Raw genomic sequence first — 107,156 nt, 5'->3', positions numbered from 1 at the left:
ATATTTATGGATTGGAGATTTCTCTGTTTTCAGTTTTTGATACATTTGCAAACATCTTAGAAACCAAAACTCACAAATTTTAGGGAAATGATTTAATAACATTTGGAATAAGGTTGTACATTGTGTCAGATTGCAGATTTCCTTGTTCTACAGATTTACATGGTGAAGAGAAAATAGAGAAAAGTGTTTTTATTTTATTTGTGTAAATGTCTGTAATGTTGATAAATTATCAGATGTGGGTAGAAGACCATGTAGGTTGAGACATTTTTCATATATTTATGTGGATCTTTGACATGAAATACTGTCATAAAGACGAGTAGAAAGCTCAGGCCTTTGTCTTCTTGTGTTTCCTCCTCAGTTTAACTGAAGGAAGCAGGAAGGCGTCTCTGAAATGCAGCTGAGCTCCTTCTGATTTACTGAACATGAGTTTCTGTGGAAACTCCATCAGACTGAAACAGCTGGTTCTTCCAGCTCAGCAGAAAAACTGTCATGTTTATTTGTGAGGCACATTTCAGCAACAAGGCAGTTCAAAGTGCTTTAAATCATAAAACATCAAAAACATCAGATATGAAACAAGCAGCAAGTGACTGAGAAGCAGAGGAAGCTGCAGTTTTCTGCTTTGTGTTCCTCATGCAGGTTTTATTCATCTGAAAACATAATAGATGTTTTTCTGTGAGTCAGTTTAACAGGAAAGATCAAAATGAGGCTCCAGCTCTTTACAATGTGACCAACGAGGGAACAGAATGTTCTAGAAAACACAGAGAAAACGCAGACTGAACTTTCTAAATGTCTGGTTTCAAGTGTTTTAGTAAAAGTTTACATGTTCAGTCTGTGTCCCTCAAACGTCTTTGGGCCAGTTTTATTTTCTGTTCTATCAAACACCATCTTGACTGAGAGTCATTTAAAACCTCTGAGGAATCATCTCACATCCTTTATTCTGATCCAACTGCATGGAGTTTATAAAAACTGTCTAAACGTAAAAGTCCAAGAGTTTTCTGAGCAGTAAAGACAGAATTAGTTTCCACATTTAGGTTTAGAACGGGTTAAAATTCTTCCACAACATGAGAGACTGATAAAAATATTCCACTAAACACTGACAAGTTAAAGCCTGACAGGCCTGACAACCATGACAGGTATTTAACATTTACCTCTGAAAACTGCTGCTACAAACTGAACAAACTTCAACTGCCAAAGCTAAACTTCCTGAGGCTGAACAGAAATTTACTTCAATGAAAGTGTGAGATGAACACATGAACATCATCACAAAGTTTGATTCATGTCGACATTGAACTGTCAGACTCAATTTGACTCAATTGGTCTCTGTCAGGAGCTCTGACAGAGACCATCAGGCTCTTGGTCACCATCTGTCCATGTTAGAGGAACAGAAGAGAATAGAAATATCCTTTACTGTCCCTCAGAGGGGAAACACTGGTGCAACATGCAACAGTTATGGGCTTTGCAGCTGCAAGAGCAGCATCAGAAGACGGTTCTATTAAGGAGGTGTGAATGAAGACACGAAGCAATGGTTTTAGTTTTGGTGCATATATTAGTGATTTGAATAAAAACAGACAATTACAAATGCACAATCAGAGACAAATTAACTGAAAATTAATCAATTCCAAAATCATAAAGTTCTTGTCCTTTTTCCTAACTCGCCATCCCGCAGTAGAGGATCTGATCCGTAGGGCCTGGGGGGAGGGAAGGGACCTAAAAGGCCAGAAAACCAATAAACAATCATGTACAACATTTAAAGAAATTAAATACAAATGCAATTATTAAATTCCCAATAATTAGTCAAACATTTCAATAAAGTTAATTTAACCATAATTTAAATAAACAAAACGAATATCAATCATATTTCAAACTAATGAACTTAAAGTTAAAGTTGAAAAGTTGAAATCAAAGTTCATTTTCAAAATATCAATCAAGAAAAATAAAATAAATCAACTCAAATACTCAAGCAGAGTGAAGAAAAGAAATAATAACTTAATTAAATAAATCAATATATTGCGCAATATATATTTAAATGTAGTGTGGCAGTATGCCCTGTAGGCTTTGAACGCACCACACTAGTGCCTCAATCTAATTGGTTGTGGCGCTGGCTGCCTGTATATAAAGGCCCCTCCCTCACCTGGTTGACATCACGCTGTTTTCCTTCCGGTTCAGACCTCGGCGTTTGTGGCGCTGCACGCTAGGTAAGGCAGGCTTCATCTCTCTCCATCAAGCTTATTACTTATGACTTATTTCCATTTTCTGTATAACAGCCGCAAATTAATGCGCTTAACGACGCTCTGATCGCCGATCCATCGGCCTTGTGGTAAGAATCTTCCCACACTCTGTTTGTTAGCTTAGCTTTAGCTCAGCTTCTGTTGCATATCCATGCTGCCTGTACAAGCTCCCTGTTTCCTCCTTCCTGTAAGAGGCACTAACTATGTTTAGGGGACGAATGGGGATTAGTGTGAGCGAGTGGGTTGAGGAGGTGCAGGCGTGCAGTTGATCAGGCCTTCTTTTTGTACGACCATTTAGAAGGAGAGGCTAGAGATGAGATCATATATCGCTCTAGTCAGGAATGAGGGGATCCGGCTAAAATTTCTATCCTCAAGGAGCTTTATGGATGTAATGAGTCACATTACAGGAGGCCTTTTTCTCCAGAAAGCAATTAGAGGGGGAAACATTGCAAGAGTTCTCCCTTGCTTTGATGAGTCTCATGGAGAAAGTAAAAGCACAGGCCCAAGGGACATGCCCAACGCTGAAGTTCTCCTGCGTGACCAGTTCATAGAATATGTCCGTGATGGGCTTCGTTGTGCTATAAAACAGTAAGTTAATCTGAAACCGGCAGCAACACTGCTTGATGTCAGAGGTGAGGCAATGAGGTGGGAATTGGAGGGTTTGCCAGCTAGTATGCGAGGTCGGAGTAATTCTCTGCCTTCAGCACCCAGTTTTCAGTTTGCTGTGCATGGCAGGTCACCAGCTATTGCTAGCCCCTCTCAAACAGAGGTTAGTGAGTTAAAAGAACTCTTAAAACGGCAACAGGAGCAGCTTAATCGGCTTACTCAAAGCATTACCCTCCTCCAAGCTGCACAGAGGCGCAGCCGCTCTCCACGTCGAGGTCCTATTATATGTTGATGGTGCCAACAGCCTGGACATATTGCTAGGGAGTGTGGGGGGCCAAATGTCACCTTCCGTCAGCAATCTTTGTCGGGGTCACGTCAGGGAAGCCAGCTTTCGGGAAACTAGTACCCACTGAGTTGCAGAGCCACAGCTTGGGTGGGGCATCCATAGGCTCAACTAGTGGTTTATGTTCAGCAGATGTACCTAAATAATTGCTTCTTGTCCACATATTGAAGTGAACATGGCTGGAGTGAAGGTGCCTTGCCTGGTTGACACTGGTTCAATGGTGTCCACTGTTACAGAGAGTTTCTTTATTGAATTCTTTGAGCCCTGGGGCAGAGAGTGTTTGAGAGCTTGCCACTGGCTACAGCTAAAAGCAGCCAATGGTCTCCCTATTCCTTACATCGGCTATTTGGAAGTATCTATTGAACTGTGTGGCAAGTTGATGCCCCACTGTGGAGTGTTGGTGGTTAGAAATTCCCCAGATAGCGGTTCAGCTTCAGTTCCTGGTGTGTTGGGATGAACGTCATAAATGAGTGTTACCAAGAACTATTTGGACAGCATGGCAATGCTCTGTTTAATACAACCCCTGTTGTCATTTCCCAAACCCTTGGTTAATGCCTTACAGAAATGTCATGCAGCTGAAATGCAGCACACTCCTAAGCAGCCTAGTGAGGTTGGGGTGCGAGGCAGGAGGGCCTGCCGCATTCCAGGAGGTGTAATGAAGATTGTGCCTACCACCTGCTGTGAGCAATACTCAGGCACCACTGTCTTTTTGAACCATCAGAGTCTGGCTAACCAGCTGGTTTGTTAGCATCTCCTGCTTTAGTTCAGGTTGTTCGGGGGACTGCTTATGTCCCAGTGGTAAATGTGGGCAACACAGATGTTTTGCTTTACCCTCGTACCACTGTGGGAACTTTAAATGGTGTTGGCGTGGTGAGTCTTCCAGCGGGCGTAACTGAAGTCCCATTCTTCGTAAATGTGTCTTCCCAAACAGCTGCTTCCAGGTAACGGCGCCAACTCTTCTAATAAAACGATGCTCCAATGAGCCATCGAGTAGAGGTTTCATGCTAAAGCAATATTGCTATCAAATGACAAACTCACCAGTAGATCAAATCAGTGGAACAGCCAGCCACAATCACAGCGGAACAAGTGATTTAGTTGTAACTGTGCGCTGGAGGCGGGGCTTTAAATAAGTCGGCAGAGTTTTGGGCAAAACAGGAAGTGAGCCCGCAAAAATAAAAGTCTTGATGAATTGCGGGTTACAAACAGCAGCAAAGTGACAGTAAAGGTTACAACATGAATACTGTGGAGTAGGGCTGAAACGATTCCTCGAATGATTCGAGTACCTCGATTACTAAAATTCCTCGAGGAAAATTTACCTGCCTCGAAGCTTCGTTAATTTGTTTTATTAGTTAGCGCACCGTGTTCCGGCCGGGACTTCATTTGCGTTGCGCGGAGCTCTCACTTCCGCCTCTGAGTTGTTGACAAAAGCTAAGTCTCAGCGGCATAAAGTCTAATCTTCAAGATTGGCCCGTGGGGATTTTATTGATTGATGATAATGCCCGACTTTTTATCGTTTTTGGGGAACCAATAAGCATCCTTAAAATGACTGGGGGAATGCCTGGAGTACGGCAGCATTTCTCCTCCGGGGCTGCTGGTTGAAAGCGAACGGCGGGAAGAGCGCTGAGGTGAGCGGATAGCCTGAACAGGGCGGGCGGCTGAGTAGCTGATGCTTACCGTGTAAATGTAGCTTTACCGACGAACCGCACAATAAATTTCATATCCTGGTCTGAAGAAACGGGTGGCGGAGCGCATCGTACATGGCTGGTAGATGAGTTTCTGAGTGTGACCAGTGAAGGTGTCGTAAATATCCCGTATTGCTTCCCCCGTGTTCGTCCCCCGGTCTAACGGTTCGTCAGTCCGCTGGTCCATTTCCTCCCCTCCACCCCATGTTCGTTCATTCGCCCTCTCCTCCCACTCCAGGCGGCATTTCCCGTATTTTCAAACCCAAAGCGTGACAGGTTAGGTGGCGAGGTGAGTTTAATTAATCTATTAAACTCACTGAAGATGAATACATAAACTAAAAGCTGGATTGTAGACATTTTTTATAAGCATATTTGTGAGCCTGCCTCTTTGTTATTAAATTCAATATAATTTCAGATTTTTCTATAACTTTTCTTCTGGTTAACTTAGAAAGTGAGCTATTATTGTTACAGGTTAGTTTTCTAAACTACAAAAAAGCAACTGTTAGGGATGCTCAAATATGAAAAATTGGACTGATATTGATATCTGATAGTAACACCGGTATTATGCCAGATTTACCAATATTTCATTTTATAATTTTTTTTATCAGATTACTCGATTAATCGTAAGAATAATCGATAGATTACTCGATTACTAAAATATTCGTTTACAACAGCCCTACTGTGGAGTAACTCTGAGTACTAGCTTGGCTTCCTTACTCCAGTAGTGAAACTGAGTTAGTCTAGCTGTTGCTTTCCTATGCAGTTCCACTCGATTCTCATCTGCCTTCAGTTCTCTGTCCAGCATTTCTCCCATGAAGCTTAATTTCTGCAAATGAATTTCAACTGAGCCAATCAGCCAACAGAAGGACTTGTAAACAAAGATGTACATTTTCTCAACTGGAACTCAGAAGTTCAAGGGTGAGAGCAGTTTATTTAAGTTTACCTGAAAAGAACCACATTAAAAACAACTCTTTATTCTTTTAGAATAAAGAGTTTTTTCAATTGTTTCTGTGAATTTTGTTGATTACTGAGAACCTCTGCAGGAGGAAAAGCAAATCTGTCCCAATAAAGAGTTTGGACGTTAAAATTTTGCCATTTATCAATAACTTCATGTGAAGATTCAAATATTTCATGTGAAAAGCTTTGTGTCCGTCAGCCAGTGAGGTTCAGAGGAAACCAGCTGATGTGTCTCCTGCCTGCAAAGACAGCGAGGAATCCTGAATGATCCTCTGGAAACCCGAAGCTCCTGTGGGCCGTCTGCAGACGTTCTGGGCTCCATGAGGCCCTGAATGCAGCCAAACTGATCCAGAGATGACAGCAACTGTAGATGAAATACTTCTATACAAAAATATAACTCTTCTGGTATGAGGAGCTGAAATGTGTTACTTCCACTTCTGCCAGACAAGTTTTAATCCAGTTTTCAGACTTTTTTGTTTAATATATTTAGTTTTCTCTGCATACTTTTACAGGTTAAGTCTTTTAGTGAAAATCTCAGACTGGATGATAAATGAAGATCAGAGTAGATGTTTAGGGTGAGTGTGATTTCACAAAGCAGCTTTAATTTCAATAAACCACTGAAGAAAATACTTGGATAGATGCAGAACATGCAGTAATGGAGACATGATCTGTTTGCTCAAGTTTCTTTTAAATCTGGCTGACGACTGACATCCTGACTGTAGCTGCTGTTTTCTTTTATAAATCTACTGCTTTGTTTTTTTAACAAATTGAGTCAGTCAGATTTAAAAACATGTTTATTGAATTTCAACAATTTCATCTGAGTGTTCAGATTAAAAGTAGACTTTTTGTCAGCGTTTAGTTTCCCTCTAGTTCTCCGATGAGAAACTTTTCTTTCTTCTTCAAGATGTTGTAAAAGATATCTTTACTTCTTCTGGCGTTCAGGTATTTGGTACACAGCTCTCTAACTTTGTCCTGGTTGGTAGGCAGAGCGTTGATTTTATTATAAGCTTCATTGTCGAGAACCTCTTGGTCCAGCAGCTCATCCAGAATGGGTCCAATGTTTCCCACTCGGTTGATCAGCTCAGTCCTGTGTTTGTCCACAAAATGCTTCCCTGAAGAAACAAGATCAAAATTACTGTTCATTAGCAGAGTGATTTAAAAAGAACATTAAAACTTTACTTTTAGATTTAAACATTTAAATAAAAACTTGAAATATTCCTGTTGCTACAGAAGCAGCAGATTCTTTAATAAGCTGCTAATTACAGACAGACGGTTTACTTCCAGAGTTGCTGTTTTTCTTCTGAATTGATGTTTCAACAGGTTTAAGAAAGAAAAGTGGAAGAACTCACCATCACTGGTCACCGGGGACGGACCTGCAACAATAAAAAAACATTAGTTTCTGAACAAGTCCATCTGAACAGGATAACTCAGCCGATCTGAAGGTAAATAAGATGTTTAATCCACATTTTTACCTGCTTGGATGCATTTTAGCTCCCAGCCTGAACTGAAACTGATATCAGCTTTGAACTGACAGATTTCTGCTCAATCAACCTGACGGCTTTAAAACTGAACATGAAAACTATTGTCAGATATAAAGTAAAAACTTTGTAGTTGTGACTGAAGCACATCTGCACATCACTGAACAAGCTGACTAAGGATGGCTGGGAATAATTTACTCAACTTAAACAGAATAAAGAAGAAGAGCTCACCAACGGTGGGAACAGAAGTGTGTGAACCTGCTTTCTTGGCCTCTTCAGCTGCAAAAATAGGAAAAAATATTTTTCAATTAAAAGTTTCCATGTGAGGACAGAGCAGAAACTGAAATACATCAGAGAAAATCCTGAACACCTCAACATCCAGCAGTGGCTGCAGGCAGGGATGCAGCAAGATCCTAAACATGGCTGCTTGAACTTTTCAGGGTTTATTTTTTCCCAGAAAAACTTTTTCTGGGAAAACCAGAATAGTTTTTGTCTGTTTCTGTTGGCTGCAGCGGTCTGCATTAGTTGGTGTTGACCTTCAAGTCTCTCCATGTTTTCATCTGTTCGTCACCTCAGAGCCGGTTGCTCCAGTCAGAGATCGATCTGAGTGAAACAGCCGCGCCTCGCAGTTCTTTAGAAGAGCTGCGTATCTTTTACTGGCTCTCATTCAGATTTTGTTCAATTCTTGGTTTTTATTTGAAATTTAAGATTTTTGTTGTTTGTCTTTTAGCACTTCACACTTTTGTTCTCCCACTATGTAACATTTTGCAGATTCTTGCATTTTTCTCTCAAAATTAAACTATAATTAAAAAAATAAATATATTTGTAAAAAATGTTTAATTATAGACATTATTGACTTATTTTGCTTTTAGCTCATGGTTGGTTTGTTTCACCTCCAGGCTTTAATATGTATCTGCTGTATGAGAGGAAACAATAAATGATCTTGTGTGTCAGTAATACATGATGTTTTTCAGCAGCACTGAAGCCTGTTTAACCCGACAGCTGCACAGTTTGGACCAGCAGTGATCCAGAACTAAACCCAGCCTAAAACTTACATGGCAGTCAGAACTAAACTGCTCAGTTTGCCAAGTTTTCTGCCAAAAAAGACAAAACTGAAGAGAGATTAAGCTCAGACCGCCTGATTTTTCTGGTTTTCTTTTTTGTGTTGTTTTTCCACATCAGCTTACAGAGTTAACAGAGGGAAGCTGTCAGATGTCTGGTTCAGCCTGGAGGATTTTACAGTACAAGTCAGCTCTTTGAAATCAGTTAAATCAAATAAAAACAATCAAACATGCTAGATTCTGAAGATAAAACAATCTAAATGTTTGAATTCTCCTGATGGTGGATCTTAGCATAGGAGTAAATGGATCCTGACTCTGTGGAGATATTTACCCAGGTCGTTTGCGTCCTTCACACAGCAGATCTCTCTCAGCAGCTCCTCGGCCACTTTCAGGGCGTCTTTGTCATAAACATTGACCATCACCTCTGCAACGTCCAGGAAGTCTTTATTCTCCACCTGGTTCCTCTTGACATTTCTATCCCTGTCTACAAGTGCTGAGCAGAACTTCTTGTAGTTCTTCTGTTCCAGGTTCTCCAGGACATCACTTAAAATAACTTTGGGCTTTTTTAGAGCCATTTCTCACTGAGATGATGCAGAGGTGCTGTGATTGTTGCAGCAGGCGCTGGGCTGAAATGAGCTGCTGATGCTTTCTCACGTCGTCTTAAAGTGGGGTGTTTAAGTGTAGTGGGAAAATGTTGTTTCAACAATCACTTTCCATCTAATTTGAATAATATTTATTAAAATGAAAAATTCCTCACAGAGCTTCAGATATTTCATGTTTATATGCAGATCTTATGCATTATAAAATATGATGTCTCAGAAAGTGCAGCTGAACTCCTTGTTTAACATGAGCTTCAGTTTCCCAGCAGGTTGAGGTCCCTGAAGGCACCACGGAGGCTCCTCCTCAGTTCAGCTCTAAACACCCAGCTGGACCTCCTGTCTGCAGGCTGATCTGTTCAACCTGAACTTCCACTTCGCTCTACCTGCAGAGCAGCAGGGCGGTTCTGCAGCATCACACTTCCTCTTGGCTCGCTGATGTTCGTTCTGTAGAAAAACAAATTGGAACAATGAAACACGTCTGAATGTAACCAAGCAGAAAAACTCTGAAGGTGTTTAGAAACTTTCTTCTGATGAAAAACATTTTAAAATGTTTTGTTGCTGTGGAGAGAAAAAATGATGATGGGACATTTGACAGCACAAAATATATTCATCATGCAGTTTCATATGAACTACTTTTTCTGCTGGTGGGATTTAATCTAAAGCCCCTCGTTACAAGGTTTGTGTTCACACATCAAGTATTAGGAGAAACAGGAGGGAGCCTTGTGTTTCTGTGCATTTCCAGTCATTTTTATTGCATTAATAAACAATAACTGACTAACAAAGTTCCCAGCATCACAAACCATCATAAGTGAAGTATAAAGACCTGTAGCACTTTTCAGGACCCGTCATGATGAATGTGGCTTAGTGGAGCTAAATGCAGCAGGTGGGAATACCGAATGCAGTCTTTAGTGATTTTAATGAAGAAATGAAAAAACTTACAGAAAAAAACAAACAGCAGCACAAACCATCAATCCAGGGGAAACAAAGTGATGGGAGCAGATGAGAGGCGAGGAGAGACGAAGGATGAGCAAAAGACCTGAGCTGATGAGCCGACAGGTTACAGGTGTGAGGGGAGAGAGAGGAGGCACAGGGGGCGAGGGAGACTTCACTGGGACTAGACGGTGTTTCCCAGCCCTGGTCCTCAAGGCTCACTGCCCTGCATGTTTTAGGCATTTCCTTGCTTCAGTCCAGCTGATTTCAGTTGATGACTGATTAACAGGCGTTTGTTGAACTGCAATCAGCTGAATCAGGCACATTAAAGCAGGGAAACCTCTAAAACATGTAGGACAGTGAGCCTTGAGGGTTGGGAAACTCTGGACTAGGAAATAAATCTAACACTACAGAAACCTGAACAAAATAAAGCAAATGAAGATAACTATAAGTGAGACTAAGAAGAACTGAACTAAAGTAAAACAGAATCAAGACTGATCAAAGAGAAACTAAGGAAGACAGAATAATCAAACTAGAATAATAAATCCAGCTGCAACCCCGGACCAGGATCCTACCAGATGTTTTACATGCAACCAGTCATTCACATGTTTCTCCCGCCGCCGCCGCTTCTCCAATAATCAACAGTTACAATCCATCAGTCCAATTTAATAAAGCCACATAAATGGTAACAATGTTCAGAAACAGTTTGCAGTTACAGCGCTGGGCCACTGCTGTTGCCCCAAGGCTGCTCAAAGTGCTTCACATCATAAAAATAACAATGAAGACATCGGAGTCACCAGGAGCCAGTAACAAATGTTACATTTTGACAAGTTACATCATCAAAATCATAAATACAGCATTTCATCTTCAAAGGCAAATCTAAACAGCTGGGTTTTTAGTCCGGATTTAAAAGAGCTCAGTGTTTCGGCTGTTTTGCAGTTTTCTGGAAGTTTGTTCCAGATTTGTGGTGCATAGAAGCTGAAAGCTGCTTCTCCGTGTTTGGTTCTGGTTCAGACCCAGAGGACGTCAGCAAGGAGTCATGTGGATCCGGTGAAGGGAGCATCAGACCCAGAACCGAGCTGAAAGGTCTGGGGCAAACGAACATCCTGCCTTCTTGGGAACGATCTACTGGAAGAGATCATCCTGTTCTCCGTGAAAACACATCCCTTACATCACCCTGCTACAGCTGTGGAGGAAACCAGAGCCTGGGACCAGAGACTGGGACCAGAGACTGGGACTAGAGACTGGGACCAGAGACTGGGACCAGAGACTGGGACCAGAGACTGGGACTAGAGACTGGGACCAGAGACTGGGACCAGAGACTGGGACTAGAGACTGGGACTAGAGACTGGGACTAGAGACTGGAACCAGAGACTGGAACCAGAGACTCGGACCAGAGACTGGAACCAGAGACTGGGACCACAAACTGGGACTAGAGACTGGGACCAGAGACTGGGACCAGACACTGGGACTAGAGACTGGAACCAGAGACTGGAACCAGAGACTGGAACCAGAGACTCGGACCAGAGACTGGAACCAGAGACTGGGACCACAAACTGGGACTAGAGACTGGGACCAGAGACTGGGACCAGAGACTGGGACTAGAGACTGGGACCAGAGACTCGGACCAGAGACTCGGACCAGAGACTGGGACCAGAGACTCGGACTGGAGATTGGGACTAGAGACTGGGACCAGAGACTGGGACCAGAGACTGGGACTAGACACTGGGACCAGAGACTGGGACCAGAGACTGGGACTAGAGACTGGGACCAGAGACTCGGACCAGAGACTGGGACTAGAGACTGGAACCACAAACTGGGACTAGAGACTGGAACCAGAGACTGGGACCAGAGACTGGGACCAGAGACTGGAACTAGAGACTGGGACCAGAGACTGGAACCACAAACTGGGACTAGAGACTGGAACCAGAGACTGGGACTGGAGACTGGGACCAGAGACTGGGACCAGAGACTGGGACCAGAGACTGGAGCCAGAGACTGGAACCAGAGACTGGAACCAGAGACCGGGACCAGAGACTGGGACTAGAGACTGGGACCATAGACTGGAACCAGAGACTGGAACCGGAGACTGGGACTGGAGACTGGGACCAGAGACTGGGACCAGAGACTGGAGCCAGAGACTGGAACCAGAGACCGGAACCAGAGACCGGGACCAGAGACCGGGACCAGAGACTGGGACCAGAGACTGGGACCAGAGACTGGGACCAGAGACTGGAGCCAGAGACTGGAACCAGAGACCGGGACCAGAGACTGGGACTAGAGACTGGAGCCAGAGACTGGAGCCAGAGACTGGAACCAGAGACTGGAACCAGAGACTGGAACCAGAGACTGGGACCATGTTGACTGTTCACCTTTTTATGTAGGAAAGTACTCCAGAAGAAAAAGTGAGGGATTCTGTCTGACAGCTCAAACTAGGATAAAAATGGAACATTTGAAGAAACAATCCAGTAAAGGGTTAAAATTCTTGCACAGCAACATGAGAAACTGAGAAAAGTCTTGCAGTAAACGCCCATGTCAATCTAAGACCTGTTCATCATGACCTTTTACTGGAAAAACTGGGTGGTGATTGCGACATGATTGCTATAGTACGGTAAATTTAGGGAAACATTACAGGAGCATGCTGGGACAGAGGGGTGAAATATGGACGTTTCTCAGCCAAAACGGGAACCTTGACAGGCATCGGATGATGCTACCTCTGTACTGTACGGTAGGGCCTGGTGATGGACTTGGTAACCTCCTAAAACGTTGCCTTGCCTTCATGCCACAGAGTTCAATCTTTGTCTCATCTGACCAGAAAGATGTGATCCTCCTGGTCTGAGAGTCCTTCAGGAGCCTTTTGGTGACCCCAGATGGGCGGCCATGTCCCAGTGCTGAGGGATCTACTGCCTCTAACAGCGGCTTATTTTGTGCTTTCTAACCAGTTGAACTGGTAACTATATTGTTTTTGTTTGGAGGAAAGTTTAAACCTGATTTATTTGAGATTTTATTCTCCTTCTCTTTGAGGTCACCTGGTCATGTGTTGCCATGGAAACACGTCCATTAGGGACCTGCTGTTTTCAATCAGCCTCACTGGGAAAGGCCACAGTGTTTGAGAGGGAGGGGAGAAGTTTTGGATGTTGTTTGGGCCCAGATTGTGTTTTAGTTTTGAAGTTGTTAAAGTTAATTATAATTATGTAAATGTTTTTCTAGAAATATAATTGAGCACACATGTATATTTTCTACCTGGAAGTGTAAGTGCTGTCTCCATTAATTAGCCCCGATGATTTAAAAGCTGTTGGCTGAGATCAGGGGAGACTCTCCCTCCTGCTGATGGTTGAAATCATGTCTTGCTGTGAAACTGTAACAAAGTTATTGTGAATATATATAAAAAATATTCAGAGTTCTGCATTTTTTGGATCCTGTCTGGTTCTTACATTGTTTTGCTGCCTGGGCCATTTTTTAGGCCTGAAAGGAGTTTGACACAGATCTCAACCAACAAAAACAATTAATAAATCAGACATTTTATTTTAAATTCTTTTATTGTGAAAGCCTTATTTGCGTCACCTGCTGTGTTATGCCTGGTATGAGCTCGACGAGGAAGAATTTAAAGTTTACTCATTATTCTAATTCCAGGACCTCAGAAGAGTCCTGTATTGTTGTTTTTGTCACTTTATTGGGTACGGGTAATGTGCACACCTGCTGCCTTCCTTTCATGTTGTTTCTTCGAATCAGAAACAAGAATCCAGCAGTGAGCAAAGACAGGAGTGGCAGGTGAAACAGGTGAGCAGCATGAGTGATACAGGAACTCAGGTAGATGCAACGGGCCTGATTACTGACTTCATCTAGAATGAAACAAACTAAAGCACTAACAGAAATAACAGAAACTATTCAGGACCCCAGAATAACTCATACAAACAAACTTACAAAGAAAAACTAATAATGCAAAACTTTGAACCATGAACAACCCGAAACAAAAACCACAAACCGAAAAACCCAAACATCCAGAAATCATGATAATCCAACAACCACTGATTTAAAACTATGTGCCATTTAAATTTGTCATAATGTCTCTTATGTACATAGATGTAGATTAAAGTTATTTTGTGTCATTACTTTTGCCTTGGTCTTAATGTCAATAAAACATTCACTGAAGCCACTGAACAGGATGATGGTGTGATGTAGATTTCTTGTTAAAGTGAATTCAGATTTTTACAGACGACTCCATGACAAACACTGACAAGACAGAAACTCACAACATGTGAAAACTTTTAGAAATATATATTTCCAGCTAGATCAGCCAGACAGAAGCTGGTTAATGAGAGTTTTTCAGTGCTGAAGGTGGAATTAATGCAAAGTAACAGAATTAGTTAGCAGATCAGCAGTTTGGGGAAAACTTTAAAGTAGCATTCAGCTGACCATATCTTCCTCACTTTTTGTCAATGTTTGATATCATTATGAAGTTTAGAATCCACACTTTCAGAATCTCGTAACTCAAAAGGAAACTTGTCACATTTACTTACTGCTCCGTTATACATAATCGGACAGAGAAAAAAGTACTAAACGTTCTGCTTCCTATCATATTAAAACATGTCATATTAGTGGCTGCTGTCCAGGAGTCCAGGATAGAGATAAAACTTCTTGTTCAGCGTCATTCTGTCAATAACGGGCATCTGTTTCTGTTGGTCGTCACCACATTTTGAAACAAGGTCCTGGACCTGTGGGGTTGAAACAGAGTCAACAATCAGCTAAAGGTTCCTGAATAAATCAGACTAACTGTAGGAATGTGCAATAAATATGGAATATGGTAGAAACAATATTAATTTGGCCTGTGATAGAGATCTGTAGTCAACAACCGCTGATATCAAAGCAGAGCAAGTGGGAAGCAGCACGGCTGAGACACAATAATCTGGACCTGGTTCGGGTTTAACCTCCATGGTTTTCATGATGCTCAGGAGGAGCACGGCGCAATGTCACGGGTTGGACAGCGAGAGAAAAAAACTCTTGCTAAAAGCGCACACTGGTCAGTGCGACCACATTGGACTGCGCACAAAGCAAAAAACTCATGGGGTTTAAACCACACAATCTCTTCAGACCGTGGGACAGTTGACCAATCAGACCAGGAGCAAAAAAAAATTTACTTGCAAAGTGTGTAGGGTGGCAGTTCCTCCAAAGAGAGGAAATACGAGCATTTTGTTTTACCTCCTTAAAACAAAGCATATGCTTGACTACCAGCAATGCAGTGACTGAGAAGAAAAAGCAGGATTTGACTCAGGCATCCATTATATTTAAGTTATTTTGTTTCTATATAGATATATTTTTTGTTTATTTAACTTTGATTCAGGGCCAGTCCAAGCCAAAGTAAACTAAGCAGCTGCTTAGGGCCCCAAGGCCACTGAGGGTCATTGTGACCTTGGCCTCAGTGGAGCTGATTTTTTTTTTCTGTCATTATAATATCAAAAACACACAATTTCACTATGAAGTGATTTGTTTTTACAATAATATATATTTGATAATATATGTAGAAATTATTTTATGGATAAAAAGAAAAAATAAATTGCTCTAGGGGCCCTCTGGTGGCCACGGCAGGTACCGCACGCTTCGCCGGTAACATGAGCTGCCGTGCAATGAGCAGAGCATCCAAACGTCCAAAGCTCCGGTCAGAAGCTAAGTTAGCAAAACAATGTCTCAGAAAGGACTTATCCTTCAGGGAGGGAGAAAAGAAAGAGGAAGAACAGAAAAAAGCCAAGATAAAGGTTTGTTTTAATGAGCCTTGGTGATGTAATGTAAAAGATTTGTAAAGCTACTAAAATTAGCTTGATAGCGACCTGGAATGACCCAGTTCAACAGCCAAACATTTATGCTAGGGTCTTTGTGTGAAACTGAGTTAAAACTTTAAATGAGTTGATTCTCATGGTGGCTCTGTATATTTCTGAGGTACTTTTGGCTTCAAAACGCCGAGTTTGATAACGTTTGATAGCAATAATTAAAACTTCTCAATGTTTGACATTGTCTAGTGCAACAAGTTTAGAAAATGTGCTTTTATTTATTTTTATAATGTTTGAAATTTCACCAAATCCTGATCAGCACTGAAGAATCCTATTTTTTTTTTGTTATATTTTAAGAATTGTATTATTTTATTTATTTAGGTAAACACTACTACCTGTACTGTCACTTTAAGAGAGCACCTTATGACATCAGTACTGTACTAGGCTGCCTGAGAAGAGGTAGGAAATGTAATTTGCTCTTGGTTAAGTTTATGTTTTTTTAAATTTATAAAATAATTGAAAGTACATGCACCTGTGAATGTTTATGTTTTAATACATATATTTCTTTTGACAAGTTCAGAACATTGTTTTGTAAATGTTAGAGCAGATATTATTATTTAGTCACAGAGTTTCTCCGTGTGCTTATCTCCTGGGGGAACCCCGACTCCTGTGTATGGAAGAGCTGCATGCTAAAGGGCTTTTTGTATTTCCGTTTGTGCTCTGCCAGCAACCTGCATTAAAGATCAACCAGCTACTCCAGTGGTCTGACTCCCTTCTTCATCTGAACACAACGCAGAACACATCAAGGTTAACCGACTGTATAAGACTAGATTATTGGTAAAGAAACACTTCTAGCATACACCGGTTACACTAGCTAAATGTTTCTACGTCAGGCTAACTGGCTGCTACATCGATTAGCTGCTCTATGCTGTAGTTGAATCATTTCGTGGCTAAAACAAACATTATTTTTCTAAGTTATGAGAAACTTCTGTTAAAATCATTTGAAGGCTCAGGATCAGTCCAGTACCGGTACCGGCCCACATTCTCAGGAGAGAAAGACTCACCTGGTATAAATTACATTTTTAGCTATTGGAGTAACGCTTAAGAGAAATTGATTTAATTAAAGAATGTCATGAATGTGTGTAGGGCTGCACTGATTGCAGTTTTCTGGCCGATCCCTGGTTACTGATCTTTAAAAAGCCTGACCGGCCGATTTTGATTTTGGCTGATATTAATTTTTTTTTGTCTGAAATGTCGCTAAATATAGCAAGAAAGTCACTGAGTTTCCACAGTGGGTGAATATTGTTAACTGTAAACATGCAGACCTGACCTGGTGGGTCTGTCAGTCAAACCTCTCACTGCAGAGCAGAAGAGGACAGAGGCTGAGTTATAAAGATCAGCTTCACATGTAAGTATCAGCAGATCACGATCCCCCAAAATTAAGGAAATCGGTGCCCAGAAATCGACTGGTTGATAAATCAGTTGGCCAATAAATGTATCCTATTATACATGTATATAATGTAAACAGCCAGAAATGCAATCAGTTTATAGCAGGTGTGTGAATGACCTGATGATTGGACTGCTGATTGCAGCCGGTCCACATTGTTAGCAGAACTACAGGGCCCCAAAACCACATTTCACTTAGGGCCCCATGGAGGCTTGGGCCGGCCCTGCTTTGATTTAACCAGGTAGTATTAATATATGCTGCATAAAACAAAACAGTTACAAACGTTACAAAACCAACCTACATCAGGGTTTAACACACAAATATATACATTCCACTCAATTACTATGTGATTTTTGTAAGTTTTCTCCAAAAACATAAAGTCATATACATTGTTACTGCCACCCATCACAATAGACATCGTGATGTGAATTTTATGCCATATCAGACGTACATCCATAACTCTTCAACTCAGCTCCTGGTTTGAAAGACGCATTTAGTTCAGAGCCCAAGAGATGATCTTCAGAAAGGACTTTTCTTTATTGACTGAGTTTAGTTGCCTCTGTGCAAAGTTTATAATATCTGTGCATATGAATTATAACCTGTCAAATTGAAATAAAATAAAGAAATGAACAAAAACAGTCAAATACAGAAAATATTCTGTTAATGTGACCCCTGGATGCCCATTAGGGGAACGCCATCTTTATGGTGTAGCTGAGATAACCTGGATGCCCAGAAGGAGTTGAATCTGTTGTTTCTTTAAGGACACATTCTGGAACGGTAAACTATTTCTCTGCTGTTTCTATACATCGTTATCACTTATTTGACGTTGGCATTGCTATAATTGAATCCTAATCTTTATATAATCTGCAGTAAATTAATGGGAAAAAATTGTTTTCATGCTTCAAAACAGTCAAAATTAATTGAAAGTTGATTTCAGAAATCATATATTTTTCGTACCTTGGTGAAAAGATCAATAATGTGTTTCTGATATGATTCTGGAGTGAAAACCTTCACGATGTTCTGGATGAGGATGGACCCATTTTGTGTCTCTCTGTACGCCTTATTGTCTGCAGGAAGACGAACAGACATGAGAAAGTCATGAAGCTACAACAACGAGAGCAGGTTTATCTAAAGTTTGACTGTAAGCCCACCAGGGGTGCTGGCGAGAAGAGCAATGAAGTCTTTTTCTACGTGTGCAGATTTATCCAGCTCTGGTACATGGTCCTCAGGCGGTGGAGCAGGGCGCCCGGTGCTTTCACCGTCATGGACCCAAGTTGTGGCTCCACTTCTTACTGGAAGTTAAAAATGACACTCAGGTAAGGAAAGAGCCTTACATGATCGCTCAGTGAGTTTTAGTTTATCTGTAGTAGCAGATCTACGTCACCTCCTCTGCAGGCCTGTAGGATGACGACCTTTGGTTTGTTTATTAGTGCCTGACAGCCGTTGGAGTTCAGGCATCTGTAAATTTTGTCAACTGCAAATTCATCTGGGTTGTCCTCTCTCCAGTCAGCCCCCCAAATTTTCCCCAGTTTGCCGTGAGACATAATAACCACAAACACGCTGTCAGTCTGCTTCAGTTTGGGATGTTTAGCAAAGCCTTTTAAAGCGTCATCAATCCCCTGAAGGAAGACAGGAAACCATGTTACCAGTTATTACATTTATTCATCAACCAGACAAGAACCAGTTTGAATTATTCTCCCAGTTAGAAAAAAGCACCTTTCCAGTGAGGTTTTGCCATTTTACCACCTCATATCCCAGACGTTGGAGAAGTTTCTCCATGTTCTCCTCGTCTTTCTCTGCTCCATGTCTGTCCAGTTTCTCATCAGAAAACTTGATGTTAGTGATCAGCAGAGCGACGCGGTTCCTGTAGTTGTCTTCAGTCACACAGTAAACCTGACAGACACATGGAGAGAAAAGAAACTAAATGTTGGTCAAAAAGAAACAGCTGAACTGGAACCTGGTGTTATAAATCAAGGTAAAATTAACATTACAGTGAGAAAAAAATGAACAAAAATCAAATAAAGATTTCATTATTTACATAAATATATATAGATTGGTAATACATCCAAAATACCAAATTATTTTGCCTTCAGTGTTTTTATATGTACATTTTTCTTTACCATTATCAGCATATTTCACTCAGGATGATACATTACTGACCTCTGGATCATCCTTTTTGGACATCCAAAAGTCTTTCACTGTCATTTCTGGAGGAGTAAAGAAAGAAAAGTTCAGGTTACGTTTATTAGAGCACATTTATGAATGCATTATGTAACGTGTTGCCAACACTCATTGGCTCCCTGGTAAAACATTGGTTGAAATGTTTGTGCGCCTCTTTAAGGAAAGGGGAAAAATATGGATTTCGTTTGATGAGAAGAAAACAAAAAAAAGGACTGAAAAATATTCTCCTTCTTCTCTCTGTTGATTGTTTGCTGTAGAAATTAAATAAATTTCTTAAAGTGTTTTTTCTCAACTGTCATTGTTCATTTCTGTTTCGTTTTTTTGCTGTGCAGGTTGTAGGAGAACATGCTTGTTTTCAACAACAATTCCTTGTTAAATCAGTCGACTATCTGTGTTTTAAAGCCTCTGCACTGCATGTAAACATCTGCAGTTGAACATTTCACTAAGTTAAACCGGTCTGTCTTGCATTTTTAAGATGGCTCGATCTGACGGGGTTTCCTGCATGGTTCGTCTTGGCAGTTTGAGGGACTAAGGGACTGATCACAGTGTTTCCTTCAGCAGATTAGGACCTGCTCTGTGCAGACGTCCTCCAGACAACTGATGACCTGCAGGTCCTGGGTGATGTGTGGAAGAAAACATCTTCAATGACTGAATGACTGAAGACTGAGCAGGAAAGGACAGGAAGAATATGACAGTTGACTTTAGTGCTGTAACGATTCATCAAATAATTCAAGTATGTCGATTATTAAAATTCCTTGAGGCAACTTATGCACCTCAAAGCTGGTTTATTATTTAGAGCCATTTGTTCTGGCTGAATTTATGTTGTGCAACGCTCTCACTTCCACCACTGAGTTGGTGACGAATGCTCAGTGCTATTAGCTCAACATTCGTCCTATTTTCCTCAGATTTATTTGGGTTTTCATTGTTTTTCGGGGAATATCCAATATTAATACCTCTGTTAAGGCAGAATATATCAGAATTTATTATAGCTTACCCATTTACTGAAATAATACTTTAACTTTCATAGGAGAGCTCATGGTCATGCATTGTTTTAAAAATGTATGTCACAATAATTGTCGTTTATCTTTGATTAGATTTTTACAATCTCAGAGTTTTTGTTACTCATGTTTAAAAGAAAAAAAGAAAAACTCACCACTGGTGGAATCATCTCCCCAACGTAAACCTGCCTCTTTACGCTCTGCAACTGTAAAACATAAGAAATAAAGAACTTAAAACCAAATTCTATGCATTTTTACCCATTTTTGCGGCTATGACAACACAGAAGAATGCAGTGTGATCATTATAATGGCAGCATAGATATGTGTAACACAGATGTGTTTTTTAACTAAAGATAGGAGGATCTACTGTTTTAAACATGAAGCTTTTAGCTTTTTTTCTGATTGTTTCCAAAACATTTTAGTACCAAAGTTAGCCATAAAAATATATTTATAGTCTTTTCCAATTATTGTACCTAATTATATTCCATTTAAATATAATATTTTAAATTTATGTCTGTATAAAAATCTTCTGTTATAGCTAGGGCAGCTCCAACAGATGAAGCTGTTATTTTAGGAGGCATCCTGAGATCAGCTGCAGTTGGATCAGAACCGATCCAGTACAGCTGTAGTCATTACTTTAAAAGTAAAGGAGGTGGTTTAATTTTTACCCTGTGAAATCAGTTCAATCAAACAAACAGTAGAAATATTTGAATTCCCCTGAAGATCCCTGCAGAAGGAAGGACAAATGGATCCAGATAATGTGGCTGTTTTACCCAAGTCGTTTGCTGCCTGTTGGCAGTCGATGTCTCTGAGCAGCTCCTCGGCCACCTTCAGAGCTTCGTCTGCGTATTTCTCAATCATCACCTCTGCAACTTCCAAGAAGTCTTTATTCTCCACCTGGTTCTTCTTGACACGCTTATCCCGGCCCACAAGTCCTGAGCAGAACTTCTTAAAGTTCCTCTCTGACAGGTTCTCCAAGATATCTTCTAGAACCTTTGTGGGCTTTTTTGGAGCCATTTCTCACTGAGATGATGCAGAGGCGCTGTGGCTGTTGCAGCAGGCGCTGGGCTTAAATGAGCTGCTGATGCTTTTCCACTCCCTAAAGTGATGCGTTCAAATGCTATGGGGAAATGTGGTTTGACCCATCCTTCTCCCTCTAATGTCTTACATATTATTAAAGACGACAGAGTCTCTGGAAGTGCAGCTGAACTGCTTATTTTAAAGCAGCAGCTTCAGTTTCCCAGCAGGTTGAGGTCCCTGAAGGCACCACGGAGGCTCCTCCTCAGTTCAGCTCTAAACACCCAGCTGGACCTCCTATCTGCAGACTGATCTGTTCAACCTGAACTTCCACTTCGCTCCACCTGCAGAGCAGCAGGGCGGTTCTGCAGCATCACACTTACTGCTGGATGTCAAAGGTCATGGAGCATGCTCAGTAATCAGTGTGTAAACCAGTTGGAAGATGGTGTGGTTCAGTGGCGCAACTACACATTATTCAGGTGGATGCGAAAACATAAATCTGCAAACTCTTAGCATTATGCTGCTGCTGCTCACGGCCCGCCTACAATCAGGAACAGACCTTATCATGGAAAAGCTCACTAACTATCAAAGTCCTCCTGTTACAGTGAAACAACTCAAACTTCTTTCTAGACAACATAATCATATCCAGCCATAAGCCCTACAGCTTCGTCTGATCCGTCGACATTAAGTTCTTGTCTGGCTGTGTTGGACCTCTGAGCCCGTTTCTCTTCCTGTCATAGAGCAGCATTATGTCAATAAGTTAAAGAAAAACAATTTTCCACCAAAACTCATCCAGGACAACCAATGTTGTGATGATGATGATGATGAAGTCAGCAGCTCCTCCTCTTAAAACCAGCCAGGTGATTCCTGGAACCAGCAGGTGTGTCAGATTATCAACCAGCCAAACTTTCCAATGAGCTCATAAAAAACACAACAGCAGAAACCAGTAAAATGTAAATAATTCAACAAACTGCAAAAATATTTGGTCAATTCAAAATGTGAAACATGATCACAGTTTATAGTTTTAATGTTTTTTCAGTAAAAATCTCATAATTTTATAACAAACTCATAAAAAAATCTACAATTCATCAACAAATTACCTAAATATTTTCACAGTCGTGGCACAATCTTTTAATTTCCATGTCTCTAGATTAAATGCTTTTTCAATGAAAAATTCACAGCCATTTTATCATTTACCCAAATTAATAATTCACAATAAATGTTTCCGGTCTCCCCTCAGTTTATTCATGTGATGCTTCTGAACTGCCGCATTAACACAGAAACTTCACGTTTTTGTTCTCATATAAAATACAGTTAAATAGTTCAACAAGAATCAGCCAACAGCGACACCTACTGGCTCGTAAAATATAACAAGTCTCAACACAATCTTCGTCTGAAAAAGTTTTATTTACACAAATATTCATCAGAAACCGATAAAAATATTTTCTCCAGGTGTCTGAACTAAACACCAGGTTGTTCTTCTCTGTAGCAAAGGAGGTAGAAATGAGTTTTGTATAAAAAATAATAATAATATAAATGCACAAAACTCTACAAGATAGTCTTATTAACAATATTTACTCTTGTCCTCTTAGCATCGAGTGAAATGCGCAGTGCTTCTCTGGTCCGGAGGGTTCAAACATTTAGCATGAAACAAGGTTTGGTTTTTTGTTTTAAAGGTGGATTTGAGTGTTTTTGCTGCTTTTTTTCTCTGAAATGCAGCATCGCCACATTTCCTGAAGCGGATTTATCCTCTGAGGATGTTCTGCTTCTGGCAGAGTTCCTGATGTTGCGACCCGGCCCGGCTGGGGCCCGGCTGGACCTGACCGGGCCCGGCTGGACCGGGCCCGCTGGACCGGGCCCTCACCAGGCCCCGCCGCTGGGCTCGGCCGCCGCCCCAGAGGCCGGCCATGTCTCTGTGTTCGTGGGTGAGACGCTCAGGCTGCTCAGGACCTCCTGCGCCGTCTTTCCCAGCATGCCCTGCATGTCGCAGACGAAGCGGTAGACGTAGCGCTTGCCCGCCGTCTTGTGGATGATGTTTTTGTGGTAGTAGTAGCGCAGGCCGCGGCTCAGCTTCTCATAGTTCATCTTCGGCTTGTTCTTGCACTGACCCCAGCGCTTGGCCACCTGCAGGAACAAGAAACAGAATAATTAGGATTTAATTATGGCCGTGAAAATGCAGCTGAATCTGAAACGTAAAAGGGTCAGCGTGTTGAAAAGCACGGATTTAAAACCCAAAGCTTCCCAGATCTGAGCTGATGTTGCATTTTTACGTGTTAATAATTAAATCTCATCACTGATGTCTGAATATTTTAGTTTTTGACATTTCAAAAATCTGTTAACTTCTCAAAGGGAATGTAGTTGATAAACTAATGCAGCTTCAACATGAAATGGTTCCTGCTGAGATTTTTGTTGTTCTGAGCAGAAAATGTTGATTTATTTTTTTTTATTTTTAATTTTTTTTTATTTATTTATTTCGAACAGACTTTAAAACAATCAAAAAGAAAATAAAATAAAATAGAATGAAACAAACTTAAGAAATAAAATATGAAACAAATTATTATGCCCATGTGACATGCAAATTTTTTTTTTTTTTTTTTTTTTTTTTGTATTTTCTGTTCGAAAAGGAGCAGGTAGAAGATACATCTTATAATGTCCTGCCCCTTTCCTACTTGTCAATATATTTTCAATGAACTGTCATAACATCAAAAAGAGAAATTTTTCCATTTTTCATCATATATAACTATACAAAATTATTTTAAGTACTATTTATATCATCAATTACATTATAGCCTATTGGATATTAAACATCTTATACAGCATATTTTGAAATGAGCTCTGCTTTAATCAGCTTTTTAAATTGGTTTACATTTGTAATTTGTTTTAACTCATCATTCAATCCATTCCAGACATTTACTCCACACACAGATAAACAAAAACTCTTCCTGGTTGTTCTAATATGTTGTTTTTTAAAATATCCTTCACCTCTTAGATAATAACCACCCTCTCTGTCAGCAAACATTTCCTGTATACTGTGTGGAAGTTTTTGATTTCTGACCTTAAACATGAATTGTGTAGTTTTAAATATTACCAGGTCCCAGAATTTCAGTATATTTGATTTAATAAATAACTGGTTTGTGTGTTCCCAGTATCCCACTTTATGTAATATACGGATGGATTGTTTTTGTAAGAGGTATAATGGCTGTAAATTTGTTTTGTATGTATTCCCCCAAACTTCCACACAATATGTCAGATGTGGTGCAATGAGTGTGTTATATAGAATAAACAAAGATTTATAGTCTAGTACGAAGTTAATTCTTCTTATAACAGCAACACTCTTGGCTATTTTAGATTTTACTTGTCCGATGTGTGGTTTCCAGCTGAATTTATTATCTAATATGACACCCAAGAATTTTATTTCATGTACTTCTTCTAAATCAACACTGTCAATTGATATTTTAATTGGATTATTTTCCTGTTTTTTATTATTTCCGAATATCATAAATTTGGTTTTATCTAAATTTACAAATAATTTATTGTTTTTGAGCCAATGCTGTAATTTTTCTATTTCTGTGTTGATCACTTTAGAGAGTTGTTGAATGTTTTCTCCGGTACAGAAGATACTTGTATCATCTGCGAATATAATGTATTTTATAAGATTTGATATTTTGACTATGTCATTTATATACAAAATGAACAATTTGGGTCCCAAAACTGATCCCTGCGGAACTCCACAAGTTATGTTGAGTAAGTCTGATTTCTGACCATCTAATTCTACAAATTGTTTCCTTTCTCCAATGTAGCTCCTAATCCAGTTTAATGGCACTCCTCTAATGCCATAACTTTCCAGTTTTTTTTTTTTTTGGTTTTTTTTTTGACATTTGAACTGGGATGAATTTGTTAGTGTGATGTAGAGACCAACAGCTGCTCAGACCGGGTCAAAGGTCAGGACAGATGTCGGCTCTGAATCAAACATCACATTAAAAATCAGAGACGCTAATAATTAAATATCTTTAACTGTGTTTAAACATCGAGGTAAAAAACTGAAAGTTTTGGTTTGAAATGTTTTCATCCAAACTCTGCAGACATTCCTCAGAAGTTCTTTTCTGTTCAGGTATTTCAGTTCATCCTCTTGTTGTAAAGCCTCCATGTGTTTCTTCTTCCTGCAGGTTTTTAAATCTGATGTTTGCAGAGTGGAGGAGAATCGTGGGTTTAAAACGTCGTTTCTTTTTCATTTCCAGTTTCTGAAATCCTTTCATCTGAAACCTGATGTGTCATTTATCACCAGAGGCTGTTTATCCATCAATATTTAATCAATAAGTTGTATTTTACCAGTCAACAATAACTAACAATAATTATTAATGAATAACACATTTAAAAATAAAACCCTCATTTATCTGGGATGTTTTTTGTAAGAGATGTTGCTTTTATTTTTAATCTATTCTTTGTTCTTTCAGTTTTTAATTTTTTTCTCTGATTCATATTTATGAACCTTCATCCTACTGAAACATCAGTTGATGACATTTGAATCAAAACCAACTTTTATTCTGTTTTATTGACTTGTTATGACTTTTCTTCTGATATCTGTTTTAGAGGATCTAAAAGGTTCGGAGGAGAACCTTGGCTCGGGTTCCAGAACCAGAACCAGAACCTGGACTGTTCCTCACCTCGGTGGGATCAGACATCTTAAACTCCCATCCGTCTCCGGTCCAGGAGATGAAGGTCCGGCAGGCGGAGTCCAGAAGAAGCTCCAGTAGAAACTGCCACAGCTGGATCGGACCAGAACCTGGAGAACCGGAAGAAACTTTAATGTTTCATCTCTTCACCTGAAATCATTCCGGATTTATTCTTCAGACCTGGATACGCTGACATGCCCGTTACCTGCCCCTCCCTCTCTGGCCTCTGCAGGTGAGTGTTCTTGCGTTTGGCCACACGGGGGCAGTAGTGCTCTGCAGGCTGAGTGCTGGGGTTCGAGGGGCAGGAAGAAGAAGGAGGAAGAGGAGGAGGAAGAGGAGCAGGAGGGTGAAGCGGGCTGGAGGTGAAGCTGGGAGGTGAATATTCAGGCCAGAAGGGAGAAACCTGTCTGTGTCCGTCTGAGTCGTAGAAACTCTGATCGCTTTTATCTGGAGAAACACGGAAAGATCCGGAGTTAAACGGGAATACCGGGAATGTGGGAGGGCTGGGATGTAAGGGAGGCCGTCTGAAAAGTTACACTGTAAAAAATTAACAGAAATATTTTGGTTTATTTATCCTGTCAGTCATATTTTCACCAAGTTATTCGTACATTTAGAAACGTCAGAGTTCCAGATTAAACATCACAATAAGAATATCGAGTTTTCAAACTAAGTATTTAGTTTGAAACTGAACCTATGTGAATATTTAGATTTATAAATGTCTGAATATCATGGTGGAAATATGACTGTAAACGGATCCGACAGGATAAATAAATCATTTTTACAGTGTAACTTTCCCGGAGCGGTGCGCTGCTGGGCTCAAGGTCTCACTCTGGAACGGGTTGGATCCTCTCCGGGTCAGAAACGGGCTGTGGCTGCCCTCCAGGCCCGGGCTGAACGGTCCGGCCTGAGGCAGGTTCTGGTAGGTCTGCAGGGTCTCCTGGTACCCAGCTTGGTTCTGGTCCAGAGTCAGACCGTCTGGGGATGAAGGAGACGGTCAGACAACCAAACAAACCTCAGAGGCAGCCGGTCAGCGCTCTGCGGTCCGGCCTCACCGTGCGGGTACAACCAGGTAAAGTCCTGGTGTGAGTCCAGGTTGAAGAGTCCGGTATCGGTGGTACCTGCTGAGGAAGACGGTTCCATCAGAACATTCAGACCCAGAGCGGAGCGTTAACAGGAAGCGCCTGGAGGTTTTACCTTTGCTGTGGTGGTAAAGGTTTGGAGCTTTAGGCGGTTCTGGGTAGTACTGCTGCGGCCCGAAGGCCTTACTGTCCAACAGGAGGGACGGGTCTTCACCTGGACAGTCTGGAGGTCACACACACACACACACACACACACACACACACACACACACACACACACACACACACACACACACACACACACACACACACACACACACACACACACACACACACAGTTAGATGGTTCCTCCCTGCCTCAGTTCAGGTCTGGATCAGAACTGATCCTCTGACTCACATTCAGGATTAAATGTCAAAATGTTGACCGTAAAAGAAAGAAAATGCAGCAAACATTAATAAAACATTTTCATATTTTACCTGCAGGTCACAGGCATTTCAGAAAAATTTGACAATTTAGTTTAGATTTTAATAAATGAAATGAAGCTGCAAACAGAACCATCTGAAAAGCTTCGATCAAACTCCTGGTTCTGAATGTGCTCTGGCCTCCAGGCCGCCATCTTCATGAGTTCAGCCATGTTTTAAATTCTCCCTGCATGGAGGTTTTATTTCTAACTTTGAACAGTTAAATGTGATAACTGTGAATGTAGCAGCGTGTTTAGCTGCTTCCCTGCTCGGCTCTCATCAGCAGGAGGAAACGTGTGATGCTCTGAGTGTTAATGACATGAATGGATGGAGACGCTGCAGGGAGGAAGCTGAGCAGGGAGGGGAGGAAACGCCAGCGGAGGGAGTGACAGAGCAGTGATGGAGGGATGGGAGGAGGAGGAAGAGGAGGCCGGACTCTAAATCTGTTGGAGGAGGAAATCTGGAGGAAAGGATTAGAGACGACAGACGGAGCGAGTCTTCAGCCTGACCACCCGGCCTGGTCCGGCCCGGTCCGGCCCGGCCCAGGTCAGGGTCTGGCTGAGGCCCTCTGACAGACGTGATGACACAGTCTGCAGCACTTCCTGCGTCCTTCAGCTGCTCAGCTCAGAGGAAACACCTCAGATAAACACGCAGAGCCTTCCTCCTCCTCCTCTTCCTCCTCCTCCGGGTCAGAGAGGAACCAGCAGAACCTGAACTCACCATAAGACGCAAAGTCGAAGCCTGCAGGCACTTCCTGCGTGCTGAAGTCCTCGGTGTAGAATCCAGTGTGGCAAACCTCCATCTCCCCTTTCTGCAGGCACAAACCAGCTTCAGTCACAAATGGATCTAATGATTCAACCTGAATCTGAAAATGTTCCGTTTGGACTCAGGAACCAGGATCAGGCTGGTTCAGATCCTGGTTCAGATCCTGGTTCTGAGCAGGACGAACCTTTAGTTTGACGTTGTTCCCCTCCGTGGCTCCAGGTTCCCAAACGTTCCCAGTGGAAGCGGAGCGCTCAGCCTGGTGGTCGGTGGGCTCCGGGCCGCTTATAAAGGCGCAGCGGCGCGGGGGCGGGGCGCGGGTCTGCGGTGCGTCGTGACCTGCGGATTCGAGGTCTGTTTACGTCAGAACCCCCCCCCCCCCCCACACACACACACACACACTGCCTCCCCTCCTCTCCACATGAACCAGCGACCAGTGTTCATTCATAAAAGATCCGCAGACAAACCGCAGATCAACTATTTATGACGTGATTCAAAGTTTCATTATTTATTTTATGGGAAGAAGAATCGCGGAAAAAGCAATATAAGATATTCAATCAGTGCAGCTTTGGATTTTTAAAGGTAAAGGTAGTTTTATAGCACATTTTCAGCAACAAGGCAATTCAAAGTGCTTTACATGAGTTAAAAGGAAAAACAAAGAACAAAGATCACGAGATTTTATCATTATTCAGTTTCATGTCGGATAAATCGGACAAAAAGCGAAATTTATGTGGAAAACATTTAGAAATATTAAAGATTAGAAGAAAACTGTCACTACAGAGTGGAGGCTGAGGCAAAACAAGAGCAGCAACTGGAGCAGAAACTAATAATCCTTTAACTCATTTATTGCTCATTTTTCAGATAGGTGGTGGCTCACGCCCAGGACGTCATCATGTCTGAAGGAGGCCAAAGATTTGGAGGAAAAAACTTGTTAACTGTAACTGGGTCCAGTTTATTGTTTGCAGCTTCGTTCATCATAAATGTGTTGTAATATGAGGAGGGAAATATGGCCGAAGTCGGTGTCTGATTTATCGCTTCTGCTAACTAAAGAGACATTTCAAACTTTTATGATTATATTTGATCAGCTCCAATCTGGACATGTAAAATACTTCAACTCCAGGATTTAAGAAATAGAGAATAAAAGGAAATTTACTGTTTAATGACAAAATGAACGTGTAACATCTTTAGACACCAAACAGCTGATCAGAGGTGATTCTGGTTCACTGAAGGTTTCCTGGTGTTCCACACGGCGCTCTGCCTGGCCTTAAACATTTTATACTCTACGTAAAATAAACGACCCACAGGACGCATCAGACAGTAAAACTTTATTTTTGAAGGAAGGATGAAGGATTGATGAAGATTATTGACGTACAGATTATTCATAAAACAGATTAAAGAGATTTTAAATTCTCTTTAGAGAATAAAACCTGATGCAGGAGAAGAGCTGGAACTGATGGATTCTTTTTATTTATCTTAATCTGGAGGTTCTTCATGAATAACAAGTTTGATTCAAAAGTATTAAATATTTCTTTATGGTTCAGAAAGCACCAATAATAAACAAAGATATGTTTCTTTTTGTGCTTCTGAAATCGATGAGATTCTTTTTTTAACCTTTATTTTGTCAGATTAAAAAATTTAGACTAAAAATCTTTTTTTAAAGGAGTCCCAACCTGATTATGTCTGATTTATTTTTAATTATTTTCCAAAAACAGAAATGAAACAAACATCATAAACCCGTTTAGCAGAAATCATCCAACTCATCCTAAAATAAATATTGACAAAGCAGCAAATCTCCATTTGGCAAAAGGATTCATTAAATTAAACCCTAAAATCAGAATCCAGGTCTGACTTTAATTACTTTAATTGGTAACAAATATTTGAATTAAATGTTTCAAAGTTAAATTACAGGTTTGTTTGATTTAATGTGAAACTTTCTCTTTTTCAGTGGAAAACAAGTAAACAAAAAGAAATCAGTTCTTAAAAAGAAGATACATGCTGAGGTTCACGAAATGTCTTTTAATTTTATTTTACTGTATTTTAATAAAAGCCTGGAGGAACATTATGGGACATAATTCTGGTTTGTGTCATTTTTCCAGATATTATATGAAGTCTGACCTGATACAGCTTTTACTTTACAGATATTAAGTGTCATTCAGTGTGTGTGTGTGTGTGTGTGTGTGTGTGTGTGTGTGTGTGTGTGAATGTCTTTAACACGTTTCAGCTGCTGATTGTCTGACCTGATCTGGGTTTAGATCAGCTGCGCCTGTTTGAAATCAGAGCGTTTTTTAATGAGGTGGAGGCCAAGAGCAAAAAAATCCCTGGATCTTTTAAAACCATTTGACAAAACAATGGCCCGTAAAACACACACACACACACACACACACACACACACACACACACACACACACACACACACACGCACACGCACACGCGCGCATACTAACACAAGGAGTTGCTGTAGAAAGTCTGAAATCACAGCGTGAGTGGCTGCAGGAGATAAGGCTGACCCCGGAGACCTGAGTAAACAAACAGTCTCACGTTCTGCTGCGCGCGCTCACGCACATGCGCACACACAGCCACAGAGACACGCGCACGCGCAAGGGCATGCTGCATCTGGAAAAGTGCGGCGGCGCAGCAGTCGTGCACAGACAAGAGTCGTGACGAGGAGAAAGAGACACGAAGGGTGAAGATCCACATCAAGAGACTAAGAAGCAAAAAGTCTGAGAGGGACAGCAGAGGACAAGAGGACAAGAGGACAAGTCCGACAGGACAGCAGGGACTCGGTCCAAATCAACTCATTTGATTTAATCATGAACATTCAAAGAGGCTCCGAAGCTGCAGATGCAAACAGGAAATTATACTGCTCAAAAAAATAAAGGGAACATTTCACTTTAATTTTGTGTGTGGCTCCAAATCCAGGCCTCCATTGGTTAATAAATTAGATTTCCATTGATGATTTTTGTGTGATTTTGTTGTCAGCACATTCAACTTTGTACAGAACAAAGTATTCAATGAGAACATTTCATTCATTCAGATCTAGGATGTGTTATTTGAGTGTTCCCTTTATTTTTTGGAGCAGTGTGTTTACAATACATACATGGAACCAAACCTTGTCGTTTTTGTTATGTGAAAAGTTTTTCCCAAAACTGATTTAAAGTGGCAGATCACAAAATTCATTTAATTAGAAATACAAAAATTAGTTTGTGAATTTTTAAAAAATAAATTTTCTTTTTCACCAAAAAACATTTTCACAAATGTTTTTTAAATATATATGAAATCTGTATGCACTGCAAAAACACACAATCTTATCAAGTATTTTTTTTAGTTTCTGGTCCAAATATCTTCATACACCTGAAATGAGACAAAATGAACTTATGAGTCAAATTTCAACAGAACAGAGGAAATTGTTTTAAGTCAATCATTCATTAATAATGATGAAACAATTCAACTGGCAAATTAATTCACTCATAACAGGGGAAATGTTTTATTAGTTAAATAATCTGCCTTATTTCATTTTTCACTTATTCCTTACACATAATATTGTAAATATTATACATATATAATATTATACAATTTCTATAATATTATATATATATATATATATATATATATATATATATATATATATATATATATATATATATATTCAGCAACCTCCCTGAACAAGCCCCGGTAACCATCACTGTGGCAGATGTCCAAGAAAGAGTCTCGGGTATGAAAAACTGGACAGCACCAGGGCCTGACATGATCCATGCCTACTGGCTAAAGAAACTCACTGCCCTCCATGAGCGACTGGCAGTTCAACTGAACCAGCTACTACAGAATGGGACTCACCCTGAATGGTTAACTGAAGGGCGCACAATCCTGATCCAGAAGGATCCCTCAAAGGGTTCAGTCCCATCCAACTATCGGCCAATAACCTGTCTCTCTACAACATGGAAGCTCATGTCAGGCATCATAGCGGCTAAGATAAGCGGACACATGGATAAATACATGAGCACGGCACAGAAGGGCATCGGCATAAATACTAGAGGAGCCAAACACCAACTCCTTGTAGACCACACAGTCGCCCGAGACTGCAAAACCCGACACACCAACCTGTGCACCGCTTGGATTGATTACAAGAAAGCCTATGACTCAATGCCACACACTTGGATCATTGAATGCTTAGAGATGTACAACATCAATAGGACTCTAAGAGCCTTCATTGCAAACTCGATGGGGCTGTGGAAAACCACCCTTGAAGCCAACTGCAAACCACTTGCACAAGTATCCATCAAATGTGGCATATACCAAGGAGATGCTCTGTCCCCACTGCTGTTCTGCATAGGCCTGAACCCCCTCAGCCAAATCATCAACAAGACTGGCTACGGATACCGACTTAAGAATGGGGCCACAATCAGTCACCTCCTCTACATGGATGACATCAAGCTGTACGCCAAGAGCGAGCGAGACATCGACTCACTGATCCACACCACCAGGATCTACAGCACTGACATTGGGATGTCATTCGGACTAGAGAAGTGTGGCCGGATGGTTACAAAGAGAGGGAAGGTCGTCCGCACAGAAGGGGTCTCACTCCCAGAGGGAACGATAGCAGACATAGAGCACAGCTACAAGTACCTGGGAATACCACAAGCAAATGGCAACCTCGATGAGGTCACAAGGAAAGGAGCCACAGCCAAATACCTCCAACGAATAAGGCAAGTCCTGAGAAGCCAGCTCAATGGCAAGAACAAGATCCGTGCAATAAACAGCTATGCCTTACCAGTAATCAGATACCCTGCCGGAATAATTAGCTGGCCAATGGAAGAGATGAAGGCCACGGATGTTAAGACTCGGAAGCTACTAACCATGCATGGAGGGTTCCACCCCAAATCCAGCACCCTGAGACTGTACACGACCCGTAAGGAAGGAGGCAGAGGACTAGTGAGTGTGAGAGCCACTGTCCAGGATGAAACATCTAAGATCCATAAATACATCAAGGACAAAGCCTCAACGGACGATGTGCTCAGCGAATGTCTCAGGCAATGGGGAACAGAGGACGAGGTGCTGGAGGAACCATCATGGGAAGACAAGCCCCTACATGGGATGTACCACCGACAAATAACTGAAGTGGCTGATATCAGGAAATCCTACCAATGGCTGGAGAAAGCTGGACTCAAGGACAGCACGGAGGCCCTCATCCTGGCCGCCCAGGAACAGGCCCTAAACACCAGAGCAATAGAAGCTCAGATCTACCACACCAGACAAGACCCAAGGTGTAGGTTGTGCAAGGAGGCCTCTGAGACAGTCCAGCACATAACAGCAGGGTGCAAGATGCTGGCAGGGAAAGCGTACATGGAACGACATAACCAAGTGGCGGGCATAGTGTACAGGAACATCTGTGCAGAATATGGACTGGAAGCCCCGAGGTCAAAATGGGGGACACCCCCAAAGGTGGTGGAGAATGACCGAGCTAAGATCCTGTGGGACTTCCAGATCCAGACAGACAAGATGGTAATGGCGAACCAACCGGACATTGTGGTGGTGGATAAAGAACAGAGGAAAGCCGTTGTGGTGGATGTAGCAATACCAAGTGACCAAAACATCAGGAAAAAGGAGCATGAGAAACTGGAGAAATACCAGGGCCTCAGAGAGGAACTGGAGAAGGCCTGGAAGGTGAAGACCACAGTGGTGCCTGTGGTCATCGGGGCCCTCGGGGCAGTCACCCCCAAACTGGAGCAGTGGCTCAAACAGATCCCAGGAACAACATCAGACATCTCAGTCCAGAAATGTGCAGTTCTAGGCACAGCCAAGATACTGGAGGAGAACCTGAAGCTCCCAGGCCTCTGGTAGAGGACCCGAGCTCAGAGGATGAAAGAGACCACCCACGGAGGGTGAGAGGGGAATTTTTTTTTTTTTATATATATATATATATATATATATATATATATATATATATATATATATATATATATATATATATATATATATATATATATATATGGATGGATGGATGGATGGATGGATGGATGGATGGATGGATGGATGGATGGATGGATGGATGGATGGATGGATAGATAGATAGATAGATAGATAGATAGATAGATAGATAGATAGATAGATAGATAGATAGATAGATAGATAGATAGATAGATAGATAGATAGATAGATAGATAGATAGATATAGATCACATATCAGTACTTCCAGTTACAGTATCTAAAGTTTATTGTTATTTTGACCTAAACTCTTTATGTAAATTGAGTTTATAAAAAATAAGATCAAAGCTTGTGTATAAACAGGAGGTCTCACTCTAACATAAACTGCTGGTTTGTCATATGTCTCGTATTTTTGTTTAAAACTGTTTTTCTCTCTCTTTATTATTCGTTCTGTAAATTCTGTGTTGGAAATCTGCCCGGTAACAGAGGCCTGAAGGTCAAGCCTTGACCTTGGTCTCTGAAATCAAAGTGAGGCTTTAAGCATCGCTGACGCGGCCCTTTGGTTCTCCTCTCTGTGACTGGAGATCTGGACTTCTCTCTTTGTGCTGCTGCAGAACCGTGATGCCGCCAGGATTTAAGCAGCATCACGGAAACTGGAGCAAACTTTCCTCCTGCTGGTTCCGGATTAGTTTCCTCCTCTGACGCATCGGCTACAGAAACGAATCCTTAACGGGAAGCAAATGTTCCAGACAGGAAAAATAAGAGAAGAGAAGAACCTGGAAAACTACTGAGGAGATAAAAAAAAAACATTAAAACAAGAAAATGCAGGAAATAAACACTGAGTTAAAGTCTTCATCAGCAGACGGCTCTTCTTTTTCCTTCCTGAGATCCAGACTTTCCTGTAAACGGTCAAAGTTCTCTGGATCAAAAGTTCTCCAGATTTATTTTTGGGCTTTAAGTCTTAAGGGAAAAGTAACTAAAATCCTGCAGAAACGGATCCAGTTTATTAAACTGAATTTCCCCCAAAGAAATAATAAAATCATCTTTCATCTGGAAGCTGCAGGTGGTTCCTGAAGCGACACAGAGAGGTTTCTGTTTTATCGTTTCTTTTAGAGATGTGTTGCCATGGAAACAAACAGGAGCGAATCTTGAATTAGAGATTTTCTGCCTGACCTTTGACCCCGGACGCCTCACCGCTGACATCCCTTTAACTCGGCTTGGTGTTGGTTTTTACTGTTGGTTTTTATTGTTGGTTTTTATAGTTATTGTATTTGTTCTCTTGGTTTTTATTTCTGGTTGTGGCGTCCAGCGTTTGGTCAACTGTTCTGTTTTTACAGTGGAATTGAATGGATGGGAAAGTAAATAAAGTGCAAAACATGATCATCTGAGAGCAAATCCACACAAAATATTTCTGGAAGCAGAGCTGAGGAAATACAAGAAAAAAATGACACCAAATTTCAAAAGGGAATCTGAAAGTAAAATGTTGATTTTACCAAAAGTTTCAATAAAATACCGACTTGGTATCGATATTATCGATGCTTTGGATCGATCAATTACTTAATTTCATTTTCATTTTTTTGTTGTAGCTCATGGAGCAACAACAAAAAATATGAATGAAAAGAACCAGAAGGAATTCAAACTTAAAATATCTGCCTCATAAGAATCAATTTGTTTTCAGCTGAACGTTGGATTAAAGTTCAGAAACAATCTGAGATGTTCTGCTGATCCTAGAGGAAACATGGAGGAAACATGGAGGAAACACGGAGGAAACACGAAGGAAACATGAAGGAAACATGAAGGAAACATGGAGGAAACACGGAGGAAACATGAAGGAAACATGAAGGAAACATGGAGGAAACATGGAGGAAAGACGGAGGAAACACGAAGGAAACATGAAGGAAACATGAAGGAAACACGGAGGAAACACGGAGGAAACACGGAGGAAACAAGGAGGAAACATGGAGGAAACATGGAGGAAACATGGAGGAAACACGGAGGAAACACTAAGGAAACATGGAGGAAACACGGAGGAAACACGAAGGAAACATGAAGGAAACATGGAGGAAACATGGAGGAAACATGGAGGAAACACGGAGGAAACACGGAGGAAACACGGAGGAAACATGAAGGAAACATGAAGGAAACACGGAGGAAACACGGAGGAAACACGAAGGAAACACGAAGGAAACATGGAGGAAACACGGAGGAAACATGGAGGAAACATGGAGGAAACTTGAAGGAAACATGGAGGAAACATGAAGGAAACAAGGAGGAAACAAGGAGGAAACATGGAGGAAACATGAAGGAAACAAGGAGGAAACAAGGAGGAAACATGGAGGAAACATGGAGGAAACATGAAGGAAACATGAAGGAAACAAGGAGGAAACATGGAGGAAACATGGAGGAAACATGGAGGAAACATGGAGGAAACATGAAGGAAACATGAAGGAAACATTGAGGAAACATAAAGGAAACATTGAGGAAACATAAAGGAAACATGGAGGAAACATGAAGGAAACATGAAGGAAACATGAAGGAAACATGAAGGAAACATGAAGGAAACAAGGAGGAAACATTGAGGAAACATAAAGGAAACATTGAGGAAACATGGAGGAAACATGAAGGAAACATGAAGGAAACAAGGAGGAAACATTGAGGAAACATGAAGGAAACAAGGAGGAAACAAGGAGGAAACATGGAGGAAACATGGAGGAAACATGAAGGAAACATGAAGGAAACAAGGAGGAAACATTGAGGAAACATGGAGGAAACATTGAGGAAACATAAAGGAAACATGGAGGAAACATGGAGGAAACATGAAGGAAACATGAAGGAAACAAGGAGGAAACATTGAGGAAACATGAAGGAAACAAGGAGGAAACAAGGAGGAAACATGAAGGAAACATGAAGGAAACAAGGAGGAAACATGGAGGAAACATGGAGGAAACAAGGAGGAAACAAGGAGGAAACATGGAGGAAACATGAAGGAAACAAGGAGGAAACAAGGAGGAAACATGGAGGAAACATGGAGGAAGCATGAAGGAAACATGAAGGAAACAAGGAGGAAACATGGAGGAAACATGGAGGAAACATGGAGGAAACATGAAGGAAACATGAAGGAAACATTGAGGAAACATAAAGGAAACATTGAGGAAACATAAAGGAAACATGGAGGAAACATGGAGGAAACATGAAGGAAACAAGGAGGAAACATTGAGGAAACATAAAGGAAACATTGAGGAAACATAAAGGAAACATGGAGGAAACATGGAGGAAACATGAAGGAAACATGAAGGAAACAAGGAGGAAACATTGAGGAAACATAAAGGAAACATGGAGGAAACATGTTCAGCAGCAGATGATTCAGGTTCTGATCCAACTGTCAGGTTCTATTCTTCTCATCTGGACTCTGAATCATTAAAACTCAGTGAACTGATCAGAAATGATCGTTTTATTGGTTTATTACAGAAAGTTTATGATCTGAGGGTTGTACTGAACCGTTCCTCTGTTTTACCATCGCAGGTGAGAAAATGACACGGTGACCGAAAAGTGGGTTAAAAACTGGCGGTTTGTGCAAGAACAAACTCTGACCACATATTTGGTTCCAGCTTGAGGAAGTCTGTCCTTTTTTACTCGTCTGTCTGCAGCGGTAACTTTTATTGTTGTTTTTGCAGAACTTGTTTTATTGAAACTTTTGCTTCATGTAAAGATAAACCAGGAGATCAGATGCAGTAAAGCAGACAAAGTCAAAGCTGACATGGTTCTCCTGCAGCAAAAATATATTTTTTCACAACTTTGTTTAATCCAGAGTTGTCAGATATACACGCCATAAAATACCAATTAATTCATTGAAAGCAGAAAAAAGCCTTAATACATTATTTTTCAGGTATTTTATAACTTTCAGGTTAAAGTATAAATTCTATTTTCATGTGTTCATAGAGGAAGGCATGTCTGTCAGAATTGAATGAATGAACATAATGTGAGCGCATGATGGAAGCTGATTTAAGAGTTTATATTTAATAATCATCCTGCTGATGAAATATTCATTCACTCTGAGCATTTTCACTTCCTTAAAGCGGAGCTTAGACTCGACCAGCCCACCGTCTCTTTAAGCTGCTCCACATTTTAATCTACATTTATTTCCTCCCAAATACAGAAAGTTTCATTGAAACGTGTTTTACTGGAGTCCCGCAGCTCTGTGCGCGGCAGGTCGAACATCATTTCCCCAGAAAGCTGAATAAAGCTCCTGTTGGCTCCTTGTGGCGCTTAAAAAGCTGCTTTTGTTGTTCTTTGTGAGCAGGAGGTGTTGGTTTCATGAGAAGCGGCTTCAGAGTGACTTCACTTCCCAATTTTAGAGTGCGAGAGAGAGAGCGAGAAAAAAACGAGCTGTCATCCGGTTAGAGCGCGCAGCAGAAACTGAGTGCAATGGTTTGCGCCACAGAGGTAATGCAAGGCTGCATGAAGTGAACTGAGGTCAGAGGCTGAATTGGCTCCAAGTTTCTCCTCAAACCGACTAAATGCCAGAGGGCTGGAGGCTGCTGCCGCTGCTGCCGACATGGACTGCTCCATAAAGGTAAGAGGCGCCGCTGGAGCCGCTGGAGGCGGCGGGCGGGCGGCCGCAGCAGACTGCGCAGTGAGAGAGGCTCCCCACTCTTTCCTTCTGCTACAAAATTTCCTCTTCCTTCCCGTTCGTGGTTGTATGTCGGCTCTATAATAACACAACTAACCGCTGCATCTTTACACTCAGATAAAAACACTAATTGGTGGCCGGCTGCGCGCGTAAAAAGCGGAATCTGCACAAGTTTGCGCGTTTTTTTCTCTCTCTTTCTGTCTTTTGAGTTCTGCGTGTTCACCGTCCACGGAGCCACTTTCAGAGACACGGAGCGTGAATCTCACTCAGCTTTTTTTAAGTATTATTTTGTTTTTGAACTTAACGGAAAATGGGCCCCTGAAGGGCCGCGGGAGTTGCCAGATGCGCGCAGAGCAGGTGTCCCTGAAGGCGTCATGGACCGAACCGGAGCGGGGGGGTCCGCTCCCAGAAGCTAACTGGTATTTCTCAGCTCGTACCTGTCGGGTCCACCTGTCCTCCTGCGCTGCTGGTCCAACAGTTACTTTTTCATCTATTTTAAATTCAAAGCTGCTTATTGCGCAACAAGGAGAAAAAGTCAAAATGTAAAAATTCATCTTAAATGTGTCAGTTTGAGTTTCAGCTAAAATATTCACATCAGAACTGGAAATTATGTTTTTATTTCACTTTTCAGATAAATTAAATGTATTTAATTTATCTAAATTACTAATTTATTTATTTATTTTAATTTGGAGATGATTTTATCGGGGTGAAGTAAAATTCTTTTTAATATTTTCATGTAAAACCAGAAAAAAAAGTTTCTTTACAAAAACAATCCCTCAGATTGAGGAACTAATATTTCGCCCATTTCGTGTTTTTTTCCGACAAACTAAAAGGTTCTGACCCATTTCTGGGTTCGGTTTGATTTAAGCAGCGTGTGATTTAACTTCATTTCATCTGAACTTGTTCCTACTTTCTGCTGTTTTGAATCCGCTGCTCTGGCTCCGGGAATGTTTGCTGATTATTATTTTCCAGATGATTATTCTCCGGAGCAGATTGTGTTTGCGGGTTTATTTTAAGAAGAATTTATGGCTGCAAACGGGAGCGCTTGTCAGGTGTCGTTATCTGAACTCTGCAGGCTTCCTGTCTCAAACCTCAGACTTTCCGCACACATTTCCGCACCCTGGACCCGAGAACACACACATACACACACATACACACACAAACAGTTTAAAAAAATCAGAAAGGCAACAAAGGCCGCGCAGAAAGAGTCGGTGGACGAACCGAACCGGGCCGCAGAGAAAAGCCCGCAGAAAGCCGCGCTGCCGCTCAGGCCTTTTGCACATTCAGCTCGCTGCGACTTTTACTTCTGCTTTTTGCGCCATGCAGGGCTGCGCCTTTACACAACTCCATCTGAGGCCTCCTGCCTCCATTTGCTGAATAAATTCAGCTTCATATTTACAACAGGAACAAATTAGTTCAAACATTTTCAATCTACATTTTAAAAATCCAAACACGGAGCTGCGAACCAGGAAATCAAACTTTCAGCTTCTAGAAAAAAAAATCTCCAAATATTTTTTCTTAAATTAAAACCAAACCTTCAGTTGATCTAAAACATTTTCACGTCGTTGTGTCTGAAAAAAGCTGCACCAGAAATGCGTCTTTTTTTCTCTCTCGTTTTTTTTTAGTAGATCTTGGTGTGAAAAGTAAAAGACTCGATGACCTAAAACTGTGTCACAAACTGATGGATATGAATGCGGTTTTTATGCAAGAAGAAAAACTGAACCGCAAGCTGAGCTCCAGGCGGAGGAAGTCCTTCCTTCTTTACTTTAACCTCCAGAGCTGCTGCTGTTATTTCTGTGGCTTTTTACACAGAAGACGTTTCGAAACTCAGGCAATTATTTATTTACTTACAAAAAAGAAATCAGAGGTAACAGTACAAATAACACTTATTATTATTATTATTATTATTATTATTATTATTATTATTATTATTATTATTATTATTATTATTATTATCTGCTGTCTTGCCATAAATATTTTTAAGTTTGAAAACGTTAAATTGTTATTTTCTGTCTTTTCTGACAATTTTTAAAATACATTTTATAGTAAAATTCGTACAAAATTGTATAGATTAAATTATCCAAAACTCAATTTTAAGTGGTTTATCGTAATAAAAATGTCCAAAATAAGGAAACTATATGATTTTAAATTACCTGGAACATAAATGAAAACTAAATGTACCCTGACTACAAAGAGAAACTTTAGAAAATGTTTTTAAAAATACAAAAAATAAAAAAATTCCAGGAATATAATACATTTTGCGGTGGGGATTTAAATCTCTTAGATGTGTTGTTGCTTCTTTCTGCTTCTCAATCCTAAAATGTTTCTGAGCCTGAAGGTCATGAAGAAACGCTGCAGATCTGCTGATCTGCGCCGTTATTCTGGTGAAGCAGTCAGACATCTGCAGCCGCTGGTATCACGTTCAGAGCTGCTGCTGCTGCTGCTTTGGGCGACATGCATGATGCAACCCGCAGCGCTGCTGACAGCTCAGCCATGTTGTCTCACAGCCATGTTGACTCGGTGTTTGTGCTGCAGCAGGTGAAAAGTGTCGATCTGCAGCGCTGCGCGTTCAGGCGCAGAACATTTTTAGGACATCAGCTTCTGCCTCAACAGGGTCATGTTGTTTTTTTATAAAGTTGTTTTGTGTCACCGAGCAACAGCCTGAAACACATTGAACAGGAAGTCAGTTGTGGCATCGGCGGTCAGGCCACAGTTTGGTATATTTGTATCAGTGTGCAGAGAGACGCAGAGACGCAGATGAAGGCGCAGATGATGGCGCAGATGAAGGCACAGGCCTGATTCCTCCTTCACTCTGCAGAGCAAAACGGCTCAAATCCATAAAGTCCTGTTAAAAGAAGGAAACTCCTCAGGGTTCACTGCTCTGCTCAGTCTGGAGTCACAAGTGAGTTTTTATCCCGCCTTCAGGCCAAAGTTTCACTTCTGCACAGTGAAGATGCTGCAGGCAGAGAAAGCCTGACTGATCAGCAGAAAGAGAAACAGATCCATGTTCCTCAGCGGTCATCTGGAAACTGACGCTCCGTCCTGCTTTGGTCAGTCAGTTTTAGAGGAAAAATACTTTTAAGAGTTTTTGTACTTTTACCTTTACTTGAGTTACTTTATTAAGTTTAATTAGAGTTGAGTAAAATGTCTGGCTCCTCTACAGTAACTTCACTGAAGGAAGAACAAACCTGCAGGTTTTGTTAAAGTTTTACAAACTTTATATTAAAAGAAATTTGGATTTTTTTATTTTTTGGTCTTTTGCCTAATTCTGACTTTATAAATATGTAATCTCTATGAATTATTTTCATCTCCATCTTCATTTAAAATCTCCATATAACTTTACATTTTGGTCCATCTGACGATGTAATTTGTAAATATTAAATAACTGATGTTTCCATCAGTTATTCAGTTACTTGTGTTGCTTTTTTACCAAATATGTTTTTAACTCTTCAGTCGTTTCTTGTTCTGTTGAAGTTTTGCTTCTCTTGAGTAAAATGTGTGTGTTCTACACACATCTTCACCTGGAGCAGCAGCTGATATTTATTCACCTGTAACAGAAACATTAATTAGTAAACCTGATCCGTGGTTAACTTGGGCAGTGAAACTTTCAAGGTTAGTTTTTTTTTTTCAAAGATGAAAGTTTAGCAGAAACTCACTGACTGATTCTCGCTCTTTGAACTTTCCCTCCGTTTGTCACGATACAGCGAAAAATTTCTCTGTTTGCTGGAGAACCAGCAGCAGGTCAGGTAACCATGGCAACCCTGGAGGAGCTACAGATTGCACCGTTATGGATGTTAGGCCAGAAGTTTGGTTTGAAACCAAACCTCAACACGGCACATCCAATTAAACCGACCCTCCTCATGGTGCAACATGGTGGTGGCAGCATCATGCTGTGGGACAGCTCAGTCCTGGAGGAAAACCAGAGCATTCTGCCAGAATTACAGACTGACCTAGTCAAAGTCCAGACCTAAACACCACTGAGGATCTGAGGAGAGACATTGAGCTCTCCATCCAGTCTGCCTGAGGTTCTGAAACAAAGATCCGACCAGGCGGTTCTGTAAACTGTCCACTCAGGGGAGCACACCACACTTTTCAGATTCTTTTCTTGAACTGTGAAGCCCAGGAATCATTTTCCTTCTACTCCACTTTGTGCTCGTCTGATAAACTCACTGAAGAAATTAGGAAAAAGTTCATGCAGTTTGAAAACTTTAAAAACTTTTAGATGTTTTTATTTAAATCAAAATGTCAGAAAAAGTTTGATCAACCTGAAACATCCGGACATGGAAAAACTTTAAAAGTAAAAATTTAGATGGTTTGGAGATTAAAATGTTTACAGATTTTTTTTTTGACTTTGTAAAGTTTAGAAAATGTTTTAATATTAAATATGATATAAAAGATGCTTTAGTTTGCAGTTTGTTGAATTGTTGTGTAAAAATTACACATGGTAGCGTTCTGATGCAACGATGAGCCGAAAAATCCAAGAAGCAGCTCGTTGAATAATCTGGTGCAGTGAATCACAGAGATCCAGCTCAGCCTAGGATGTGTGTGTGTGTGTGTGTGTGTGTGTGTGTGTGTGTGTGTGTGTGTGTGTGTGTGTGTGTGTGTGTGTGTGTTTGGGAGTGGGGGCTTTGGGTTCAACAGCATCGACTGAACATCAGGGTTCATCCTCTGTAGACTTTTATCTGAGCAGCTCTGGGTCTCTGTTTAATGGATCTTCAGGTTCTAGAAGCTGAAGTTCTGCTGATCTCATGAACCCGCCCATGCTGGTTCTGCTGCTTCTGAACAAAGAAGTTATTTTTCAGGCCTCACTGAGCTCCGATACGTTGATAAAGAAACGTGAAACATGTTATCAGGCCTCTGCAGGATGTTTGAGGCCTGCAGCAGGTGCTGCCTCGGTCAACCTGCAGGGGGCGGAGCCTCACAAAGCGAGGTAATGCGTCATCAACTCATCTGAAGCTAAAGCTGAAGCTAAAGCTGAATCTGAACATGAAGCTTGCTGCAGAGCCAGGAGCAGCAGCCTGCTGCAGTGTGTGTTACACACACACTGCAGCGCTGCGGAGCCGCCTGAACGGCTGGTGCCAGGCAGTAAGATGTGGTTTCCAGCGTTCAGGCAGCAACTGAGCTAAAAACACAACAACACAAGGAGAGAACAATGCGATGGCGGCACTTCAAACGGTCTGAGCTCTCCTTTCTGTCCAATGAGCCCCCCCTCCCCCCCCCTTTTTTTTTCAGAGTTGTTTTGCAGCTTTAAAATGACCCACATTCGTACATTGTGCCCCCTCCCCTCCATTTCCTCTCCCTTGGCCTGTGCCAAAAGGTTCCTGTGCACATGGCGGCCCGGCTTCCTGCAGGCCACTGAAAAAGCTCAGCGCTGACGTACGAGGCCTGAAGACAATGCTGGGCTCCTCTAAACAAACACGCATCGCCCCCCACACCCCTGCCCCCCTCCCCCTGCCTCCATCGCCTCCATCTGAGGAGCAGAGAAGAAGAACGGGCCGCTGGATGGAAGTGCCATCTCAGGGCGGTTTGTGGAGGAACACAGGAAGACGGAGTTAAATCTGAATTAGACTCCGCCCAGAGCCTCCCCCTCCCCCCAGCAACCCCCGATCCTAACGACTAAATAAAAGTGTGGTTAAGGTTACTGATGTCATGTGAGATTAGAAAACCTGCTGGCTGCTTTCACACTATTTCTGAGCACCAAGCTTCTCACGTTGCTGCTCAGAGTTTTTCTTAGATGCTTGAAAAGCTCCAGCAGTTCAGCTTCATTCTGCAGAGGAAACCAAGCCGACAGGTTCAACACCGTCCAACTCAGACTGGATCTAAAATGAACATAAAGCCTCTGACGGTTTCCTGTCAGGTCTTCCAAATCTGCACAAAGTAACAGGAACCATCTGAAGGCAGGTCCAAAGTCCAAATCAGTCCAACAGAATCCAGATTAATCCCCGTAATCTCAGTTAATCTGACAGTGGTGTGTCTGGACTGGGAGGAAGCCGGAGAACCCAGAACCTTTTTTTCTGCATTTGTCTGAAGAAACTGTAAATTTACTGACAGTTAAGCTCAGCCTGTCAGGAAAGACAACAAGTTCCTGTGGTTCTGGTGCAGCAACTGGACCAGTCAGAACCAGAACCTCCGTCTGGATCTCCAGACAGCGGCTCAGTTCAGGTCAGGGCGTGAAAGCTGACCCACCTGGTCCGGGTTGGCGCTGATCAGAACCACAGAGTCACTCTGGTCGAAAGAAACTTCAACTGTTTTTAAATATTCATTCAAGGAGAAGAAAAGATAAAGTCTAAAAACAGCCGATTTAATTATCAAAAATAAATCTTCAAGAAGTTTCATTTATTCAGAAAAGTCTGACTTACATCACTTCCTGTAACCTGCCAGAGATAGTTTCCATGGCGATAATAGTACAAGCTTTCAAAACACAACAGTTGTCCTCAGAAAAACAGACAGAAAACGGTTTTATGCTTCGAGTTATTTTTCATTTCATGCAGAAAACCGAAAACTTTTCTTGAGCCTCATCAGGAAAACCTCAGATAGTTTCCCAGAGTTCATGACCTTTCTAAGGTTTTGGTCAATTTCAAATATACTGAGAAATAGAATTGGAATAAAAATGGCGTCCATTTTGAAATCAAAGATGGCGGACCTCCAATAAGACCTAACATGTTGAATTGAAAACATTCATTTCAATTTCATGAATGGTAATTTATGAGCCACACAAGATGGTATGAAAATGTCTAGTTACTTTACTGAGCAGAGTTTGGACCTGGAGGTCGGGTTGGGTGAGAGGATCCAGTTCTCTGGATCCTGGTTCAGATTCTTCTGTGGCGATGAAGTGATGAAGTAACGGATCGAACAGCTGAGAGCTGACAGCATGTTCCAAACACCGACACCCTGCAACACACACTTCCTTTACCAAAACACACTTTTAAAGTCAATGTTTTATTAGAGGTCACGGTCCAGTCCAAGTTTCTGCTAAACACCCAAACCCGTAACAATGACGCATTTCACTTCATTTTCTGATAAACTTGTTCATCAGCTGAAACCGTACCGTAATGTTTATTAATCAACATTTTAAAATATTTGTATATTAAAAGGAAATTCTGAAAATAAAAAAGCTAAATAAATACAGATGAGCTGCTCCTGGAGGCTAACGCTAACGAAAACCTTTATGAAATTCAGAACAATACACTGAAATGTATTTAAATTTAAAATGTATTTGTTAAAAACTTAGTAAACCAGATTTAGATGAATTTTGAAAAAATAAATAGCTTCAATTTTAAAATTTTTATCCAAATTACCAGAGAAAATATGATCTCAAAATAAATGGCTCTACAGTGAAAACCTCTTTAACGTCACCTTCAAACCTGTTCAGGAAAACCTGAGCTTCATGGATCGTGACCGTCTGGTTCTGTGTGGCAGGAAGCGCTTTCTGTGGTGAGTGAAGATCAGCCCATATTCGAGCCGAACTTCTCCGCGGCGCCAGCCATGCACATGAAGAGCGAGATGACGTCACCTGGCTACAGCCAGGCCTCCAAGCCGAGCCCCGAGCCCGCCGAGTCGGAGTGGGTGGGCTCAGCGGCGCAGAACCCCGGCAAGAGATCCGAGCACGTCAACGGGACCAGGTGAGGCAGGCCAGGGCCGCGCAGAGGGGCGGCGGCGGGGGGGCGGGTTCCCGGATGGGCTGGCTGCCGGTGTGGACACCCGGGTTTTTCCAGACACTTAAATTCTTTGTTTACTGTTCAGGATCCAAACGGACCGCTCCGATTGTTTCTTTGTTCTGTTTTTAACCCGAACTGCAGGAATACACATTATGACCGTCAGAGGAAGCAATTACTGACGGGCAGCTGCTGGAGCGACGTCTGAATGTAATTTACTAATAAAAACGGGATACATTTAATACTAAACTGGCATGTTTAATAGTTAATGGCTGTAAATCAAATCTCTAGAACTATTTTCATACTAATTTGAATAAATCGTCTCTGGTTTAATCTCTACTGAATTGTTCTTCATGATCCCGTTTGGCTCCAATGTTTCTGTCTGCAGCTTTAAGCAGCTGCTTTTACTGCAACAGGAACATCAAACTTACCATCAAGTAAAAAACTGACTCAGCTTTCATATCGCAACTTTCGGACAGAAAGTTCATGTCTCCGCGCTTCACTGGAAGCAAATTAACGATAACTGATCGATAAAGATTATTTTCATTAGAACACGACTAAGGATGTGAGGTTTTTACCTGTCGGCAAAGGAAAGAATAAAACATCTGCGGTGGTGAATGTTGGTGGTTAAAAATAAAAACTTGTTTATGTGGTTGAAGTCATTTTCTGTCGTGGTCACCTGCTTAGTGGAAACGTTTCGTTCAGATAGAAGCTAATTTTATCTCCTGTCACCAACAGATAAAACACTGCAAGAGGAAATGCACTAATATTGCAAAATCTTCTCTGCAGCCAGAGATTAGCAGCCGCAGTTTTTCCCCCTCCGGGTTTAATGAGCTTCAGTTGCGCCGCCTCAGTTCAGATAAAACACCTGAAATCTGCAGTAATGAAGGGAACCGGGTTTGTGTTTCAGCCGCGGGTCTCCGGTGGACTGCAGCGTCACCAAACGGTCCCGCCACATGAGCAGCGACGGGGCGCCGCTGCCGTACCAGGCGTCCTACCCGGAGCCGCGGGTCAGCCCGCAGACCGCCACCCCGCCCAGCAGCAACCCCACCGAGGAGAAGAGGGTCATCGTCCCGGCAGGTGAGGCCCGCCGTCTCCCAGGATCCACAGCGAGGTTTCCCAACCGCTGGCGAACTGAATCACTGATCCTGCTCCTCCCGCAGGCTGCTGCAGGTTGCAGTGGGCTGCTGCAGGTTGCAATGGGCTGCTGCAGGTTGCAGTGGGCTGCTGCAACATTTAGCGGCTCAACCTGCTGCAGCGTGACGTCACGGGGTCGAACCGTTTCAGGCGCAGATATTATTTTTAATCTTCCCAGCTTCACTTTTCTGCTCTGTAAAGAAATACATATAAATAACCTGCATCTGATGCTTCTTAATAAATCATAAAACTAAAGTTTTATGAAAGTCACAAGTACAGCGGTCACATACATTTTGCTGGACGATAAATCGTCCCAGCAGTTATTGAGATAAACGATAATATTGATGTTGTGAGACCATTTTCAACTAATATTATGGTGGCGTAATAAAGCAAGAACACATCGTCAAACATCAAGAAACCTTTAATACGGGGGCAGCAAGACATTTTAAATATCCAAAATAAAAAGGCAAAACGACAGAAACAATAAATCAAATTAATTATTTAGTGACTGTAAAAAAACAAAAAACAACTGACCTTCAAAATAAAAGTCTTTGTTGAGACTGAACATTTCTATCATCTAGTTTTCAGGCAAAGAGAGAAAAACGATAAATCATGTAAATGGAAATTAATGAGTTTGTTTCAAATTTTCATGTGATTAATTGATTTCTTCATTGATTCCTGATTATTGTGACAGGCCAACTCACTGATCTGCTCTTTTCCTGACAGTAAAACTTTCTTCTGGTTGCCTTTATGTCCCACTTAAATGTTTAGAATAATCAAACTAATTTTAACAAACAAAAAAGTATTTTTTAAATTATTATGGGACTCGTCGGTCCAAAAATGTTTGGCCCCCGAGGTTAAAAGTTTTCAGCCCCCGAGGTTAAAAGTTTTCAGCCCCCGAGGTTAAAAGTTTTCAGCCCCTGAGGTTAAAAGTTTTCAGCCCCTGAGGTTAAAAGTTTCCAGCCCCCGAGGCTAACCGCTGCTGGTGAGCGCAGCGCCGCTGTGGAGGAGCGTCGGCCCACTCTGCTTTACCAGAGCCCATTTTCTCTGTCTGACTGTTGAATCATGACCTCTGACCTTAACTGGGGCAGAGAGGCTCTAGATGTCCTTCTTGGACTGGTTCTGGGGGGTCGGCCTCAGAAGGTTCTCCGTCCATGTGTAACAGTTCTAACTGGACTCCCAGAACCTGAGGAAGCTCTAACCGACGTCTGTGACTCCATTTCTCACTTGCTACATTTTTAGATCTTTTGACCTGCTTCGTGTTGTCAGACGGGTCCCGGCCTGGTCGCGGTCCGGATGAAAAACAAACAAATGGGATAAAAATGAGATCTGGATGTCAGAGGGTTTACCTGGTTAAACACAGGAAATAAAAACCAAAAAAGCTCAAACAGGAGAAATCTGAGAGGATTTGTTTCCCACAAAACATCCACGGCCAGTTTCTTCATTTGTTTTTGCATTTTGTTGTAAATCTCTTTAGTTGTGATGAAATTGAATCTTACACAACTTCTGCTTCTGATGACATCACAACAGGCTCAGGTCACATGATCTAAACGTCTGACTGCCTCCATCTTTACTCTTCACTGGTTTAAAATCACATTTGTACTTTATTATTATGCATTTTCTTAACACCTGAAACTCACAGAGTATCTATTTTTTTTCCTTTAAATAAATAATATGTAAAAAGTAAGATATAAATGAAAGGATGAAATATGTTTTTACTTCTGCCGACCTCCTTTAAAATTAATTTTGAAACAAACTAAAACTAAGAGTCAAACATGAGGAGTTACAGCAGGGCGCCGCCTGGTGTGATGTCAGCAGCCAGAAAACGTCCAATCCAGAATTAGTCAAGTTTTTAATCTTGTTTCTGTATTTTAGTGAAAACCTGTTGTGGAAATCCTCACTTCCTTAAACGTGTCGGTTTTTGTTATTGTGGTCCAGTTGTTGTTAAAATGAAAAATACCACCAGCTTGTAGCTTTAACAGCAGACAATAAACTATAAAATCAGATTTAAAAAAAAAAAAAAAAATATGGAGAAAAGTTGGGAAAAAAAATTCTGGAAGTTTTCAGATACATTTCCAGTTTTCTTTGTAGGAATGTCTGATTTATTCCAGGTTTTAAACATCGTTTAGCTGCGCTCTGCGGGTCGCGCTGCCCTGCCGCAGTCAGACTGAGTCACCAGCCGCGTTTCTCTGCTCCATAATGGCCGGATGTTGCGTCAGGCGGCAGAGCGAAACAATCAGCTGCCCAGGGCGTGGCGCCCCTCGCGCTGCCGGCCAGCTCCACCGGCCGTTCACATGACGGCCGCATTGTTCGCTTCTGGAAAGCCGCGTCCTGAATCACACTGGAAACATTCCACTGGCCCAGTCAAAGTTTTACTGGCAGAAAAACTCCAGCATTCCTCATGATAATCCACAGGAGATTTAATGAGTCAACATGCAGACAACAGTCATCATTCATTCATACTAAATTTTAATACTTTTTCAGTTAAGTGAAAAAGTATTCACACCCTCAGACAGATTTCTTCTATTTTTGCTTTTTGGTCACTAAAATGCTGAAGGTGACCTAAATAAATAAAAAAGCTGATTATTAAATGATGTAATAAGGGAAAAAAGCTCCAAACCAATCAGGCTGTATGTGAAAAGTAAGTGCACCCTAAACCCAACCACTCATATGGAATATTTCACCCCTTTAATCAGTAAAACTAAACTGATTTACAAAAAATTGAGTTAATAACAGATTTACCAGAAGGAGGAATTAGTTTCATGGTTTCTGTTCCTCTTAATAGAAATTAATTCAGGTTACCTTTGATATTAAAATTAGTTTGAGAATCTGAAATATTGGGATAGATTTTTTATCCAATTTTTATTTTTACAAATATTTTGTGACTAAAATTGGTTCTTTTGAACTTGTCAATGTGTTTTATAAGGAATAATGACAGAATTATAAAGTTAATGTGCATAAAAAAATAATAAAATTAGGAAAATATCAGAAATCGTGCTTTTACAAGTTAAATGTGTTTATATATTTATTAAATAATCAAATTGATCTCGATCCTTTTTCCATTTAAACCAGTTTGATGTTGGATCAGGATTCTGACTCGGTAAAGAAATGAAAAGTTTTCTGTCGACTTTGGCAGATGTAAAGTCCCACAGCATGATGCTGCCACCACCATGTTTCCCATAGTGTTCTTAGATTTGAAAACGAGTTACTTTGAATCTATAAATATTCTTTCCACCATAAAGCCATGCAGATCTTTCATTGTTTTAATATTTATCTCTGTGGATCGTGACGCTGAGCTCTGATGGGTCCCTGAATCACTTCCTCTTCCACCCGGGAACCCGCCTGAACAACCGGACCTTCAGTTGAACCGATGATCCTGCAGATGTTTAGAAATGACTCCAAACGGTTTTCACAACTTGCAGCCATTTGAGATTCTCCTTCCTGGACTTTTCCCGTTATCGGTCAGAACTCAGTGCAGCTTGTTCAGCTGAAATCCTTAAATGTGACGCTACTGAATCTGTAGCACTGGCTGCATTTACAGGTGAACCATTCATTTCACTAGAGATAAAGACTAGATGTTACCTTCTATTAATGCATATGTTTAGTGTTTGAACTGATAAAATACTGCAGGTCTAAGCATGTTAGGGCAGTTTCAGGTATTTTTGTTTTCACTGCTGGGTTGTCTTCAGCTCGTTTTTATAATCAGCATCACAATCACAAGCATCAAGTTTCCGTTGTTATTCAGCACTTTCATGCTGCTGCTGCTCAGCTTCTCTGCATGACTCCATCTTTTGTTTCACTTTACTGATGTTAACGCGTCTCAAAATACAAATACATGTGCGTCATGAATTAGCATGTTCCGCTTGCACCTTATTTGTTTTTAGTAGAAAACCTCTGCTGGAGTAACTGTTTCTATTCAGTACTTTATGATCATCCAGATTCTCTCCAGAGTTCATGCAGCTCCTCCTCCTCCTGCTCTGCAGACCCTGAGGTTTGGACCCAGGACCACGTGCGGCAGTGGTTGGACTGGGCCATTAAAGAGTATGTCCTGGAAGAGGTGGACGTCTCGCTCTTCCAGGCGCTGGACGGCAAGGCGCTTTGCAAGATGTCCAAAGAAGACATGATGCGGCTGACGTCGGCCTACAACGCAGACATCCTGCTCTCTCACCTCAATTACCTCCGGCAGAGTAAGACCGCCCCACCCCCTCATTTCTGCTCTGGTTCACTTCATTACTCAGAGATCAAGCTGAAGATGAGTTGAGTCTTTATTAAAGCATTCTTCAGGTGGAGATCAATCAGCCACCTTTTTTTTTAAGTGAATTAGAATAAATTTTAACCTTTAATTCAGCAGAAAAACAAAGATTTTTCTTGCACATCATAAAACATTTAATTCAAACTAGTTTGATAAGTGGTAGAAATCAAACCGAACATTCACACATACCGCGGTGTGAAGATGTTTGCAGCAGAATGTTTTCAGGTGCATGAAGCTGTGAACTGCTGCACTGGAAACGATGTTTGTGGTCGTCGACTCCTCAGCCTGGTAAACATGCAGGTTCATGATGAATGTGACTTTTGCTGCATGACCCTGTCATGTTGCCATTGATGCAGCTGATCGAGCTTCTGCAAATCACTGCAACAGTCACACTTAAGCTGCTTTTCAAGAAGTAACTCCAGCTGAGGCTGCAGAGCCGTCTGCAAACCAGCAGCTCATTTCTGGATTCAGATGTTTGGAGCAGGAAAAACTTCAATTTTCTTCTTCATGTGTCGCCTCAGGTAGCCCCACGTTCTCTTACGCCACAACGCCCACCAACAACACGCCTCCACCACAGCCTCCACAGCCCAGGCTGCAAGTGAAAGCAGGTGAGATTTCCACTTTCATCACACAAAAATCAAAATGCAGCCTTACAGATCAGCTTCTGAGGAACTGCAAAGGTCAGACACGATTCTAAAAGAGTTCAAACGGTTTGACATCATTTACCTAAAAAAAAAAAAAAAACTGGTCAATTTTAGGAGTTCAAGCAAATCTTGCTTCAGTTGCTTGATGGGTGTCCCTCAGGGACGTGTGTTTGGGCCCCAGTTATCCAGCCTCTACAGTATTTATGTTTAACATTGTTTACATTAATGCAGGTTGGCAGAAACAAACTGTGGAAAATCAGTTTGGTCTTTCAAAATGAGAACTTTTCTACTTCTCTTTTCTGAAAGTTTGGGACAGAAAACCAGCAGATATTCACTGAGGTTCGCTACTGGCCTCCGATTTTAAGCATCTTTATGTCACTTTGAGCTCATACCTTAATTTAAAGAACACCAAGAACATTTTTTAACAAATAACCTGTTTGGGGCAGAACCAGAACCATCTTCTGACCGTTACTGGCTTCCAGGTTTCTCTAAGATCTGAAGTTCATATTTTTATTTTCTTTTAAACAGTCAAAATTATTGATGTGAACTTTGTTTTAATTCAACTTAAATCTAAAAAACATCAAGAAAAAATTTGTCCTGCATATGTTTTTGGTCAATTATGATTTTCCATAACAGTCTGAAAACTGTTTACACTTTAATACATTTTATTTAGTCTTTTCTTTTGGAAATTCGGCTCATTTTCTGATATCTAAACGGTTTAGATGGACTCTAAACCTCTGAAGCAAAATCTGGTTTAATGATGAGTTACAGAGTCTAATCCTCCTTAGTTGACTAGTTGTGGTGATTTGCAGGTTTTGTTTCTTCTCTGATGTTCACAGATCAAAACTGTGACGCTTAGTGAGAAAGAGAAGCAGGAAATGGAGGAACTGAATAATTAAAGCTCCTGGAGTCAAACATGTGGTGGTGAAAGTCGGGCTCAGGTGGTTTGGACATTCACAGAAGACAAATATTGGAGGTTAATTAATGACGAAGCTGGCAGGGAGGAAGAAGGCGGAGACCACAGAATGGTTCCTGATGCACAGACTGAGGTTAGCAGAGGGTTCGGTTGGGGTGAGATGGAGGAAGATGGTCTGTGGTCAGCTTCAGCCAAACACTGATTCAGTGTTTTAACATCCTGGAGAACATTTACCTGGCAGGTATGGAGGAAAACTTCACAGAGCAGCTTCAGCTGAACGCACGCCGTCGGCGCCGAGTTTCACACGTTTGAGCAGAATGAGTAACATCCTGGAAACGTTCGGCTCAGTTAAATACGACTCACAGGCCACAGAGATTAACATCTTCATTTAAACAGCGTTAAAGTGTTAATGGACGATGTGGATGTTCAGCAGGATGAGCTGCAGTTCGTCTCCATGTCAGACCCGTCTATCTGCTGGATGGATTAGAAGAACTTCCCCTCAAGGGAAAGAAGTCACTTCGAACTTTGCACAATTGAAATTCATGCAAAAGATCTTTCTGCATTTCACAACTGCCACCATTTCCTGTGAGTCACACGGTCTGGTGTGAAATAAAACTCAGAGAAAAGCTGTAAGGAACTTTCTTGATTGATTTAGGGATCTAAGAATAACGTGTTGAGTTTCAGAAACACGTTAACATGGTATCGAAGGGCTGAAGGCCTTCTTTGCACGGCACAAACTGCTGTTGACAAAAACTGTGACGAGTCCAAAACTCAACAGCCAGTTTCAGACAGGAAACAGCTGCGCCGTGACAGGAAATGGGGGGTATGGGTCCTGCTCCTGGGACACAAACCATTTCATCTGCTGGTGGCCCGAAACAAAAGCAGGCTCACCCAAGAAGAGAGTCTGGGTCATCTTCAGAGCTCCGCTCTTATCGGGTCGGTCTCCGGTTGCTTCCTTCCCCAGCAGAGCCGGCTCCACTTCAAACACGTTTGGCACCATCGTCCAGTTTATCCATTTCTCCCTCTTTGTGTTTCTACAGAAAGCAGTTTTGATGAGATCAGCCGCAGGAACAGCTGGCCGACCAACACCATGACGCCCACGGTGCCCAAAGGTAGGCAGCGAGGCCGGCCGTGTGACTGTTCACTCACGCATGAACACAGAGCCACGTTTGCATAGAAATGTTTCGCAGCGGATGATCAAACGGCTTCATATGCAATACATCCACCTTCTGGTTTCCAGGTTCTCCAATCGAGCACCAACACAACAGCAGGGTGACGGATCCAACGCCCAGAATCATCCAAGGTACAAACAGGTTCTGCCTTCACTAAAGCCACAGTGGCTTTGATGGAAACTCGATGCTTTGGAAACAAAGAGACAAAGTTAGAGACAGGTTGGGCCGGTCTGATGTGAGATAGTTCTCCTTGATTTCAGAAGGTCCTAAAAAAACCATCAACTTGGTGAGAGTCGGTCAGGGTGTACAGGTTGAAACCGGGCAGCAAAAGCTGCGTTTCCATTACAGATCTGTGCAACATTGTGTTAAGCTATGTTGGGAAAAAAAAAAAAAAAAAAAAAAGCATTGCAACTGTGGCGATTCCATTAAATAAATTAAAATGACAGGCGAATAAGTTTGTTCATGATAAGTCATTAGACGTCCTCCTGCAGCTCCTTCCTGCCGTGCGCCAGCAGCAACATCTGGCTGTTGACCAGGAGACTCGTGATGCAAAAAGAGTGTTTCCATTGCAGTTTTGCAAAATCAATTTTGATCTGGCAAAAAAAAAAAAAAAAAAAAAAATGATAACCAGTTTCCCTGATTTCATCAGATCCAGAATGAGAACTTTGTGAAACCTGAAGGAATAATTAACGTCCACATGTTTAAAATACTGTTGCTTTGTTTTCTGCAGACCCGTATCAGACGTTGGGGCCGATCAGCAGCCGGCTGGCCAATCCAGGTAAGGCTCCCAAAGCAGCAAACAGAAAACACCCACATGGAACAAATGAGGCCTTTACACTGTCTGCTTTGGCAAAATCATTTCAAAAATTAAAACAAACAAAAAGGGCTGGCAGAGTTCACGCCAGGACCAAGGATCCGGCTGAATAGTCAAACCTCCAATCCACCACGTTCTCCTCGACCTTTGACCTTATTCTAGGAGAAAATTTACAATCCACAGGAGTTCGACTGCTTCTGCTTTCAGTCAGAGCATGATCTCCTTCAAAGTTTAATCCATGAAGGATGGTCCGCCATTTCCTCAGAGGGTCTAGGAAGCATTGAAGCTCATTTCCTCCACATGTAAAGAAGCCGTCCAGCTCTTATCGAGGCTGTTTAGACACTTCCAGGTCATTTCACTCCTTCACAAACCTCGGACTATTCAGCCGGACTCAAAACCCGGCGTCCATCTCACCAAAGTGACCGTTTGCCCTTCTGTTTCCTCACAGAAGGCCAAGTCCTGAGCTCATCCAAGAACCGAACAGGCAAACAAAGTCCGTACAAGCTGCCTGACCCCAGCGCTCACAGGCCTGTGGGTAGGTTTCTGCCCCAGCTTCCTGCTCCTCCTCCAAGCCTCACAGTGAAAAGGTCACATTTGGTGAAATGAATAACCTCTGACCTGATAGAGCCGTCAGAGGTGGCTGCTTGTGTGCTTAAGATTGAAGATGGAGAAAGAATAAACCTGTTTGGCGGCTTAATAGGGCCATTGTAGATGTAAGGAGTAGATTTTCACCAAGAGCTCAGAAATTTTTAGATCTCAGAAATTTTCTAGAAAAACAAGCAAATTCCTTGAGCTCTAAAAGTCGACAACGTGAGAGAACCACCGAGAAAATCAATTCTGAGATCGAAAACTTAGAAATTTTGAGAGATCTGGAAATTTCTAGAAAAAAAAAAAAAAACTTAAGTTGAACATTTTCCAGAAAAAACCCTCATATTCAGAGAGCAGTCTCAGAAATTTTCTATCAAACAGATTTTCCAAGTTCGTAAAGTCAAAATGTTTTGACATTTGAACATTTTTGTTCTCGCAAATTTTTGACTTGGAGCTCAGAAATGTGAGTTTTTTGGCAGAGGTTTGCTGTTCAGTGGTCCGAACCGCCGTCGTCCCGCCGTGGCCTAACGCTCCGTGTCTCCCGCCAGGCTCCGGTCAGATCCAGCTGTGGCAGTTCCTGCTGGAGCTGCTGTCCGACAGCAACAACGCCGCCATCATCACCTGGGAGGGCACCAACGGCGAGTTCAAGATGACCGACCCGGACGAGGTGGCCAAGCGCTGGGGCGAGCGCAAGAGCAAGCCCAACATGAACTACGACAAGCTGAGCCGCGCCCTGCGCTACTACTACGACAAGAACATCATGACCAAGGTTCACGGCAAGCGCTACGCATACAAGTTCGACTTCCAGGGAATCTCGCAGGCGCACCAGAACCACGGGGCGGACGGCGGCATCGTCAAGTACCAGACTGAGATGTCTTACGTCCAGCAGTACCACAGCCACCAGCCCAAAATGAACTTCATGGGCGGACATCCCGCTCCCATGTCCGTCTCCCCCGGGAACTTTTTTGGCTCCCCGTCGCCGTACTGGAACTCGGCCAACAGCCCCATCTACCCCGGGTCGGCCATGACCCGACACCCGGCCGCTCACTCCCACCTCAGCTCGTACTACTGATGACGGGACGATCCGGAGGGGAACCCGAGTGCTGAACCTGAGCTGACCCGTCTCAACCAGAACCAGAAGGCAACATGACGCTACGGTCCATGAGGCATTATCACACTTCCCCGCTCAGAACCAGAACCAGGGGTTGGACTCAGACTACGGACGGCACAGTGTATGCATTCAGTTAACATTTCCATTCAGTTTGTAAGTAGTTTTGTTTGATAGCGCCTGTTATTAGCCGTTTTATGATTGTTCTATTCAGTTAAAAAAAAAAAAAAGTTGTCACATTTAAGGATGACTTTTTGTAAAACAATCTGTACAGAATCTTTTTCATGAAACAATAAAACATTTATGCATTATCTGTAGCTGAAACAAGCCTTTGGTTTCTTTTTTAGAATATTAACATCTTTTAATTTATCTACTAAAGAAAAACTTCAGGGAAACTAAAAGTACTGATCAGTTCAGCTAAACCACAAATACCAGCTTTACCTCATTCTCATTTCTATCTAAAATACTTTTCCTACGTTCTGGACAATTTGACATTCAAACTGTGAGCATTTAAATGTTCATAGTAAAAGAAAAATTAAAAAACAAAAAGCTCAAAGTTACAGAGCGATGTTTCTGCATGAAAAAATATCTATAAATAAAACCCAACAGAACCACAATCTGCATCCTTTACTCCGTTATCAGACACATTTTAAGTTCTTGCTGCAAAATCAAACAAGCATCAAATTTCCAGATTCTTTGCATTCTTCTACACGGTCATAAATATTTCCAAACATTTATTCATCCTACCTACAGGAGCCTTAAGCAGAGGAGACGTCACACTGTGTGGCAGAGAGCAGCAGGTCCAGCTCTGCAGTAAGACGGATTTCACCGACATCCAAAACGATTCCAGCTGACATTTTAAACTGTGTTTAGCATCTTAGCCTTTAGCATGATTAGCATGCAGAGTTTTTAAGTTCGTAACCCAACAGACTTTCTTCTTCTCTAGAAGTTTAAAATTCCACTAAATTTCTGAACACTTTTGATTTTTCCTCTCCAGTAACAACTTCCACACTGAAGAGTGTTTTCATCGCCACCTGTTGGTGCATTGGCGTGGCGAGTTCACTGACCTGGAACAGATTATTTAGCCTCTATCCGATCAGAAACTTTTCAGGATGCAGTTCCCACCGAAGACAAGCAGAAAAAAAGTTAAATAAAATCTTTGTGGTTTTACTTCCTGGTCAGAACCAAACACTCATTTCACTCAAATATTTGTTTATTTGCCACGTTTTGCAAATGCAACAATAACTTAAGTCAAATAAAACTGAAGTTTAAGTTCACCAAATTTCTCAGTCAAAAATCAAAGATGTCGTCGAAGTTTGGAGTTCAGAGACGTTCTCCTCGCCCTCCACCAGGGAGGCGCCCTTCACCCACCTCCTCTTCCTCCTCTTCAGCCTGCAGCTTCTCGGTCCTCCCCGTTATTCCTGGGATTCCTCTGGCCGCCGTCGTGTTGCTCTCCTTGTTCAGAGGTTTGGATTTCATTTTAGGATCTGTGGTCCACGACGTGCTGCTGACGACTTCAGTCTCTGAATATAAAATATATTTAACCTTTCAGTCAGATGCATCATTGATCACAAAACAGCTGCGTTGCTAAAGTAGAAAAAAGAAAAATATCTGCATGTAAAGGAAGTTTATTTACAAGAGTTAATCAAAACCAGTTTGTTTCTGTGGAATAAACCAGAATATGACATCAGCGATGACCGGCACTGTTCGTCAGAGGAGCTCATGTCTTTGGGAACTTTGAACTGAACTAAACTGTTTTTAGGTAAACATGGAGGGAACCGGCTCCACGCCGATTCATTCAGGTCTACGCTTCGATTTTCATCTGAAGAAACCAAAGAACTTCCTTCACACTATTAAAATATTAACCAACAACCTCAGAACAGAACCACTGCTGGAAATCAGAGTTGGACCGGAACCAAAGCGACAGAAAACCTTCTGCTGGAGGAAAACTTTCATCATGTTCACTAAAACAGCTTTATGTTTGTTTTAGATCATTAAAAACTGGATAGTTCACAACAGACCTGCAGATTCATCCGGGCTGCAGCTGGAATCGCAGCAGTCGCACACAGAGTTGGACCCGAACAGCTCCACCCACCTGCAGAACGACCAGAACCACGGGTCCATTCATCGAAATGAGATGAATCATTATTTATTTCTGTGGAAAATAATCCACCAACCTTCTGGTTCTGGTGTCATAGTTGCAGGACTTTGCCGTCCGTGTCGGTTCTGAAGCGCTCACCAACATCCTGCAGTGCATGTAGAGCTGCAGCACAGGAGAAAAACCCATTTTTATTTCACCTCTAAAAGCTGCAGCAGCTTACGAACTCAAAGTTTTAGATATTTCTGCTGACCCGACCCGTCACTCCCTCAAACACGAAGGCGTCAACAGAAAACCTGACGGCGTCGTTTCTGTGTGGGATGAATCTGGAGCGGCTGTTCTTACTCTCAGCCATACATCTGCACCGTCAGGAGAGAGGAGAACCTGTCAGCATGGGCTCATTTAGAAACCTGGAAAACGCCCCTGAGGTTTACCCAAAGTTAGTTATGACTGGAAACTGAGGCGTGGAGGTGGGGGACTCCTCTGGAGTCGCGTAGCAGGACAGGACGTAGAGTCGCTCATCTCTGGACAAAGACTGAGCCTCAGCTGCGAAGAACACCGGCTCACCGAGGAGAAAGTGATCCGACCCGGAAAGCTTGTTCCACTGGGCTGGAGGCCGGGTCAAACACACCGCAGGGAAATCCATGGTTTTAGCATTTAGGGAGGAAATAAAGAGCTTATTTAATGATTTTTGACATTTAATTTGAAATATAATTAACTTCATGTCTGAAGTTGTGAAATTTGTTGAGATAAAGTCAACAGATGGACTGTGAGTGAATAAAATTAAGAGTTCTGTTAATTATTCCAATTTAGAAAGAGAAAGTCAGGAGAGAAGAAAAGCAGTAGAATGGAGATCCAATAGCCTGGCACCGCCAGCAGGAACTTAAAAGCTCTCTGTGTTGATCTCAGCTGTCTGTAGTTCAAACACAAAGGAGCAACTTTGACAGAAGAAAACAAACTGTCTTTCATCCTAAAGGAAACTGGAGTCAGAAGGATCGTTACCGTTTCTTGGAGTCAGAACAAATTTAGCCACTTTCTTCAATTTCTTCAGGAACTTCCGCATCTGCACCTTTGGAGAGTATCCAACTTTATACGAATAAACAAACCTAAACAGTTAAAGAAAAAAAACAGAACCCAACATGATTTCAGCTCCGTGATAAAAGGCCGAGTTCTTCCCGTTTTAATCCGACCTGTTAAAATAACAAGCAACCGGCACGCTGAACGGCGCCGTTCGTCTGATTGGTCCTTTTGGCTTCGGAGGGTCGTAATGCAGCATGTTGAAGAAAACCATCCGATTATTGATCATCTGTAAGTGAAGCAGAGAAGTTTTGATCTGAACTGCTGGACTTGAACTTTTGTATCTAAAGCTGAGAGACTGGATCTCCTCCTCTAGAAAATAAAACAGACAGCTGTAATTACCTAAATTAAAAACATGTTTTCTCCATACATTTTACTTCTGAAGAGTTTGGCTAATTTTCTGTGCAGCTTTTTAAAACACAAATAATGATCATTTAAATATTTTTGACAATCTGAACAGGAATATTTGCACGATTTGAGTTTTACGTCCAAACATTTGAAAAAGTTTAAAAACTTTGAAACAATAAAAAGCACAGATTAATCGATCAGATTCGAAATGAGCTGGTTTTACTTGATCTGTTCAGTCACAATGTTCAGTCTAGAAGCTTCAACCAGCAGCTTGAGACGTCTTCAGTTTACTAAAACACTCATAATATTTCTCTTAAGATTTTATGTGTTTTATAAAGAAAATAATATTGTAATTCCTTCATTTTCGTGTCGATCAAAGCTGCCACCTCTGCAGTTTTTCCTGCTTTGTGTTTTTTTTCCTGGTCAAACTGGAATTAACAGGTCAGACCTTAAAGCAAAACTGGAACAACTGGGAAGGGGATCCCTGATTCTATCAGATTTAAATCACGCTGTGGTTGATTTTTAAAGCATCCCTGCTGCGTTTCAGACTCACGGTACGCTGGGTTCCGCACATGCGCAGATCATATTCGAAGTAGAGGCGATCCTCAGTGAACCTGCTGACCCCGCAGGTCCCCAGCTTCAGGTGAGAGCCCGGTTCCCCGGAGCCCAGGACGCTCCTCTCCACCTGCAGCTGCATCCGGTTGCGCTCACAGGAAATCCACACGGCGGCCCCCGACACGCTGGGCGGGCCGCCGGCGCGGGGCCACACCGGCAGCAGCAGCTCCCGGACCGGCCGCGGCAAGCCGCCCTGCCCGCTGCCTCTGGCCGGGGAGAAGAAGTCCTTCCGGACCAGCGGCAGGTCCGAGTCCAGGTACATGGGCAGGCTGAGGTGGCTGTGCTGCAGCAGGGTGGCTGTCTGGGCCCGGGGCTGCAGCGAGGCGGTTCGGTTCGGGCTCTGGACCGTCTGGCGGGCGCAGAGCAGCAGGAGCAGCAGCAGGACCATGATGAGAAGAACTGAGGCTGCGGCTCTGCTGCCTCTCATGATCTCACAGTCCAATTAGGAACACCTGCAGGTGAAAGGACGGCAGGTGGCGCCACTCACTGGCAGCGTCAGGTAATGCAGCAAACCGATAATCCAAACTAGCAGAGATTATCTTTAAATGTAGATTCAGAAGAAATTTTAAGACAAAATTCTTTTCTATGTTCTTCTGAGGTCTGCAGTTAAATCTGTTATGTAAAAGTACATTAATGATAAACTCCTTCACTGCATAACACTGTTTATGTTCATTTAATATATGAACAAACAACAAAACAGTTTAAGTAAATGTATTTATTTATGCATTTTAATATTCATGTAGTGTGTTTTTAACTGTTTTTGAATTTTGGTAAAAAATTACAACAGTTTTAACTATTTTCTTCTTAATCTATAAATACAAAGCAGAGAAAGTTCAGACTTGACCAAAATAATGCAATAAAAACCTAAACATTGTTGACGGAATGAGTCCGACATTTTTCTGCAGTTTTTTTTATTTTTTTTTATTTTTTTTTTTTGCTCTATTTTATTTGCTGCTGTCTGTTTGTGCAACATAATAATATAAAAAGTTTTTGAGACTTTTCAGACTAATTCTGTAATATTTGACCTAACCTCGTGTCGGTGCTGCCCTCTGGGGTTGAAGTGTTGCTACTGCAGCTGAATGGTCCTGTTGGTTCTAAAGGTCCAGCTTGGTTAGTTACACTTTCAGTAAAAAGTCCAGTTTGGTGCCGAACTCCACATAAAGTGAAAGAATTTATCAAAGTCCAACTAAAATGTGCAACTTCTCTTTGATTTACTTTTATTTATGGGTTTTTCTGAGATTTGTTCATGTTATTTTGAATTTGATCCACAAACCTGGACACAAAAAGTAACTCATATAATTGTTGCATGAATGTTGGAGCCAAACCTTTTTTCTGGGACATTTAAACATCATGGAAACATTCCAGCATCCATCCAGCCTCAGACTCTAAATCATTTATCATAAGCATAAAATCACATTTCAGGCACAAGATGATCTTCCATCAGATGAGTTTTAATATTTTGGCTCCAAGGAGGATTTCTGTTTCCTCCGGTTCAGATTTCCTGCTTGACTTTGTGTTGCTCATAAATCTGAATAAAATACCAAAACAGGAAAATCTCAGTTGGTTGGAATCATTTATGAAGTTTCTGCTGTAAGAATCCGGCCTTTTAATTCAGAGAGTAGTTTTAGTTTCACTTTAACTTTCATGTCCTTCTGTTCACCAAGCGGAGCCCAGAGCCAGCAGGGGCAGCAGGGCCGTCCAGAGCGGGGGCCCGGCGGGGCGGCCGGCCGCGTTGCACAGGTGTGTGTTGCAGCATTCGTTGATGAAGGTGAAGTTGAGACCCAGAGCGAACTTTTCCCCAGTGACTCCGCACAGCGCGGGCAGGACGCAGCTCTTCTCGTACAGCACCACCCGCAGGTCACCTGCAGAACCACCGGGTCCATTAACTCAGGTTCCAATTGCTTTCACCCACCCAGCAACCCGAGGGGAGCTCACCTTTCTGCCCCACGGCCCGACTGGACAGGCACACCTGCCCCGGCGGACACTTCAGAGGGAACCGGATGCAGTCCAGAGGAGAGATGGCCGGAAACACGCAGGTGTAGCAGAACAGGGAGGCTGGAGGACAGCAGGCTGCATTGTTCATGCTTTTAATGATAATACGACATAAAGTAACACAGTGTCATATAAAGCAACAATAATCAGATTATTTTCCAGTTAGCAGCTGAAGCATCTTATTTCCAGCTTCGTTCCCTTTATGAGAATTTCTGCCTGATTCTCCACACTGAGATCCTGCTGACTGCTCAGAACCGCTCTGCAGAACCTCACTCTAAATAATAAACCAACTGTTTATTGTTGCTCAGTCCTGTGGGAATATAAAACAATAAGAAATGCATGTTTATATCTAAATGATCCCATTTGTATTTATGGACTGAACAAAAACTGAAGGGAAACAACCAGATCGATTAAAAATCAGAGATTTAATCCAGTTGTTTTCATCATCGCTGACCCCATCATGCTAATTATGTTATATTGGCAGATTTCTATGAGCCTGCACACAAACAGATCCAGTTGTTGGTATTATTCTCACCCACAGCTGGAGGGAAGCACAGGAGCAGCAGAAGGTGGGGCATCATGGATGGTTTCTGTAGCGGAGGGAGGATGAAAACCTTTCCTGTGGTTCGGTTCAGTCCAGTTCCTGTAGTTTGGTTCCTGGGGTCCAGTTCGGTCCGGTTCAGTTCCTGTGGTTCGGTTCTGACAGGCTGCCAGCTGTCTGCATGCTGAAGGAGCTGGAGCAGCTCACCTCGTCCACCCGGCTGCAGGTTCTGACCGTTGGACTCAACTGGTTCCTCCTGATGTTCTGATGGTCACTCACTGAAGCCCCACCCCCACATGCTGCTGATTTCATTAGTGTCCTGGGTTGATCTGTGCAGCTGCAGAGGAAATATTCTCCTGCTCAGCGTTAAAACAAGCAGCCAGTTCAGATCAGCTGGTTCTGTCGGCCACTTTCTGTGTGACGAAGATCTACGTTAGCAGGCAGCCTTAAAGACACGGCGGCCTAATTAAATCAGGACTCTTCTGGTAATGAAGGACGTTGAGTCGTGGAGGAGGAAATCAAGTGACCTGCAGTCTCATGACTGGAAGCCTGAAACTGAAGCTGACTGAGAAATGATTCTGCTTTTGGTTCATGAAGAGGAAAAACACAAATAAATGTTTAATAAATATTAGCTTTATTATCTGAGGATAATTAATCCACCTGTTCTGATCTGATCTGTGTGTCTCAAGCTGAGCGGTTCAGCTGCAGAGAGGAGGTTCACAAAGCCGAAACCAGAACAAACTGGGTCACAGTACAGAACCCTGCAGAACCGGCAGAGAACCTGGAGGCGTTTAGACGCCAGGAGGAAGATTTAACTGCTGCTGACCTTTCACAGGAACTTTAGATAAAATCCCTTAATGTATTATTAATATATCAAAGCTTTTATCTCCCAGTGAAGCCAGAAAATGAAGCAGCAGAACATCCTGGGTTCTACCAGCAACCAGAACCACGTTTACAGGACAAACATCTGCACTGATTCTCATTTTCTGATTTATTTTCACTCAGAGAATCACTAAACGTCTCAAACATCTTAACTAAAACTAAACTAAAAACCTGAGCTGAAAAGAAAATCCTCCAAACTGCATGTTCTGTCAGAACCTTGTGGTTCTGCAGTGTTTTCTACAAATCTATTTATTTATTTGTATCATCAGTGTACGTTTATTTAGACATTTATTGGTAGGCCTTGCTGTCTGTCCGTCGACGCTGCCGTCTAAAACTTCTACCATGATGTTTACAAACAGAAAACTACAGCAGGCTGAGTTAACATTATTATTATCGTCTCATAATAATTAACATCATTCTTTGAGTGACGAGACTGAAGTGGAAGCTTATAGGAGTTATGCTTAGCATTGGAACAATTTATACACGACAAAAACACAAAATATCACTTCCTTCATCAGAATCCATTTAAAATGAAAAACTATCGCAGATGTTTGCACTAATCCTTTCATGACAATATCCTACCTTTAAAAGACATTTTACATACAGACGTCTGATGACAGACTATCAAATGTGTGTCCACCAAACTGAGCAGGTCACTGAAATGATAGGATATGATTAATATACACCAATATTACACGGCTTCAATATCTCACATAATATCACTACCAACATCTATTTAGCACACAAGTAACTAATCTGTTGTTTTACAGGTTTCTTTATTAAGGACCACTGTTGTGTTGACAGACAAGATATGAGATCAACAATCAGCATCTCCATTAATTAACAGCCGTCACTCTGAATTCCCTTTGACCTGCTTCAACGTAAATATTTACAACCTGACAAGCAAATTATTCCACCTTAGTGTGTGAAGCAAACGGGCGACTGATGGGACGACACAACCGGTTCACAACTCCTCAGTCAGTTCAAACATCAACTATAAACCTTTAGCTTAATCTGTCTTTACTGTCACTGGTGTAGAAAAATCCCCATTAAAACAACAACCAAAGCCTGGTGGGGGGGAAGCAAAGCCTGTGGCCCGCCAGGCTGATAAAACACTGGGAGAAACTCTGACTTCTGTCTATAGCTCTGGTTGTAGGGGGACCCTGTCTGTATCACCATCTCTAAACAAGAACATTCTGTGTTTATATTTCTAGGCGATCTTTGGGCTGCTTGACGTAAGCGATCCTCAGCCTGATCGAAGCGATCCTCAGCCTGATCGAAGGGATCCTCAGCCTGATCGAAGCGATCCTCAGCCTGATCGAAGGGATCCTCAGCCTGATCGAAGCGATCCTCAGCCTGATCGAAGCGATCCTCAGCCTGATCGAAGCGATCCTCAGCCTGATCGAAGCGATCCTCAGCCTGATCGAAGGGATCCTCAGCCTGATCGAAGGGATCCTCAGCCTGATCGAAGGGATCCTCAGCCTGATCGAAGCGATCCTCAGCCTGATCGAAGGGATCCTCAGCCTGATCGAAGGGATCCTCAGCCTGATCGAAGGGATCCTCAGCCTGATCGAAGGGATCCTCAGCCTGATCGAAGGGATCCTCAGCCTGATCGAAGCGATCCTCAGCCTGATCGAAGGGATCCTCAGCCTGATCGAAGGGATCCTCAGCCTGATCGAAGCGATCCTCAGCCTGATCGAAGGGATCCTCAGCCTGATCGAAGCGATCCTCAGCCTGATCGAAGGGATCCTCAGCCTGATCGAAGCGATCCTCAGCCTGATCGAAGGGATCCTCAGCCTGATCGAAGGGATCCTCAGCCTGATCGAAGCGATCCTCAGCCTGATCGAAGGGATCCTCAGCCTGATCGAAGCGATCCTCAGCCTGATCGAAGCGATCCTCAGCCTGATCGAAGCGATCCTCAGCCTGATCGAAGGGATCCTCAGCCTGATCGAAGCGATCCTCAGCCTGATCGAAGCGATCCTCAGCCTGATCGAAGGGATCCTCAGCCTGATCGAAGGGATCCTCAGCCTGATCGAAGCGATCCTCAGCCTGATCGAAGCGATCCTCAGCCTGATCGAAGGGATCCTCAGCCTGATCGAAGGGATCCTCAGCCTGATCGAAGCGATCCTCAGCCTGATCGAAGCGATCCTCAGCCTGATCGAAGGGATCCTCAGCCTGATCGAAGCGATCCTCAGCCTGATCGAAGCGATCCTCAGCCTGATCGAAGCGATCCTCAGCCTGATCGAAGGGATCCTCAGCCTGATCGAAGCGATCCTCAGCCTGATCGAAGGGATCCTCAGCCTGATCGAAGCGATCCTCAGCCTGATCGAAGCGATCCTCAGCCTGATCGAAGTAAATCCATAATTGATCAACTGCTAGCTCCAGATGCCATTATATCTCCTCAGATGTTTCAGGGATGCCACCATCAAGCCGCCGCTGAGAGGCCGTGGTCGGGTCTCCCCTTGTGTGCTGCTCTATTTAGACACAAAAAGTGGCTTCACTAGCCCAGGGTGTAGGAACGAGTTTATCATTGGGGGGGACACATATGGAAGCTGACAGATCCGTAAATAGCTTGAGCAGAAATGTCAAACAATGGTGTCATCAACGCGTTACTCTAATCCGACTCCTTGTAACATGTTACTATTTATAACCCAATAATCAGATTAATGTATCCAAGTCATGTGTTACTATATTTGTATTTTTTAGCTAATGCATATTGTTGCCTTCTTCTTTTTCCTTGGGGGTTTTTGTTTCATGTGTAAAACCAGCAACACAAACGTCAACAATGGTGGGAAAAGAGATTCACATGTTGATGGATTTTTTTGGTAACTTTATTTGAAGGGTTGTGCATAAAACTGACATGACCCGTCATAAACATAAAGAAGTCTTTATGAATGTCTGACTGTTGTCATGAAGTGTCATTCGGTAAATAATTACACTTTTAATGCAAAGTTGCTCTACAAGTTGCACTGGAAGTCCATTAAAAATGCCAACTTTGCATGATTTTGTAAATTATGATAATTTAATGCAAAGTTGAAGGTGGAAACGTAACGGCTTTGATCGGCTCCTCTAAACCAAAACAACTCAAACTCAAACTCATCCAGTTCAGAGGTTTTTATTCTCTTGAGCCAAAAAGACAAAAACATTTTCCTGTATGAATCCCAGAGCAAAAGTGACGTGTTTAAACACTGAAAACAGAATAATCCAGAGGAAACAGAAAAATCAAAGCAGCTAAAATTTAATTTGACTTTCAGAGAACAAATAGAAACATTAAAGCGGCTTTAAATGACCCCACTCCTGTCCGACGTTAAAAACCATGGAAACGTTCCAACCTCATGAAATGAAACATTCAAAATGAATCACCCAATAATCAATCAATAATTCAAGTATCAACCATCTGAGCCGCACAGAGCTCAGCCGAAACTGTGGAAATGCTCCTTTAACCCAGGAGTTCAGGACTCCAGGTTCAAAACTATAAATACATCAGAGGAGGGAAACAAAGTGCAACAATTCCTCCATCCCTGATTGGTCCAGATTCCTCCGTCCCTGATTGGCCCAAACGGCTGCTGCGTCACAGCGTGTGCTTGACCGCCGTCACCGGCTCCCGCTTGTTCTGCAGGTTCTGCTGCAGATCCTGCAGGAGGCGCTCTCGCTCCTCTGCATCCACCAGAATTTGCTGCCATGACAACAGAAACAAGAGTTGGTTTGAACAGAACAGAGTGTAAACACTGAATCCAGATCTTATTTCTGTTTTCCTGTAAAAGCAGATTAATCATCACTTCTCCAGTTCTCCTGAAGAACATCTGACCTTTTCCTAGATTTCTCTTTTTCTGCATTTCAAACATACGACAGTGCATTTGTAGACAGAGAAAAAAGAAGTACATTTGTACCAACATTTTTAGACTAATCTCAGATATTTTCTAGGAAAAATGTGAAAATTTCTCAGATCTAAAAGTCAAAATTTGTTTTTACTAGAAAATTTCTGAGATTCTGAGTTTCAAAAGTCAGAAATTTTCAACTTTAGAAACTCAGAACTTCCCAATTACTAAGATTAATATAAATGTTATGATTTTTTTTTTCCAATTTTTGACTTTTCTAACCCGGAAATTTTTATGTTTTTTCTATATTTATTTCATAGACATTTCTTGAGTTTGAGTTTTTTTGGCAGTAATTTACCCATCCATTTTTTTCTATCTACAATGGCTGTAATGTGCTGTCATACAAACACTTGGGAAGATAATTTGGCTTTTTGGAAGCAATAAAACATATTTAAAAACTTTTTAAATCATTTTTATACAAGTTTCACGTTATGAAGTAAGGATCAAAAATACTGAACTTTTTTCACAACATTCCAATTGTTTTAGTTGTGTTTTTAGTTTTAGTGCAGCGTTATCTGTAGAATGTGTCAGGGTGTAGTTCACAGCTGAGCCACCAGAGGGCAGAAGTGGATGTTGTGTCCTCTACCTCGATGAGCCGGTCTCTCTTCTGCAGACTCTCCCTCAGCAGGCGCTCCCGCCGCTCGCCGTCCTCTCTGCTCGTCCGTCGCTCTCTGTCCGTCTTCTTCTGCTGCTCCTCCGCCTGCCTCAGCTGCTGCTGGGCGTCCCGGAGCCGGGCCGTCAGCGAGCTGACCGTCTGGGCGTGGCTCTGCTGCTGAGCCTGACGGAGAGACGGAGAGGATCAGAGCCGCCGGCTGCAGCCAGATGGTGCTGAACCTTCAGCTGAATCTAAGCTGGAGAAGTTTTCACTTTTAGACTCTAGTTTATCAACGATTCCCTTCACACTGGTTTATTTGACTACAAAATGATCCAGCTTCATCCAAATATTAGCTCAGAAATAACCAGACTTTGTTTTTATCTTATCAACCTTATTGCTCTTTTTTAAAATCTCATTCATTTTAATGGCTGAACAATCTGTGTCTCTGTGGCCAGCTGAGTGGAGCCCGACTGACCCGGATTCTTTCATCCAACATCCTGAAAACCTGATGGATCTGAGGATGTTGTGGCCACACATTGAACACCCCTGAAGAAAAGGTTCAGGAAAATGTGGATTTATCATAATCAATATTTTCATCCCAGTTTTAAGCAAATAGTTTTGTAATTACATATTTTATTGGTTCTTATTCATGATATAAGCTCCATTTAACTTTATCTTCTGGTTTTTAACATCTTTATATTTTTGCAGAGCATTTAGTGGTAAAGTTATTCACTTCCTATTCATAAAGTACATAAATGTAAATCCACATAAAGCTGCAGGTTTGATCAGTTTCTGCCCGTCTGTCGGGTTTAAACACATTCAGAGTTTAGAAATGTTTAATGCTCGTCAACCTGCAGCAGTTCCTGCGACGCCTGCACAGCTGCACTCAGTTTGGTGACCTCTTCACACAAGGTGGCGCTGTTTTCCTCTGCAGCTTTCAGCAGAGCTGCCGCCTGCTCTTCACTTCCTGTCGACTGCTGACCAATCAGAGAGAGAGGAGAAGATTTAGAAGTTGTAGGATGAAAAACATAAAAACTATCTGTTTCCTGGTTTTACTGGTTTGAACTGCAACCAGAAGAACAGCAGAACGCAGCAGTTCTTAGACATCGGACCGAGCCGCTCAGGTTCTGATAAGAACCCGGTGCTGAGAGCGATGACACTGCACTGTAAAAACACTAAATATCCACAACTATTTCTGTCTGGTTTCTACTGCAAATAGAAATATAGAACATTTCAAATAAAAACTAACTTTTCAGTCCACAGGTACCAGTTCCACCGGCAGATTATTTCACTCGAACATTTTCATCAATATTAAGGAATTATTGACTTAAACCAGATGCCATAACAAGACTACAATGCTTGGTCTGGTTTTGCTTTTTTGCGGTGTAGAGAAGCAGCTCCTGGGAAAGGTCAGAGGTCAAAGGTCATCTCCAGACCAGCTGAACTCCTGTCTGGTTCCACAGAGAGGACTGAAGGCTCCGCTCTCGGCCTCAGACGCTACAGGCCTTGGCCCGTCTCCATGGAGACGAACACAGACCTCCAGTGAACCGCAGTAAAGATGGAGGTTTGGACCAGAACCGGATCTGCTCACCGGGTGGTCCAGGCGCTGCTGGAGGTTCAGGATCAGAGCGTCCTTGTCCTTCAGGACGCTGGCGGTGGCGGCGTCCCTCCGTCTCCACAGCTCCTGCTGCGTCTCCGCCTCGCCCAGCCGGCGTTCCCTGTCCTCCAGAGACGCCCGGAGCTCCTGCAGACGGAACAAGGCTCAGCTCGGCCCAGACCAGCACGTCTAACAAAACCGTCTGTCCTCACGTTGACCACGTCCTGGCTGCTCTGCAGAACCGTCCTCAACGTGTCCAGGTCTGCCTCACGGTCCCGTCCGGCTCGTCTCAGCGCCTCCACCTCCGCCGCCAGGCTCCTCTCCGCCTCAGCGGCTTCAGACCTCAGAGTCTCCAGGGCAACCTGCAGGACAGACGAGGACAAAGCATCAGGACGGATCAGCAGGGACATCTCACCTCCATCCTGGTCCTCTGGAGGCCGTCGGCTGATCCGTGTGACCTCCGCCTGCAGACCGTCGGCTGACTCGGCCTTGCGCCGCGGCAGCAGCCAATCAGACGACCTTGACTCTGACCTTGTTATCAGACAGCAGTTCCTTCAGCGTCTCCAGCAGCTTCCCAGTCAGCCGGGTTCCCAGTTCTGCTCCGGTTCCGCTCTCCACACACAGACCTCGGATCAGAACCAAACACTCCTGAGAGGCAGAAACACAGAAACACGTCCAGGTCACAGTTCTGTCCGCAAGCGCTTCACTCAGCGGAGAAACGGAAAACTTTCAAACAAAGAGGCTCAGAAGCAGCTGAGAAAACTAAATAAAGATATTAAATAAAACAGATCGTCTTTGTTCAAAAGCTGCTGGAAGGAAGAAATGATTCAGTCCCGATTTACAAGAACCGGCAGTTTGTGGACGTCTCAGAGAGTTTGTTTCAATGTGAGGAGCAGAAAAACCAAACACTGGTTCTGGTTCTGGTTCTGGTCCTGATTCTGATTCTGGTCCTGATTCTGATTCTAGTTCTGGTTCTGGTCCTGGTCCTGATTCTGATTCTAGTTCTGGTCCTGGTCCTGGTCCTGGTCCTGATTTTGGTCCTGGTCCTGGTCCTTATTCTGATTCTAGTTCTGGTTCTGGTCCTGGTCCTGGTTCTGGTCCTGGTTCTGGTCCTGGTCCTGGTCCTGGTTCTGGTTCTGGTCCTGGTTCTGGTCCTGGTTCTGGTTCTGGGAACAGCTGGGGTGTAAATACTTTCTATCATTTGGGCCAAAAACTGATGTGTTGAAAATAATGGAGGGCAAAAAATATTTTTATATTTTAAGATTTTAAAAAATGTTCAACTATTTTTCAGACTTTGAGGATAAAATCGTCGTCTTGATCTGAGCAGCAACAGAAAAAACTTCCTGAGTTTAAATCTTGTTCTGACATGTTTTACCAGGGCCACAAACGGCCCTCGGACCACGGTTTGGACACCGCTGGTTCTGGACTTTGTGGGCCAACAGCAGAATATTAAAATCCACTGTTTGACCAGGGAGCTAAAGACGTGACTGGAGATCAGGTTCTGATCCAGTGTCCCGGTGCTGGTTTGGACTCTGGCAGCAGAATCCAGATCCCAGCAGGATTTAACTAGACCTCTGTGTTTGGTCACATGATCAGGCTGTCTGTGGATGTGCAGGCAGAGTGGAGGATGAGTGATGCTGTGGGCCGGTTTCTCTGGAACCGACCCACAGCATCAACCTGCAGACGGCTGCTTTCTGGACCGGTCAGCAGAAAAATCATCTCCTCTGAATGAACTCTCTGTTTCTTTCACTGCTGTTCATTCTCTCTAAAACCAGCTGAAAGCAGAGGTCAAAGGTCATCGGTCTGGCCAGGTCTGCCCACAATAAGTCAAACAAAGTCCTGTGTGGATCATTAACCCCCAGCAGCAGAAGCTCCGCCCCCTGCAGCTCCACAGCAAACAACATTTCTGTGGCCTCTGAGCCGGAGCGGAGGATCCACTGGATCCACCCGGCCGGCCTCACACACCTGGATCAGTCGCTCCCGGCTGTGCAGGGCGTGACCGAGGCTCTGCAGCACCGAGGCGCCGCCGCCCTCCTCCGGGGTCAGCTGGAGGGAGAGAAGAACGGATTGATTTCAGAGAAAGAAAACAGGAAGTGAGGACAGGAAATCATCAAAACTACAGTAAAACATGGATATCTGGTGGCACCTACAGAACCGGGCCACAACAAACTTGTGTGTGTGTGTGTGTGTGTGTGTGTGTGTGTGTGTGTGTGTGTGTGTGTGTGTGTGTGTGAGACCAAACACTCAGAATGATTCACAGAGCCGTTAACTCAGCAGCAGAATCCGGAGCAGCCAGAGAGAATCCATGCACACATGGAGTCAACATGAAGAATAAAGAATAAAAACAGACAGGCCAGGATTTTAAATTTAAATTGTAATGTAAATACTGACCAGTTTAAATGTGACCAGATAAACAGATTTATCTGTTTTTACAGATAAATCTGGGATTCTGCAGGGATTCTGCAGAAACCCAAACCTTTAGTGCCAGATTTAATTCATATAAAGACCAAAAACAAACTGTAAGTCAAAGTGCAACAGAAACGAAGGCAGACGTCGTCCGGCCAGCGGAGGTGGATTTGCACTTTGAGGGAAGTGATGTCACTTCCTCTCCAGTCATTTCCTACAGAGCTAGCATGATGAGGTCACAACCGCTAGCCGTCCTCGGCCAAGCGACCAATGACATTGAAGCATGTGAAACTTTGGGCTGTGATTGGTCGGTCTGTGTGTCCAACCCATCAGTTTGTTGAACACCAAAAAGCTAACCAGCGAATTTCAGCAGCTAGCTACAGGAAGCATCAAACGGCCCAAATCACAGAACAATTTAAGACCCGTTATAAACGGACCGAAGGCCAAGTTCTATATTTTATGAAATTAAGACAATTTAAGTCTTATTTTTAGATACATGAATTTAAGACTTAAGTTTTTAAGTTAATTCTGACTAATATATAACAACACATTTGGTGGCTGATTTTATTAGCAATCTCCCATCAACTTTCATGTTTTAAGTCCATCTTGAATCTGAATCTAACAGGAAACGTTTTCACTCCTCAGACCTTTAATCTGTAACGTTTAGAGTCAAAGCTCAGTGGAGGTTCGATGTTCCGACTCATCCTGAAGGAAAACTCCAGCAGCTTTTTAACGCCTCATTCCCACAATAAAATGATATTTTCCCTGAATGAAAGCCATCGGTTATGAAAGCAGCTTCCTGCTGGTTTGAACCTGCAGCGGCTCGTCAGTCTGACTGGTCCGGTTCTGATCAGCTGAGGGGCCCCGGGGCCACAGCACCAGTCCGGGTGGATTCCTGCATGTGCACCTGCAGCTCTGACGACACGCCCTGCGCTGCTTTCACAGCGCCGTCCTTCACGCTGATTGCTTTATGAGGCTGTTTGCCAGCTGACTCCCATAAACCTGCTTTTCCAGGCGAATCAAAGAGCTGCTGACATACCAGGGCGGGACGCGGATCTATAATTAGAGCCGTAAACTGCAATGTTTGATCTGCTGAAACCACCTGGAAGAGGCACTTACTTCATAATGAAGCTGTGGGGCGAACAATGAACCTGTAACCTTCACAGAAACATCCAGAAATGATTCACTTTAACCGGAGCCGACCGTCAGAAGCTGAGCAAACAGAGAACTGCTGACAGGCGGAGGTGAGACGTGAGGAAGGCCGTCTCTGCTGTGGTAAAACATTTAGGATCACCATGAAAAGGTCAAAGGTCATCCTGCTCCTCAGTCATGTTTCCATAACTTTAGCAGCTTTTTCTCAGCCTGTCAGAAACGGATCTGTCTCGCTGCTTCAACACGTATTTTCTCTGTTTTGATATTCTTCTGCTCTCTGCTGTATGAACTTTTAATGTTTTCTGAACAGATTTTTGTAGAAAACCTGCTAAAATAAAAGTTAAATAAGCAAAATGTTCATCCAGGCAGATTACAAACAGTGAATTTTGCTTCAAAGACATTATTTCCAAAGCTCAGTTTGCTTCACAGCGACTGAGTTGAGTAAATCAGGTGTCGGTTCAGTGATCTCTGATCTCTTCAGTTGCTTTGGTTTCTTGCTTCAAATCTCCAGCATCAACATAACTAATCTCTGCTAATCTCTGCTAATCTCTGCTAATCCAGTCTCCTTCAGAAAAGCAGATACATAAAGTGTGTTGGAGGTCAGTTCTTACCGAGCCCAGGTCCTCCGATCCGTTGACCTGATCCGGTCCGGCCCGTCTCAGCTCGGCCTCCAGGGTTCTGATCCGGGTGCCGGCCTGGTCCAGTTGGGCTCGGAGGTGCCTGACCGCACTCTGAAGTCGGCCAGTGCTGTTCTGAAATCACAGAGGTTCTGTTGGATCAGGCGGTCCAAACGCCAGAGGCTCTTTATAATTATGGTTAAAATGATAACTAATGTTTTTTTAAAATATTGATATAATAATAAATTACATTAAATAGTATCAGTAATACTATTTTGGATCAATTGTTCTTTTATATTCCATTTATTTTCTTTAACACAGAAAACAGGAATAAAATGCTTGTTCTTTAAAAATAACATTTTCTATAATAGATATTTTATCAAAAATGATAACATTAGCCGCGGTGGTGGGAACACTTCAGCTGAGCTTTTAGCTCATTTTGCTTCCCCTAAATCCATTTTTACAGATTCTAAAGTGCTAATTTACTGCTAAGAGAAACACATTCACAGAAACGTGACTCTCTGTAAGCGGAAGCCAACAGCAGCAGGTTCTGCAGCCCCATGTGGTTGTCAGCAGCTCACCTCTCGCTGCAGCGGCATGTACTCGTCCCTCAGCTCTGTCAGCACGTCTCCGTCCTCCTCCTCCATCTGACCTCCTCCGTTCTCCAGATCCCCAAAGATCAGAACCCGGCTGACCCTGGGTGACGCCGGCCCGGGGTTTTTCCCGCCCTTCCGGCCCAGCACTGGGATCTTACTTCCAGACGGCGAGCCGAGCGGCTTCCCTTCGATGCTCCTCAGCTCTGTTAGCACAAAGCTAACCGCCTGGTCGCCCAGGGAACAGAACGGGTCGTTGCCATCCAGAGTGTCCAGCGAATGGAGGGACTCTGTGCGGGAAGGAGCCCGGAGCGAGAGGCTGGACCCGGTCAGGGACGGCGGGCTGGACCTGGGAACGCCGTGCCAGTGGAGCGGCATGCTCTGGGACTTGTCCCGGGTCAGCTCCAACGGGGAGGAGGGCATGTGGCGAGGAATCCCGCAGACCGACTCGTAGTCTGAATCAGAAACCCGTAAAGAGTCGCAGCCTTCGCAGCCTTTGCCCTTCCGGCACCGCTTACCGGTTCTGATGAAGTACGGGCACGTGTCCCACCTCTCGGACCAGCACTCGTACTCCGACAGAGCCATGTTGTTCTTCAGCATGTCCCGGTAGCCCTCCCTCTCCGCCTCACTGTCCTCCTCGCTGGCGCTGCTCCGGCTCCGGAGCTCCTGCGGGTGTCTCTGCCGGTAGTTCTGCCGGACCCACTGCCTGATCCTGTCCCGCTCCTGGGTCAGCTTCTGAAGCCGCTCAGACGAAAGAACCCGGACCCGGGCGATCACCGTGTCGAACTTGAACACTCGCTCCAAAGCGGAAACACATTTGCCGCACACAAACTCTCCGGTTCTGCCGTTCCTCGGTACAGACTGTCCCAGAATGTGGGTCAGAACAGTCAGAATGTCCACAGACTTGGACGGGGAGCTCAGGGACACCTGGGACCGGGACAGAGACCCGGAGGAGCCCAGAGACAACGTGCTGCCTGTGAACAAACAACAGATTTATTTCCTGAACGTGGAGCGGAGATGCACCGATCCGATATCGATATCTGTATCGGTTCTGATACTGAAAAATTTCTAGATCGGGTAACAGAGCCGATGTGTGATCCATGAGGGCAGATCTATTCAGTCTAATTCTATGCTTTGTGCTCTGAGCGACTTCATGCTTTGTTATTTATTTTGGATTATATTTAGAATTCATAACTGTGTTTTTTTAGACATTTGAAAGAAAGTTTGTAGATGTTTATTTTTACGACTGGCTGTGAATCTGTTGATTTGATCAGATTCTTTATTATTTATTTTCTATTGGCTGTTCTCCGGGCTGAAGAGATTAAAGTTGTTCTTACATTTTGACCAGTTTGTGAAGCTACTGGTGTATTAACCTGAGCTGAACTGGTGCAGAGTTATTAAATAAATCTGTAGTTCAGAATATTTATGTCTGCGGTTAAAAAGAAATGAAGTCAGTTCAGCTGTTTCTCTGTATCGGATCGGTATCGGCCGATACTAAACCTCAGGTATTGTATCAGTGCCTCCCTGGCATGTCTGTTTTCTCCAGACTTACCCCAGGGACTGCTCTGAGTGGACCGGGTCAGGCTCCCGCCTCTCACTGACCCGGTTGGGGTCCCGGGCGGATTGTTCCTCCTGTTCTGGGCCGCAAACAGCCATCGGCGTTGGTTTCCCTGGAGACTACCGCCGCATATTCGGCAAAGCTCGTTCTTCCTTGTGCTGGACATCGTGGACGACAAATTTCAGGGTCCAACAAATATGGAGACTTCTCTGTGGATTTAAGCAGAATTTACCGAATCAGTCGACATCAGAACCATGATGCCAAATGGACCAAACAAAACCACGTAAACTGGTTTCTTCACACAGCAACATTTTAAAATTGTCAGTTGTTTTCAAAACCTGAGAGACGCACAATGTTAAAAATCACAGATCTAACAAGTATGACACATTGCACGACATCACACGTCGTACAATGTGTGATGTCAACCCACATGCACACACACACACACACACATACACACACATACACACACACACACACACACACGGCAGATGCAGAACCTCTTGAGACCAAACATGAGTTCAGAGTAAACAAACAGAACCAATGACGATAGTTTGGGGATGGATAGATTATGTTATTTTATAACATAATCTTTGGAGCCATTCAGAAAACCGCGGTGCGTTTAAGATCGTCGAAAACGAGTCAAAATCTGAATTACTACTGAACTAATTTCAGGAGAATTCAGGATCCTGTTTGTTCAGTTCTGGCCCGTGTTTCAGGTCCAGCGATTCATGAGACATCGTCAGTATCAGAATCGGACGAAGTTCACAATATTTTAACATATCGGTAAAAGAAACTGGGCCAACAAACAATGTTGATTTTCAGGACTGATTTATACTGAAACACAGAAGTACCGTCAGCGGAGCGATCGCGCTGTCATGGAAAGAACACGGAAATTTAAATAATGTTGGTAAATAAGGGTTAACAACCACAACAGCAACTTAAGTATTGAATATCAACATCAGCGTAAACCATCAGATGAGCTCATCTCTATTCAGGATTAGAAATGAAGGTTGAGTCCAGATGGACTAAATCTAGAGCTTCAAATCTCAGCTAATCTCCATCAAATGACAGATGAGAGCAACGGGCTCATTTAACCTAAAACTGATCGTTTGCTGGAAGGAAAACCTCACCATCAACCTGAAGAGAACATTTCAGGTTTTTCTAGTTGACAAGAAAAACGACACGGTAGTGAAGACCAAAAAGCATGTTTGACATTTAGCTTTCATCTAAAGACCGATGCAAAGTTTTCAGATAATCCTGTTTTCTTTTTAGACCAGCGACACAATCCCAGAAAGCAGGAAGCTGCAGAAAGCCCTGAAGCTTTCTGCAGGTTCTGGGTTCCAATCCCAGTTTCCTAACACAATCTAAAAACATGGACAAATACGAAAGGCATCAACAGAACCCAGATCAGACTGATTTTATGTCTCAGTTTATCAGAAAACTGCTTACTGTGAGCTTCAGGGATCTCTGCAGACCCGCTGCTGGAATTGGACTGAGCCGTTTTCCATAAAGCAGCTCTGAGTTGATGCTGGCATCTGGAAAACTCACAGAGGGAATGCTGACATAGGCTCAGACTCCCGGCTCCCCGGTCGCTTCCTGGATGTTCGAGCCGCTGCAGGATGTTTTCCCCGCAGGGCGGGACACGTCGTCCTTAGCCACGCTGTCACTGACTCCACAGCCCGGCGGACTGGACCAGGCTGTCCACGGTCCGGACATGAAAACATGAGCTCAGGGCGGAGACATTTAAAGCAACACGTTCCTGAATCCCGAAAGGAAACTCTGGAAACGGCTGAACTCTCCTCTATATCTGCTGCTATTTATAACCCACAGCGGCGCAACCCGGTCCGGTTCGGTTCGGTTCGGTTCCGGTCGCTCTAACTGCTGCAAACCTTCACAAACACATTCCCTGCTTTTATTTTGAAGCGCAGCGGTGAACTTACCTTTGAAGTGGTCCCGAGGACTCACGCGCTCAGCCCGGGATCAAAGTTTTAGTATCCGCGCGAGGGTCGGAGAGTCTTCATCACACATGACGTCAGGAGGGAGAGGAGAGCAGGAACACGGTCTGAGCAGAACCGAGAGCCGCGGGACAAATCTGGACCTCCGGAACCGACCGAAGAGGAGCCGCGTTTCGACACACCGGAGCTGACAGGGAAGGGAGGGGGAGTCACCTTACTGACGTCACTGGTCACACCTGTCGGAGCGGGAGCGCTCACGTGTTCAAATCTCAGCTCCACATGGACACGCGCGTGCTTGTGACACAAAAACCTTTCTTTTTGTGTATTTTAGGTCATTTATCTCTCATGATAACTTATTAGTCAAATATTGTTTCCAGTTTTATCTGTTTTACCTGCAGAGGATTTATTTGGAACTAGAAAGAATATACATTTAGAAAAAAAAAGATTTTGATTTAAAACCTTTATTAAAAATTACAACCACACTTTTTGTCACAGCACGATCATCTGACGACCTGTGTGTTTTCATCATACAGGATGATTTGTGTCTGATCGAACAGGATCAATAACGTCCAGCCCTCGTCGGTTTGCTATAGAAAATCAATGTTGTGTCTCTGACTGATCATGTCTGAAGGACAGAAGAGTCACCAGGCTGCAGAGCAGAGCTCAGGATCTCACTTTTTGTTGCTGTGCATCATGAGATTACTATGGTAACACAACAAATATTATGCAAATTTCAATAAAATGCAGAAACTATGTATCAGTGATTTATCACTGAGATTTCTTAAAGTTGTAAAATGCATCATTTCCTGACTTTAAAAACACACAAAGCAAAGAAAAATGAAGATAAGTGTTTAAGAAAACCACCATTTTTAAAGATATGAAACATTGAAAAAGTGTTGAAAGCAACAGAGAAAAGACCAATATTAAATATAATTGATAATGTAAATAAAATAGGTCCCTAAAGCGCAGATATAAAACATTTCAAAAGTTTGTCTCCATTTAGCTGAAGTACCTCCACCACCAGAGGGCAGCAGTGCACCGGTTCTCTCCCTCACCGGGTTCTTCAAACTGTGCCTCTGCATGGAAACAGTCGATATTTAATTTTAGTATATAATTATGTGGGGAAAAATAGGCGAGTTTAAAATAAACCCTGGGATTAATACTCCAAAAATATAATAGCCAGATTACAAAAACATAGATGCTAAATAAACCAAATGCTACTTTTTACACGTTTAGACTCTTTAATACCAGAAGTCTGAAGTGTTTATTGCAAGAATATGCGACATGTGTTACAATAAAACTGGAACAAAAAACAACAACAAAAAAAAACATGATAAAATAACATACCATCTGATTATTTTAACTTTCTGGAGAACGTGAGATTATTAAGAGAGTATGAGTAACATTAAAATGGATTTTTTTTTTTTTTTTTTTTTTTATTCCTTTATTTAACCAGGTAAACCCCATTGAGATCTAGATCTCATTTTCAAGGGGGACCTGGGCAGAAGTCTGCAGTACATAGCAACCTGGTTACAAAACAAAATTGATTAATACATATACACAATTATAAAACAGAATAAAACAATTTAAAAACAGTGACACACAGTGATTATAGACTGCAAACAATGAGGATGTCTGTAAAAGCCCTTAAAGTTTCAGTTAAAACTTTCTTTTATAACACATTAGTTTCACATTAACATATGCAATCTTTTTCTGGGATGTCTGTAGAAACATAAGGAGGAATATTAAAGTTATAGGGAGCAATAATTAAACAACACAAATATTAAAGTGTTTACAGACTTCAGGGGAAAGAAGGACAATTACTTATTGGGTTGTAATATTTTACCTCATTCTCCATGTTGAGCCTCATAATCTTTTCATAATTTCTCTTTCTTTGTTGCTGCTGAGTCATTTCATATGAGCCATTTCTCTATGCAGTTTTTGAACACGGTGAAGTTGCTGTGCCAGTTTGTGTGTTTGACTCCGGACTGAACACACACCGACACGTCGCCGCGGGCGTCCAGCGTCTTCAGACCAAACGTGTCGTTTTTATAAAACTGTCAGAGGCAGAGAAGACCAAAACTTATGAATATCAAAGCGTTGAATTCATTTGAACTGACTGGTTTTCCAACTGAAGTTTGTTCTTATTCAAGTTCCCCAACCAATCACAGAAAGTTATTCTCCAAATGATGCAGCAGATATCGACTGGGCCTCCAGCTTTATCCTCCAGGAATGGGACAGGGGTGACGCAGCACCTCTTAATCATCATAAATGTCAAATTTCTGTCCTCATACAGGATATTTTACTCTATTGTCAGACTTTTCTATCTCACTAGATTGACTTTAGTTGAAAGAGGTTGAAGAAACATCAACTGGATGCAGAAAAACACCAGCTGGTCACCTACCGCCTGGTTCCTCATCTCCACGACATCTTCGTTAGAGTCGTAGAACCCAAAGTGGCTGCGCAGGAAAGAGGAAGCAATTACTTCTTGCCTAACGCTTCTGAAACCTAATTTGATCGAAACTTCATGTTGACAAACTGAAAACTGAAAATAACCACTTCTCTGTTTTTGTGTTCCCACCAAACCAACATGTGTTCCTTAATTGTAAACTTCTAACTGTTTGCTATAGAAAATCTGATGCACAAAATGTCATTTATCTAAATGAGGACCAGAGTAAGCTGCTCCTCATGGTGCCTAACATGGCAGCTGTCCTGTCAGAGACACTGAATTGACCAGGTATGAGTTGTAGAGGTAAAGCATTTCTTAAAGTGGTAAAACCTGGATTGCCATGGAGTGATGACGCCGTCATCTGGTCCTCCAATCAGCACCATCTTCTTGATACGCAGGAAGTTTTCTCTCCAATCTGAGGGAAGGATGTGCAGATGCTGATAAGAAAAAAGTGTTTTACATGGATATCACTGGAGCTAAACAGGTCATATAATCAGCCTCCATTATGTTTTACTTTTCCTACAAAATATGGATTTCTCTCTTTTAAAGATAATAACTCCAGTTTTGTTTCTGTTCAGCTGCAGAAAGTTTTAGCATCTCCATGCACTGATTTGTTCGAAGCATCTGTGTGGGTTCAAGCAGACCCACTGTCTGCCTGTAGACGGTGGGTCTATGAGAATAAAAACATCATTAAGTAATGAAATAAAGACCAAAGGTGCCATGAAGGCAGAAGGTTCAGTACCTTTCAGGTGCTGGTGAGGTATTTCACCGTTTATCGGAGGCAGAAAGGTGTTGCCCTTCAGGTAGCAGGCTCTGTGGTGAGGGTCTGCACAGAGAAAATGCAGCATATTGTTGGTTTTGTGTTCTGCTCACACAGAGGCTCATGCAGAGTTCCTGATCCCCTCCTACCGTTCCAGTAGTCACAAAACGAAAAATGCTGCCCCACTTTGTTGTAGCAGAAAAGAAAAGCGGTCTTCTTTACACAGCCAGGTAACCAATTCAGGTAATCTGTGTCTGTGGAAAACATCAGACCTGTCAGCCTTGAGTTGGTTTTCCTTTAAATAGAAAAGAAGAGAAGACACCCAAACCCTGAAGCAAACATCTGACCTCCATACTGTCCAGCCAGGGGTGACGACAGGGAGATGAAGGTGTGAACGTTGTGATTTGGACACGTAGACAGAACCGCTCGGCAGACTAAACCACCTTAAAAAGGTCAAAACAACTAAATTAGGCAAAAGTCAGATAATGGTAGTCTGTGGCTGTCGCTAGCAGCATGAGTTCACCTGGATGGAGAGGATCTGATTGTGGCAGATTTAACAGAAACAAACAGTAAACGTTGGTCTCACATTGTGAACCTCTGCATGCCAGAGGGTGGAGGCGTCCCGACGCTGCTGGTTCTGACCCAACAAACACTAATTTCTCAGGAACCAAGGCTGCAGCTACAGGCTGTAGGCCAGCTGATTACCTCTTGTGGTAATATTCAAGTCTTAAGGTTGGAAAGCCTCATTACCATCACCCTTATCTTTACCTTGAGCCACAGATCCTCTGTCAGCTTCAAAACGTTAATATTACTACCAGTCAGAAGAAACATCTTGAAGATTTGCTTTAAACTTGAATCTGCATAAATAATCTAATAGTTTTGTTGAGGAGAGCTCAGAGGTGACAGATGATTTCAGATTATGCTAATATTTAACCTGACAGATTTACCAAGACGGAGGTTTTAGGGGTGTCAATCACTCTTATGTATGCGCTAAAAGGTTCCAGCTAACCATAATGCTAACAGGTTTCTGTTATCACTAAGGCTAACATCATGCTAAGACCAATGCTAAAGACTCCTGCTAACACTAACGCTAATCATCTGGTTTTAATTTTTTGTAGATTAAATTAAAGGTTTCCAGTTTTCTTTGAGAGGAGAACCGACCAAAGCAACTTTATTTATTAACTAACTCTAATAAACAGCCATAACTGATTTCTTTACCAGGCCAGAGCGACAGCAGTTTTATTTGTACACCTGCAGATGAATTAGGGCTTTTATTTACAGGTCTGTCTTGCAGCTACAAAGCTTTTCCAACCAGCTACGGAGGCGACGTGATCAGGTCTGTTAACGACCAGGGGAAATTCCAGGTAATGTCGTGAATCCAACAAGTTACAACAGGCAGAGTGAGTGGAAGAAAACACTGCATACACATTACATACAGCTGGAGGAGGAATGGAATGTATGTATGGATGTATTCTGTGGTATTTGTTACCCATAAGTTTCATAATCCTTAAATAATGAGGGATTCAAGAACTTTTGGAGCAAGTTGCTTAACTCAGCCCATGAGTTTGATCTTCATTGATTCAGAAAAAAACATTGAATTTTCAGGGTCTAATCCAGTCATTCATCCATCCATTGTCTGCAGCTGCATGTTGTAGCTGAGCTGATGGGTGGATGTGGGAAGGACAAACTGATTTCATAGGTTAGACCTGGAAAACGCTAAAATTAAAGATGTTTTTTGTCCATTTTTGGTTCACTCAGCGTCACTTTTTCTCCTGCCTCTGGACGGTTTGACGGTTGGAGTCTGCTCACCTTGAGAGAAACACAGCACATGGACTCCCTCAGGACGCGCGGTCATGATTTTCTCGATGACCTTCCTGAACTCTGGGACTTGAATCCACAACGGCTTCATGCTCTTACAGTTGTTGAACAGACTGATTATCTGCACCTCTGTACCTGGATGCACCTGGATGCAAATCAGTAAAAATAAATAAATCTGAGAAACAAACCCTTTAAAACAAAAACTGTGACTCCATAAATCTGTAGATGAATCTGGCAGTTCGTCAGCTGAGTGTTATCAACCAACCACCAGATGTTTCCAGTAACGCTCCCTGAAATAAAACTCACTGTGAGGAATTGAAAATCACAGAGGAACAGAAATCAGGGGTTTGAAATGTCAGGTTGGATTTCACTTTGCCTGAAATCTCCACCTGTGCTTCAAACTGTTTGCAGTTTTTACTTTATGAAGTTCATGAGCTGAACTTGATTGCAATGTTCCTTTGGCATCTATCTGAGCTACAACGGGGTTTTCTTCTACTTTTTGTGGAATTAAAAATGGTGGATATTCAATAGAAAAGCTAACATGGTTTAAAACTTACTTTTTCTGCCATGAATTAAAAAACTTGGAATAATAAATGGTTGACAGAAGTTTTAAAACATATAATAAAGTTATAATTTGCTATCTAAATGTCTTGCTGTATCCTGAACTCAGTCTTCTTTTGTTAACAAAACTAGTAATCCAAATTATCTCATCACCAATCACAGAAAGTCACATTTTATACCTGACATAAATCTGCATCATCCTTTAGCTCATCATCCTCTGGGATTTATTTATTTATTTATTTATTTATTTATTTATTTATTTATTTATTTATTTATTTATAGCTAAAATCGTAATTTCCGTCTGTCAAGTTTTTTTCCCCAACAAATTGTGTTTTCTGATACAAAAAAAACTCTACAGATCACATGAATCTTTACAAAGCTGAATGTCTTAGATGTTATCTCTTCAAAGATTCAGCAAATGTAAAATAAAATGTTCCGGTTCTAAGAAACCAAAGTGCAAAGGAAATAAGATGTAGAAGTCCAAGGTCAAATTCAAAAGGTAGAAAGAAATCTGGCTGCTTGGAAAGAAAATACTGAACAAACTGGTGGCTCAAGACTTTTGCACAATATTTAAAAAAGGAAGAAAAAAAGTGATAAATGTCTTTAAAAAGGTGCAATAAAGTGTGCAAATAGAATCTGATGATTTACAAAATTATAGCTAGCTGTAATTTAATCCAGATTAAAAACTTTCAGTGAGTTACTCTGAACTGTAACCTGGTGATGAGTCCCACCTTATTAATGAAGCCTGAGAGATTTTTAAACTGTTCGGGTCCGTCCAGGATGCCGTGGACGATGATGACAGGTTTGTATCCATGCGCGGAGCCTGAAGCCAGCAGCAGCAGCAGCAGCACCGCCGGGGCCCCCCAGCTGGCCCGCGGAGCCCTCATCTCCACCCGGTCGCAGGTCGCTGGTGGAGGATCCGCGGCAGGAGGAGACCTGATCAGGAACTGTTTGCTTTTTCAGACGTTCCCTCCTTTTTGTGATGGTAGGCGTGCTTGCTTTGCAATATCCGTATTCATATGAAACCCAACCCCAGCCAGCCACTCTGCAACGCTTCAGCACTTCTGTAACATTGCGGTTTCCAACATGAAGCTTCTCGTACAAAACCAGAATCGGCAGCATGTTAACATTTTGTCGATTTAAATCTTAGAAATTAACTATTGAATTTAAGTGACGCCAAGTAAACTATGCAAATAAAATAATCTCAACTCGTTTCTTGCAGATAATGAAAACATACGACATTGTTAAAAAGCCACTGAAAAAAATAAAATAAAATATGTACTGTGACTATGTGATGTATATTTGTTTGTTCTCTTCTCCAACAGGTAGCCTGAATGTGGCAATAAGATAAATCATGCAAAGCTAATATGGAAACGAGATGAATTTGTTTTCCAAATCTAGATCAGTCTTTCGATTTCCCAATATCCGAACTAAATGTTTTGTTTTGTTTTTTCTGTAGAAGAACACACGTTAGTGTCTTAATGCTAGTATGTATGTATGTAGAGCTGACAGGGTCACTGATGCAGATAAGATGCACCAAATATATTTTACCGTTAATTGACTTTCAAAAGTTATATGTAATTTTTTGCTCTCTTTTTGCCTATCTTACTTTTTTATTATTGTTTATTGAATTAGTTCAGCTTAGGAGCTCCGAGGTTTAGAGTAATGCACTGTTAAAATAAATCATTTTAATATGAACAGGGTTCTGAACGTGTTGTCGTTCCTAATATGGCCACAGGGGGCAGTGAACGCTGCTGGTGACCCTAGCAGAGTAGAGTCACGTGTTTCCTGTTTCCCCTGTAGCGCGCCCCATGCTAAGCTAAGCTAACCAAATTCAATTTGTTGGGAGTTTTCTTTAAAATAAAGGTTCAGAAATAGTTTTTTTCCATGGCTGCAGGCGGCAGTTTGTATTTTTTAAGCGTTCAGACTCTGAACTCTTACCTGCAATAGAAAAAATATTTTATTAGGTTTTTTTTAAACTATTATAACGTTGTTGGATCGTTTTGAAATCGGTGAGTGAAGCTGCTTATGTTGCTTTGGTTCTTTTCACCTAAAAATAACAAATAGAATAAACTTAAATAAGAAAAATTGACCTGTTTAAACCTTCTAAGCTGTTCTGAGTAAAAGTGCAGAAAAACTAAAGGTTAGTTTTTCTGCACTTTTCATTATTCTGAACCTGGTTCAAGATTGACAGTTGCTGTTTTCTAACGTTTTCCATAAACTGTATTTACTTCTGATAAAAAAACAACAACACAATAATAAGGAGCCAAACTTTGTCAGCTAAAAGTCAAAGATTTTATTAAAACTGTTATATCCTTGTCTCTCAATCCAAGTTAATTTAAACACGAAGCATCTGTTTCTCCCCAGAATCCTCCTCAATTTGGAATAATCTGAAAAAATTAATAATTTATTGCCGTTTTCCAGAAATGGAAAGTTTCACTATGAAAACTTCTTCTTTGCTTATTTAGTACTTTTTTAAATTGCCTGACCTTTAGTTCAAAATTAACTCCTTTGATAATAGTTTTTTACAAACTGGTTTTATGAGAACTAAAACTTTGTAAATTTAAACCTGAAGTCAAATTTTCAGACAAAACTGAAAAAGTTTAGAGTTTTGTCTGGAGAAAATATTTTGTAACTAGATTGTTTGTCTTGTTTTTTCATTATAAGTTTCCTATTATTCTTTTTTTTGTTGTTGTGTTTATTTCCTGGTTTTTCTTATTATTTTTGGTCGTTTTATGCTGAAGGTTTCATATGTCGTTTCTGGAGCTGCTGTCTCTACTTCCTGACCAAACTGAACCGTTTCTGCTCCGCCTGTTTCTTCTCCAGGTGCGATGGCCCAGCTGGAGCAGTGGGTGAACGACCGTCTCCATGACATCCTCGGCTTGAGCGACAGATACGTCTCCCAGTTCATGATTGGCATTGCTCGCAAAGCGTCCAGCCCGGAGGACCTGGTGAGCCGCCTGGAGCAGACGGGAACAATCGACATCGACCAGAGCGTCTCTGCCTTCGCAAAGGAACTGTTTGAAAAAGTACCTGCTTCCTAAACCTTAATGGCTCCTCTGTCGGGTTCAAGGTCTTTCGGTTGATGATGAAACTTGGACCACTAACGTTTCTCTGTGGTGTGGCAGATTCCCCGTCAGCAGGTTGTTGAGAAGCCGTCCAAAGCCCTGGAGCGCCAGGCCATAGAGATGGACCGGAAGAACCGGACCTACACGCTGCTGGAGGACAGCGACAGCGGCGAAGAGGTGGCGGCTGACAAACAGAGAGGCAAGAAGAAGAAAGACAAGGACAGAGGAAGCAAGAGGAAGAACATCAGACAAAAGAAAGCCAGCGAGTCGTCGAGCGATGATGAAAAGCCGAAGAGGTAAAGCTGGACGATGCGTCTGGAAAACGTATCTGGATATAATGCTTTCATATCAATCCATATTGTTAATTATTGATTAGTTTTTTGTTTTAAATATCTGAAATATTTCCAAACTCTGGCGTGACCTTTCCTGTTTTTACCATCACTCCACTTCAATGTTTTTATGATGGGCTGCTGCGCAAGTTACTCTACAGGTTGTTGCTAGGTAACCAAAGAGTGAGTGAGTTAGTTGATTCCCCCTTAACTAGCTTAGCGCGCTGTGAGAGGTTAAGCAGTTAAAGCTTTTCCTCTGCCTACATCTCCCAGAATGCTGTGCAGTTCTCGATCAGAGTTCAGTGTTGAAGTTGCACAGAAACAGTTTTTACATTTTACTGAGTTCCAGCTGTGAACAGCCGGTTGGTTCTTGTCACTTCAGGGGCGGTTCTGTCTTGGAGGACCACAGATCTGTGAAGAAAGAAGAAGAAGAAGAGGAGTGGGAGAAGGAGGAGAGGGAGCGACTGCTGGACATCGAGGAGAGAGACGCCTTCGCTCAGAGAGTCAGGCAGAAAGATAAAGAAAAGACGCGGAACATCGCTGAGCGGACGGATAAAAAGGTGGATTAAGCTTTTTTTAAAGAGGGAACAGCGCCTCCTACAGGTGGAAGCTTTATCTTCTGTTTCTTCTGTCTTTAGGCCTATGAAGAAGCTCAGAAACGACTGAAGATGGCTGAAGACGATCAGAAGAACATGGTTGGTTGAATCACATCGTCAGCTTTGGGTTTTTCTGGATTGTAGCTGGGTTGTAAAGTTTCTCTCTCTGCGTTCAGTTGCCGGAGCTGAGGAAGCGTTCCCGTTGGGAATACCTGAAGAAAAGAGAGGAGGAGAAGCTGGAGGACCTGGAGGCGGAGATCATAGACGAGGAGTATCTGTTCTCCAAGGAGGAGCTGACGGAGCGCGAGAGGCGGGAGCTGGAGTACAAGCGGACCCTCCGGGATCTGGCCAAGGACTACAAGCAGGCTGGGGCCAAGGAGCAGGAGGAGAGGAAGAACCGCTACTACATGCCTGAGGAGAGGAGGAGCAAGGTGAGCAGAGCGTCTGAAAACATGGCTTAGCAAACGGAGCCGGGCTCAGCCAGCGTCTCCCGCCTGCAGGACGTCCCCCAGAGGGATCTGGAGCTGGATGAGACCCCCATGGAGCTCGGGGGGGAGCAGGGCCGGTGGGAGGAGGAGCGGCTGAAGACGGCCTCCCTCAGCTTCGGAGCCAGGAAGGAGCGCGAGCTGGGCCTGAAGCTGGAGCAGGACCGGTACCAGCTGGTTCTGGAGGAGGAGGAGATGATCGACTTTGTCAGCACGGCCATCACCATGAAGGGGACGCGCTCCGACAAGGTCAGCCCCGTCTGCAGCACTCATAGGAAAACATTTCCTAAAGCTTTAATGATCCGACAAGCTTCCAGAAACATCCAGGAGGGTTACAGTTAGAGGATTTACTGACCTTTGAACCCAAACCTGGAGAGGACAGGAAGGGGCTTCACAGCAGCCAACCCTCTGACCTGAACACATGAGACTGTGGTTCCTCAGACTGTCCACTAGAGGGCACCGCAGCTCAGTTTAAAATAACTTGGTTTCAAATATTTTATCACAACAAGCAAAATGCAACATCAATAATATTTATTTCTAATAATCATCCTTATGTGCAGGAACCAGACACTGCACTTTATAGGTCAGTCTTCACCAGCTTGCAGCAGTGCATTCTGGGATTTGTGGTTCCACAGAGTTTTATTTCACTCACTATGAGTCATTTAAAGCTGATTTGATTTATGCAGCGATTTATAACTTTATTTACTGCTGAATATGACTTAAAAATATAAATCTCTGATTCTTTTTATTCCAGATCCAATTTCAAATTTTTATAATATTTTTCATGCATTCTTTTCTGAATAAGGAATTACAAATATTACCAAATATTTTCGATCAGCCCTGCTGTGAGTTATAGGGTCAGCTATGAGAATTTTTTTATTAAGAGAACATAGTCATGATATTAGCAGAATATAGATGTAATTGTCTTAAAATTATAAGGAAAAAATTATTTTAATAAGAAAAAATCTTGGAGAATTATTATTTATTTTTTGAGTTGGAGTTCTCATAAAATTACTCTAAATATTAGGTCTTTATTATCGTATTACTACAACTTTATTCTTGTACTGAAAAGAGAAAATCTTTGCCCAGTCCTAATATTCCATTGTAGAGTAACTTGAATTCAAAGTCCAAATAAATAAAGCTGTAAAACAGGCTTGTCAATCAAGATGGCCGCCCTCGGCGTGCTGACATCACTCTGAGACACAAGGAGAGCGTCTGTGGAGAAAAATCCACATTTTCCAAAAAGAAAATCCTGAAAAACAAAAAATGTGATTAATTGATCAGATCAATTTCCCACCCAGCCCAACTCATAATCACAAATATCTTATATTACATTTTACTTTTTTTCAACGTTATTGTGATGAATCGATTATTGGAATAATTGTCAACTGATTTACTGATTTAGTAATCAATTTATTGTTAACTGGGGTATACAGACTCTAAAACATACCAGCAGAAATGAAGCCAAAACTTTACAATAACTGTAAACATTTTGCATTAAAAATAAAAAATCTTCTGTCTGTAAATCTCGTCTAGTGGCAGATTTAGCTTCACCTGGTTCAGGTTCAGTAGCAGCAGTCTGGTGTTAAAGCATTTCCATGGCGACGTGCTCCATGGTGACCATGGTAACATGCTCCATGGCGGTGTGTCCAGGACGAGGCGGAGCCGGCGCTGTCGCAGGCCGAGCTGAAGAAGCGCTCCATGCAGGAGGTGCGCCGCAGCCTGCCCATCTTCCCCTACAGGGAGGACCTGCTGGCCGCCATCACTGAGCACCAGATCCTGGTCATAGAGGGGGAGACGGGCTCCGGGAAGACCACCCAGATCCCACAGTACCTGCTGGAGGACGTGAGTCTGCACTATCAATATCTAACTGTCTTCCTTCATCAAATGCCAACATGAGCACATTTTACTGCAGAGCTGAGATAAAAGTATATAAAAATATACTTTTGGGGGAAAAATAATGATAAAAACCTGCCTCTTCTGTTGCAGGGCTACACCAAAGGAGGGATGAAGATCGGCTGCACGCAGCCCCGCCGGGTGGCGGCCATGTCTGTGGCGGCCCGCGTTGCCGAGGAGATGAGCGTGAAGCTGGGTAACGAGGTGAGCCCGGAGGTTAGGACCTGCGTCCAGGGTTCAAACCGTCCCTGTAACCTTTTATTTGGTGGTGTCGTGCAGGTGGGGTACAGCATCCGCTTCGAGGACTGCACGTCTGAACGCACCGTGCTGAAGTACATGACGGACGGGATGCTGCTCCGAGAGTTCCTGACTGAACCCGACCTGGCCAGCTACAGGTAGAGGAGACGATTTCTTCAAAATAAAGTCCCAAAAATCCACATTCACCTCCAGATGGACCTCAGAGCAACATTTTATATCATGTATTCACTTCTAGCTCCTGGACGGGGAGCCAAGTCTATGAAAGTGTGATTTTAAGTCAGTTCTTTGGACCAAATGTGTCCATTTACGTCTCGTGGAGTGATTTATTTTTTAATCTTACTTTTTTATGTAGCTTAAGGTCAGTGTTGAACTGGGTTTTTAGCTTAGGAAACAGTATTTTCCTTGAATTATCCATGAGGTTTGTTTCCCTTTAGGTGACGTTTACTGAAGGCAGACTCGGCTCATTAAAAGTGTCTAATTACAGCATTTAAAGAAACAGCAACACAAATCTGGTTCTTATCAGACTCAAGGTTTTTTTTCTGGACAAAAAAAACAGTCGACCCCAAAAATCTAGGAAACTATGAATAATAAGGAAAACATATATACTTTTGGTAGAGCTCCCATTACTAAAAATGCTCAATAAATGAACTTTTTTAAATAAAAAATAAAATCTGCTCTCTGTGGCTCTGGTTTATCGGTTTTGTTGGTTCGGTTCCCTCTGCAGTGTGATCATCATCGATGAGGCCCACGAGCGAACGCTCCACACCGACATCCTGTTCGGCCTCATCAAAGACATCGCTCGGTTCCGACCCGACCTGAAGGTTCTGGTGGCCAGCGCCACGCTGGACACGGAGCGATTTTCCTGCTTCTTCGACGACGCTCCGGTGTTCAGGATTCCTGGCAGGAGATTCCCCGTCGACATTTTCTACACTAAAGTAAGTCGACGGTTCATTTTTAGAAACAGATTTATTCTGAAAATCCTTAATTGAGTATTTTCTCCTTCCTGATTATTGGAAAACAGACTTTTTGAAATTCTTTAGCGGTTCTAGATTTCGCCTTCGTAGCGAAGTTAACCTGTTGGTTCAGAAATGTACTCAGTTCTACGATCAGTTTGTTCTTTCATTCTTTTTTCCTTCCTGCTTCATTCTGAACGTTTCAGAAAGCTGCACTTTAATGTGTTTCTTCATCATTGTTTATATGTTTAGTTTATTTTTATTTTCCAATAACATTCAAAATAAACTAAATTAAACTTTGTCACTTGGCAGTTCAGTTCTTAATCTGAGCTAACAAAAATGCTAACAAGGCTCTGCTGTTGTAGTCTGGCTTAGATTATGGAATAATGTGACATCTATTACCATATTAATGCACATAACACAACTCTACTTCTATTTATCTGTTGTTTCAAGTGTTTTTCTGTATATAAAATGTTTTTTGTACCTGTGATCTCAGTGACGTCGTCTTGACCTTTTGCTCCTTTAATTGGATGTAAAACAGTTAACATGAAAAGCGTCTGTGGACTGACTGTCGTGGTGTGTGTGTGTGTGTGTGTGTGTGTGTGTGTGTGTGTGTGTGTGTGTGTGTGTGTGTGTGTGTGTGTGTGTGTGTGTGTGTGTGTGTGTGAAGGCTCCGGAGGCGGATTACCTGGATGCTTGTGTGGTTTCAGTGCTGCAGATTCACGTCACCCAGCCTCCCGGAGACATCCTGGTCTTCCTCACCGGACAGGTTCGCTTTCTGTCAAACATCAAGCAGCAGGAATTTTATCTGTAAAATATCCAGAAAACAAAACGATCTTTTTTTTCTGCTTCACAAAATGTGAAATGCTTCCAGTTGGTTCCAGAGGTATGAATACTTTTCACTTCAGAAGATAATAGGAAAGTAAAATGACTCAGTTGTATGCAGCAGATTTATTGCTTATGGATCTGTTTTTATAGTTAGCATTGCGTTGGAAGCATTGATCAGTAGGTGGCGCTGTTGTGTGCGGCCATCTGAACCAGCATCAGTGTGACGGTCCACAGGAAGGTGTTGGTATTAGAAACGCACCTGTGCCACTCTAAACAGTGAGGAAAATATGAGCTGCTGTTTGCGGTTGAAAACTTGTGAGCCTCTCTCCTTTCTGCTTACCGCTTTGTGTCGTGTGTCAACATGGATCCTCTCCTCATTCTGGGAGCTTATGTTATTGTTTTATAGTTTCTGTATTAATAAACTGCAGGTCAGAAACTGATTAACAATTCAAAGTTTGTTCCTTTTTCACTGATATTTCCATATTTTTAATTCGATTAAACGCTCAGGAAGTTTTTAAAGTATCTGTGACGGATCAAACTGCATCTCTGCTTCCTGCTGTAAGAGGAACCAACTCCTCCTGTGGGTTTGCAGGAGGAGATCGAAGCGTGCTGCGAGATGCTGCAGGAGAGATGCAGGCGTCTGGGGTCAAAGATCGCTGAGCTGGTCGTCCTGCCCATCTACGCCAACCTGCCGTCCGACATGCAGGCCAAGATCTTCAGCCCGACTCCTCCTGGAGCCCGGAAGGTGAGTCCGTCTCCTCGGAACGCCAAGGATTTCCACCCAGAAAGTCACAGAGTGTAAAGTTTCATCCCAGGAAACAGAAGAGCAATAGCTCTTCCCAGACGAGTTGCTGTGAGCTGGAACAGCTCTGCAGGGAAGCTGTGGATCAGAGCGCTAACCTCCACTTCCTGTCTGGTCTCTCCACTCCCAGGTGGTGGTGGCCACCAACATCGCAGAAACGTCTCTGACCATAGACGGCATCATCTACGTCATCGACCCCGGCTTCTGCAAACAGAAGAGCTACAACGCGCGCACGGGCATGGAGTCGCTCATCGTCACGCCTTGCTCCAGGGTACAGGAAGCTCTGCTCTTCTTAATGTTTAACCGGCTGCAGCTTTCCGTCAGAGGAGGGTTTACTGGAGAAGCTCTAACTGTTATGGTTTTATCTTTATGAGGAAGCTGCTCTGATGGAGATCAGGAGTGTTACAGACTCTTGTGAAGTTTCTATAAAACAAATTATGGAAATTTGTTGAATGTAACTGCAGCTGCAGCTGCCAAATACAAAATAACTTAATTAGCAGCTGTTTCTGCTCTGTCCTCACTCTTCCCCACAGTGTGGGCTAAACTCATGCTGAGCGTTTATATTTATGGAGTTAAAGGCAGATATATGCAGAAAATCCTGCTGAAGCTTCTTCTATCCACAGCGAAACGGATCCGGTACCAACTGGGCTGGCAGAAACCACGGCTCCAAAAGCAACAGGAAATAAAAACTTATAAATAACCTCTGAGACAAAAACCTGAACTCATTCTGATGATTGAGCGGTTGGGCTCAAAATGGCACACCACACATTTTTCTTTAGGCCATTTACAATGTTTGAATTGCATAAAAAACTGAAAATAAGCAAATATTCCGTTCATTTTTGAAAGAAAATCAACATTTTATTGCCTGAAATGCGATAACAACATTGCATCAGTGAACGCTCCATCATTTGAGGCAAACGATGATCTGCAGCTGAAAAACATCAACATGTGAAAAGTGTTTGGTCATAATGAGCATCATTGTGTTTGGAGGAGAAGGAGGAAGCTCACAGTGAAGCACGGAGGTGGCAGCATCATGTTGTGGGTCTGTTTTACTGCAACAAAGACTGGTGCGCTTAACAAAATCCTAAGCATCAGGAGGAATCAGACAGGAAGTTTGTCCACACACCTGCTGACACTTTCTGTGTGTCCTGATCTCTGTTCAAAAACGTTACCATAGAAACCAACATGGCAACTCCATAAAATGATGTTATTGATTCAGTTTTATGTTTATTTTCTGCTGTGGTTGGTTAATAATCATGTGTCTCCTGCTGTCAGGCTTCAGCCAATCAGAGAGCAGGGCGGGCAGGCAGAGTGGCTGCTGGGAAATGTTTCCGCCTCTACACGGCCTGGGCCTTCAAACATGAGATGGAGGAGACGACGGTCCCTGAGATCCAGAGGACCAACCTGGGCAACGTGGTGCTGCTGCTCAAGAGTTTAGGTCAGTCTGAGGAGACGGCGGCCATGTTGATCCGCCGCGGCCATGTTGGCCTGCCGCGGCCCTCCCAGCTCACTGCTGTGTGTCTGTGCAGGAATCAACGACCTGATTCACTTTGACTTCATGGACCCGCCCCCCCATGAGACCCTGGTGCTGGCTCTGGAGCAGCTGTACGCGCTGGGAGCCCTCAACCACCTGGGGGAGCTCACCAAGGTTCAGTCCTTCACGTTTTATCTCAGCACACTGCGTAGCGCCCCGAGCTGAGCGTCACCGTAGCGCCCCGAACTGCAGCGCCGTGTCGCCGTAGCGCCACGAGCTGAGCGTCGCCGTAGCGCCTCGAGCTGAGCGTCGCCGTAGCGCCTCGAGCTGAGCGTCGCCGTAGCGCCCCGAGCTGCAGCGCCGTGTCGCCGTAGCGCCACGAGCTGAGCGTCGCCGTAGCGCCACGAGCTGAGCGTCGCCGTAGCGCCTCGAGCTGAGCGTCACCGTAGCGCCCCGAACTGCAGCGCCGTGTCGCCGTAGCGCCACGAGCTGAGCGTCGCCGTAGCGCCCCGAGCTGAGCGTCGCCGTAGCGCCCCGAGCTGCAGCGTCGCCGTAGCGCCCCGAGCTGAGCGTCACCGTAGCGCCCCGAACTGCAGCGCCGTGTCGCCGTAGCGCCACGAGCTGAGCGTCGCCGTAGCGCCTCGAGCTGAGCGTCGCCGTAGCGCCTCGAGCTGAGCGTCGCCGTAGCGCCCCGAGCTGCAGCGCCGTGTCGCCGTAGCGCCACGAGCTGAGCGTCGCCGTAGCGCCACGAGCTGAGCGTCGCCGTAGCGCCTCGAGCTGAGCGTCGCCGTAGCGCCCCGAGCTGAGCGTCGCCGTAGCGCCCCGAGCTGAGCGTCGCCGTAGCGCCTCGAGCTGAGCGTCGCCGTAGCGCCCCGAGCTGAGCGTCGCCGTAGCGCCCCGAGCTGAGCGTCGCCGTAGCGCCTCGAGCTGAGCGTCGCCGTAGCGCCTCGAGCTGAGCGTCGCCGTAGCGCCTCGAGCTGAGCGTCGCCGTAGCGCCTCGAGCTGAGCGTCGCCGTAGCGCCCCGAGCTGAGCGTCGCCGTAGCGCCCCGAGCTGAGCGTCGCCGTAGCGCCCCGAGCTGAGCGTCGCCGTAGCGCCTCGAGCTGAGCGTCGCCGTAGCGCCCCGAGCTGAGCGTCGCCGTAGCGCCCCGAGCTGCAGCGTTGCTGCATGTTTACCTGGATCAGGTGTCAACATGCAGCTCATAATGATAAACGGTCCCTGAATGGGAGGAAGTGACACGTGATGCACTGATCAATGCTTTCCAGCTTTTATTGTCTTATTCCTGACACCTGGAGGCCAAACAAAGGTCAAAGATCAGGTTTTTATTATTCCCAAAAGGAATCAGAACTTTATCACCTTACCTGTGCAATAATCATAAATAGTTAGAAGTATGTCTGCAGTGTTGTGGAAACACATTTATGATGAAGTGAATCAAGTGAAGGAGGCTCAGAGTAACTGCATTCTCAACCTGAAGGCATCAGATGTTGGTGATGCGTTCAGGTTCATCTGTTATCTCCAGATTTAACAGAACCAGATCCATCTGGATCTTGTGCATATTTCTATACCTGGTGTTTGTCACGTGTTGCTGAGTCACTGACTTCCTCACACGGAGGGATGACTCGGTGCTTCCCGGCCGGCCGGCTTCGTTAATCACTGATGACTGAGGGAGTGTTTATCTGAACTGAAGCCGGTTGTTTTGGTTCTGCTCCAGCTGGGTCGCAGAATGGCCGAGTTACCGGTGGATCCCATGCTGAGTAAAATGATCCTGGCCTCAGAGCAGTGAGTGGCACAGCTTCACTTCTCACTATGAGGAAGAGTTAAATCAGACATGATCATGCTCGTTTCCATGGTTTCCAGGTACAAGTGTTCAGAGGAAGTGCTCACCATCGCCGCCATGCTGTCGGTGAACAACTCCATCTTCTACCGGCCCAAAGACAAGGTGGTGCACGCCGACAACGCCAGGATGAACTTCGTGGTTCCGGGCGGAGACCACCTGGTGCTGCTCAACGTCTACACACAGGTGAGCGGTAACCCGGGCGACGCTGCTCGTTAAAAACGCGAGCTGCATCGATCCGCCTTGTCCCACTAGAGCAGAATCCGCTCTGCAGACGAGCTCTGAGAAAAAACCAGATGTTCACTGCAAGATTCAAATCATTCATGAGCCTCAGGAACAAACAGGCCAGACTGGACACAGCCGGGACAGTTCTGAAGAACTGATAACATGACCTTACAGTTTATCACAGTATTTTGTGGTACTGTCATTATAACAATAACAGTGACTATTAATTTTTAGGTAGCTGTATGCAGTCAGAGCTCCATAAACATGAATCCTGTTCTTCTAAACGATCCTTTTTCTCTGAATTAAAGCTGTTTGGTTTCAAGTCTGAGGATCTCAGTCCAGACGTGTGGTCCGGACAGCTGTTGGTTCTGCTGGTTCTGTTGGTTCTGCTGGTTCTGTTGGTTCTGCTGGTTCTGTCTCTAAGCTGTGACCCGCTCTGCTTCGTCCCCAGTGGGTGGAGAGCGGCTACTCCACCCAGTGGTGCTACGAGAACTTCATCCAGTTCCGCTCCATGAGGCGAGCCCGGGACGTCCGGGACCAGCTGGAGGGTCTGATGGAGCGCATCGAGGTGGAGGTGGTCAGCTGCAGCGGGGACAACGTCCCCATCCGTAAGGTCAGTCCTGCTCACAGAGCGGTCGTCCTTCCACAGCGTTTCCCTGCCGTCTGAAATGAGGAACAAAACGTGTCCTGCTCTGTTTTCTCGCTGACGTCTCCTCCAGATAAAATCTGCAAAACAAAAGGTTCACTTTCCTAAAAATCCTCTCGGGTTTCCTGGGTTCTTTCACAAAGACTCAACAGGGAAACTGTTCATGGAGAGCCGGTCCGATCTCTGAGCAGCAGTTGGAATCTACAGTTTTCTATCTTAGCTCTTCACAGAGCTTCATCAGTCATTCTCTCCATCATAAACATAAACAGTGTTTAATAAATTATTTCTGTGAGTCAATGTGTGAATTTGAGCCTCTGACATTTTCGGCCCAAATGAAAACCTTCCTGTTCAGGTCTGTTTTCTGTTGCTTCAGCAGATGAATAAACTCCTTCACGCCTTTTTTAATCCTGTTCCCTGGAAGCTGCTCAGGCCTCCTGGAACCGAAGGTGTCGGGTTCATTCACAGAACAAAACTACGACTTCAGGAGGCGAATCTCAGAGACCCGAGTCCCGCTGCGTCCAACAGGGAGTTATTCTGAGGAGTTCTGATCCGTGTTTCTCTTCCCGGCTGTGTGGAGCAGAACCAGAAGAGCTGAGGCTGCTAGCAAACAGAGGAACCGACACCTCAGCTTATCTGAGGCGGTGCCGGGTGTGTTGGACCAGCGGGCCCAACCTCAACCACAGCAGGGATGGACGGAGTGTTTCTGTCCGTCTCGTCACAGCTCAACTATCACTAAAACACTTTGCAGCTTTTCCTTTCTTAGATTTCTGAATTCAGAAAATACCAACAGATTCAGACTCTGGAGACTTCAGAGAGGCCTCAGCGTTCACATTTTATTTATTAGGATGTTTTACTAACAGCTGCAGCCTGCAGTAAGGTGGGCAGGTTGCCACAGTGTCAGTAAAACTTAGAATATTCTTCTGCTTTTATGATTGATTTTAAAGTATAAAAGGAACAACAGACTGGATGCGGCTCACACAGATAATATAACACGGCTAAAGGCAGCAGCTGCCCCGTCGCCGGGGCAACAGATGGCAGGACAAAGACTCGTCAGACGGGACTCGTCAGACGGGACTCGGACGCTGTTTGCATACTTTTGCATGAAACAGTGACTCAGGAAAAGAGCTGTAAAATCCCTGCTTTGAACGGGATATATTTATGAACTTTAGAGAGGGGTCAAAGTTCAGATTTAAGCAGGAAATAAGTTCCCAGAACTTTGGACCAGAGTTTCTGGCACCGTCGTTTCCTGAAAAAGTTGCTGAATAAAAAGCAAATGTCGGATCTGTTTGTTTGATAGGATGATTTAAATATTTGTGCTTGTTGTTTATTTCATTCTGCAGTGAGAATTAAACCTGATGGACCAGTTTTTAACTTGGCTGCTGTTTCTGTTTGTGTCCTGTGGAAAGCAGCAGCACAAACTGAACCTCTAAATATCTCTCTCATATTGAATGTCATCCTCTGTGTCCCTGCCTGATGACCTTTGACCCTGACGGCCCCTGTGTCCCCCGGCAGGCGGTGACGGCTGGGTACTTCTACCACACGGCGCGGCTCAGTAAGGGCGGCTACCGGACGGTGAAGCACCAGCAGACGGTGTTCGTCCATCCCAACAGCTCGCTGTTCGAGGAGCAGCCGCGCTGGCTCATCTACCACGAACTCGTCTTCACCACCAAGGAGTTCATGAGACAGGTGACAGCAGCTCTGCTGCATGTTTGGAATGTAAACAACACACCCTGCAGCCGGCGGGCAGGAAGGCAGGAAGCTTAATGCCTCCTAGGCCTGTCACCATAACAAATTGTTCAGAAATTATTGCGATAAACGATAATATTGTTTGAAGACCATTTTAAACTGATTTAATGGTAATAACATGATAATGCAAGCAATATCCTGCCAAAAATAGATGCACTTTATTTTCAAAACAACATTTAAAACTGGAACTGGTTAACAGAACAACCAAAAATAAAATGGACTCTCAGCCTCCATTAACAAAAACTCAACGACATAAAACCAAAATGGGAATAAATGCTACATTCAGCCATGAGAGTGCAGATTATGAAGTCTGTATACTGTCCTGCCCTCCAATAATCGTTAGATTTAGATGGAGAGGATGAGCATATCACTCCTCCCTTAAGCCCAGTTCAAACAACACAATGGGTTTTTTGCCCTGATTTTCCCCAAACCTTACGACTGCACACTACAGTGTGTGGTGTGTTGGGACGGATCGGGTCCAGTCGGTAGAACGTCGGGACCGCTCCAATCTAAATCGGGCATATTCAACATGTTGGATTGTCTTGGCCAGTTTATCGCTGCAGCCTGTGGGGTTTTCCCCGACTGGGAGCGAGAAGCAGCCTGTTGAACGTGACCCGTACCCAGTCAGAAAGCACAGATTCCCCTTCTGAGGGCGAAGCAGGAGGGGAATCCCAAACAGCTGACACAGCGCAACCCAAAGTCAAGTGGACATCGGAGATGATATGTGGAAACAACATTAATGTTTATTCAACATTTCATGCAGAGAACATCCGCACAAATGACAAGGACAGCAGTTAGAGCTTAATTGCTTCTGCAGTATTACCCAACGCCTTTTCTTTTAGTTACATCTTTAATCCATTAAAATAAGCTCACAAACTATCGCTATTGCATCTGCATCAGCAGCCGTGTCTGTTTACTCTAAATTCACGGGTGATATAGAGGATTTTGATGGGATTTTCTGTCTGAAATCTGAATGTTGGTGAGAGAAATCGGTTCTTGTGTTTGACGTTGCTCTTGCCATGTGGCTGGACCCCACACGGCCCGATCGAACCCTACACCTACGATCTTAGGTAGGTGTTAATCAGTTAATGTGGGATGTCAGGTTTTGAAAATGGGCCGACGATTCTAAAATCGTGTAGTGTGAGCTGGACATTACACTGAGGAAACGAGGAAGCGAGGGTCGGTGCAGAGCACCGAGTTGAGCCTTTTTCCATTCAGTGCCATCAAGAGAAAGAGAAAAAGGCAGGAAGAAACGATAAAGCCGATAAATGAAAATGAGGTCAATAACTTTCATTTATTGTGCAATTAATTGATTTATTGTTTATTGCTACAGGCCTACTCACACACATCAGTGAAATCAGATTCATCAGCTCTGTAATCTGTTCAGTCAGCCTCCATCTTCAGTTCTCCAGGCTCCCTGAAGGTCTTTGTTTAACTCACGTTCCTCTAATCTGACCTTTGAGTCACTCAGCGATAAAAACGCTCCTGAACTCCAGAGATGTGTTGATAACTGACAGTTTCAACTTGAACCTTTGAGCTGGCTGTTGCCCGCAGCTCACAGCAGCGATTCTTTACCTGAATGTGAGAAAAACAAACATGACGGAAAGGATTCAACAAGCCGATCCCATTTCCTCCAGCCTCCATTCATTAAGAATGACTATAAATATCCACTGAATGAAACGTTGTTTCTTTCCTGCTTAGCTTCCCAGCTCCTCCCATGGAGGAAATGAAAACATTAAAACTGCGTCAAAAGCTCAAAACATTACTTTAATAACTTCATTTAAAAGGCTTTTATACAGACATGTATGTAATGACTGCTGTTCAGAGAGCGCTGCAGACACGCAGGGAAAATTGTGTGGAAGGTAAAACTTTTACTTATGTTTTTAACATAAGTATGAATATTAAACAACCCTCTCTGGGGCTTTTCAATATTCAGATCCATTTTGATTCTGCCTGTTTGACCCACCAGAAGGTTCTGGTTGCAAACAGAACCCAGCGGTGTGGTTCAGATTAGAATCAGGTTGGTTTGGATCAGAACCCAGCGGTTCGGTTCTGATCCGGCTCCTTGCTGTGCCAACAGGTGATAGAGATCGACAGCGGCTGGCTGCTGGAGGTGGCGCCTCATTACTACAAGAGCAAAGAGCTGGAGGACAGCAGCAGCAAGAAGATGCCCCGGAAGCAGGGCAAGGCCCGGGAGGAGCTGGGCTGAGGCCCCTGGGGGCCCGGGAGGAGCTGGGCTGAGGCCCCTGGGGGCCCGGGAGGAGCTGGGCTGAGGCCCCGGGGGGCCCGGGAGGAGCTGGGCTGAGGCCCAGGTGGAGCTGGGCTGAGGCCCCTGGGGGCCCGGGAGGAGCTGGGCTGAGGCCCCGGGGGGCCCAGGGGCGACGCTCACACATCTGGACTATCTGAGCTGTAAAGCTGCTGAGCCTGGCATGGAGGAAGAACCGGGCCAGGCTTATGGACGGGTTTAATGATAAACCAGACAGACAGTCGGTGCTTTTTCCTGCTGCACCTGAACGCCCCTCAGACTCATTAACGGACCTGAATGCACACAGAACTGGGTTGTGCAGAAGTAGGTTACGGTTTATCTGAGCTCATAAAGTTTATGGTGATTTGTTTTCCTCTGATGTTTTCAGACGTAAACAGGTTAAAGGTTCTGGTCAAACACGCCCAGCTCTGGGTTCTGTGTCAACACTTGACCCAAAACACTGTGCAGAATTAAAGAGAGTGATGTTTGACAACGGCTCTGAGTGTGTGTTGGTCATGTGGAGGCGCTGAGGCAGTTCTGCTCTGGTTCTGCTCCGGTTCTGCTCCGGTTCCGAGGTATGACGGGTATGCGCTGCAGCTCTGCTGGAACTCTCTTTCAGCTCCGGCGCCTCGTATCGTATCGGATCAGGTGAGTCTCATCACATTTATTCTGCAGGAAGGAGAACCGAGCGTTTTCTGCTGAACGTCCTGGTTGAGCTGCAGCTGGTCGGACCGGTCTGACCAGAACACGGCGAGGGAGGGAGGGCGGGCGAGCGACAGGCAGAGAGAGACGAGGGTGTGAAGAAGACGATAAGAGCCCAGGTTTGTCAGTTCGGGTCAGAACCGCTGGGCTTTCTTTACTCAGTGATGAAGTTTTTTGATCCCAGTTGTCGCAGCAGGATTACCTGAGCGCCTGGAGCGGATTGGAGCACCGGATCGGACCTTTTCCGACTTATCAGGTCAGAATAACCAACCTGCACACCACACTGCAACACTGCTGAGGATTTCTGCCTAATTTCTACTGCAAACAAACAGAACCAACTGACACGTAACTTCACACACATATGAGCTTAAGTCAATATTCATAAAAACACGGTTCAAACGCTTCTCAGGAAAACATTTTTAAAAATTTTAAACTTTTCACCTTAGATATAAAAATAATCCAAGTGAAATAAAGCAGTTTCCATTCAGTGCTTTGATATTTTTTTACTGTTATTAATAATATGATGGGACTCTACAGCAGGGAGCAGACAAACTAAAACAGAACAACATTTTGTTCTGAAATGCCTCCAACACACCCTTACACACCTCGCCGTTTCAAAACCAGCTCTAAAAATGTCCTCAAGTTTTCTGGCTTTCAGAAAATAGAAATAGTCTTTATAATTCTAACTAAACTAAGATAAGAACAATTTAATCTGATTTAAGTACAGACACAATTTATTTTTATTTTTAAATAAACCGTAAAACTGTAAACAAATGCTACATTTAACTTTATTACAGAACGGTTCAGTTTGAAGCCGTTTTGACTTTCAAACATCTGAATGAAATTCAAGGATTTCAGCGCCTGGACAAACCCTGTGAACCGTTTTGATCCATAAAAGAAACTAATCTACCAGTGGAAACAGGACTTTATTGTGAATATTAGGGAATTATTGACAAATAAAATAGTTCCCTTTTAATTAGTTCTGTTTCATGTCATGTGCGTTAGGAACCAGGCAGAAATACTTCGTAATATTTTGTGTTATTTAACTTCCTGTTTTCATGTTGGAAACAGAGTTTGATCTGCTGGTGGAACGTCCTTTAACCGAACCAGCAGGTCCCTGAGAAAGTTTAGTGAAAGGAAAACAAAAGGCCTTCATTAGTCACCTTTGTGCTTCGTCACCATGAGCCGGCGCTGCAGCATTCCCTAACTCAGCGTTCTGTCCTCCACAGCTGATTGGTGAAGGAGAGCCATCATGAGCAGACGGGACGAGGGGCCCCGAGACGAGGGGCTCCGGGGGTCCAGGATGGCCCAGAACGTCAAGCCTAAACCGGGCCAGCCGGCTCCAACCCAGAAGGACCGGCCCCAGAAGGCGCGGCGCTCCCGCAGCAGTGACTCGGAGCGAGGGAGGAGGCGGGAGCATCACCACGGTGACCGGCGCCGGCGGGGCCGCAGCGAGGAGACCCGGCGGCGGGACGGGAAGGGCACGGAGCGGCGGGACACGCCCCCCGTGGACATGCTGGGCGACACGGAGTGCGCCGTCTGCTTCTGTTCCTATGACAACGTCTTCAAGACGCCCAAGCTGCTGGCCTGCGGTCACACCTTCTGCCTGGAGTGCCTGGCACGCATCAACGTCACGTCGCCAGAGATCAAGACGCTGTCGTGCCCCGTGTGCCGCGTCCTGACCGAGCTGCCCCACGGCCGCGACCTGCCCCGCCTGGGCAACAACCATGACATCATCGGCCGCCTGCCGGCCGACATGCGCCGCGCGCTGTCCGTCCGCTTCCAGCGCAGCAAGGGCCGGCTGCTGCTGAAGCACCCGCTCCCCGCCACCAAGCCCGCCGCCATCAACCTGCCCGTCAAGAAGCACCAAGCCCCGCCGGCGGCCGCCCAGGGCGCCGACCTGGCCGCCGCAGAGGAGGGCAGCGCCCCGCCCACCATGGTGGACGTGGGCAGACCACCAAGCAGGATGAGGGGCCGCATGCGGCGCCTGTTCCGCTCCGACCGCTGCTACTACGCCGTGGTGGCGTCCATCATCACCATCACCGTGGCGCTGATGATGGTGGGCATCCTAGCCTTCGTCATCATCCCCAGAGTTCCCGTACTCAGCAGACCCAGCGGGAACTTTACTGGCTCCTCACATGAGAGCAGCGAGAACTTTGAACCGGACTCACCCTGAGGGGGCGGGGCCTGAGGGGTGCGCTGAGGTTTTACTCCGGGTGTGAAACGGTGAAGGAAGGAGGAATGAGGAAGAACAAGATGGAGGCTTTTTTCCCGGCTAAGCATGAAGAACTTTGACCCCTAAGGGGTCAGGAAGGACCACTCTGAGATTCTACTACAGGTTTGAAGCGGTGAAGGAATGAGGAAGAGCAAGATGGCGGCGTTTCTCCAGGCTGAATGTGAAGGATATGGCGTTCCATCTGTGACAATACATTGAAAAATTAACAGCAATAATTTATTATTTAACCATCACAAGAGAAAATATGGAAATGAATCTTTCAGTCATCTTTTCCCATTGTTGTTCAGGCTCATTGTTTAGTTAGCAAATTAAATATTTAACTTCAAACTAAAAATGTTGTTCCAAGCTAAATATTTAATTAGAAAGCTAAATAATTAGCTAATTAAATATCTACTTTGAAACTGTGACATTTATAAATGAATGAATGTAAAACTGTAACATTTTCTCTTATGAAAATGGATAATTACTGGTTGGTTTTTGACTGCGTCTCTCAGCGACTTCCCACTGACGGAACCTGAATGTGAAACAGAATCAGGAGGAGAATCGACTCCAGAACATGCGAAGCACTAAACCTCCTTATTTATACCCTGAACTCTAAACAGAAATCATGTACAGATATTGACAGGTATCAGATTCAATAAAACTGCTTCTATTCAAACGTTTCCAGGAGAATCTGAGTTATTTTATCTGTCACTTCCCAGAACCATGACACCGGACACCATCTGGTGGTGAAAGCACACCAGCTGAGAGCGGGTCCAGTTCGGGCTCAGCGGGTCCAGGTGGACCAGCTGGTTCCACCACATGCCGACCCGCTGCTTGATGCCGGGTCCATAACTCAGGGCAACAGAGAGCATGTGGGAATGTCAGGAAACATCCGGGCAACCAAATCAGATCCCACATTACAGGAACAACACCCGAAATAAACAGAAGTCCTTTTAATTTCAGCTACCTTCAGGTCTGGACTTTGACTAGACCATTGCAACATCTAGATTCGTTTCTTTTTCTGCCGTTCTGTTGCAGATTGTGAGTGTAGCTCTGAAAATCAGCTGCTGTCCATTTTTGCTCTGGTGGGGAAAAAAATTAGAAAAATTTAAACCTAAAGGAAGGGATATTTTATTATTTTAGTTAATTTAGTAGTTTGGGTTAAACCAGGGGTCTGCACTCTGGCTAAACAAATTGTCAACTAAAACACAAAAAGTCCATTAAATTTCCACAACAGTAATGTTTGTTTAAATCTATTTTTTTACATAATTCTTTGGATCTTTGAGCTTTGTAGCATTTCTACGATCAACATCCTACTGAAGAAATTGTATCAAAAGTTATTTTTGCAAACTTATTTGATTTAAACCTAAAACTAAAAAATCTAAATAAAATCATTTGAGTTTGTGACTGTAATGTGATAAAATGTTTAAGTGTGAATATTTTCCTGTAGATTTTAGGAAACCTCACACTGGACCTTTAGCCGCTCAGGTTCTGGACCTCTCCACGTTTTGATTCCCAACTAAAATGCAACCTTTAGTTTTGTGAGTTAGGACTGGTTCTGCTTGTGTCTCGGGTTCCTTCAGGTTCCATCACATGGACGGTGATGGTTGTTCTGGACCCATCTGTGTCTGGTGGTTCTGGTGGCTCTGACACCAGCTGGAGTGCTCTACTGCAGTTTTTCCTTCCACTAACCTTTCTATTATGGAGCTTTGACAGTATTTTCTAGTTGCTGATGAGCCTTGTGGCCGTAACAACAGGTCTGGATTTTGCTCAGTCTTTCAGCTGCTGTGTTTCTGTCAGATATGAACTTTCTGAATGATAATTTCTCAGATTCTAGCTGAATATCCTGACTTGTGTAATCAGTGTTGTTGCTGTTCATGTGTTTCTCTGCTCTGGAAGCTAAATTAAGACCTTTGACCCAGTTTTATTTGGTGCTGAGTCTCATGACAGCTCCTTGAAGACCGCAGTGAAGTTAGTTTCAAGTTGGATATTCGATATTCGAGCTCCGCGGAGTGAGCGGCGTTTACCTCAAGGTTGATCCGATTTATGAACGCTAATGTCGGCCAGCGGTTCTCCACCGCTCCCGGCCCGAGCTCCGCGGAGTAACCGACGTTTAGCTGAAAGTTGATCCGATTTCGGAACGCTACTCTCGGCCAGCGGTTCTCTATCGCTCCCGGCCGCAGCGCCCGAAGGTTCACTTAGGGACTATCAACAAATTACTGAACCTAACATTCCTGTCAAAGAAATATA

The 107,156-nt window shown here is 43.3% G+C and overlaps 10 protein-coding genes and 1 pseudogene across 17 annotated transcripts; 3 read left to right on the top strand and 8 right to left on the bottom strand.

Moving 5' to 3' along the window:
- Positions 1 to 6,592: 6,592 nt before the first annotated feature.
- Positions 6,593 to 10,066, bottom strand: LOC106920434 (apoptosis-associated speck-like protein containing a CARD). The gene is made up of 5 exons (XM_088013853.1): positions 9,894 to 10,066; positions 8,687 to 9,398; positions 7,526 to 7,573; positions 7,166 to 7,189; positions 6,593 to 6,928 (listed from the first exon to the last, which is right to left on the bottom strand). Exons 2-5 carry the CDS (start codon positions 8,928 to 8,930, stop codon positions 6,672 to 6,674), a joined length of 573 nt encoding a protein of 190 aa, XP_087869979.1. The 5' UTR covers positions 8,931 to 9,398; positions 9,894 to 10,066; the 3' UTR covers positions 6,593 to 6,671.
- Positions 10,067 to 11,225: 1,159 nt separating this feature from the next.
- On the bottom strand, positions 11,226 to 12,243 carry LOC148154910 (uncharacterized). The gene is made up of 3 exons (XM_088013947.1): positions 12,053 to 12,243; positions 11,838 to 11,999; positions 11,226 to 11,778 (listed from the first exon to the last, which is right to left on the bottom strand). The coding sequence occupies exons 1-3, from the start codon at positions 12,241 to 12,243 to the stop codon at positions 11,226 to 11,228; spliced, it is 906 nt and encodes a 301-aa protein (XP_087870073.1).
- Positions 12,244 to 13,389: 1,146 nt separating this feature from the next.
- LOC106920431 (caspase a-like) lies at positions 13,390 to 21,369 on the bottom strand. The gene is made up of 8 exons (XM_014991437.2): positions 21,049 to 21,369; positions 20,431 to 20,481; positions 19,257 to 19,303; positions 18,813 to 18,989; positions 18,481 to 18,715; positions 18,248 to 18,388; positions 18,054 to 18,163; positions 13,390 to 14,599 (listed from the first exon to the last, which is right to left on the bottom strand). The coding sequence occupies exons 1-8, from the start codon at positions 21,290 to 21,292 to the stop codon at positions 14,480 to 14,482; spliced, it is 1,125 nt and encodes a 374-aa protein (XP_014846923.2). The 5' UTR covers positions 21,293 to 21,369; the 3' UTR covers positions 13,390 to 14,479.
- A 1,311-nt stretch (positions 21,370 to 22,680) lies between these two features.
- etsrp (ETS1-related protein) lies at positions 22,681 to 28,520 on the bottom strand. Of its 2 annotated transcripts, none has more exons than XM_014991439.2 (8): positions 28,456 to 28,520; positions 28,227 to 28,317; positions 27,160 to 27,267; positions 27,018 to 27,086; positions 26,794 to 26,940; positions 26,146 to 26,412; positions 25,957 to 26,075; positions 22,681 to 23,416 (listed from the first exon to the last, which is right to left on the bottom strand). In XM_014991439.2, the coding sequence occupies exons 2-8, from the start codon at positions 28,306 to 28,308 to the stop codon at positions 23,153 to 23,155; spliced, it is 1,056 nt and encodes a 351-aa protein (XP_014846925.2). In that variant the 5' UTR covers positions 28,309 to 28,317; positions 28,456 to 28,520; the 3' UTR covers positions 22,681 to 23,152. The 2 variants fall into 2 exon arrangements, with proteins under 2 accessions (XP_014846925.2, XP_014846926.2); XM_014991440.2 differs by having other exon boundaries at positions 27,018 to 27,083.
- A 10,042-nt stretch (positions 28,521 to 38,562) lies between these two features.
- fli1rs (Fli-1 proto-oncogene, ETS transcription factor-related sequence) lies at positions 38,563 to 57,433 on the top strand. 4 transcript variants are annotated; one of them, XM_014991429.2, is made up of 10 exons: positions 38,563 to 38,763; positions 46,240 to 46,442; positions 47,386 to 47,555; positions 51,596 to 51,799; positions 52,386 to 52,472; positions 54,465 to 54,536; positions 54,665 to 54,727; positions 55,327 to 55,374; positions 55,859 to 55,945; positions 56,547 to 57,433. In XM_014991429.2, the coding sequence occupies exons 1-10, from the start codon at positions 38,746 to 38,748 to the stop codon at positions 57,068 to 57,070; spliced, it is 1,476 nt and encodes a 491-aa protein (XP_014846915.1). In that variant the 5' UTR covers positions 38,563 to 38,745; the 3' UTR covers positions 57,071 to 57,433. The 4 variants fall into 4 exon arrangements, with proteins under 4 accessions (XP_014846915.1, XP_014846917.1, XP_087869700.1 ...); XM_088013574.1 differs by lacking the exon at positions 38,563 to 38,763 and adding an exon at positions 38,810 to 39,217 and having other exon boundaries at positions 46,244 to 46,442; XM_014991430.2 differs by lacking the exon at positions 38,563 to 38,763 and adding an exon at positions 38,814 to 39,239.
- An 868-nt stretch (positions 57,434 to 58,301) lies between these two features.
- On the bottom strand, positions 58,302 to 61,887 carry LOC106920428 (zona pellucida sperm-binding protein 3-like; annotated as a pseudogene). Its single transcript, XR_015765568.1, has 8 exons — positions 61,183 to 61,887; positions 60,395 to 60,510; positions 60,207 to 60,310; positions 59,639 to 59,813; positions 59,458 to 59,563; positions 59,284 to 59,369; positions 59,128 to 59,201; positions 58,302 to 58,629 (listed from the first exon to the last, which is right to left on the bottom strand). The product of XR_015765568.1 is annotated as a zona pellucida sperm-binding protein 3-like (transcript).
- Positions 61,888 to 61,944: 57 nt separating this feature from the next.
- Positions 61,945 to 64,217, bottom strand: LOC106920429 (uncharacterized). Its single transcript, XM_014991435.2, has 3 exons — positions 63,772 to 64,217; positions 63,180 to 63,299; positions 61,945 to 63,106 (listed from the first exon to the last, which is right to left on the bottom strand). The coding sequence occupies exons 1-3, from the start codon at positions 63,815 to 63,817 to the stop codon at positions 62,901 to 62,903; spliced, it is 372 nt and encodes a 123-aa protein (XP_014846921.1). The 5' UTR covers positions 63,818 to 64,217; the 3' UTR covers positions 61,945 to 62,900.
- Positions 64,218 to 67,758: 3,541 nt separating this feature from the next.
- LOC106920424 (uncharacterized) lies at positions 67,759 to 79,258 on the bottom strand. 3 transcript variants are annotated; one of them, XM_014991425.2, is made up of 11 exons: positions 78,999 to 79,258; positions 77,050 to 77,264; positions 75,486 to 76,471; positions 74,899 to 75,039; positions 72,695 to 72,775; positions 71,261 to 71,377; positions 70,942 to 71,091; positions 70,724 to 70,876; positions 69,984 to 70,109; positions 69,124 to 69,315; positions 67,759 to 68,335 (listed from the first exon to the last, which is right to left on the bottom strand). In XM_014991425.2, exons 2-11 carry the CDS (start codon positions 77,219 to 77,221, stop codon positions 68,231 to 68,233), a joined length of 2,223 nt encoding a protein of 740 aa, XP_014846911.2. In that variant the 5' UTR covers positions 77,222 to 77,264; positions 78,999 to 79,258; the 3' UTR covers positions 67,759 to 68,230. The 3 variants fall into 3 exon arrangements, with proteins under 3 accessions (XP_014846911.2, XP_014846913.2, XP_014846912.2); XM_014991427.2 differs by having other exon boundaries at positions 69,984 to 70,106; XM_014991426.2 differs by lacking the exon at positions 78,999 to 79,258 and adding an exon at positions 78,508 to 78,933.
- A 976-nt stretch (positions 79,259 to 80,234) lies between these two features.
- Positions 80,235 to 85,561, bottom strand: LOC106920425 (lysosomal thioesterase PPT2-A-like). Its single transcript, XM_014991428.2, has 8 exons — positions 85,333 to 85,561; positions 84,032 to 84,185; positions 82,570 to 82,665; positions 82,372 to 82,476; positions 82,205 to 82,288; positions 81,793 to 81,877; positions 81,418 to 81,472; positions 80,235 to 81,070 (listed from the first exon to the last, which is right to left on the bottom strand). Exons 1-8 carry the CDS (start codon positions 85,486 to 85,488, stop codon positions 80,927 to 80,929), a joined length of 879 nt encoding a protein of 292 aa, XP_014846914.2. The 5' UTR covers positions 85,489 to 85,561; the 3' UTR covers positions 80,235 to 80,926.
- An 825-nt stretch (positions 85,562 to 86,386) lies between these two features.
- Positions 86,387 to 102,479, top strand: dhx16 (DEAH (Asp-Glu-Ala-His) box polypeptide 16). Its single transcript, XM_014991412.2, has 21 exons — positions 86,387 to 86,613; positions 87,428 to 87,630; positions 87,730 to 87,965; positions 88,381 to 88,558; positions 88,637 to 88,693; positions 88,771 to 89,025; positions 89,095 to 89,328; positions 90,733 to 90,924; positions 91,069 to 91,179; positions 91,255 to 91,370; positions 91,958 to 92,168; positions 92,857 to 92,955; positions 93,607 to 93,759; positions 93,947 to 94,087; positions 95,092 to 95,254; positions 95,346 to 95,464; positions 97,002 to 97,069; positions 97,148 to 97,310; positions 97,801 to 97,962; positions 99,508 to 99,681; positions 101,822 to 102,479. Exons 2-21 carry the CDS (start codon positions 87,433 to 87,435, stop codon positions 101,948 to 101,950), a joined length of 3,159 nt encoding a protein of 1,052 aa, XP_014846898.2. The 5' UTR covers positions 86,387 to 86,613; positions 87,428 to 87,432; the 3' UTR covers positions 101,951 to 102,479.
- On the top strand, positions 102,425 to 105,586 carry LOC106920420 (uncharacterized). The gene is made up of 4 exons (XM_014991419.2): positions 102,425 to 102,561; positions 102,662 to 102,807; positions 102,885 to 102,944; positions 103,918 to 105,586. Exon 4 carries the CDS (start codon positions 103,941 to 103,943, stop codon positions 104,862 to 104,864), a length of 924 nt encoding a protein of 307 aa, XP_014846905.2. The 5' UTR covers positions 102,425 to 102,561; positions 102,662 to 102,807; positions 102,885 to 102,944; positions 103,918 to 103,940; the 3' UTR covers positions 104,865 to 105,586.
- Positions 105,587 to 107,156: the final 1,570 nt, after the last annotated feature.

This window comes from Poecilia mexicana, unplaced genomic scaffold (genome assembly GCF_051168715.1).
Source record: "Poecilia mexicana isolate PSO_F unplaced genomic scaffold, ASM5116871v1 scaffold_16, whole genome shotgun sequence".
In the NCBI taxonomy this organism is placed as follows: domain Eukaryota; kingdom Metazoa; phylum Chordata; class Actinopteri; order Cyprinodontiformes; family Poeciliidae; genus Poecilia; species Poecilia mexicana.
The sequence above is the reverse complement of the archived record's forward strand: the minus strand, read 5'-3'. Positions and strand labels throughout refer to the sequence as shown.

Coding starts and splice junctions, on each gene's coding strand:
- LOC106920420 (XM_014991419.2), top strand. CDS start 103,941: ATGAGCAGACGGGACGAGGGGCCCCGAGACGAGGGGCTCCGGGGGTCC.
- etsrp (XM_014991439.2), bottom strand. CDS start 28,308: ATGGAGGTTTGCCACACTGGATTCTACACCGAGGACTTCAGCACGCAG. Junction 27,087..27,159: donor CCTTTACCACCACAGCAAAG/GTAAAACCTCCA, acceptor CGTCTTCCTCAG/CAGGTACCACCGATACCGGA. Junction 23,417..25,956: donor AGATGTCTGATCCCACCGAG/GTGAGGAACAGT, acceptor TTGTTCCTGCAG/GTGGCCAAGCGCTGGGGTCA.
- LOC106920431 (XM_014991437.2), bottom strand. CDS start 21,292: ATGGCTCCAAAAAAGCCCACAAAGGTTCTAGAAGATATCTTGGAGAAC. Junction 20,482..21,048: donor ACAGGCAGCAAACGACTTGG/GTAAAACAGCCA, acceptor TATGTTTTACAG/TTGCAGAGCGTAAAGAGGCA. Junction 18,990..19,256: donor CCAAAAAGGATGATCCAGAG/GTCAGTAATGTA, acceptor TGTGTCTGTCAG/GTTTACTGTGTGACTGAAGA.
- LOC148154910 (XM_088013947.1), bottom strand. CDS start 12,243: ATGGTCCCAGTCTCTGGTTCCAGTCTCTGGTTCCAGTCTCTGGTTCCA. Junction 12,000..12,052: donor GGTCCCGGTCTCTGGTCCCG/GTCTCTGGTTCC, acceptor CTCTGGTCCCAG/TCTCTGGTCCCAGTCTCCAG. Junction 11,779..11,837: donor GTCTCTGGTCCCAGTCTCTG/GTCCCAGTCTCC, acceptor TTGTGGTTCCAG/TCTCTGGTCCCAGTCTCTAG.
- LOC106920434 (XM_088013853.1), bottom strand. CDS start 8,930: ATGGCTCTAAAAAAGCCCAAAGTTATTTTAAGTGATGTCCTGGAGAAC. Junction 7,190..7,525: donor CACTTCTGTTCCCACCGTTG/GTGAGCTCTTCT, acceptor TTATTGTTGCAG/GTCCGTCCCCGGTGACCAGT. Junction 6,929..7,165: donor GTCCCCGGTGACCAGTGATG/GTGAGTTCTTCC, acceptor TTGTTTCTTCAG/GGAAGCATTTTGTGGACAAA.
- LOC106920424 (XM_014991425.2), bottom strand. CDS start 77,221: ATGTCCAGCACAAGGAAGAACGAGCTTTGCCGAATATGCGGCGGTAGT. Junction 71,378..72,694: donor GCCGGGAGCGACTGATCCAG/GTGTGTGAGGCC, acceptor TCTGCCTCTCAG/GAGTGTTTGGTTCTGATCCG. Junction 71,092..71,260: donor AACTGCTGTCTGATAACAAG/GTCAGAGTCAAG, acceptor TCTGTCCTGCAG/GTTGCCCTGGAGACTCTGAG.
- dhx16 (XM_014991412.2), top strand. CDS start 87,433: ATGGCCCAGCTGGAGCAGTGGGTGAACGACCGTCTCCATGACATCCTC. Junction 97,311..97,800: donor TGCTCAACGTCTACACACAG/GTGAGCGGTAAC, acceptor CTTCGTCCCCAG/TGGGTGGAGAGCGGCTACTC. Junction 97,963..99,507: donor ACAACGTCCCCATCCGTAAG/GTCAGTCCTGCT, acceptor GTCCCCCGGCAG/GCGGTGACGGCTGGGTACTT.
- LOC106920425 (XM_014991428.2), bottom strand. CDS start 85,488: ATGAGGGCTCCGCGGGCCAGCTGGGGGGCCCCGGCGGTGCTGCTGCTG. Junction 82,477..82,569: donor CCTGGCTGGACAGTATGGAG/GTCAGATGTTTG, acceptor TGTTTTCCACAG/ACACAGATTACCTGAATTGG. Junction 82,289..82,371: donor GTTTTGTGACTACTGGAACG/GTAGGAGGGGAT, acceptor TTCTCTGTGCAG/ACCCTCACCACAGAGCCTGC.
- fli1rs (XM_088013574.1), top strand. CDS start 39,163: ATGCGCGCAGAGCAGGTGTCCCTGAAGGCGTCATGGACCGAACCGGAG. Junction 52,473..54,464: donor CAGGCTGCAAGTGAAAGCAG/GTGAGATTTCCA, acceptor GTGTTTCTACAG/AAAGCAGTTTTGATGAGATC. Junction 54,728..55,326: donor AACGCCCAGAATCATCCAAG/GTACAAACAGGT, acceptor TGTTTTCTGCAG/ACCCGTATCAGACGTTGGGG.
- LOC106920429 (XM_014991435.2), bottom strand. CDS start 63,817: ATGATGCCCCACCTTCTGCTGCTCCTGTGCTTCCCTCCAGCTGTGG. Junction 63,300..63,771: donor GTGCTTCCCTCCAGCTGTGG/GTGAGAATAATA, acceptor GCTGTCCTCCAG/CCTCCCTGTTCTGCTACACC. Junction 63,107..63,179: donor TCGGGCCGTGGGGCAGAAAG/GTGAGCTCCCCT, acceptor GTGGTTCTGCAG/GTGACCTGCGGGTGGTGCTG.